At 42.0% G+C, this 119,732-nt stretch overlaps 3 protein-coding genes and 1 pseudogene across 13 annotated transcripts; 3 read left to right on the top strand and 1 right to left on the bottom strand.

The window, feature by feature from the left end:
• The first annotated feature begins 741 nt into the window (after positions 1–741).
• On the top strand, positions 742–10,283 carry ZNF660 (zinc finger protein 660). Of its 5 annotated transcripts, none has more exons than XM_027584815.1 (5): positions 742–827; positions 1,477–1,610; positions 1,882–1,982; positions 2,918–3,012; positions 7,277–10,283. In XM_027584815.1, the coding sequence occupies exon 5, from the start codon at positions 7,455–7,457 to the stop codon at positions 8,445–8,447; it is 993 nt and encodes a 330-aa protein (XP_027440616.1). In that variant the 5' UTR covers positions 742–827; positions 1,477–1,610; positions 1,882–1,982; positions 2,918–3,012; positions 7,277–7,454; the 3' UTR covers positions 8,448–10,283. The 5 variants fall into 5 exon arrangements, with proteins under 5 accessions (XP_027440616.1, XP_027440618.1, XP_027440615.1 ...); XM_027584817.1 differs by lacking the exon at positions 1,477–1,610 and adding an exon at positions 5,605–5,832 and having other exon boundaries at positions 793–827; XM_027584814.1 differs by lacking the exon at positions 1,477–1,610 and having other exon boundaries at positions 793–827.
• LOC113917169 (zinc finger protein 197) lies at positions 7,679–40,169 on the top strand. Of its 5 annotated transcripts, none has more exons than XM_027584801.1 (6): positions 7,679–7,800; positions 21,874–22,352; positions 23,546–23,705; positions 24,078–24,169; positions 24,452–24,578; positions 33,933–40,169. In XM_027584801.1, the coding sequence occupies exons 2-6, from the start codon at positions 21,954–21,956 to the stop codon at positions 36,248–36,250; spliced, it is 3,096 nt and encodes a 1,031-aa protein (XP_027440602.1). In that variant the 5' UTR covers positions 7,679–7,800; positions 21,874–21,953; the 3' UTR covers positions 36,251–40,169. The 5 variants fall into 5 exon arrangements, with proteins under 5 accessions (XP_027440602.1, XP_035577872.1, XP_027440600.1 ...); XM_035721979.1 differs by having other exon boundaries at positions 7,726–7,800; positions 21,883–22,352; XM_027584799.1 differs by lacking the exon at positions 7,679–7,800 and adding an exon at positions 16,046–16,158 and having other exon boundaries at positions 21,883–22,352.
• Positions 16,068–58,250, top strand: ZNF35 (zinc finger protein 35). Of its 3 annotated transcripts, none has more exons than XM_027584812.2 (5): positions 16,068–16,158; positions 40,236–40,436; positions 42,466–42,781; positions 43,756–43,900; positions 48,770–58,250. In XM_027584812.2, exons 3-5 carry the CDS (start codon positions 42,590–42,592, stop codon positions 50,014–50,016), a joined length of 1,584 nt encoding a protein of 527 aa, XP_027440613.1. In that variant the 5' UTR covers positions 16,068–16,158; positions 40,236–40,436; positions 42,466–42,589; the 3' UTR covers positions 50,017–58,250. The 3 variants fall into 3 exon arrangements, with proteins under 3 accessions (XP_027440613.1, XP_027440612.1, XP_027440614.1); XM_027584811.2 differs by having other exon boundaries at positions 42,463–42,781; XM_027584813.2 differs by lacking the exons at positions 16,068–16,158; positions 40,236–40,436 and adding an exon at positions 40,474–40,833 and having other exon boundaries at positions 42,463–42,781.
• A 26,016-nt stretch (positions 58,251–84,266) lies between these two features.
• Positions 84,267–85,110, bottom strand: LOC113918418 (annotated as a pseudogene).
• Between the last annotated feature and the right edge of the window lie 34,622 nt (positions 85,111–119,732).

Raw genomic sequence — 119,732 nt, 5'->3', positions numbered from 1 at the left:
AACAAGTTTTTTGGCTTCTTTTGAATCCAATAGTTAATAAATTTTGGATATGTGGGAAGAAAAGAAAAAGGTAAGATCATGTCATTCTTCAGTTCCAAAACTCTCCAATATTATTACTGACACATCCAAAGCCCTTATGGTCTATAAGGTCTGAAATGTGCCCTCCCACCTCCCTCCTGATTCAAGGACTTCACTCCTGATGTTCCCTCTGTTAGGAATACTCTTCCCCCAGATGTATTTATCATTGCATCCCCTGACTTGAAAGTAAGCCTTATGAGGCAGCGAGTTCATTTTCTTCACTACCTCATCTGCAGTGTCTAAAACAGTGACATACTAGGCACCCCATACGTATTTTCATATGCTACCAGTAATTGGGAACTGATCCTGGCTTTGAGGCTGAAAGGCGCGGGATTTGTGGAAGGAAAGATGACTTTTCTGGAGCAGGGAATGTGACTTCAGGGAGCCTCTCAGATGGAGAAAGGCAGCCTGGCCGCCTAGTTGGTTCCTCTTCCCGCCCTAACCACGTCTCCTTCCCAGGCTCTACCCCTTCTAGAGCCCTCTAGAGTTAATTGGAGGAACTCTCCAAGCCCTTTCATCCTCCCAGTCAAAGGTAGGGCAAATACTCTGCGGGAGGCGGGGTCGGAGGTCCCGCGAAGCCGGCGGACTGCTGAAGGGGCGGGAGGATCGAACCTCCAGGGCACAGAGAGGCCAAAACCTCCAGATGCCTAGAAGGGCCGGAGGGTAAGATTGAGAGTTAGTGGGGAGTCAGTGACGCAGTTCCTTCTCCGCTGTGTTCCAAGATGTGGGCCGGGCGCTCTCGGTGAGGGGTATGTGGCAGCCTGGCGTGGGGGTTCGGTCCGTGTTCTGGGAGAGGGTGGACAACACTGGCTGGGACCCAGACCTGCTTCAACGCAGCCCGCTGCGGCGACGGGGAGGAGATCTCTCTAGGGGTAGTTGAGGGCCTCTTCCTCACCTCGTTTGGTGCTGTCTCTTTGTCTGGGGTCTCGTCTCCCACACAGCGTAGCTGCTTGCTCTGACAGGGCTGATAATGGTTATAGAACTTTGTCATTCCCGCTCCTAGCCAGCAGGCCATCCTGGTAATAGCAGTCCAGATCCCAGCCACGCTCAAAGGACTCCACAACCCCGATTTGAATCGGATCACCAGTCTAATCCCAGCTGTGTTCCCCGTGAGGAACAGAGTTTTGCAGGAGATTACTCATTCATTCATTCGTTCATTCAATACTTATTGAGCATCTACCAAAAAGTGCTATGTCCTGAGGTTACAGTGTGGACAAAGAAGAGGTATTTTCTTGTAGGGAAGAAATGGAGCAAGCTTGAAGGGCTAGAAGCCCAGTCTGGGAATCTGGAGGGGTTGAAAACACAAAACGGATTTTGAGGGCAAGTAATCCTAAGAACTAGGTAATCGTTAAAAATAAAGAAACAAGAAAACATTCACCTTTTATCCTCCTTTTAAAGACTTAGGTTTTCCTCTCTAAAGATACTTGACTCAAAAAGTCCCCTTCTCATCTCCCTGCTGGAAACTTCGGCTGGAAAGCAGGATTGCAGTTGGAATGCATTTTGCAGTTAGAGAAGACTATGGAGACTTTTAGGTATCAAACAGAACAGGTGAAAAGGAGCAGCTGTAGTTTAATGGAATGAGGATTACCTTCAGACACAGAAGATTTGTCTCCCACCAGCTATACGACCTTTGGCAAGTCATTCGATCTCTGGGAGCTGCATTTCCTCATCTTCAGAATGGGAATTCATCCTTACTGCTCACAGTTCCTTAGGAAAGGAAGTTGCCCAGGGATGGGACACTGCCCTGAGTGTCTGCTTGGAGTTGAGCTCTCAGAGAATTCAATCATTTCTATCTGTTTACAGTGATACAACACTCCATTAAGAACTTCCTCACCAAACCCAAGGAAGAGATCAGGCAAGATTTGTGCTGGGCACATCCTTTGGAGTGAGGCTGTGCTGGGCAGGTGAGATCTATACCGTGAAATTAGTTATCTGGGGACAGGAATCCTGCTGACTAGAGGAAGGGGACCATGGCTGAAAGGGAGCATTTCTGGATGGCTATTTATTGAGGAGGAGAGAAGCAGAGAAGAGGGAGTGGGGCCTCTGGACCTTGAGGAGTACATTTTGGGGATGGGAGGAAAGGTAATATAGTTGAACTCAAATTTGGGTGTCAGGAGACTTGGATTTGAGTTGCAGCTTTCTTCTAAGTTTGGGGGTTTCCCCATCACTACATTTTGATAGAAGACACTGGGAGAGCTGGGTGATTCCTTCCAGCTCTGACATTCTGAGAATTTCTGAGTAGTTAGATGGTCAGTATAGAATTGGGGGCCTGTTGGATGGCCCTGTTGAGACAGCATTGCCAAGATTGTAAATATACTGTCATGGTGTTCAGACAATATGAAGTACAAAAAGGATGAACAAGTGGAAGAGGGATGGTGGTGGTCATTGTGTGAAGAATGCAGTTCTTATCATCCCTGCACCCAGATAGAATTAGAATCTTGAACTTGTTTAACATTTCAAATCACAAAACATTTACTGAGCCCTCTTTGTGCTAGGTACTTTGTGGAATTCCACCCATGAATACCATGGGCCTTGCTCTCAGGGACTTAGAGCTTAATGTGTACTTGTGAGGAGGAGTGACACAGACATACACCCAATTAGTTCTAGTATAAGGCAACTCTAGTTTATATTACAGACTTGTTATGGTGTTTTTTTGAAGTACAGGAATTTCTGTATGGTCAAATCTATCTGCTTTTGTTATGATGTCAGGCTTTGTTTTATGCTTAAGGCATAGGCCTTTTGCTTCCTGAGACCAAGTAGTCCCCTGATATTTTCTCCCAGTTTTTTTTTCTTTCAATTTTTTATATTTCATTCATCTGTCTTCTCTGGAATTTTTCAGGTATTCCCTCTTACTCCTCACTCCGTGACAGCTAATCAGTAACCAAGGACCATGTGACTACTGCTCACAGAAACCTGAACAGGCAGGTGCTACTGGTGAGTTAAAGGAATACAACCTCCCGAGGTAAAACCTCTTTCTCTTTCTGGGAATAGAACTCTGCCCTTTGTGAGTTTCTCACAGCCTGAAGTGAATGGTGGTCCTAAGATCAGAACACTCACCCATCAGTCTCAGGGATTTGTAGGTCAGAGATTTGGGGGGCTTCATTTGTTCTCATCCATTTGGCAGTTGTCTCTGAGATTATGCTTTTATTCACAGTTGCTTGGATCTCTTTTAGTGTCCTACTGGCCCTGTCCCTCCTTTTGCTTCTCCAGCCAGGAGTTCACCTTTCTCCTAGTGCCTGGGAATTTTTTCAGGTTTTCTGAGGGAATTTCCCATCCAGTCAGGCAGAGGACAAATCGTTAGGTTTCTTTTTGACCAACGTCTCCTCAGACTGGCCCTCCCTGATTTTCTGATAAGTCTTGCTTCCTTCTCAGGTCCCCCAGAACCACCTTGGGCTTCCTTATGGCACATCCTTGTGCATTTCTCTTTCTCCATTCCTGCTCTTCTAACCAAAATCTCTATCTCAGTGAGCTTCCTTTGTCCCCTCCATCTTATTCTCAAATTTGCATTCCTGACATATTCTTCCTCTTCTCATCTAAAGTATTTTCCTACATCTTAATCTTTCTTAGGGACATTACCATTGTTGATATTCAGACCTGGATCTGATAACCTTGAATTCTTTCTTTTAGTCATCCTCTGTGTCCAGTCTGATACAATTGTATGCTTTCCTGGAAATTGCTGCATTTCATTGTTCTCTTTCCTATCATCCCGGATTAGGGTCTCACTATCTCATTCATTTGTTCAGTCATTCACAAACATTTATCGGATACTTAGAAAGTGGCAGACCCTCTAATGGTCACCCATACTGCATTCCTAAAGTTGTCTCCCAACTCATTTCCCTTCCTCCATTTTTTTTTTCACCTCTAATCCATCTGGGCTAATTTTCCTAAATCATTTCATGTTTAATTGAAGTATAATTGATATACAATATTATACCCTAAAGCGTTCTTTTCCTAACACCACTTTTAGGCAGGATGATATAAAATATATTGCCCAGACTGGAATATTTTTGTGAGTTAAGGGAACCACTATTAATAATGATGCTAGAAACTGTATTCTTGACAAGTGAGAGTGAGAGAGGAGAACGAGGTAGAAAAAAAAATGTAGAGTGGGGAAAGAAAATGAGGATGGCTTGTTACCCATTGACCATTAAATTATATTGATATGTGCCCCATAATTTCAGTGTTCTGGCTCATATCATTTCAGGCAACTTAATTCTTACATTTGTTCATTCAAAAAAAATTTTTTGGTGCCTGCTGTATGCTTGGAACTGTGCTAGATGCTGGGAAGACAAAGGTAAACAAAATGAATAAAAGCCCCACCATCATGAAGCTACGTGATAGTGTAATCGCCCACTTATTTCTGAGTACACTGGCCCTGTGCAACCTTCATTTTTTTTTGCCTCCCCCTCCCCCATAAGCTTCTTTTTGAGGAAACAATTCCTTCATGTTCTGGGGCTCAGCCAAAGGTTTTCCTTCTTAAAGCACCTCTCCCCGAGCATTCCTCGCCCCAGTAATTGTTCCCTTCCCTAGCACCCTTCACCTCCTGATTGGGTACTTTGTAAATCTTAATTTGGTCTCATTTTTCACCATTTACTCCACTGTAAGCTCCTGAAAGGTAGATGTGATATTTCATGCTTCTTTTAGTGTGCTCAGGCTGCCATAACAAAATCCCAGACTGGGCAGCGTAAACAACAGATACTCCTTTTCTCACAGTTCTGGATCCTGGAAGTCCAAGATCAAGGTGATCACCTGATTCAGTTTCTGGTGAGGACTGTCTTCCTGGCTAATAGATGGCCACCTTCTTGTTGTGTGCTCATATGGCTATCCTCAGTTTGTTGGGGGGTGGGGAGGCAGGAGTGGAAGCAAAAGTGAGCTCTCTTCTGTCTTATAAGGACACGCTAATCCTATCAGATCAAGCCCTTATGATCTCATTTAACCTTAATTACCTCCTTAAAGGTCACATCTTCAAATACAGTCACATTGGGGGTTAGAACTTCAACATATGCATTTGGGGGGGACACATTCAGTATGTAACAATGCTTTATTTTATCATGTCCAATAATGGTATTTATTGCTTTTTGACGGAGCCATGTAAATACCTGGCTATTAAGTTTCCACAGACACCTCTTTCTTGAAAGCCACAATACTGATCTTTACCGTAGCAGCTTTTAACAATAAAATAGTTACTACAGTAGCTAGCTAAGACGATTTAGATCAGTTATGCCTAGAAATGAGACATGCTGGAGTTGGCTTCAAGGCATTGTCTCATTCTGAATCTCTAAAATGTTTTGTTCTAGTAATTATGGGGATCCTCTAAAGTAATTTCCCAACTTTTCATAAGAAATACTATAAAAAGAATTAAAAAATAATACAAGTTAGCAGAAGACAATTTGCTAGCAAAATGAGAGGCCTCTATCATATTAATTATATAAACTTACCCAGCTGTTCATCCATCCATTCATTCATACCACAAATAGTTATTTTCTACTTTTCTCTAATAATGCTTTTTAAAATTTTCCCTGTTAGATCCAAAACAGAATGTATGGAGTAGAACACTCAATAATTACTACTTTAAGACATGTATGAAGAAAAGAGTTTCAGAGAAGATTACACATGGAAAAGAAACTCAGAACCATCAACTTTCTCAGAGAACTCTGGAAATGGCTTCATTTACTGTTCTACTCTGCTCTGCAGGCACCTGGCTTCTCACTGAGTTTCTTCCTCTTTGATTAGGAGAGGTAGCAACAGCTGGATGTGAGTGTGCTTCAGGATCCTGGCAAGAATCCACCCCCCTGCCACCATTTTCTCTGCCTCCCCTTTTTATCTTGAGCACAGATTTGTATATATGTGTCCCTGTATGGCATCAGTGGCACCTGTATTCCTGAAATATGATCTAACCTCAGTTGGAAGCTCTCTTCCTTTCTTGCTGGTCTTGAGCACTCACCATTGGACATGTTCCTCCTTCAGAGTGTGACTCAGCTTATGAAAAGCTTTGAGACAGTGGAAACTGGTCAGACTTTTTTGAAAAGCAATAGGCAGTACTGCAAAAAAATTTCATTCCCTCTGACCCAGTAACTCCTTTGTGGAACTTTTATCCTAGGGATATATTTCATTAGGAAGAAAACTTTGCATAAAGTAATCATGATAGCATTATTGAAGTGGTTAAACTGCAGGGAGCAACAAAAACATCTAACACTAGCAAAATTGTAGGTAAATCATAATGAATTCAATTGGTAGTGTATTATATAATCATAAAATGATCTTATGATGATGAAATAGCAATGTGGAAAATTACATATGGTAGGATGCAAAATTATATCTACCGTATATTTGTAACCGTATATACTATAAATATGGACAAGTTTGAAGAGGAACATAGTAAAAAAACATTAATTATGTGTTAATATCATGGAGTCATCTTTCTGTTTTCTTTTATGATTGCAATCCCTTTCTGTATATCCCAAGTTTCATGTCAAACCCGTTGGGAAGTTCCTGCTCATTCCTGACATCAGTGTCATGTATTGGCCCGTTTTGGTTGTGCTGTCTCCTACTTTCACCCTTTTGCCAATGTTAGATACTTTACCATTCTACCATGCAAGGTCTTATCAGAGCATGGCCTTACCCTGCCATGCTTTAGCTAGCCCTGTTCCCCAGCTCAGCCTCTCAGGTTTGCACAGTAGATTGGGTGATAGCTTGGTGGGAAGCAGACAGACTGTTCTTCTAGTACCAGAGCCTACTGGAGCCTAGTCACACCATAGCCTATTCTGTAGGGACTGCTCTGTAGCTGGATCCAGCTGCATGTGCTCAGTCTGTCTGAATAGGTCAGCAAGAACTAAAAGCCAAACTGTTTTGAAGAGCTACTGAACTAAGGATCTTTCATTTCATTTTTTCTAGGGACCAGATGAGGAGTTTGATGGCTCCAATTCTGGGAGTAGAGTGTGAGACAGGAGGAAACCTGGGTGGATTTTATATTACTCATTGCTTATCCTGATGCTGGACCTGTTGGGTTCCCCTCCTATCTTTCCATAAGCCTTTACCTTGGCCTCTGGGTCTACCCTCATTTTTCTCATCTCATTTTTGATCAGTTCCCTCTGTCTTTGAACACTTCCTCTTCCATGTGAGACCTTGTGGTGTACCACATCTTGTTATCTTTGGATAGAGAATAGGTGACATGTGCAATTTCTGTTTCTTCTGTCAGATCGTGGAACTGGGACTGAGGAGGTGTTGATTCCAAAGTATCATTCCTGAAAAATCAGGATCTCACACTTTCAAGAGAACTCCACAGAGGTGATGCCAGGGAAGTCAAAATTTAGAAAGCTCCTCTGAAGAGAAAGAGAAGATTCAACAGGCCACTGTGATGCTTCAAGCAAAGCAATATGAGAAAGACAAGAAGCTTCAGGCATAAGACAGCTAAAGACAATAAAACACTTACAGAAGTGAGTGAGCAAGAATCTGAAAAAGATGGTAGTCAGTGCTTGGATCCTGCAACAAACATGAGAGTTCAGGCTGAAAAGAAACAGTATGTATGTACTGAGTGTGGGAAAGCCTTTAGTCAGAGTGCAAATCTTACAGTACATGAAAGAATACACACAGGAGAGAAACCCTATAAGTGTAAGGAGTGTGGAAAAGCCTTCAGTCATAGCTCCAACCTTGTTGTTCATCGAAGAATCCACACTGGACTGAAGCCCTACACATGCAGTGAATGTGGGAAATCTTTCAGTGGTAAGTCACACCTCATTCGGCACCAGGGAATCCATAGTGGGGAGAAAACTTATGAATGTAAGGAGTGTGGGAAAGCCTTTAGTCGGAGTTCAGGTCTTATTTCACATCATAGAGTTCACACTGGAGAAAAGCCCTACACTTGTATCGAGTGTGGGAAAGCCTTTAGCCGTAGTTCAAACCTTACTCAACATCAAAGAATGCACAAAGGAAAAAAAGTTTACAAATGTAAGGAGTGTGGGAAAACATGTGTTTCTAATACAAAGATTATGGACCATCAGAGAATTCACACAGGGGAGAAGCCTTACGAGTGTGATGAGTGTGGAAAAGCTTTCATTTTAAGGAAGACCCTTAGTGAACATCAGAGACTTCACCGTAGAGAGAAACCTTACAAATGTAATGAATGTGGGAAAGCTTTTACTTCTAACCGAAACCTTGTTGATCATCAGAGAGTTCACACTGGAGAGAAACCCTATAAATGTAACGAATGTGGAAAAACCTTCAGGCAGACTTCTCAAGTTATTCTACATTTGAGAACGCACACTAAGGAGAAACCCTATAAATGTAGTGAGTGTGGGAAAGCCTATCGTTATAGCTCACAACTTCTTCAACACCAGAGAAAACATAATGAGGAGAAAGAAACATCATAAATAACATATATTGTCGTTTGTAGGCCTAATTGCTACTTTCTGGAAAAACAATTTTTCATTGTTCTCAACCTTAATTCAATTTCTAAGACTCCATACAGGGAAAGTAACCAGAAGCAGACAAAGATTAACAGAGGGATATTCATGCTAGCATCATATATAACTGAAGGAAGAGAACTAGATTTTCAGTAGTATAGGGTTTAAATGAATGATAGTCTATCTACATGATGGTTTTGCAGCCATTATAAACATTCTTAAAGAATATTTAATGTCATGGGGAAAATTATTTGTATGAAATGGAAGATAAAAAACAAATTTGATCCAAATTTTTAAACATTTACCTATAGGAGAAAAATGGGAATGAAATAATACCAAACCAAAACGTTGACAGTGATTATCATTGGGTGATAGGATTATAGGTGATTTCTATTTTCTTTATACTTTTCTATGCTTCTTAGATTTTCTACAAGAATGTAGTACTTTTATATTCAGGAAAGAAATACAGTATTTTTTAAATGCAGTGAGTATGTGCTCATTTTCACTCAGCAGTGTTATGCAAGTCATGTAGAACATGGACCCTAAACTCATGGGATTCCACCCTAATACTGGCAGTTGGTAGCAGTGGGAGCATGAGCAAGTCATTTCCTTTTAGAGCCTGTTTCCTGTTTATTAAATAATAAACACCAGTCGTTGGTCTTTTGCAGTTTTAAAATAAGCTGACTTTTTTTTAACTCTTAGGTTAAAAGAAAAACAAAAATTTATTGCATTCTTCTTTCCCACAGTTGTAGAAGGCAGGTAATAGAGACTTCATCTTTTCAATATATATCTATAAAACCAGAAATAATAACCCCTTATGAAACTGAAACAATTGCAGCTGCATAACCTGTAAAGATGTCAGCATAATCTAAAATGAGGGGAAGACTCTGCCTTCTCATGTACAGTTTAGTAGCTTAAAGTGTGAACTTTGGGATCAGAGATACGTCTTCTGATCCCAGATCTGCCACACATTAGCTTGTCAGTTTTGGACAAGTCACTTAACTGTGCTGAGCCTTAGACTTATCTATAAAAAGGGAATAATGACCTACCTAACAGGGTTGTGAGGATTTAATGAGATAATGCCTGGATTGTGTGACAAAGCTGGCCCATAGTAAATGAAAATAGCTCAAGTATGGGACATTGGAGCAGTGTTTCTAAACTCTCAGAGTGATTCAGGAAAAGTTTTACCTAAGGTAGCATTTAGGACATTTTCAGGTGTAATGAACACAATATCAAGTGCTAGTAGCTAAAACCTTAAGAACATTGATTGCTTACTTATGGGGAAGTCTAGAGGTACACACTTCCAGATTTGGTTTGGCAACTGAGCAATTCATCAAACTTAAGTCTTAACTCCCTAATTTTCAGCATATAGGCTTTCATTTTTTGCAGCCTCCCAGTTGTCAGATGTTGGCCATAACTGGAAGCTCTTAACTGCAAGCTCTTCTCTTCACACAACTCTTTCAGAATCAGGAAGTAAGGAAAGGAGCTGAGGCTTTCTGATCTGTTTGCTTTCTCCCTTTTATCATTGAGGAAGCCTTTCTCTGGAGAAGGGAGGGATGCTGTGCAGTCAGGACTGCAGGTGCTCACTTGCTTCCTCTGCCTTTCTTTCTGCCTTTCTTTATGTCCAGCCCTTTGAGAAGGCTTTAACCCATTTCAACCAGTGTTTTAAACTTCTAAGTCCTTAGCTCAAAATATATCTGGGTACACTTAGAATCTGCCCATTCTTTTTTTTTTAAGATTTTATTTTTATTTATTTGACAGAGAGAGAGCCAGAGAGGGAACACAAGCAAGGGGAGTGGGAGAGGGAGAAGCAGGCTTCCCGCAGAGCAGGGAGCCCGATACAGGGCTCGATCCCAGAACCCTGGGATCATGACCAGAGTCGAAGGCAGATGTCCAACGACTGAGCCACCCAGGCGCCCCAGAATCTGCCCATTCTTTTTTTTTTTTTTTTTTTTTTTTTTTGCGAGAGAGAGAATGAGAGACAGAGAGCATGAGAGGGAGGAGGGTCAGAGGGAGAAGCAGACTCCCCGCCGAGCAGGGAGCCCAATGTGGGACTCGATCCCGGGACTCCAGGATCATGACCCGAGCCGAAGGCAGTCGCCCAACCAACTGAGCCACCCAGGCGCCCCGAATCTGCCCATTCTTAAACGCAGTCACTTCTCTTTTCCTAAGCCTAATGCCATTTGTCTTATGCATGTAGTGATTATTGTTATGCCATTCAATTCTTACAACATTTGTACAAGAAAATTGAGTCTCAGTGAGATTAGGTGACTGACTAGTTAGTGATTGGAGCCAGGATTTGAACTCAGATCCAAGTTTTAAATCCATGCTTTCTTCTTTATACCAAAGTGCCTCTGCCCATCATGGCAGTTGTATATGTGAGTGGGAGTCCAGTTGGGACTTTCTTGAGTAGACATCTCTATGAAAAGCAATTGTATCTGGATAATTATTTGATCATGGTTTCATAAGGAAGATACTATATCTTCTCTGAGTTCTATTTACAGCTTATCTCTGTACCTTGTAATTTAGTTTTAAGGATTATATATTTCTTCCTTGCTGTTACTAGAGACGAAGCAGAAGGTTATGAAGGGTATAGTTGTGTGAAAAGGGATTGTTTGCTTTTGTCCTATTTCGACAGGATAGTGGCTTACATTCAATTTTGGGATGTAATTGTCCCTCTTTGTATGGTTATTCAAAAACCTTTGCAAGGTTTGGAGGTTAGTCCCTCTTTGTATAGTTATTCAAAACAAGGTTTGCTGCATTCAGGGATAGGACTATTGGGTAGGCACTTCCCCAAGAGTCTGGGTGGATACAAGGGTAGGGTAATCCACATGTGGCAGTGGGTTACACTACTGCAGTAAGGGTCCTTCCGTCATTTTTCCCTTGTCGCGTGTCATTTTGAAATTAAGGGAGGTGTTTGTAATTAGTATCCCATGCCTTTTGTCATGCCAGCCATCCTCACCTGCTGATTACCTATGTGGAGACTCCCCATGACTAGTGTCTACTGGTGGCCAAAACTAAGAAAATAGGCAGTTGCTTCTTGTATGCCTGTCAGAGGTTATTTTTTGAACATTTATTATTACCAAGCAGATTTGTTGATACTTCATAATACTAAGCAGATACTAAGCAGGTATTCTCTGACATTTTCCTATCACTGTCTCATAGTGTCTGAGATTTCTTTCAAATAGGCTTTCTTTTTCATCTTAAAAGATTTTTGTGATCTTCAAGAGTAAATACCTTCTGGAAGGATACTGTGTCTTCTCAAACCCAGCAATCTGAATATAGATCTTCACATATCTTGCCCCAGGCAAGGTAAGATAATAGACCTTCACCCATTTTCTAGGCTGATACTTGTCTTGAGCTGCAAGAGTAAATGCTGGTAAGTGGTCCCCATGTCCTTTCAGATAAATATTCTGCAATATAATTTAAACTGATTATCCACATTCCTCCAGGGACTTTTTCAACACTACCAGCTGTTAACCTCAGTCAGAGTTTAATTATGCAGTTCTTACCATACTTTCATCAAACTTAAGTCTTAACTCCATAATTTTCAGCATATTGGCTTTTCAAGATGCTCTCTGGATTCAGGGTCTCCTTATGTTTTTTCCAGCTTCCTGTGCTAATGGAAACCTGGTTGTTCCTTAATAGCAGTGCTTCCTCTGCAACCCCTCAATTGTTAGTCTCCCTCTACCCATTTACCTCTCTTTATTGCCATTTTTTCTATATTCTCCATCAAAAACCCAGTTCTTTTGAAATATATATCACTAGACTACTCTGTATTACCCATCCCTGTTTTTGTTATCTACTGACTTCCTGTGTACTCACACTTACTCATTTATGTTTTTAGTACCCTGAATATTCTGGAGGAATATGAAGAGGCGATATTTTTAGCCATAGACATCCTGGTTATGTAGAATTGCTCTTGTGTGGAATAGAAATATATATGTCTCCTTTTAGTTGAGATAGTGTGAAATAAAATCTCATTTTATATAGCCTTGATTAAAGGGAAATATGAAAGGCAATGAATTCTGCATAGAGAGAAGAGTGTCTCCCTAGGTTTAGAGATATTTTTTATTGATGGTGTGTACTGTATTAATTCTTACTTGGAACTGAGAAGAAAATCAAAACCAAAAAGGACTTTAAATAGCTGAATAATTCTGTTGCATTTAAATCCCATAAGACTAAATTTCATTTTAGTTCTGTATCCTCAGTAACAGACTTCTTTTTTTTTATTTTTCCATTAAATATAAATAATTCCATTTAATATAAATAAATAAAATAGTATGCTTGTATTGTTAGATTGTTTTCAGAAACTAGAGTGTTTTTAATCACTTCTGATGTCATAAAACTTTTTGCAGGACATAGTTATAATTCCTCCAATAAATCTGTTATTATTGTTATAAATATCACTGAATTTTTTTTCTTGTTGCTTCCTTTGTTCAGAATGGGAAGAAAACAGTTCAGTTTGCTTTTCTTTAGGCAGCTCTTTTGAAATGAAGTGATATGGCTTATTTCTGATTTAAACGCAACATGAAACTTGTTATTTTCATACTCCTACTACATAAATGAGAGCTCTCTAGCCAATAGAAAATGTCCTGTAATTTCCTTAGAGGACTTGTACAGCCGGTTATTGTCCCAGCTCTTTCTCTGGACCCATTTTTGTTTCAAATCTTTACTATTATATAGACCTCAGATGGCTATATAAAACCAGCCATGTTCCCTGACTTGTTTCTGCTCCAGAAAGTAGGTTTATGAGTGGTGTAAAGAAGATGGCGGACTCCTTTCTGGGCAACATAGATAAGGACCTGACTAGTTCCCACTCTTCCCACTGACCATTTAAATGCACATGGCACAATTTGACCACAGGGATTATAGACATGCAAAAGCTATAACCAGTCTCTGAAACTAAGACCAGTGGACTCCAGATTTGGGAACCACAAGAGGTAACAGCACACATACAGATCAATTTCTGAGGCCCACCAAATCTGGACCAGGGTCCAGGGATCTATATAAAACAATACTTTTGCAGTGGGAATTGAAGAAAATTTTTCATTAGGATCCTAGACTGTACATGACTACTGTGATGATTGTCCATTTTTTCCCTCAGAAGAGCCTATAAATTACAAAATTATTGAGACATACACTAAAGTTTGTATAATCATGACAAATTAGCAACCAGTTTACAGAGTATGAAATAAAATGCTGTCACATTTGCAGTGTTTGTTTTACCACAGAATTGAGCAGATATTCATATCTTTAAAAAAGGTATAATAGAACAGTACAGCAAACTAGATAATTGTAAAGCCCTTTGGCTACAAAACAACCTAGAAATTCTGGGTAAAATTTAAACATCCTTTTAAAGGACTTGAGAAGATGAAATAAATGCACAGAGCCTAAAATGAAGAGGAGGTGGAAGCCAGCAAGGTAAGTGGGTGGTGATACCTTGGGTGCTGTGAGGCAGTTTGGTGATATTGGTCACCAAGGGACATAGATTTTATCTGCTGCAAGGGCAGGATTTGAATCTGTGGGCTTGTAAGAGGTGGAGAATTGGAAGTGAGATTTCCACAAGAAGCCCAGATGTTAAAGGGCTATACCCTCAGTGAAAGCATGCATTAGAAAAAAGTCAACCAGGAGCAGAGGAGTACATCAAGGAAGGTTGTGAGATTTGTCATGGGCTCTCAGTGGCAAATAAAAGTCTCACTAATAATTATAGTCATGAGTCAATCTTAATGCTGTTACCTCTTGTGGTTCCCAAATCTGGAGTCCACTGGTCTTAGTTTCAGAGACTGGTTATAGCTTTTGCATGTCTATAATCCCTGTGGTCGAATTGTGCCATGTGCATTTAAATGGTCAGTGGGAAGAGTGGGAACTAGTCAGGTCCTTATCTATGTTGCCTAGAAAGGAGTCTGCCGTCTCCTTTACACCACTCATGAACCTTAAGGTTCAAATTTGGGAAACACTAAACCAAGAAAGTAGTATAAAATTAGGTATGCACATTTGCAAGTATTCATGGAACAGTTATTTAAAACTTAACAAATTTTTTAAAAACTGAGTTATCTAGTTGTTTTAGTTTGAGCTTTTCAGGAAGTGTACATAGACAAAGGATAATATGCAGCAAATTTATTGGAGAGTGTTCTTGTGATAAATACCTATAGAGCAGGGAGAACACTAGATGAGTAGTAGGAGAAGTCATCTGAGTTGCTTCAAACTTGGTCAGACCGGGCTGTCCTTTCAGAACTGTGTAGACCAGAGGCGAGAGGTCTAGGCCCTTATACCCCTTCATCAATCAATCACTGAATACAAGCTCCATCACACCACCCAAAAGGGAACCATGATTTTGGGTGAGGTAGACTTCTTCAGTTGAGGATAGTTCCTGTAGAGAACTTACATTTGAGGGCTTTCAGCCTGCCCCTCTAGTGGGTGGCAACAAGATAGTCTCTAATCAGACTGATACATGAGTGTTCACAAAATTGGGCATTGTGGAAGGACACATTCTTATTTGAATATAAAATGTTGATTGTAAGTTTAGGTTTCTCCAAAAGCAGAGCCTGACACAAGTCCTTAGGGATAGGTAGGTTATTTGGGAGGTGATCCCAAGAAGCAGAAGGGAGGCAGCAGGCAGAATAAGACAAGCAATAGAGGACAAGCCAATAAAGTGTGAATTGAGTGATACTACTGTGAGCAACTAAGGCTCAATCTCACTTGGTGCCCCCTAAGGATCCAAGTAGGACATAGCTGAGAATTTTCTTGTCAAAGCATGGGAAACTTGGGCATTTATGCACCAGTTGTTATTGCTCATTCTTTTAGGGTTGCCCTTGGGGCTGTTTTTCTCACCCACTTCTTCCAGGCAGTACCTGAGACCTGGCTGGAAGAGAAAGCCCTGAAGCAAAATAGACTGAGTTGTCATAGTGCACACTACAAGTGGAAGGCTTGTCAGGATGGATAGAAGCATTCCTCAAGAGTTGCACAAAAATTACAGGTCGGCAGAGGTGACTGTGGTATAGAACACAGATGGCATATTCTTCAGGTAACAAGCAAAAGCTACTTTTAATATTTGACTCAAAGAATTTAGTGTCAAGAAATAATCCCTTCACCTGTGTAGTAACTACTTCCATTATTTTCCAGTACCCCCAAAAGTATCTGCACAATCTCTTGGACTGGGAAGGGCCTCAGTTACATTTTGTTCTGCTTCCCAGCCACTTCTAAGGCTAGGAGATACTAGATTGATCTCGGGACTACTGCCTTTGGGCCTCTCCAAAGCATAGTGTACTCAAGAGCCATGACCTTCTATATATAAGTCCAGGTGGTACAAGCTAAGATAGTAGGTGCAACTCATTGAGGAGGTAACAAGCGTCCTGAGGGCCCGGGCCCTGTTATTCATCTATGCATCCTTCAGGTCTGGAATGCAACAGCTCCCACCAGTTCGTTGGAAGAAATGAAAACCCGAGGGCCCAGAAGCTCAGCCATTCTCGCCTCCTCCGGCAAAAACAAGGAATCATAGAGATGTGGCTTCCCAGAGAGCCAGGGATGGGAGGGGTTGATGAGCAACCGGAAGTAGCGGTACCCACAGGTCAGCCATTATTTTGAGCTTCAGCCGCCGTTGGTTCCTGTGTCATCTCTCGGCGTCCTGGGGGCCAGGCAGCGATACCCAATTCCGGAGGCGCAGCGGGAATCCCCGGTGAGCGGGGTGGGCTCGGGTCGGGTAGGCAGGCGCGGAGGGCGGCCCGGGGTAGGGGCTTAAGCTCCGTAGAGCTGCGCAACCCTCGCTGGCCGGTCCCCGGCACTGACCCCCAGCACGGTCCCTCCTTAGCTCTGTATTGGCGTGGACGCCCTGGGCTCGACTTGGGCAGATGCCGGTTTGGGGAAGGTAGTGAGGGCAGTACGTCTGAATCCGTGTGTGTCAGTGGTGCTCGAGTCAGACAATGAGGACAGCTGCCTCAGTAGCCAGGCCTTTCTGCTTTTCCTCATTCTTTTTTGAGGCTGGTAGAGAGAGCTTGAGACTTTCTAGAGCGGTGGCAACCAGACTCCTAGGGACTTTTTTTTTTTTTTTTGGTAGGGATGGAATAATTTCCATCTTTTAATTTTGTATTATAATGGTATTTAAAAAACAAACTTACGCCACCCATACCACCATTACTTAAGGGAGTATATTTTAACGCTAAGTACTGACACTGTAAACTCAGAATAAATGCCATTCTTTGCAAGAAAGGTCATTACCAACCTCTATCAGTGACTGTGTAGTTACTGTATTTTTCGTTTTACAGTTTGCCAGATTAAATCTTTATAATGAACTAGCGTTTGTAAACTATTGCTTTAGAATGAATGTTGATTGGCTTTCAGAAGTCTTTAGATGGAAGTATTTTGGACTTTTGGAATTCGATTTGGTGATTTCAGAATTTGCTCCCACAACTTAACCAGTCCAGTGGCCTTGAACTGCTTAGCTCGCCTGAGCCTTCTTTTGTTCTAACTTATAGCTCACAAGCCTTTGGTGAGAAACAAACTCTATGTTTTAGGATTTATTTGTATCTGTGAAGTAAGAGTAAATAGAATTCTAATAATTTACTATAGAAAATCCTTTTTCCCCCAAGTTTTGTTTATCTCAAAATAAACTTTATTCTTTAGAGTAGTTTTAGTTTCACACCAGAAAAACACAGAGATTTTCCATATACTTCCTACCTCCATTCATGCATAGCTTTCCTCACTAATAACATCCTCCACCAGACTGGTACATTTGTTAAAATCAATGAACCTACATTGACACGTCATAATCACCCAAATTCCATAGTCATTACATTAGGGTTTACTCTTGGGTTATACATTCTGTGGGTTTGGACAAATGTAAAATGACGTGTATAATGTAGCGACCATTATAGTATCGTACAGAGTAGTTTCACTGCCCTAAAAATCCTCTCTGCTCTGCCTATTCATCTCTTTCTCCTCCCAACCCCCGGCAGCTATTGACCTTTTTACCGACTCCAAAGTTTTACCTTTTCCAGAATGCCATGTAGTTGGAATTGTACAGTATATAGTTTTTTCACATTGGCTTCTTTCACTTAGTAATAGGCATTTTAAGATTCTTCCGTATCTTTTCATGGCTTGACATCTCTTTTCTTTTTAGTGCTGAATAATATTCCATTGTTGGGGTGAACCACAGTTTATCCATTCACCTACTGAAGGACATCTTGGTTGCTTCTAGATTTTGGCAGTTATGCGAAGTGTTGTTTATACACATGATGTTTATAATGTTTATACATCTGTGTCCAGGTTTTTGTATGGACATATGTTTTTAACTCCTTTTAATAAATACCAAGGAGCACAATTGCCAGATTGTATGGTAAAGAGTATGTTCAGTTTTGCAGAAAACTGCCAAACTGTCTTCCAAACTTGGCGGTACCATTTTGCATTCCCACCAGTAATGAATGAGAGTGCCTGTTGCTTCACCTCCTCACCAGCATTTGGTGTTGTCTGGATGTGTTCTGATGTATTCTGGATTTTGGCTATCTTAATAGGTATGTAGTGGTATCTTACTATTTTAACTTGTATTTCTCTGATGACGTATGATGTGGAGCATCTCTTCATGTTCTTGTTTAGAATCTGTATATCTTTGGTGAGGTGTCTGTTAAGGTCTTTGGGCCATTTTTTAAATTAAGGTGTTTGTTTTCTTATTGTTGATCTTTAAGAGTTCAGTTCTTTATCAGATATGTATGTCTTTTGCAAATATTTTTCTCAGTCTGTGGCTTGTCTTTTCATTCTCTTGACATTGTCTTTCACAGAATAGAAGTTTTTAAATTTTATCAAAGTCCAGCTTACTATTATTTTCATGATCACACCTTTTGTGTTGTATCTAAAAAGTCATCACCATACCCAAGATCATTTAAGTTTTCTCCTCTGTTATCTTGTAGGAATTTTATAGTTTTGCATTTCACATTGAGATCCATTCTGAGTTAATTTTTGTGAAGAGTGTAAGATTTGTGTCTACATTCATTTTTTTTTACATGTGTATGTCCAGTTATCTTGGCACCATTTGCCAAAAAGGCTTTGTTCCACTGTACTGCCTTTGCTCCTTTATCAAATAACAGTTTTATTTGTGTGGATCTATTTCTGGGCTTTGTATTCTGTTCTATTAATTTATCTGTTCTTTTGCCAGTACCACACTGTTTTGATTACTATAGTTTTATCCTAACTCTTCATGTGTGGTGTCAGTCCTTCAACTTTGTTCTTCTCCTTCAGTGTCATGTTGGCTATTCTGGGTCTTTTGCCTCTACTATAAACTATAGAATGAGTTTGTTGGTATCCACAAAATAACTTGCTGAGGTTGTAATTGGAGTTGCACTTAACTGTAAAGTAGGGAAGAAGTGGCACTTTGGCAATATTGAGTCTGTCTGTGAACGTGGGATAGAAATCCTTTTTGAATGTTCCTTTCCATCACCCCCAGATCAGTTATCAAGAACTGCTCAGTTTTTCTCAATTATTTTATCCCTAGTGCTACTTAAGTTTAGAGCTTAATAATTTGTTTAGACCATTGTAAAAACTTTACTGGCCTTCCTGAGATCTAGTCCTCCCTCCCCCATCATTCCTCCCATATAGAATTTTGACCCTGTTAGTTAATATTTCATTCATGCTCAGAGCAGGAAAGGCCTTTCTAAATATGAAACAAAACTTAGAGCATTAAGAAAAAGATCGGTTGTGTGGCAAAACAAATATAAACAAAGTCACATGAGGTGTATGGTAAAGACATGAGAAAAGGAAAAATTTGCCACTCCTATTGTAACAAAGGACTAATTTTCTTAATGTAAAGAGTGTGTACACATTAACAAGACCAGCAAAAGATATGAATAGGTAACAGAAAATAAAATATAAATGACTCTTAAAAATCCAAGTTAGATTTGGTGAAGGAGTGAGGAGAAAAGCACTCCCATACTGCTCATGCTTGGAGTATAAATTGTAAATTAGTTCAGGCCCAAAGAAGGACTAATTGGCAATATCAAAATGATAAAGTCACAGGACACCTGGGTGGCTCAGTCAGTTTGGTGTCTGCCCTTGGCTCAGGTCATGATCCCAGGGTCCTGGGATCCAGCCCCATGTCAGGCTCCTTGCTAAGCTTCTGGCCTCTCCCTTCTGCCCCTCCTCCTGCTTGTGCATGCACACTCGCTCGCTCTCAAATAAAATCTAAAAAAAAAATTATAAGGTCACATAAATTTTGATCCAGCAATTCTTTGAGGAACTTTTCATGTGTATACCTACACACATGCAAATTGATGTATGCTCAAGGTTTTTAATGATAATATTGTTTTTAATAAGAAAAGATTGAAAACTGCCCATCTGTGATGGAGTAGGTAAATAAATTAAGATACGCCCATATAGTGATACCATGCATCAGTAAAAAGACAGAAGGGGCTATTTGTGACAGGAAAGATTTCTAAGATATACTTTTTTTAAAGATTTTATTTTTAAGTAATCTCTGCACCCAGTGTGAGGCTCAAATTCATAATCCTGACATCAAGAGTCCCATGCTGCACTGACTGAGCCAGCCAGGCAGCCCTAAGATACATTGTTAATTGGAAAAAGGAAGATGCAGTGCATGATTCATGGTGTTTTGTGAAAAAAAGGAAATACAAAACAATATATATTATACTTAATTGTATAAACATAAATAGCTGGAAAGGTACATAAGAAACTAATGCAGAGAGGGAAACTTTACACAGTATGCATTTTATAATTTAAAATTTTGAACCAATATTACCTATTTAAAAAAATAACAAGGAAAAATATAAAGTAAAATCTCTTTACTGGATGCATATCACATACAGTACATGATTACTCTCTTGTTCTGCCTCTTAAGAGCCTTTAGAATTTGACTTCTGTTTATCTCTTGACTCTACACCTACAGCCTTGTCTCCAGAGTTTACCTCCCTTCTCTGGTTTGCAAAGCATATTCCTTCCTCCCTCCCTCCTTCCCTCCCTTCTTTCCTTCCTTCCTTGTAAAGTACATTTCTAATAGAGCTGTATGTGCTATTATTCCCATGCTTTTGAAAATATAGTTCTCTCTTCCTGGAATGGCTTGCCTAATACTCCAGTGGTCTTTTTATTTCTCTTTAAAGTCCGATCCAGAATAACCTTTCATGAATTCTTTCTGTGCCTGTATGACCTTCTATTAATTTTATTTATATACTATATCGAAATTGTGTTTACATTTCTGCCTCCTCTGCTTAGTTATAAACATGCTCTGTAAAGGCCCAAGTTTTAAATAAAATTAATGAGGGTGCTTTCATGTCACTGACAGTGATGTAACTGTTATAATCTCAAAAGCTTAAAACTGTTTGTACCTTCCAACCCAACAATTTTTTTTCTGGGAATTTTTCCTGAAAAAATAAGCAGAAATGTAACCAAAAATTCATTAGCAAGGATAGTCACTGTGGCCTAATTTATAATAGGAGGAAATAATGAATAATTTAAATGTCTAACAACAGGGAAGTGCTTAAGTATGAATGGGCTCATATGCTCTTAAAATAATGATGAGGATTATATTAAATATGTTTACAAGATAACATGTGAAAAGCAAGTTAGAGAGATGTACTGTTGGTTCCAATCTTGTGATCCAAATTGGTGCAGTTGATCAGAAGAACATCTCTGGTTTTGTCTTTTCTGATTTTACAAATTTTATGTTTTGTAATAGGAAAAATAAATGTTATTTCTTAAAAAAAGATTTTTAGAGAGCCACAAGCCTAAGTTTTGTATAATAAAAGTCAAATTTATCTAAATATTTTGATTGATGTAATGAACAATTTTCAGAGAATTCAAAGTATGTATAGTAAAGCTAACTGAGTTCAGCCTTTCTTTCTTAACTGAGGTGTTAGGATTTTGTCTCGTGTATCAGGATTAAGACCTTACTTGTTGACTATACAGAACATAGGAAAGAGTTCTAGTTATAGAAAGATAATAACCGACATTTGAGCCCATATACCAGGCACTGTTCAAAACTTGAAATGTATGTAAATATCAAATTCTTACACAAGGCTATACAGTAGGACCTATTATTACCCCATTCTTCAGGTTAAGAAACAGACTCAGAAGTGGGGTAACTTGTTCAGGGTCACACAGGAGTAGCCAGGATGCCCATTGTTAGAGTGGTAGATAAAGATTTATTGTAATTAGGTGGAGGAGATATTGTGAATAAAGACTAAAGGGATTTCATGACTTTGGTTGCAGCAGTGGTCTGGGTAGCATGAATGTCTGTGTCCTTAAAGCCTTGGGCAGGGGCTTCTGTCAGAGGAGGCACTGCCCGGAACCTAGAACCTTGCATTTAGGAAGGTTCTCTTCGTCACTGGAAACTGACTGGGATCTGGAAATCTTGGTTATTGCTTTGGGTTAACTTTATCAATGATTTCTTGAGGTCTTCTAGATGATATTCTCTAAGCTTTAAGGAAGAAGTCAAGCAAGGATTGAAGGGGCCTGGAGAGGAGCCTTTCCTAAATGACAACAATGACAAGAGAAAATTGGGCCCACAATGCTCTGAGACAAGAGGGTCTTGTTAAAGGGAAGGATGATACCTGGAAATGGGGAACCAGCTTCCAAGGAAGCAGCTCCTCTGTTTGGGAGACCTCCCACCTGCACTTTAGACAGTTACGTTACCATGAGACATCTGGACCCCAGGAAGCACTGAGCCGGCTCCGGGAGCTCTGTCGTCGATGGCTGAGGCCAGAAGCACGTACTAAGGCCCAGATCCTGGAGCTGTTGGTCCTGGAGCAGTTCCTGAGCATCCTGCCTGGGGAGATTCGGACCTGGGTGCAGATCCATCGCCCTGGGAGTGGTGAGGAGGCTGTGGCCCTGGTAGAGGAGCTACAGAAAGACCTCGATGGACCAGCACTAAAAGTGAGAAAGGGGGAGGGGAGAGATTTGGGATGGAAGGAAGGAGAGAATTAAGGCAGGGCAAGCTGGGCTGGAGGGTGATCCTGTAATTTTTGTAAACAATTTATAGCTCATTAGCAACTGTAATGCTTATTACAGCAGGTTAATGAGCTATTTCAGATTTTAGAAAGCTGCAGAGAAATGGATTTATGATTGGCATCTTGGGTCTAATTCAGAATTAGTACACTTTATCCCTCTGGGTGATGCTTGCTAATGCAGAGTTTGGTTGATTATGTTTCTAAGTGTTCCCCTAAACAGAAGCATATGTATTGTTTGTATAAGTTTGTTAGGAATGATGATGTAAGCTTGGAGTATAAAAGGCAATGGGACAGTAAGAATGAAGCTTTCTAAATCTGGCAGGACCTCCCCATGTGTGCCCCTACTGGGAATTATGTGGGCCAAGGGATTGTGTTGAGATATTTACTTCTGGAAAGATTTTATATCCTTGATCATTAAATTGGGATCTTAATATATTTCGTAGTGTGTGTGAGATCTCTTTCTGTCAGTCTGTAGTCCACCAGAAACATTTGTATATAAGAAGTCTGAAACCTAACTTAAAACTTGGGAGTGGCACCAAGGATGGGCTTGTTTATTTTAATCATAAAAATGAAGATTTTTAGAGCTGTATATTTCATTACAAGGCACTAATCCATCCTTATTTGAGAGAGAGGAAAGTGGAGGCAGAGAAAGGTTTGCTGGATTGCCTTATGTCAGACATCTAGGTAGCAGCAAAACCATGTGTCTAGACTCTGGTGTTCCTTCTGTTGGAGCAAGAACGGATAATAAAGGGGTAAATAAGTAGAAGAGTGTATTGAACCCAGTCTAATCTAAAACCAGGTCTGAAGCTAAGACCCATACTCTTAATTATTACTTGTTACTTCCCATTCCCTCCTAGCCCACACCCAGATCTCGCTTCTGTTTCCACCGTTCTGTTCAGTCTCAGTGGGAGAGGTCACCAGTGCCATGAGTGGGGCTAGAGGGCCAGCTCCATTGTTCTCAAGGCAAAGCTTTACTGCTGTTTTGATGCTCCAGACTTGAGGTGGGTCTCTGATCTCACAGTTCGAGATTGTGGGTAGAAAGAGGTCCATAGTGGTTAGGTGAGCCCGTTTTCTGGAGGTACAAGAAAAGTCAGCTTATTTTGTTTTGCTTGTTCCTAGGTTCCAGTTCTTGTTCAGGACCAGGACATTCTGCAGGAAGGGATGAACACTCCAGGAACAGCAGTACCTCATGCACCCATTGGCAGCTGCATAGCAACTGAAATTTGCCAAAATCCTTTTACTGACCCAGTGATGTTCAATCTTCAGGATCCACAACATGGTACTTAGTGATCCTGGCTTTGGACTTTCTCAGGCTCTTTATTATGGCTCCTCCTCCAACTTGCAGTTAGTTGCCTCCTCTCCTGTCTTGTATATGAAACCCTTATGGTACCAGGTTCTTTCTGTTATTCCCCCACCTATCCTTTCCTGGGTCCCTGTAACCTTTTATCCATTCTTATTGCTGTTCTTTTATTATTCCAGTCCTTCACATGGGGGTTACTCAGAAGAGGTTTGTAAGTCATTTTATAGCCATCATTGTCTAGTCCTGGGAGTTCTGGGTCTTTCTGAATTCCTTGTTTGTAGAAGAAATGGGACTTGGATTAGTGGTCAGGAACAGCAGTAATTTCACGTGCAGCTTTTGCTCCTTCTTCAGATTCTCCTGGCCCTGAAGCTTCTGCCCTTTCCCAGGAAGAGAACCCAAGAAATCAATTAATGGCCCTCATGCTCCTAACAGCCCAGCCCCAGGTAGGTTTGCATTCTTTTTCCTTCCTAAGGCCCTCTCTGCACTACCAAACTATGGCTGAGGTGTCCTCTGTCATCCTGGTGTTTGGGGCCCAATCAGTTCCTATCTGTAAATCACAGTCCATGTGATTGGAAGGTAGACTTTATGTGGGGTTTCCTTATGTCTCTCTGATAGCCCTTGCTTGCCTCATGGCCTCATAATGTGTCCTTACCCAGAAGTGCAAGGAACTTTTCAGTAGGGGAGCTCCTGGGCATGGATAATCTCACACATACCTGTTATTTCAGGAGTTGGTGATGTTTGAGGAAGTGTCAGTATGCTTTACTTCAGAGGAATGGGAGTGTCTGGGCCCGATTCAGAGGGCTTTATACTGGGATGTGATGTTGGAGAACTATGGAAATGTGACCTCCCTAGGTAAGGACTCTTTCTTCCCATCATTCTTACCTTTATTTCATTAGCCTTTGTTTTCTGATTATGAAAGTAGTATATACTTATTTTGGAAAACATAGAATATTAGAAGAGAATACAACTTAAACCCACTCTTGTAGACAACTACTATCAAAATTTTGACATATTACCTGTTTTTTCCTGAGTTTTTTTTATTGGCTACATAATTTGTGCCATAATTTAGCCATTTCCTTATTTTAGATAATTTCTGTAATAATCATCTGTCTCTGTACCTAAGGTCTTTCTTTATTTCTCATTATTTTTTTATTTTTTATTTTTTTTTTAAAGATTTTATTTATTTATCATGAGAGACAGAGGGGGAGAGAGAGAGAAGCAGAGGGAGAAGCAGGCTTCCAAGGAGCAGGGAGCCCGATGCGGGACTTGATCCCAGGACCCTGGGATCATGACCTGAGCCAAAGGCAGACGCTCAACCATCTGAGCCACCCAGGCGCCCTCTCATTATTTTCTTAGAAGTAGAATTACTAGGCCTAAGTGTTTGAATTATTTTAAGGTTCTTCTTTCATACTGCCAAATTGCTTTCCTTGGTGATCTCTGTCCTCATGGAGAGATACACAGCACTCCTTTTGCTCTGCCTTTATTGGTACTGCGTAATCCCATTCTTTTAAATTGTTGCTGATATGATTTTTTTAAAGTTGTAATATCTTTATTCTCTAGTGGATTTTTATGACTAGTAATAAAGTAAGAATTTTTTTTTAAAGATTTTATTTATTTATTTGACAGAGGGAGACACAGTAGGAGAGGGAACACCACAAGCAGGGGGAATGGGAGAGGGAGAAGCAGGCTTCCCACTGAGCAGGGAGCCCTAAGCGGGGCTCGATCCCACGACACTGGGATCATGACCTGAGCCTAAGGCAGATGCTTAACGACTGAGCCACTCAGGCACCCCTAAAGTAAGAACATTTAAAAAATATTTAGTAGCCATTTGTGCTTCCAGCAAACATGAAAATATCTATCATGTGATAGCAACTGTGGAAATGATTCTGCCCTTAAGTAGCTTATCACAATTGGGGAGATGAGCATAGAAAGAATAAACAAGGCACAGTAAAATAATTGGTATAAGAGTGTGATAAACCTTTTAAGATGGAAATGAAGAGGACAAAACAACCAATACCATTCCTCCTGAGATTAGGAAAGGCCATAAAGGAGGTAGCTTTGTGCTGGACTTTGAAGAAAAAGGTAAGATTTTGTTTGGACAAATACACATTAAAAATTGAGGAATCAACTAATTCACTGACCTAATTTAGACTGAAATACAGATTTATAGTATCAGTTTAAATAGCTGCATACTATTCCATTGTTTGTGTATCATGCTTTACATTGACAACTTTATGATACTGAATTTCTATTCAAGAACATTACATGCCTTTCCATTTGTTCAGCACTGCTTTTATGTTTCAGGCCTGTTTTAAAATTGTCTTCATCTGGATCTTGCATAGTTCAGGATAATTGATTCTTTGGAATTAGAATCTTCTGATGTTTTCTCATTGACTATAATGTACATATATGAAAATACTGATTTTTTTCGTATGTTGCAGCCTTATTATTTTAATTGTTTATAGTAATTTATACTGTAAATATTTACACTTAATGAGAATATATCTTTTGCTATCTTAGATGTGCCAATTGTGGGCCAAACATTCTGTAGATTTTATATTTTGATACATGTTACCAAACTGCTTTCTACCAATGATGTACCAACTTACTTTCCCATGAAAAGAGCAAAAGAGGGCCCATCTCCCTTATATGTGCTTATGATTTGGTCAGTGTTTTAAATCTCTGCTAGGTAGATGACAGATACTATTTTTTGTTTTTCATTTCTTTGATTATTAGTGTGGTGGAAATCTTCTCACATTTATTGGTCATTTCACCCCTATTCATAGCCTTTCTACATAGTTCTTTTATTTATGAGAACTACCCTTTTGTCAAGTATTGCGTATGTTTTTCCCATTTGTTTGCCTTTCAGCATTATTTATGAGTTGTTATTTTTAAGCCTTAGGAAATCTTTTATGTAGTATTAAATTTAGCAGTATTTTCCTTTATGGTCTTTGTGGTCTTCTCAGTAAAATTATTTTTATTTGTTTATTTTTAAGATTTTATTTATTTAGAGAGAGTGTGTGCAAGCAGGGGAGGGGAAGGGGCAGAGAGAGAGGAAGAATCTCAAGCAGATTCCATGTTGAGCACAGGGCCCATTGTGGGGCTCGATCCCATGACCCTGAGATCATGACCTGAGCCAAAATCAAGAGTCAGACACTTAACCGACTGAGCCACCCAGGCGTCCCAGTAAAATTATTTTTTTTAAATCACTTGTATTGTTTTCAGATACTTTTATTGTTTACTTTTTATTTTTAAGCTTTACTCAATCTAAAATTTATCTTGATATATAGAATGACATATGAATCCAATTTGTTTCTTTGTTTTTTAACCCAAGTGGCTTTTAGTAGTTGTAATGCTATTTACTCAATAATCCATCTTTTCAAGAATTTAAAAATATGTTTTATGAGTAAATTGGTGAATTTTATGAAAAACACTCACCATGGGTCCATATAACTCATGCTATAAGCCAAAATAAATTCTAGATGGGTCTAAGAGTTAAACTAAAAAAAAAAGAGAAGAAAATGGAATTGCTTCTTTAGTCTAGCTCTTTGAGGAAGGAGAAGTTTGAATCAATTTTAACAAATAAGATATGCTTCACCTGCAATATTGTTGGAACTTTAGCAAGCCGATACCTGAGGGTTTATGCCTTTTGACCTAGTGATTTTCATTTGAGGATGATACCTTAAAGAAATGGTTCAGAAAGAGGAAAATAAGTAACATGTCTAAGGATAGTACCAGCAAAGTATTTATAAATGGTTAAAAGTTGGGCACAACCTAATTCCCCGAGATAGAGAAAGTACTAAGCAAACCGTTGTGTTTGACTTGGAGTTATACTGTGACACTATCAAATATGACAATTCTGCACTCAATTTCCATGCATTGATAAACTATTTGGTAGAAAAGCGGATTCTCAGATGGCTTGCACACACTGTTTCAGTATGTAAAAGATTTGTATATGTTTTATTTAAGGGATTGGAATAGAATTTGAGGGAAATTCAGGAAATATTGAGTACTTCCCATATGTTAAGCTTAACCCCTGCCTTCAAACATTCAAGTTGGAGTGGTAGACATTTATACTAATAATTACAATACAGTGTGACAAATGCTGTGTAATAAAAGTGTGCACAAGTGTGGGAGCCCATAGGAGCTTGTGATAGTAGGAGCAGGAGAGTGGGGGCAGGGGTGGGTGGCTAAGGGAAAGATTTACATGGGGTGACTTTTTATTTTAATAACAGTTTTATTGAGCTATAATTCACCCATTTAAAGGTTACAGTGCAGTGGTTGTTAGTAATACACAGAACTGTGTGACCATCACCACAATTAATTTTAGAATAGTTCATCACCCCAAAGAGAAGCCTTGTACCATATAGCAGTCAAATTCATTTCACCCAACTGCCCCTCCAACCCAGCCTTAGGCAACCATTAATCTGCTTTCTATCTCTCTAGATTTGCCTTTTCTATGGACATTTTATATAAATGGAATCATACAGTATGTGGTCTTTTGTGACTGCTTTTACTTAGCATAATGTTCTCAAGGTTCATCCATATTGTGGCAGGTATTAATACTTTATTCGTTTTAATGCTGAATATTCTCTTGTGTGTATATATATCACATTTTATTGATTCATCATTTGATGGACATTTAAAAATTTTGTTTCCACCTTTGAGCTGTATAAATAACACTGCTGTGAATATTTGTGCACAAGTTTTTGTGTGGATGTATGTTTTCATTTCTCTTGGATATATACCAAGGAGTGGAATACCTGGGTGTTCTGTGAAAATATTCACAACAGCTGCATCTTGGTTTCTAAAAGGAAAGAAAACTTTATTATTATAGAAACCTAATAGAAACAGAAGAAAGGAATCTACACATAAATGAGAGTAATAGTAAGCAATAAATGAGAATAAGACAAAGCTACATTAGTCAGGTACACAACATCCAAACTCATTAGCTGGGGAAGCCCCATGGAGACAGCCTGGCTCAGTCCAGATTGAGAAGCTTGGGCGGAGCATCCTCCACTCAGGTGAGACTTTCCAACTGACCATCCCCATAAGGGCCATATTTATAGGGCAGATGATGGGGTCTGAAGTTAAACATTTGTTCACCTATGTGCAGTTTGGAGTGAGCTGCGTTTCTGTGTTACCATGTTTTTATATTTTCAAGGAGCCTGGGCTATATTTTCAAGGAGGCTACTTACCTCCCCTCCTGGGTTACATTCTGGGGAGCCAGCCCTGCTTTGTAGGAGGAGGGGATGTGAGTCAAGATTTGTAACTCTTGGCGTCCAGAAGAGTCAGTTCTGACCTGGAGGCCAGATAATATAGTTTAAATAATGAGGTTTCCAAGGTTATTCATATAGCCTGAGTCTCAGAAACAGCATTCTGTAGCCTGCCTGCATACATTCAGGTCTAGGTTGTTGGTTATGCAAGACGAATCACAGAAACATCCATCCTTATAAAACACTGGGTCAAATGGTAACTCTGTTTAATCATATGAGGAGCTGACAGACTGTTCCAAAGTTGCTGCACCATTTTACACTCTCACCATTGGTATATAAGGGTTTCAGTTTCTCCAGATCTTTTTTTTTTTAAGATTTTATTTATTTATATGAGAGAGAGCACAAGAAGGGGGAGGGTCAGAGGGAGAAGTGAAGCAGACTCCCTGCTGAGCGGGGAGCATGATGCAGGGCTCCGTCCTGGGACTCCGGGATCATGACCTGAGCTGAAGGCAGATGCTTAACTGACTGAGCCACCCAGGCGCCCCGCAGTTTCTCCAGATTTTCCCCAGCATTTACAATCTTTAATAATTTAATAATTTATAATCTTTCTGATTCTAGCCATCCTGGTGGATCTAAAAAGATGACTCATTGTGGTTTTCATTTGCATTTTCCTGATGACTAAAGATGTTGTGCAACTTTTCATGTGTTTATTGGTTGTATGTCTTTGAAGAAATGTCTTTTCAGATTCTTTGCCTATCTTTTAATTGGGTTGTCTTTTTGTTGAGTTGTAGGAGTTTGTATGTATATATATATATATATATATTAAAGATTTTATTTGAGAGAGAGAGAGAATGAGAGAGAGAACACAGGAAGGGGGAGGGTCAGAGGGAGAAGCAGACTCCCTGCTGAGCAGGGAACCTGATGTGGGGCTCAGTCCTGGGACTCCAGGATCATGACCTGAGCCAAGGGCAGTCCCTTAACCAACTGAGCCACCCAGGCGCCCTGGAGTTTATATATTTTAGATACAAATACCTTATCAGGTATGGGACTTTCAAGTATTTTCTCCCATTCTGTGAGTGTCTTTTCACTTTCTCAGTGATATCCTTTGAAGCACAAAAGTTACTAATTTTGATGAATTTCAATTTATCCTTTCTTTTGTTGCTTGTGCTTTACTGTCACATCTAAGAAACTATTGCCTAATTCAAGGTCATGGAGATTTATGTATGCGTTTTCTTTTAAGAGTTTTATAGTTTCAGTTCTTAGTTTTGTTCTTTGATCCATTTTGAGTTAGTTTTTGTATGTGTATAAGGGTCCAACTTCATTCTTTCCATGTCTCAGCATCATGTCTCAGCACCATTCCATTATCTCAGCAGCATTTTTCCCCCACTGAATTGTTTTGGTACCCTTTTGAGAATCAGTTAACCATAAATGTGGAGGCTTATTTCTGGACTCTCAATTCTGTTCCTTTGATTATATGTCTATCCTTATGTCACTGGAACCCTGTCTTATTACTGTTGCTTTGAAGTACATTTTAAAATCAAGAAGTGTGAGCCCTTCAATTGTGGTTCTTCTTTTTCAGTATTATTTTAGTTATTCTAGGCTTGTTGAGTTTCCATATCAATTTTAGTATTAGCTTGTCAATTTCTGAAGAAGCCAGGGGATTTATGATAGGGATGATTGCACTGAATTTATAGATCAATGTGGGGATTATTGCCATTTTAACAGTATTAAATCTTCCAATCCATGAACATGGAATATGTTTTCATTTATTTAGTCTTTAACTTCATTTAACAGTGTTTCGTAGTTTTCAGAGTATAAGTTTTGTACTACTTTTTAAAATTTATTCCTGTCTTTTATTCTTTTTTATGCTGTTATTTCTTAATTTCCTTTTAAGATTGTTCAGTGCTATTATGTAGAAATCCCACTGTTTTTTGTTTATTGATCTTGTGTCCTACAACCTTGCCGTACTTACTTAGTTTTAACAGTTTTTTTGGTAGATTCTTTAGGATTTTCTACATATAAGATCTTGTCATCTGCAAACAGGTAGTTTTACTTCTTCCTTTTCAATCTGGATGACTTTTATTTCTTTCTGTTGCCTAATTGCTTTGACTGAAACCTGCAGTCTGTGTTGCATAGAAGTGGCAAGAACAGAAATCTTTTTCTTGTTGAGAGTTCTTAGAGAGAAATCATCAATTGTTCACCATTAAGTATGATGTTAGCTTTGGATTTTTTTGTAGTTTTTGGCTGAAGAACTTTATCACATTGAAGAAGTTCCCCTTCTATTCCTACTTTGTCAAGTGTTTTATTCATGAAGGGGTATTGGATTTTATCAGATGCTTTTTCTGCATCTATTGAGATGATTATGTGATTTTTGTCATTCATTACATTATGTAATTAATTGATTTTCCAATATTATACCAAACTGCATTTCTGTGATAAATCTCACTCGGTCATGGTGTATAATTTTTTTTCATGTGTTGCTGGATTAGGTTGGCTAGTATTTTGTTGAGGATTTTCATGTCTATATTCATAAGGTCTATTTGTAGTTTTCTTTCTTTTCTTTTTTCTTTTTTTTTTATGATGTCTTTGTCTGGTTTTGGTATCAGGGTAATACTGGTCTCATAGAGTGAGTTGTGAAGTGTTCCCAACTCTTCTGTTTATTGGAAGAGTTTGTGAAAAATTGGTATTCTTTTAATGTTTGATAGAATTCATCAGTGAAGCACTCTGGGCCTGGGCTATTCTTTGTGGGTGGTTTTTTGATTACTGACTCAATTTCTTTATTTTTTAGAGATCTATTGACATTCTCTATATCTTGAGTCAGTTTTAGTAATTTGCGTCCTTCTAGGAATTTGCCCATTTCATCTTAAATTGTCCAATTTATTTGCACAGAATCATTTCTAGCATTCCCTTAGAATCCTTTTTATTTCTGTAATATTTGGTAATATCTAGAGGGGGTGATTTTTGGGCTTATTTTTAAGGGTGTGGGTATTGGGCTTGTAGTGAATTGGGAAAAGGAAGAACAGTTCAGGAAGAGAATTGCTTTCTCTGTCAGATAAAGAAGTAAAATCTTTAAAAAATTTTTATTTATTTGAGAGAGATGGAGAGAGAAAGAGAGCACAAGCAGGGGGGAGGGGCAGAGGGAGAGGGAGAAGCAGACTCCTCACTGAGCAGGGAGTCCAATGTGGGACTCAGATCCCAGGACCCTGGGATCATGACCTGAGCCGAAAGCAGACACTTAAACCAACTGAGCCACCCAGGCGCCCTCTTTTTTTAAGAATTTTAATCATATTTTTTTCCTTTCAAGACATTTAGAATACTGAATATGTATTTTAAGGCATTTCTGTCTTTCTGTTTTTGTTTTTGTTTTTAAGTAAACTCTGTGCCCAATGTGAGGCTCAAACTCACAATCCCAAGATCAGGATTTGCATGCTCTACAACTGAGCCAGCCAGGTGCCCCCAAAATTGCTAATTTCTTAACCATTTTTCATCTCAGTAAACCACTTGCAACACTTCCACTTCTTAAAAACTCTTCTACTTCTTTAAAACACTTCTACTTCCTTAAAGAGAATCTTCCTGAAACCAGCATCCTGCTTAAACCTTGAAACCAATCACTGTGGATGAGGAAACTGGAATACCAGTATTGGATAGGACACATGCCCATCCCTATAGTCAGGTGAAGTAGTGTGATTGGCAGTCCTGCCTGAATCCTGGAAAAAGGGGCAGTTGAGATATGTAAATCTGACCTAAGAATGTAGTTCAGGTTGACATTTATTAGGTATTTTCTATCCTCACCCTCTCATAAATTAAATTTATAATGAAGTAAAATAGCTATTTCTTTCCTATGTCTTTTCTCTCTATTTGGGTAGAAGAACAGTGTTGTTATCCTCTAATAGAAGATAATATTACTATTATTCACATTATTTTACTTACTAGATAATTTGGGGAACAAGTTCATGATTTCTCCTTACATTTGGATGGTGAAAGTAAGTTGCTAAAACATTTTCAAAAAGATAATTTCACATTTTACAATATTTGAGAATGTTGGAGTAGAAAGGGACTGGCAATTTACTAGTTCAGCCACATCATTTTATAGATGTATTATGTTTTTAAAATGTCTCTATTTTTTTTCATTCTGTATTTCTTCTTACATATGTATATATTTTTTTTAAGATTTTCATTTATTTATTTTAGAGAGAGAGCAAGCGGGGGAAGGGAGAGGGACAAGCAGACTCCATGCTGAGTGCAGAGCCTGATGTGGGGCTCAATCTCATTTGGGGCTCAATCTCATGACCCTGAGATCATGACCTGAACTGAAATCAAGAGTCAGATGCTTAACCAACTGAGCCACCCAGGCGCCCCTCTTCCTTTTTATATTTAGTTGAATCTAACTCAGTCCTGATGTTTTCCATTTCTCAATTTTAAAAGGAATAGTGGGAGTTATAGATGAATTCTAAGCATTAAGTTGCTTTTTAGTGGATTTTTTCCCTGTAGGTTACTTTGCTTTCAAGTAATTAAAAAATATTCACTTGACTCTTCAAAAATTAAAGATTGTTTTAGGGTCCTGACATATATTTTCTCTCCTTTAGAGTTCCCATCTTCCTAGCAAGAAGAAAATAAAGAGACAATTCTTTATAAGTCTAATGATTCTCCCTGTTCCATCCAGCTTCCTGAGCCTCATGTCTGAACCACCTACGCATGATCCCATGTTCTCTCTCTGGTTCTTCCTTATATCTGTTTACTCAACATCATTTATATTTTTCCATCTGCTCCCTGAAGACAAGGAGCTTAGAAGTGTCCGAGTGAGTTCTGTGTTAAAACACAACCTTGTCAGTGTAGTATTCTGCTTTGTATTTTCATTTAATGAAAAGTGTCTTCTTTTTGTATTCATATGAAAGTGTACCCTACTGGCTTGTTTTAAAGTCATTTGAAGATCTTATTCTTACTAACACAGGGACATGGTAACATTTGCATTTTTAATTCCTTTTACCAGAATGGGAGACCATGACTGAGAATGAGGAGGTGACACCAAAGCCAAGCATTTCTCAAAGAGCCGATTCTCAGAAAGGAACATCCAAAAGACTTCAGGGAGGTGTTCCTCAGACCCTAGATTTTGAGGAAGCATGTGAATGGCAAGTTTTGGCAAGTCATTGGGGAACTAAAACAGGGGAAAGGGATACCCTAAAGAAAGTTTCCGTCTGTGAAAGAGCTAAGAAGAAAAGAACGCTACCAGAAAAACAAGGCCAAAAGTGGAAGGAATTTGGAGAAAGCTTGACTTCAGGTTCAGCTCTTTCTGAAAGTTTAATAGGTACTGAAGGAAAGAAGTTTTATAAATGTGATATATGTTGTAAACATTTCAATAAAATCTCCCATCTTATAAACCATCGGAGAATCCACACTGGTGAGAAACCTCATAAATGTAAAGAGTGTGGAAAAGGCTTTATTCAGCGCTCAAGCCTTCTAATGCATTTACGGAACCATTCTGGGGAGAAACCTTATAAATGTAATGAATGTGGGAAAGCCTTCTCTCAAAGTGCTTATCTTCTAAACCATCAGAGAATCCACACGGGGGAGAAGCCTTATAAATGTAAGGAGTGTGGAAAGGGCTTCTATAGGCATTCAGGCCTTATTATACATCTAAGGCGCCATTCTGGGGAGAGACCTTATAAATGTAATGAATGTGGGAAAGTTTTCTCTCAGAATGCTTACCTCATTGACCATCAGAGGCTCCACAAAGGGGAAGAACCTTATAAATGTAACAAGTGTCAGAAAGCTTTCATTCTGAAAAAGAGCCTCATTCTGCACCAGAGAATCCACTCTGGGGAAAAGCCCTACAAATGTGATGAATGTGGAAAAACCTTTGCTCAGACCACTTACCTTGTTGACCATCAGCGGCTCCACAGTACAGAGAACCCATACAAATGTAAAGAATGTGGAAAAGTTTTCATTCGAAGCAAAAGCCTCCTCTTACACCAGAGAGTACACACAGAAAAGAAGACTTTTGGTTGTAAAAAATGTGGGAAGATTTTCAATTCAAAGGCAAATCTAATTGACCATAAGAGGATGCATAGCAGAGAGAAGCCATATAAATGTACTGAATGTGGGAAAGCGTTCACTCAGAGTGCTTATCTTTTTGACCACCAGAGACTCCACAATGGAGAGAAACCTTACGAATGTAATGAGTGTGGGAAAGTTTTCATTCTAAAGAAGAGCCTCATTTTACATCAGAGGTTCCATACTGGAGAGAATCTCTATGAATGTAAAGACTGTGGCAAGGTCTTTGGTTCTAACAGAAACCTCATTGACCATGAGAGACTACACAATGGGGAGAAGCCCTATGAATGTCGAGAGTGTGGGAAGACTTTCATCATGAGTAAAAGTTTCATGGTCCATCAGAAACTACATACACAGGAGAAATCCTACAAATGTGAGGATTGTGGGAAGGCTTTTAGTTATAATTCAAGCCTGCTTGTACATCGGAGAATCCACACTGGAGAAAAGCCCTTTGAATGCAGTGAGTGTGGAAGAGCTTTCAGTTCTAACAGAAACCTCATTGAACATAAGAGAATCCACAGTGGTGAGAAACCCTATGAGTGTAATGAGTGTGGTAAATGCTTCATTTTGAAGAAAAGCCTCATTGGACACCAGCGGATTCACACAAGGGAAAAATCTTATAAATGCAGTGACTGTGGGAAAGTCTTCAGTTACCGCTCAAACCTTATAGCCCATCAGAGAATCCACACTGGTGAGAAGCCCTATGCATGTAATGAGTGTGGGAAAGGCTTTACTTACAACAGAAACCTCATTGAACATCAAAGAATTCACAGTGGGGAAAAAACCTATGAATGTCATATATGTAGAAAAGTTCTTACCTCTAGTAGAAATCTTATGGTACATCAAAGAATCCACACTGGAGAGAAGCCTTATAAATGTAATGAGTGTGGAAAAGACTTCAGTCAGAATAAAAACCTTGTTGTACATCAGAGGATGCACACTGGGGAAAAACCATATGAGTGTGAGAAGTGTAGAAAATCTTTTACTTCTAAGAGGAATTTAGTTGGCCACCAGAGAATCCATACAGGGGAGAAACCGTATGGGTGTAATGATTGTAGTAAAGTTTTTAGGCAGAGAAAAAACCTTACTGTACATCAGAAAATTCATACAGATGGAAAACTTTGTGAATGTGATGAGTCTGAAAAAGAATTCTCTCAGACTTCAAACCTTCATCTTCAACAAGAAATCCATAATGTGGAGGAATTCTCTTGGCTCCAAAGTGCCAACGAGTCCAAGACAGACATTCAGAAAATCTAGTGTCATTTGTAAAATGGGATAAAATCCCTGCCTACCTAAGTAACTGTTAGACAAATGGCAGTGTATGGTCCTTGCAAGGAAAAAATTCATGATTGACCCTTTTGTAGACAAATGATTTGCATGTGAAAGAATGTTAATCTAGGCTTTCAAGACTACATAAACCAAATTCTAGTTAAAGAATATTATGTCCCAGACCGTTTGTTATGACTCTGGAAAGGGACCTTAGAGCACTTGAAGGCTCTGAAGAACCTTATGAGATGTAATGATGTAGTTGTAAGTGATAGCAAAAATATCTTTGTATTAAGAAATGGACATTGTTTCTGAAAATGTGTATATTGTACATTTTAAAAATAGCATCACTGCTACAAAAAAGTCTCTATTGACCATATCGAGACAGGTCAGACATGGAGTTGAGTGGGCAAGAGTCTGCTGTTTGAGGACAACTTAAGAAGAGTACTAGATTTGGAATTAGAAGACGGAGGTTTGGGTCCTGGCTCTTTCTCTTACTAGCTATGTGATGATGTTAAGTCAGCCTCTAGGCCTCAGTTTCTCTGTCAGTCAAGTGTTGACATAATGCTTTCTTAAAAGGGCTTGAGGATTAAGTGAAAGGATGGTTGTGAACATACTTTGTGAAATAATTTAGTTGTCAATAAAGTTGGGTAAAAGAGGTATGGTCAAAATCTAGAACATGGCATAATATAATGTTTGTTCATTACGTCAATATTAGGACTCAGAACTTCAAAAATACTCATTTTAAGAGGAAGTATGGTGGATAGCTTACTTTGGGTTTAATAGTCTAAGAAGACTTTTTAAAAAGATAGCTTTCAGAATTTGATGGGATTAATAGATAATATGCCTAGTTTGTTTCGATGGTAAAATACTGGCTTGTTATGGAAAAACAATATTATGTCCAGCTGTTAACACTGAAGCCAGGAAAATTATTTTTCAACCTTCAGATTTGAAACCTGGCAGATGTAGAATGTCAAAGTGGAAGGACAGTCCTGCGTTGCTTTCCTTGTTCATAGGGAAAAATCCTTAACTCCAACCCCTGAGCTAATGATCCCTGCCACTTTATTCTCAGTTCTAATCAACATTTCACCATTGCTGACATATGAAAGCTTGTTACTCAAGAAACAACATTCTGTTCCAGTACTCAGCTTACTAATAAGTTTCACAAGAACCAAGTCCTTAAAGCTCTGATTAAATCAATTCAGAATCCACCCCTGAGTGGTCAGGCCCATTACTGCCTGTGAACCAATCATTCATTCAGTCTGTTCTCTTTTGTACATTTGTAGATTTAATTCATCCTATATTCTTGAGTTGCTAATTTTATATTGTAATTCTCAAAGCTCCCAATTCTGCAGCTGGACTATAAATACCTTAATATCCAGATTGTGTTTCTAATAGTAGCATTGAACTGATGTGTTGATAAATGTTAACTAATTCAACCTCAGAGTTCCTTGAGGTCTGGTTCCTCATTAGACTGAAAGGTAAACAAGAGTGAAAAATGGAAGGGCTCAAGATTTAAAGTCTTAAGACCTGGGTATAAGTCAGCTTCTGCCACTTTCCTTGGACAGATGCCTTTATTACTTGGAGCCTTGATTTCCTCATCTGTATAACAGGAGGGAGAATATCTACCTCACAAAGTTGTTACGAGGTAATGAATATGGAGATGCTTTGTATCTGTGCTATAGAAGAATCACTACAGATTATGTAATTACAAAGGGAAAGATGTACTTTAACAGAGAAGCTGGCCTTCACCTCTTAACCATCACTAAGACCAAGACAACCTACATTATCTGCCTCCTCATGTGATGCAATAAGCCAGAAGTGTAACCTGAATTTATCAAGCTTCTTAGACCTAATTGCCATTTTACAGGAAATACAGAAAACAGACGAACAAGATAAATGACACAAGAAAATTTAGAACAGGGACTATTGTAAAGAAAACTGCACTGGATTCTTCAAAAATATGAAAAAGGAAGGGGGTGATAATTGTTGAAGCTGGTTGAATGTTGGGAGTTAATTGTACTGATCTCTGCTTTTGTATATGTGTTAAATTTTCCAGAATGAAAGGTATAAAAAGTGGGTGAGGGAGGTTGTTTTTAAAAGATACTGAAGAACCATAAGACACTAAGAGCCAGAGATAGACTCACACAAATGCCCAATTGATTTTTGGCAAAGGTTGAACAATTCGGTAAAAGGGATAGCTTTTTCAACAAATGCTGCTGGTGGAATTTGATATCCATAGGCAAATATCCATCCATCCATCCATCCATCCATCCATCCATCCATAGTCAGGAGCTAGGACTAAGCAAGGAACTCTTAAATTTACATCAAAAGTAGGCTCCATAAAAGGAAAAATGATAAATTGGACCTCATCACAATTAAAATAGTTTGCTCTACAAAAAAAAAAAAAAAAAAAAACTTTTTAAGAGTGGTAAGACATTACAGACTTGGGGAAAATATTTGTAAATCATATATCCAACAGGATTTGTATCTATCCTATATAAAGAAATCTCAAAACTCAACAATAATAAGTAGATTCATTCGTTTAGAAAATGGACAAAAGACGTAGACATTTCACCAAAATATAGATAGCAAATAAACAAATGAAAAGATATTCACCATCATTAGCCAGTAGAGAAATACAAGTTAAAAAAAATGACTGCACACGTGTCAGAATAGCTTAAAAAAAGAAAAACAATGTTATTAAATCTTGGCAAGGATGCAGAGAAACAGTCTTTGTCTGTTGCTGGGAATGTTAAATGATACACCCACTCTGGAAAACAGTTTGGCAGTTTCTTACAAAACCAAACATGCACTTATGATATGACCCAGTATTTGTACTCCTGAATATTTACCCCCAGAGAAATGAAAACTTAATTCAGACAAACATATGTACATGACTGTTCATAGCAGTTTTATTTGTAATAGTCAAAATCTGTAAGTAACCCAAAATAGCTTCAACAAGTGGCCAAAACAGTATTCTATTTATACCATGAATACTTATACTCCGCAATAAAATGGAATGACCCATTCCTGCAATGAAAAGTGAATTTCAAGAAAATTATGCCGAGTGAAAAATCCAATCTCAAAAGGTGGTATTCTGTATGATTCTACTTATATAATATTCTAAAATGACAAAACTATATAGAGATGAAAGATTAGTGGTTGCCAGAGGTTGGGGATGGTGGGAGGGGACAGGAGGGAGAGAGAGGGGTAGCACTTAGGAAGGTCTTTGTGATGTTGGAACAGTTGTGTGTCTTGATTGTGGTAGTGATTATACAAATACACATGATAAAATGAGGTAGAAGTCTACACAAACATTGTACCAGTGTCAACTTCCTGATTTTTATGTTAAATGATGATTATGTAAATTGTACCTGTTGAGGGAAACTGGGGGAAGGGTATTTTTCCAACTTCCTGTGAATTGTTAAATTCAAAGTAAAAGGTAAAACAAGACCCTAAAAAAGCCATAACCAAATGCATTGTGAAACCGATTTGAAAACAAAATGATGAAAATACATATTTTAGGGTAGTTGGGGAGATTTGAATATGACTGAATATTAGATGATATTAGGAAATTGTTAATTTTCTTACCATATGTAATGGTATAACGTTTGGAGAATATTAAAGGATGCATTTTGAAGAGTTCGGAATGAAGTGTTGATTACAACTTTAAAGTATTTTTCAGTGTATAGAGAGAGATAAGGAAAAGGTAGTCAAGTGTTGAGTCCAGATGCAGGATACAGGTATTCATGGTACCATACTTTGACCTTTTCTGTACCGTTTGTATTTTCAAATAAAACGTTTGAGGCAAAATTGTCAGGGCTTTCTACAGACAAATGCTTTCTGGCTTCAGGCTCCTGCGTATGCGCCTCGCGTAACTACTGCCAAGTCAGGGGATGTACCCTTCCCTGAAGCTCAGGGCCACAGTACACCTGCACCCTCCTAAACACTTGCTCCCATCCCTGGTCCGCAGCAATATTGGACACCCATCGAGAAGACAGCACCTCCGACGTTCCTAGAGAGGCCAGCCTGGAGACTTGGGAAGCCGGAAGCCCGTCTCGAGGCACTTCCTGTCCGCTCATTGTTCTCGCGCCGGCAGGCGCAGGACGGCGGAGTCTGCGGGCCTTTCGCTATAGAGCACGGGAGCTCCGGTCGGGCGTCTTCTATGAACACGGTCAGTGGGGTTGGCGGTGGTGGGGACGGATGTCGCGGGCGCGGGAGGGGCCATCCCAGGGGCGGACTGCCGCGACCTCCCCTCGAGGGGTCCAGGCTTGTCTGTCCCTAGGGCGGCTCCGCGTCCCACCACTTCAGAAACACGGCTGCCTCCTACCGGGGGTCTGGCCTGGGGGACCTTGGAGACGGACAACACCAGGGCCCAGGCTCACCCCAGGAACAGGGCTGTTTGGGGTATGAAGGGGGAGGAGGTGGGCTGCCACATTTGGAAATAGGGAAAGGACACTGAAAGGGAAGCCCTTGATAGGGAACTCGGTGCTGTCAGGGGTGGAGGCGATGTGAGTTTTGTCAGCAGTCCGGTAAGAATGCTGGAAGTAGGCAGTCTTGCCTATACACAGGTGAGATGAGTGTTAAGGGCCTTCGTACATGGTAGAATTCAGCTAATCATGGAAAGAATAATCCTCCAGAATTGAGAATTGTTGCAGGAGTGAAAGTGGTATTGTTTAAGAAATTCAGCGTGTACAGTAAATTCACAGTAAGTTGACATAGGAGAAAGCATGTGATTACTTCAATAATAGCAGAAGGGGACTTAATAAAATTTAGCACTTTTTCCCCCAAAAAAACATCTGAAGGGGAATAGAAAAATCTTAATTTCTTCATAATAAACTAAACTAGTAAGATCGTTTTACTTACAAATTAAACGACAACAAAGATCCACTGGCTTGCCTATGATAAAAAGGGTGTTAAGTTGGTGGTGGTGTGATTTGATGTGATCCTTTTAGAAAGCAATTTGGCACTGTATATCAACCATGAAATCCTTAAACCAGTAATCCCTCTATTCTGAAGGAATAATTCAGCAGAAGAAAAAACTATTTGCACAGGAAAAATTTTAACATTAATTGTTAAGAGTATAAACTGGAAACAAAACTCCTTTTACTAAAGCAATGGCTCATAAATAGGGTTGGTTAAGTTATAATATAGTTACAATTTAGAATACTATGCCAGAATGAGGTAGGTCTGTATGTACTTATGTTGAAAGATCTATCTAAGACTATGGAATAGTGTGAGAAATATAGAAATTGAGTTTAAATGCTGAAAAATGCATGAGTGTAATGTAATCTCTTGGGAAAATAAGCAATATATGTAAAGGTGTACATTATCTGTATGGAAATGCATTATCTGTATGGAAAAACACTGATGACTGATAATTACTGTGTGTGTGTGTGTAGGACATATATTTATTTATACATATTTCTGTGTTGATCCTTTTTGGATGAGAATGACAGATTAGGAGAATTAATACTATAGGTTTTTGTATGTATAGCTACTAAAAATGATAAGCATGAAGAATGGTAACATAAAACATCTTTTTTTTATCTTAAGACTAATACAAGGCATTTGGAAGAAATGGAAAAAAATAAACAAACAAAAAGAAGCTCAAAACTACCTGTAAATAAATACATCACCTAGAGATGACCACCCCTAAATGGTGTCTAGACTCTCATTCTTTTTCTTGAGATTCTTTACTTTATGCTATTGTGTATCTTTGGCGATAAAAAAAAACCTCTTTGTGTTGTAATATTCCTTCTTAAAAAAAAGTGGTGATAATTGTGAAAATATATATCCCCATAGTTAAAAAACAAAAAATTTAATAAGTCGTAATTGTCAGTGTGGTTGAAGGTTTTCCCTTAAAAGAAATATCTTAGATTCGGTGCTATAGCTCTTTGGAGGTGGACTAGGGCTGTTATTTCTTAGTCATTTTCTGTATTTTTCAAGTTTTACAATAAAAATACATTAACTCTATAATCAGGAAAATCAATAAACACTATATAAAGGTGTTTGTAATGTGGTTATTATGGGAATAAATTACATGTTTGCAGTTGAACCCTCTCCATCCTATGAGGGAGGAGTAGAGCAGACTCTTGCTATAGTGGCTGCTGCCTAGGCACTGGTGAAATTGGCCAGTGGGCTTAATGGCATCCAGGCAAACCTCTGCTTGATGTTAACAATGTTTTCTGGTTTTTCAGTAGACAGTCTTCATCTTGGCCCTGGGAAGAAACTCAAGAAGAAGCTTTTGAAACTTAAAGATTAGATGGGGCTTGACCTCTGCTGGGCAGCCCCCAGCTATAAGAGTTCTTGTCCTGAGCAAAGAAGATGACTGCACAACTGAGAGAGGCCATGGCCTTAGCCCCCTGGGGCTCAGCGACAGTGAAAAAGGAAGAGGAAGAGGAAGAAGACTTCCTAGGTCAGACATCCAGCCAACAAGTGCACTCTGAGAACACCAAAGCCTGGGCTCCTGGGGAAGGTCCTCAGACAGGCCTTGATATATCAGAACAGGAGGAAAAGGTAAATAATGTTCTGGGAAGAAAGTGGGAGGAGAGACCTGAAGACCTCAAGTGGTTTCAGGGGGGACTATGTCCCTCTGCTTCCACACCTGGAGTATTATTTTCTGTCTAGGGCTCTGGCCTTTAGGCCTTTGGAATATAATAGAAACAGTCTCTTCTGATTGAGGGGACATTTAGTGCTTTCTGTAAACCAGTGGTTCTCAAACCTTGCTACACAGAATTAATTGGGGAGCTTTTTATAAAATTGTGATGCTCATGCCATAGTTGGTTCCAATTAAATGAGAATCTTGGGGTGGCACCCAGACATCTGTGTTTTTTAAAAACCTTTCAGGTGACTCCAGTCAGGATCTGATAGCTCTAACCTGTGCTTCTCAAATTTTAATATGATTTAATATCTCAAATTTTAATCACCAGGAGGTCTTGTTAAAATGCAGATTCTGATTCAGAAGGTCTGGGTTAAGATTCTATACTTCTCACAAGCTCCCAGGTGTTGGTAATCTATGGGTTGTACTTCGAGTAGTGAGGATATACACTATACTGTGCTCCATAATGTTTTCAAATACTGCTCCTTACCATCACTAGACAGACGAGACTGAGGTTCCCCAAAGATCATACTCTTGCTTCTCTGATCCTTAGACCTCAGAAAACTCTAGCCTGGAAAATCTCCCCATATGCTCTTTTTATCATGCACTCCCTGGCAAGCTAGTTTTGGATGCCAGAGTGGGCAATGAAGTGAAATCAAAGTGATAGAGAAGAAAGTTGCAGCCTTGATTGTCTATCTGACTCATGTTGGGGATCAGAGAAGACTCTGACTTTATTTTCCTTTTTTGTTGTTTAAAAAAAAAGTTAAAAAATTAAAAAAACATATTTTATGGTCTGCAGGAATAGGTACTTATGTTATCCTCGTGAAAACTAATCATACCACCTCCTACTAACAATCGCCTCATAAACTGACCTGTGCTTTCTTGTCTCTAGGGTCCAAACATGTTCTGGGACATGGCTGTCATCCTGAAAGCAACACAGGAGACACCTGCTGCCTCAGCCATTGGCAGCTATTCATTACCAGGGACTCTGGCCAAGAGTGAGATACTGGAGACTCATGGGATTATGACCTCTCTAGGTAAAGTTTAACTCCCTGATTCAGAATCTGACCACTGGGTTTCTCAAAAATCTCTTCAGAGACTTGAAGAAACATAGAGTATTGAGGTATTGAAACTATCAGGGAGAGCTGGATAGAGGAATGCCAAAAGATGCCCATGCATTTGTCACAGGAAATGGTTTATTTTGCAGTCTTAAGACACCGGACAAACACAGGTGAACTCCAAATTCACCTTTAAATCACATTTACTGATTAGCAAGTTTCATATCTATTCACACATGAAGACACATCTTCTTCATGTGCTTTGTGTTTATCATTAGTTGGTGAGCCTGGAAGAGAAGCTAGCTAAGGTAAGAAGGGTCAGTTTTTGTGGTGATTTTGAGGAACTGTCCTGGACATGTTCTGTTTTTATAGATCTTTGTGCAGATTCCAGAGGATTTTGAGCAGGTGTGTCAACTATATTGATGTTCAAAGCTAGGTCTTCATGGATGTACAGATGACTGGCTTATCACCTAGTTCTTTCTCTAAGCTGGGACTCAGGATGTGTCTGACTAGCAATGGCAGAAGCTTACCTATGGAGGAGTGACATGTAACTATGGGTCAAGAATATGGTAGTCATGGGTCCTGTGTTGTAGAAGTAGTCTCTGGATGATTGCCAAGTTCCTTCTGGCACTCACATTCTATAAGTCTGCCTGGTACAGAGCTACATCTGAATATTTTGAACCCACTCTGCTCTCTAACCCATTTCTCAGACTGACCACTTTCTTAAACCAGTATTGTGGGAAATGTTAGGATTATCACCTTTCATTGTCTTGTCTGTTCTTTAATCATTCCCCCCGTCAGCAGCTTCTGTTGCCCACTTTTCTGCTCTCTATTTAATTCTCTCTGGTACATTCTGTGTATTATCACTTATTTTCTGTTTCCTTGCTTTAGCAGTCATTCACTGTCTTAACTCCAGCACTGGCACCCATCCATCAGGAATGGTCACTGTTTTCCTTCTTTGCCTCTTACCTTAAGACCCTGTTCCCAGCCAAAATTTACCTTTTGAGTGCTGCCAGCTATTTGCATAGCAGCCCATAGCAATGACATGAGCTCTAGGAATTAAGAGAAAGATGCGAATGTAGTTGCTGCCCTGCCTTTGATAACTCTGTGACCTTGAACAAGTCCTTTCTCTCTCAACCTCCATTTCCTGTTCTGTCAACTGGGATGTATTCATTCAGTAAATACAGGATTTTTGGGGGGGCCTGCTTTCTATGTGCTGGGTAGTGTTATAGGTAAGACATAGTCTTGCCCTTTTTTTTTTTTAGCTCCCACACAGGTGAAAGAGAATAGTTTTATCTTGATGATAAAATCATATAATATACATGAACATGTTTTAGAAATTTTGATGTGTTACTGGTGGGTAACATTTGAGAGAGTTTTATCTACAGTTTCCTATGTATTAATTACTATTGGATTTATTAAAGTTTATACATTTAAAACCAAATTTTTAAGCATTTAAACATCTTATTTTTATTTTACTTATACATCTAGAAAAATTTTTATAAAAATAAGAATATTTGTACTTTTTCTTTAATTCATGTTTAGTTAAGGCTCAGGTTTTACAGATTAATTTTTTAAAACTTTTAAAGCATTTTGCTCCACCTACATATCAATTTCTTTATATAAAAATTTCCTCATTTTTATTCTCAAATAAAAATATGTAAAATGTATTAAGTTTCAAATTTAATATATCTAATTTTTTTTTTAAGATTTTATTTATTTATTTGACAGACACAGCGAGAGAGGGAACACAAGCAGGGGGAGTGGAAGAGGGAGAAGCAGGCTTCCTGCTGAGCAGGAAGCCCAATGCTGGGCTTGATCCCAGGACCCTGGGATCATGACCTGAGCCGAAGGCAGATGCCCAACGACTGAGCCACCCAGGCGTCCATAATATATCTAATTCTGTAAAACATTTCAAACACCTAAGTAGATAGACATTCTAATCTTATGTATAAAATCTTGATAAACACACGACTTTTATAAATCTAATAAATTTGTAATGACTTACAAATTTAGTAAATTAAATCACCTTTCATCTATTATAATACAGTCACCAGCTAAGATGGCAGACTTGTATAGAATTCCAGATCTCTTTTTTAAAAAATGAAAGAAAAGTATTGATTTCAAAAGCTACTACTTTGCCTATCCTCTGGTTGATTACAAGTGCATTTTGAGTTTATTTCTGTACTTGGGTTACAGTAATCCTTCAAGATCCAAAAAAGGAAAAATACCATCTCAAACAAGCCAGAGGTACAGGTTCTACACTATTGGCTAATTAATAACCCAAGGGGATTTGAGCTTGAGTACACAGAATGAACCTTCTTTCCTTTTCTTAAACCCTGGGCATTGGCCAAGATCCTAGCTCTTACTTCATCCCTGTGATGAAACTGTTAAAATAACCACTACATGGAGACCCTTGTAGGCCACAGTTGTACCTGCTTCTATAATAATTTTGACAGCATGATGCAAATAAAAAGAGTTGTTTCTGTTACTGATTCTAGTTGGTTCAGTAATTCCCACCAGTCTTCCCTTTCATGTTTTTCTAGTGTTCTAAATCTCATGGTAAAAAGGGTAAGAGTGAAGTCAGGGGATGGAAGTGAGGTCATAGACTGAAGTATTCTTGGACTTTGTTCTAGTTGGAGAGATGCTTAGTGGGGATGGGAGCCTCCCCCCCCCACCCGCCGTATAAGTAATGCAGGGCTAAAGCAAAGGAGGAGATGGAAAAAAACAGGAGGGAGATTTAGAAGGGAGAAAAATTAGGTGAGATGTACGGGATAAAGAAAGTAGAGAACATAAAAGAGAAGAAAGTAATGAGCAAAAGAAAAGCAGAAGAGACATGAAACCATTACAAGGGAAAAATCAGAATATTTCACACACACTGATTTTTAAAATAAAAACCAAGAGAGGAGAGATGAAGAGGCAGTAGGGGAAAGGGATAGTGGGGAAAAAAGTAATATATGGAGACAGATGGTGACTATACTTAAGGTGGTAAGCATGGAATGTATATATGGAATTGTTGAATTAACATGTACACTTGGAACTAATATAAGACTGTACGTTAATTATACTTCAGTTAAAAAAATAAAGAGAAAAAAATGATGTAAGGGCAGTTAAACTACAGGGAGAAAAATAGAATAGCTATGAGAAAGATAACAGAAGAGTAGTAATGAAATAACTGGAAAAAGACTAACAGTTCAGAATTTGTTATCACATTCAGTGCTCTGCTATACAGCCCCTCAGGCATTGCCTTTTTCCAACATCACCCATCTTATCTGAATGATTGTGAGGGGAGTGTCATGTAACTATTGTCTTAACCAGGCAGCCATAATGGGCTGTTTCCCTGCGCCCCATGATGCTTTGTATCCCAACATCCCTCTCTCACTCACTCATCTCCTACGTTGGAGAGTTGCCTGGTCTGTGCTGGTCGGATGTTTTGTAGATGCTGGATTCTCCCCTCTGCAGTTGCTGCATGATCTGCAGCTCACAGCTTTCCTGCTTCTAAGCTGACACCAGTAGGAATATCTCCTCCTCTGAGAGGCTTGCCTCCTTCTGCTGTTCACCCTTGTTTCTTGTGCCTTATCTGGGTAGTGCTCCTGAGCTTGGTATAATTCAAATACTGTTGAAAGGTTCGCTCTACCAACACTAGGCTGCATGGGTGCACATTCTTGGGTCAAGGGTAGTAGGGGTGGAGAGGAGACAAACATAAAGAATTATGTTACTGACTGCAGGACCCCTTTTCTGACACCATTAGGGTTCTGAGGCAATGTAGAGCAGCCAGACACTAGTCAAGAGTTTTAAAACTTCAGGATGTTTTGGTGTTTTTATGATATTGGCATAATGGAGCAGCCTCTACAATGTCTCAGACTTAGAAAGGCCAGCTTTCCTTGACACAAAGCGAAGCTGTTTGCTCAACACAAGGGTTCAGCTGTTTACTCTGTTTACATTCTTTAGTCCCTTCTAGGGTTGCCATCTATCACCATAAAACTCCTATGTCCTAAGGTTCGTCTTTGCTCCTGGGCCCCAACACTTGGACCCACAGCTCTAGTTGTCCAGCTCAAAGTCAACTGCAGACCCTCACAGAGCCACTTCCTATGCCCCAAGGCTGTTTTCAGGCATTGCTGTAGAGTAACTCAGTTAATCTCATGGTTTTATGGGCTAGATACTGTTATTGTCCCTAATTTGGAGATAAGGAAACTGAGGCACAGAGAAGTTAAGTTACTAGCCCATAGTCATGCAGCTGGTAAGTGGCAGAGCAGGTGTTTGAAAACAAGCAGTCTGGCTCCACAATCCATGTTCTTAACCTCTATGCTGCATAGCCTCTCAATGTTTCAGGTACTCTCAGCTGTTCTGGTCCTTTTGGCATCCACTGTGACCCATTCTTATCCTTTCTTTGATATCCAGCTTCCTCATACACAAAAGTCTAAGTTACATAGATCTTCATTTCCAGGGACGGAATCTCCCTAATTAATTGGTGGGTTGTAAGCAATCCACACTAAGTGGCTAAGGTAAGGAGGCAAGCCTGGGGAGAGATTGGTGTCTTTCATAACTGGTCTTAATTGTAAGATCATTCATCACACAACCAGGAGAGCTGTCTGGAGATGGCTTTCCTGGCATGAGGCAGTGAGTTGGATATCTAATGGAGGTAAGTGGAAGTGCTGGAAAATCCATAAATCAGTGGATTCTGCTCTGGGTGTGGGGGAGAGAGGTGACACGTGAGGGGAATTCTTTCCTTTGATGAAGCCATTTTATGTACACTGAAGTCATATACTTCCTGACATTTATCACTTGATGATCCTTTTCTTTTTCTAGGCCAGAATAAGCTGACATTTGTACTTTTTGTTGTTTCAGGTGCTGAAACCAAGAAGCCACAGTTCCTGGTTCCAAAAACTGAGATATATGATGAAGCAGAAAAACCATTCATAAAATCAGGAAGAATCCAGAAAGTTAATCCTCAAGGACCTGAGTTAGGAGAAGCCTGTGAAAAAGGGAACATGTTAAATAAGCAGGCAATTAAGAGGGAAAAGAAAGATTTCAGACATGTGACAGTGAAGGACTGTCATGTACCTGAAAGCTTCAAAGTAGAGGAAGATCAGAAATGTCAGAAATCTGGGGAAAGATACAGCTTTAGTTCTAGCTCTGTTAAAAATCAGAAAAGCCAGCCTGGACAGAAACCTTTTACATGTAGTGTATGTGGGAAAGGCTTTAGTCAGAGTGCAAACCTTGTAGTGCATCAGCGAATCCACACAGGGGAGAAGCCCTTCGAATGTCATGAGTGTGGGAAAGCCTTCATTCAGAGTGCAAACCTTGTTGTACATCAGCGAATCCACACTGGACAGAAACCATATGTTTGTTCAAAATGTGGGAAAGCCTTCACTCAGAGTTCAAATCTGACCGTACATCAAAAAATCCACTCCTTAGAAAAAACGTTTAAGTGCAGTGAATGTGAGAAAGCCTTCAGTTATAGCTCACAACTTGCTCGGCACCAGAAAGTTCACATTACAGAAAAATGCTATGAATGTAATGAGTGTGGGAAAACATTTACTCGGAGCTCAAACCTCATTGTCCACCAGAGGATCCACACTGGGGAGAAGCCCTTTGCCTGTAATGATTGTGGCAAAGCCTTCACCCAGAGTGCAAATCTTATTGTACATCAACGAAGCCATACTGGTGAAAAGCCATATGAGTGTAAAGAGTGTGGCAAAGCCTTTAGTTGTTTTTCACACCTTATTGTGCACCAGAGAATTCACACTGCGGAGAAACCTTATGATTGCAGTGAGTGTGGAAAAGCCTTCAGTCAGCTGTCTTGCCTTATTGTGCATCAGAGGATTCACAGTGGAGATCTTCCTTATGTGTGTAATGAGTGTGGGAAGGCCTTCACGTGTAGCTCATACCTGCTTATTCATCAGAGAATTCATAATGGGGAAAAACCTTACACATGCAATGAATGTGGCAAGGCCTTCCGGCAGAGGTCAAGCCTCACTGTGCACCAGAGAACCCACACTGGGGAGAAGCCCTATGAGTGTGCCAAGTGTGGTGCAGCTTTCATTTCTAACTCGCACCTCATGCGACACCACAGAACCCATCTTGTTGAGTAACAAGAATTTGTTATTCCAGGCATTGATCATAATCCACTACACCCTAATTGGACACGTCTTTGCTGTTATGTTCCTCTAAAAATGAGGCCCACCATATTCTTAACAGTTTTCAGGAGTGTATCATAGAACATAAACATTTCAGAAGCTGACTTAAAAAAAGTGAAAGCTAAACACCTAAAGGCAAGGACTGTTTTTTAACTGTCATCATGTTTGAAATGGAGTGTGGCTTTCTTAGAAATGGGTCATACAAGGCTAAGTGATAAAGATCCTATTTGAGAAAAGGTATTTTAACTTAATCTTGTTTTTAAAAACTCGTCATTTCTTGAGCAACAGCCAGGTTATTGGTATAGGTCTGCTTGGTGGAATTCTGGAGCTTTGAATCTTGTATTCTAGTATTTTGGGTTAAGAAGTAATGACTAAGGAAACTACTTGGGGTAGCAATTCAACAACAACTCACCTGTGATCATTTATAAGTTTGCCACACCTTAGGCAATTTAAACATTAAAAGAAAAAACACAAAACATTAACTATCTGCCGCTCCTAAAATAGAGGTAGGAAACAGCTGTTTCTTTTAATCCTCTATACCTCCTGAACCTTGGTATGGTAAAGCTCTGGGGAGATCTCGAGTCTTCCATTCTGCAGTCTGTGTGGCCAAGCACTTGAGGATTGATGGCGACAAAACACTGGGACCATAAATGCTGCCAGGCAGTATTCATTTGTTAACATCAACTCTCCAAGTGACCCTAACTTCCATTGCATTCCATCGGAGTGAGATGCCTGTAACAGTCCCCTTCTCACATAGAGGAGTCAAAGAAAGCTTGCTGAGAGGCATGCCCACATTATCTATGCTCATTCTGCTCAGGCCCAGCCAGGGGGCTCAGTTTGGGTGTCATTCTCAGTTTTTGGCTGGTCTTTAGAAGAAATAATGGAGTCCTAAAAATTTAAGAGGACCAAAGAGGGAAATACAGGGAGAGGAAGGAGGCAGAGTGGGACTCCTAAGGTCTTTATTTTTTTGAGAAGCTCAAAGGTATTGGAATGTGAAAACTTAGAAAGATGAAGAAACTGGCTAAGGTAAGATAACCTTTGTTACCATTGAGCCTTTATTCCTGGAAAAAATGATTTATAGAACTATGCAATAGGTAGAGCTATGTAATATTGCCTTGTATTTAATATAGAACTTAATTCTTTGTTTATACACCTTCATGTATAGAATCATAATCCCCAGCACTTCTCTTATGCTTTCACATAGATCCTTACTTTAATCCTGAGAACGCTGAAAGAAGTGTTTGCCCCATTTAGTTAAGAGTGGTCAAATAACAAAGAACAGCCTACATTCAAATCCAGGACTTAAATCCAGGTTCTCTGTTCTGCCATGCTGTGTCTAACCACCTGTGTCTAACCACCCAGATCTGCGGAGAGCCTGAGAAAGGGGTATATGGCTCATTTTCAGGTGAGGAAGCTGAGGTGACAGATTTTAGGATGTGCCTTAGGCCATGTGACCAGTAAGCAGCAAATCTGAGACTGGAATTTGAGTCTCCCAAGTTCTAGGTCTGTCTCTTCTCCCCGCTTAGTAAGCAAGAGCGTATCATAAATGCCCTACCTGGTGATAAGCTATCTGATGCAACTCATGTAGAAGTCCCACCATTGGGACTCTTACTGACTCATTTGTTTTGTATTTTACAGAGTGCTTTCATGTACAGAAGGCATAAACAAAGCTTATTTCCTCTTTCTACTCCCCTTCAACCATAGTCTTTCATCCAAGCATGTGCACCACCTTTTCCCAGTTTACAGTCTAAATCATACACAACTCTAAGAAATTAATAGGATTCAAAAGTGAGAATCAAAAATGCTATGTACTCACTGACCTTGAAAGTGACTGTTCCTGTCCCCCAGCTGGGAGTGGAGAGACCCAAAGATAACACCTGTGTCTGCTGAGGAACAAGCTTAGGTTTTTCCCCCTGCAGGATCAGGAAGCCCAGAAGAGAGGTAGAGCAGGTCTGAAGATTGGGGATAAATCTGTGACCTGGACCTGTCCAGAGACCAAAAGTGTACTTTCCTGAATGATACTAGCCAGGTTAGGATTCTTATGGCAGTTAAATTGTTTTAGCTTCACCTTGTGTGTTCTTCCTCCTATTTGAATGCTTGTCATGGATGATTGTGATTTCCTGGCTAAAGATTGCTGTTCATAGTTCAGAAAAGGCTATGTAGGTGATTATGATGCAAAGCTGGATTTGGGAATCACTCACCCAACCTTGCAGTGAAACAGTGGTATTCACTTGGCTGCATGTTAGAATCACCTTGTGTACTTAAAAATTTTTTTCATTCCCAGGGCCAGGTATTTTTTTTTCAATTCTGGAGGGGAACCCAATGTGTAACCAAGGTAATGGCCAATGCAGTCAAGTAAAGTCTGCAGACCACAAATGGATCTGATCAAAGGTGGAGTGGGGAAGCCCTAATATAAGGATGTGGATGTGCAGAGTGCTCTGTGCTTTCAGCAAAACAGAATGCTAACAACATTGGCTGCACTGGGTGTCCTGTACCTTGGCTGTAAGGATTGTGTTCCCTAACTTTATTTGTATTTTAAATGAATATACCAAATACTTTATATATATGAGCAAACCAAGTTTTACACATTTATATTCTTCATTCAACAAAATGACTTTTTACATTTGTACTTTATTTCATCTCCAGGTCTTGGTTTCCACAAACCTGCACACAGGTTCAGGACCTTCAATCCTGCACAAATCATGTGAGCCTAGTGGATTACCAGACAGACCAGATCCTTACCCAACTAACAACTCTTACTTCCAGCTCATTTCCAGCCCTCAAAATAGATTACCTGCCCTCCTTTTTCTGTATGGTTTCGGGTAGATGAGAAGTGAGTACTACTAGTTGTCACCATTGGCTTAGGTTTTCCTTTTCCTAGAGGTCAACTCCTTTCTCCCTTGTCTGTTATTTCTAGAAGTGGATGGGAACTCAAGCCCTTTCTTAAGTTGCCAAGAGCAATCAGAGTTTTAGTTATCAAAGAGCCAGGCCAATTGATGGGTATTAAGAGTAGAGCCAGGAAGTCTCAAGTGAGTACAACAGTTGTGTATACTTTGAGGGGCATAGGAGAGACTCATCACACACACACACACACACACACACACACACACACCAGTTGTGTATACTTTGAGGGGCATAGGAGAGACTCATCACACACACACACACACACACACACACACACACACACACACACACACACACACCCAATTGCCCATGGATTCCTCCAAGAGACTCATCACACACACACACACACACACACACACACACACACACACACACACACACACACACACACACACACACACACACACACACACACACACACCCAATTGCCCATGGATTCCTCCAAGCTCAGGAACAGGTCTTTAGCTTTCTTAACTCTGAGTTCCTTTTGCCTAGGCAGTTGTCCTTTCACATCTGTCACTTTGCTCCTCCATCCAGTGTGCTCAATCTTCCTGGGCTCACAGCCCCTTTGAGGATCTAATGGAAATTGTAGATCCTCTTCCAAAGAAATGCAGATAGCACATTCAGTTTTTTGTTCATTTGTGGGGGCATATAGGCTCCCTGAGACCAGTTCGGAATCCTGTAGGGCCTAAAGTCACACTTGGGGATGCACTACATAATTGCCAGTGGCATTTTTAAAAAATTAGGTCAGAAGTTATGGATGTTGCCCAAACACAACCTTCTAAATCTTGCTTTTCCTGTATTCCCTCCTTAAGCAACCTTCTAAATCTTGCTTTTCCTGGATTCCCTCCTTAAGCATTTCCAGCACCCAAACTGGAAACTCAGGAGGTATTTCTGGCTTTCTGTGTATGATTCTTTTGCTACAACAGTACTTTTCACTCTCTTTGTGGCAAACACAGTGCTAGTTCCTGGAGTGCAAAGGCAAACAAGGCTTACCAAATCCTTCTGATGTTTCATAGGAAGCCTGTCCGTACCCTTTAACATGATTTACTGTCTTCATAGTCTCTTTCCAACCTAATCTCTCCACTTTCCATGTACTTTTTACTGTAGCCTGGAGGTATGTACTTGCTTTTCTCCATGCCTTTGCTCACACTCTCCCCGGTGCTTATTATCACCACTTCTTATCCATCTCCTGCCTACTTTGCCTAGCTTTAGATTTCTTTTAAGGTTTGATTCAAGTCTCATCTTTGGGAGCCCTCTGATTGCCCTTTAGCAAGTATGTATTTAGAAGTATGGAAGAGCATATGGTATGTTTCCACTTTATGCTTTAAAGTGAAAAAAATGGATTCATAATTGTGTATATAGTACAGTTCTCATATAATGTTTCATATACTATGTACTGTTAAAAAGTAATTGATAAATTGCCTGAAGGAAATATAAGAAAATGTTGTAAATGGTTAAATGATATATTCACAGCCATACAAATGGTAAATTGCAGAACTTAGGTTCAAACCCGGTCCTATAGATTATAGAATTATGGGTGATTAAAAGTCATTTTTTTCTTTTTAAGTAATTTCCACATTTTCTATAAGGAACAAGAATTTTATAATCAGGAAAAAAGAATTATATTTACATACTTAGTTTTATTGTATTAACTATAAACAGTATTTTAATTCTGTGTTTTAAGATGTGGGATATACCCTGCCATTTCTTTCTCCTTCCCTATCCACCTCTCTGCCTCTGACAGTGTCAAGTCTGAATCTTGAACTCTATTCTGTAACCATACTTAGTCTTTTATGCTTTATTGATTTGTTCTAAAAATTGAAAATAAACAGCATGAATGTTGTTATGACCATGTAAATATTGCAGATCTAAGTAGCTTACTATGATTACACACACACACACACACACACACTCACACTCACACACTCACTCACTCACTGAATTTTGTTTTTATTGGAGTTTTTAGTTGCCTTTCTTTTCCCCTTGTATGGGTTGCCTTTAGCACACTGAGTGATTTTCAGATTCTCCATCCAATTAGATAACTCTGTTGAGTCCACTTTTTTCTCTTTAAGAGATCTCTAGCTTTCTGCACTGGTCTGTCCTTGATGTTTTCCTGCCCACTGTTTTGTTGTTATACAGGATTTCATTGTGTCCTGAACTGTACATGTTGCTCTTTTTTCATTAACTCCTTAATTTCACTGCAGCACATCTTCAAGTCACTTGCCAAGAAAGAGTATATGGGAGACAAAATTATTGAGGACTTATATATCAAAAAATATCTTTCTCTGTTCTCAAGCTTGATTGGTACTTTGACTGGCTTTGAAATTCTACATTGAAAAATTTCCCCAGAATTTGTAGATGCCTGGTTCCAATCTGATTCTTTTTTTTTTTTTTTTTAAGGTTTTATATATTTATTTGTCAGAGAGCACAATGGGGAGCAGCAGGCAGAGGGAGAAGCAGGCTGAGCAAGGAGCCTGATGTGGGACTTGATCCCAGGACACTGGGATCATGACCTGAGCTGAAGGCAGCTGCTTAACCAACTGAGCTACCCAGGCATCCTTCCAGTCTGATTCTTATTTCTTTGACAGTCAATAAATACTACTTGCATTACTGTAATCTGTTCCCATACCCCCATGCCTGGAAGCTTTCAAAGTCTCCTCTTTCTTCTTGGTGCAATCAATTCCCCAGTGTACTCAGTGGAATTTTTCAATCTAGTGACTCAAGTTACTTTTATTCTTGGAAATTTTCTTGTGTTATGTGATAATTCCCCCTTTCCATATTTTTTTTCTGTTTTTACTCTTTTTGGAATTCCTGTCAATCAAATGTTGAACCTTGTGGATTGATCCTCAACTACATTCTGTGTTATTACCATGTCCTTGTTTTGTGCTATTTTCAGGGAGAATACCTTCGTTATTTTTCAATCTGTCTAGTGAATTTCTTATTTTGGCAATAATTTCTAAAAAGCCTTTTTTCCCTGTTTGTTCCTTTTTTGTAGTATACTATTCTAATTTTAGAGATACCTTTTCTTAAAGGTTTCTCTTTCACCTGATAACTCACCCCTTCATGCCCTTGCCCCTGGGTTCTTTTTTCTCTTTGTTTACTCTCATTGGAGACTTTCCTCAAATATATTGTGATTCTTACTGACATATACAAATAAATCTGTGTGTGTATCAAAAGTCCAGTTGAGACCTCTGTGTGTGGGAGTGGGATTTGCTCAGTCAAGAGGCTTCCTTCTAGAGTACTCGGTAGGGAGCAAGCTCTTTCCCTGGAAACTAAGTGCCAGAATGATGAGATCTTTTGTCTGGGGCTCATATGCTTCTTTAGCAGGAAATCCTCTGATGTTTTTGTCTGGGGCTTGGATGCCATAAGTGCTTCTGTAGGAGTGGGAGAGAAGAAAATCAAGTGTTATTATAGACTTTTGGTTAATGCCCTCATTTTTAGCCTCACTTTTCCCTCCCACCCTTAATGTACCTGGGGTTTCCAAGTCCCAAGTTGCTTTGGGATTTGGCAGGGTATGTTAGCTACCTCCTTCCATTGTATTGCCCTCAGCAAGTGTTCCAAGCTGTACTCCCTCCATGCAACTTTCTCAGTTACCACTTCATCCATTTTCCATCTTACAGAGATTTGTTCCCCTTATCACATTATTATTTATACATTTTAAGTCATTGTAATTCATTATGTTTTATAAAAAGGAAAACATCAGTCACGGGTTGTTTTCCTTTTTTTTTTTTCTATTAAACAGTAACACTGGCAAGTACACAAATCACTGTCAAAATATTCATTTTTAGGATAGCTAAGTCAAAGCATATCAACATTGTTTTTTTAAATGTTTTAACTTCCCCTAAATTTAGTAGCAGAATAAGGGACTGGAGAATAAAGAGACCAGTTACCAAGAACCTAGTGGTAGACAGTTCAGTCAGGGAATATATGTAACCGCACTGATTGTGACTTATAGTTGTGGCTGGAGTGTGGAGGCTAGGCCATGAGGGGAGAAAGGAATCCTGGAGACCATACAGATAGCTTTTGTCAGACTACAAGGGAGATTTTGACCCAGGCAGGGTAAGGGGGCCAGAAGAGAAGGGACAGATGCAATGAGCAGGCCTTAGGGGCATGAAAGATCAAGGAGCAAATCCCCAAGCCAGAAATCAACCTCTACATCCTGGTGAAACATGACTTGTGACAAATGGGTCCTGGCCCAGTCCTGAGAAGCCCTGGTTTCCTTGTGCCTCTCTGGGGCCACCCTGTGTTCACAGTGGTCAATACTTCCGTGGTGTTGGGCAGGGGTTTGGGAGAAGAAACCTAAGTCCTAGCAGGCTAGTAGCAAGGTTGTAATCACCCCATTCATTGAGGGATTCCTGTGTGGGAGGCTAAATGCCAAATGTTCTTTATTCCATTTAGTCCTCACCTGAGGAGGGAAGTTCTTTTATAATCCCCATTTTCAAGGGCAGTATTCACAGTCAGTATTAGAATAATTCTGTTGTCAAAGTCTGTGCCCCTTTCTCCCAAGCTACTTTCTCAATGTCCCTCCAGAGACCCTTCTCATCAAAAGTTACAAAGGGAAACAATGAAGAGTAAGTCTTCTTCCTAGCCCAGAGTACCCCAGGTTAGGAGTACCCTGGAAATAACTGTTGCAAATTTCTTGATCCTTCCAGAGAGAGTTTGTGCATTTATAGTCTTACATATCCCCCGTTAAAACACACAAACAGGAGCTTAGGATATGCACTGTCTACACCTTGTTTTTTTGTTTGTTTGTTTGTTTTTTTTCATTTAATGTATCTTGGAGATGGTTCTATAAGATCTACCTCATTCTCTATTTTTTTTTCTTTGCCATGTGATAGTCAATTGTATTGATATACCATAATTCATGTAGCAGTATCCCATTGGTGGGCATGTAGGTTCTTTTCTATCTTTTGTTTTACAAACAATGCCATGGTGAATAGCCCAGCACACCATCTTGTGTGTGCGACTTTGCAGGGTAAGTTGATAAAGGGTAGGTACATTTGGTATTTTGATAGAAATTGCAAATGCAGTCCCCAATATGTGTATGAAAATGCCCATTTCCATGAGTCTTCTATAAAACTATTGTTTTCTGGTCTGATAAGTGAAAACTTCTCTCATGTTTTATTTTGTGTTCAATTACGAGTGAAACTGGGTATTGTGTCAGCTGTTTACAAAGTTGTGTGTTTCTTTTTTCTGTCATTTGCTTGTTCATGTTCTTTAGCAGTTTTCTGTTGGGTTGTTGATCCTTTTAAGAATTGGTCCTCTCTTGATTAAAACTTCACAGTGTAGGTATAGAAGGTACAAACCTCAGTATCATAAAAGCCATCTATGAAAAACCCACAGCAAATATCATTCTCAATGGGGAAAAACAGAGCTTTTCCCGTAAGGTCAGAAACATGGCAGAGATGTCCACTCTCACCACTACTGTTCAACACATTACTAGAAGTCCTAGCCTCAGCAATCAGACAACAAAAAAGGAATAAAAGGCATCCAAACCAGCAAAGAAGTCAAATTGTCACTCTTTGCAGGTGATATGATATTTTACGTGGAAAACCCGAAAGACTCTGCCCCAAAATTGCTGGAACTCATACAGGAATTCAGCAACGTGGCAGGATATAAAATCAATGCACAGAAATCAGTTGCATTTCTATACACCAATAACAGAAGAAAGAGAAGTTAAGGAGTCAATCCCATTTACAATTGCACCCAAAACCATAAGATACCTGGGAATAAATCTAACCAAAGAGGCAAAATATCTGTACTCAGAAAACTATACAATACTCATGAAAGAAATTGAGGAAAACAGAAAGAAATGGAAAAACATTCCATGCTCATGGATTGGAAAAACAAATACTGTTAAAATTTCTATGCTACCTAGAGCAATCTATACATTCAATGCAATCCCTATCAAAATACCATCCACTTTTTTCACAGAACTGGAATAAATAATCCTAAAATTTGTATGGAACCAGAAAAGACCTCGAGTAGCCAGAAGAATGTTGAAAAAGAAAAGCAAAGCTAGCAGCATCACAGTTCCGGACTTCCAGCTCTATTACAAAGCTGTCATCATCAAGACACTATGGTACTGGCATAAAAACAGACACATAGATCATTGGAACAGAATAGAGAACTCAGAAATGGACCCTCAACTCTATGGTCAACTAATCTTTGAAAAATCAGGAAAGATTATCCAATGGAAAAAAAAGTCATCAGCAAATGGTGTTGGGAAAATTGGATAGCCACATGCAGAAGAATGAAACTGGACCATTTCTTTATACCATACACAGAAATAGACTCAAAATGGTTGAAAGACCTCAATGTGAGACAGGAATCCATCAAAATCCTTGAGAGAACACAGGCAGCAACCTCTTCGACCTTGGCCACAGTAAATTCTTGCTAGACACATCTCCAAAGGCAAGGGAAACAAAAGCAAAAATGAACTTTTGGGACTTCATCAAGATAAAAAGCTTTTGCACAGCAAAGGAAACAGCAAACCAAAAGACAACGGACAGAATAGGAGAAGATATTTGCAAATGACATATCAGATAAAGGGCTAGTATCCAAAATCTATAAAGAATTTTTCAAACTCAACACCCAAAGAACAAATAATCCAATCAAGAAATAGAAGACATGAACAGACATTTCTCCAAAGAAAACATCCAAATGGCCGACAGACACATCAAAAAGTGCTCAACATCACTTGGCATCAGGGAAATATGAATCAAAACCACAATGAGATATCACCTTACACCAGTCAGAATGGCAAAAATTAACAATAAGAAACAAATGTTGGCGAGAATGTGGAGAATGTTTGGATATTTCAGTTTTAAAGTCAAATCCAAGACTTCCTCCTCTTCAAATTATACATTCTCCCATGATTTCGCCTAGTCCTTTGAGTTAGGTCCATTTAAAATTTATTTTGGAGTAACAACTGAATTGGGTCCTAGTCCCACCACCCACCCCTTTTCCTCTGGGCCCCGCAGGAGGACCCAAGCTGCAGAACCACAAAGATGAAGACACCTCCTGGCTTCCCTGAATTACTGGGTGAAAGCCTGCAGCGGGGTACTTCCTTCCCAGTGGTGTGGGGGGGGTACACTCCAGCAACCCGACCTGAGGTCAGGCAAGGTCTGCACTGTGCCCATCAGTGCCACACCCTTGCACTCTGGTTAATAGAGGGCAGGAATAACAGGGGAGGGGGCGACATGGGAAAGAAGTGCTGGGGGTGGGGGAGGAGAGGCCACATTCATGGGCAAGGGAGAGGGAGGACCCAGTACTGTGCAGGCAGGGGCGTGTTGGAAGAGGAAGTGAAGTGGGGACTGCTGCCTGAGGTCAGTGAGGGGACAGAGTAGTCTGCAATTGAGGTGGGGGATGAAGGGAGTGTTGGGGATGGGGCTAGGGCCAGCTGGGGGAGAAGCAGCAATGAATGGGCAGAGTGGAGACGTGGAGAAAGTGGTGGGTAAGGAAAGGGGTCAGATGGGGTGGTGTGGAAGGTTGGAGAGTAGGGGGTTGGAGAAGGAGAGGCTCAGCCCAGAGCAAGGGCAGCTTCCTTTAAGACCTGAGCCTGCCCAAGCTGATTTCTCTGGCCTTCGGTGGGTGGGGCAGGAACCAGGTTGTACTACTGGGGACAAGACTCTCTCAAACCTCCTAGTAGGTAAGAGGGCATTCTAGACTGGCAGTGCCTCTCACCGCCACCCTAACCACTCCAAACATCAGTCATCCCTTCACTCCCTCCAAGCTGAGTGGGAGGCTGAGATAAATGAAGGATTTGAAAAGACATTGTAACCATTAAAAGGCTCCTGTTGGAGGACAGCATGGGCACGTATAAAAGGAAACCAAGCAGGAGTTTAGATGGTGGAGGAGTAAGGGGCCCTAATTTCATTTGGTCCCTGAAATTCAGTTAGATATCAAATCATTCTGAACATCTGTGAAATCAACCAGAGATCTGATAAAAGAATTGCTGCAATCCTAGAAATAGAAAAATGACCCCTCGGGGCACGTGGATAGCTCAGATGGTTAAGCTCAGGTCATGATCCTAGAGTCCTGGATCAAGTCCCACATCAGGCTCCCTGCTCAGCAGGGAGTCTGCTCCTCCCTCTGACCCTCCCCCCTCATGCTTTTTCTCTCTCTCTTTCTCTCTCAAAATCTTTAAGAGAAAAAAGCGACCACTTTTTGCACAGTAGGAGGTGCAGAGAAGTAAATCGCAGGTAATGTTGGAAGATAAATCACTGAGAGAGGGAGCCTCTCTAAGTCAGGTAATGGAAATTGTTATAAGCAGTGGAGCACTAAATCAGAACCTTTAGAAGTCTGCATGAAAGATCCTCAGGTGGTGAAGTGGGAAGGAATCCCAGATGGGAGAACATGGTCCTAGAATCCCAGGGTCACAAAAAGAGGGTGCCACAGTGTGGTACAGTCCCAACTGTTGGAGAGGAAAAGGCAGCTGAGAACAGCAAGTCCAGGAGTTGGATTATGGATTAGTATTGCCATAGACCAAAAATCATTGCATAGTAGGGCATATTATCCAAGCAAAGGACCAAAGAGAGAGAGACCGTAGACTTGGATCTGGCACTACTTGGCCCCAAATACTAATTCTAAGGAAAGACTGGATTAGGGACAAAAGACTGTTGCATGATACCCAAAGAATACAGAAGCAGGCAATGCCATGGGAAACACCACAGTGAAGGTAATAGCATGGTTCTAGCAAAATCCTACCCCCCAACCCCACAATGTGCCCAGTCCCTAAACAAAAGCTTAACCCTGAGTTTCACCCGAGACCACACGCTCAACTCAGACCTCAGGGCAGGTCTCCACACAACCATCGATTGACTACTACTATGTCCCAGAAATGAACGATAACCCAAACACTGGCTGTGAAATTTTTATTCTCACGTGAGTTCTGGAGGGGCAAAACAATTCAGTCACCTGACTGAAACCGGACACTGTAGTCAGGAACACAATGGGAAACCATGCCCCTTAGAATCAAGGGATGAACTGGAGAACATGCTTCTAGCAAAATACCTGAAATTCAGCCCCACTAGGAGCATGCCCCTGAGGCCAAAACTGAAGACTGAACCACACCCTAATGCTATCCTTCCACTCAGCCTTCAGGATAAGATGGCCTCTACATTGGCTAAATGAATATGATAATAAAAAATACATACAAGTTTCGGCTTTTCACCAAAATCGTGGTCAACAGCCACATCCCAGGGGTTGCAAATCGCCTGGTTTCCTTCTTGGTTCTTGCCTGATTAGCCTGGCACTACCCAGGTATTCTAAATCAATCTGACGCATACAAATAGGGTTTGGGCCTGGTCAGGGCCAAGGTAGGGTAATAGTCCTGAAGACGCCAGGAGCAACAAAATGATGGCAAGCCAGAGTCCTATCTCTTTCATTTTTGATGTAGTGTTCAACAATTCATTACTTGCGTGCAACACCCACTGCTCATCATTTCACGTGCCCTACTTAATGCCCATGACCTAGTTAACCCACCCCCCTCATTTCTGGAACCATCAGTTTGTTTCCCAGAGTCCAGACTTTCTCATGGTTACTCTCCCTCTCTGAATTCTTCCCATTCAGTTTTCCCTCCCCTCCCTTCCCCATGGTCCTTGGCGCTATTCCTTAAGTTCCACATATGAGTGAAAGCATACGATAATTGTTTCTCTGCTTGATTTCTGTCACTTAGCATAATCCTGTCCAGTTCCCACCCTGTTGATGCAAATTGTAGGTATTCCTCCTTTCTGGCGGCTGAGTAATATACCATTGTATATAGGAACAACACGTTCTTTACCCATTCATCTGTTGAAGGATATCTCAGTTCCTTCCACAGATTAATTATCATGGACATTGCTGCTATGAACATTGTGGTGCAGGTGCACCTTATTTGCACTGTCAAAAACACAGAATTCGAGTTTCAACTAACATTTTGTTTCACAAAAATAGGCGCATTGACAAATATATGTGTGGAACCATAAGGCAAGAGGCATATACTTAAACTATACTAAACAATACTATAGAGAAGCTGACTTTCAACAAACGTCTCCTTCCCTGAATATTGAGCTTTGTCAAAAGTGAGTTAGAAACAATAAGGAAAGTACGATAGACTTAAATGGGGGACACAAGTGTGCATAGAATGCAACATACACTAACATCTTGTTTCATGCAGAGAGAAGAGATTACAAGTATATACATTGGAAGCAGAAGGAGAGTGCCAGAAACGTAACTCTGAGAAACAATAGAGTAGAGAAACAGTGTTTCAGAGAAAAGCATTTTGAGAGCCTAAGAAAAGTACCACATGCACAAAAGAACTCCAAGAAAACAACCCTGCAGAGAACCCGACTTTCCCCTAGCCACCTTACTTCTTTCAGAAGTGTGGGTCAAAACATAAGGGAAGTGCCATAAGCTGAACTCTGAGAAACAAGCGTGTGCAGAAGGCAACTCTCGACACATTTCCCTGGTGCGCCCGCCCCCTCCCCACCCCCGCCCAAGAAGATAGAGGGGATCCCAAAGGTACGTGCGGAAGCATGAGGAAAGTGCCATAGACTAAAACGAGAAACCACAGTGCCAGGTGGAGAGACTCCTACTGCCATCTCCCAGACGGGAAGCCTATCCCGAGCCCTGACTGTGCAAGTGCTTGTGCCTGAACCCTAGCTCTGAGGGCGCAGGTGATTCGAGTCCCCTGACGGATGCCAGACTAGAGGTGGTGTGCCACTTGCAACCCCCGGATGTTGCAGGAGAAGATGATTCTAGTGAAACGCCCGAAATCTAGCAACCCCCGGAGAATCCGCCCAAGGCCGAACCCCAAGCCTGAGCCTCACGCTAATGCTGGCCATCCCCTCAGCCCTCAGGCTAGGACTCTGCACTGCCATCGAATGGACCCCTAACGTCTTCAGGACTCTAACCCGAACCCTGGCCCTGGATGTGGCCCTGACCAGACCCAAACCCTAGCTGGGAGGGTTCAGTGGATTTGTGGACACCTGGGCAGTGCCAGGCCAATCAGGCGAGAACCAGTTAGGAGAACTGACAACTTGCCAGCCCTGGGATGTGCATGAAGACCATGATTGTAGTGAAAAGCCGAAACCCCAGGGACGCTAGGAGCATCTCCCTAAGGCCAAACTGGAAGCTAGAGACTCACCCTACGGCCAGGCCTCAACTCTGCACCCCAGGCACTTCTATGCACCGCCGTCAGATAGGTGCCCACACTCTCCTAGATTCTCACCCTCACCATAGGCGTGGCTCCGGCCCTACCTGGGCCCCAGTGCTTAATCCTGAAGAATGAGGGGCTTGGGGACCCAAGACTGTCAAAGGACGGAAATCCCATGGGAAGACGGAAGCACGCCACACCATGGGCAACCACCGCCCCCGTAGTGAGTGAAGCTAATAACACACTGCCGGCAAAATCGTGACCCTCCGACCCACGAGGGGCCAAGTCCCTGAAACCAAACCCTAACCCTGAGCGGCCCCCTAGAGCTCACCCTCAACTCGGGCCTCCGGGTAGGTCTCCACACTGCCAGCGGACTGATTCCCAACATCTCACAGAACGGAGCCCTTACCCTAGCCCTGGCTGTGCAGTTGTGCCCGAACCCTAGTTCTGAGGGTGCAATGGATTGGGGTCACCACATCGACACCAGACGCATCTGACAGGGACAGAGAAAGAACCCATGCCCCTTGGAACCCACGGATATTGCTGGAGAACGTGACTCCAGCGAAACGCCTGAAACTCAGCCCCACCAGGAGCATGCCCCTGAGGCCAAAGCTGAAGACTGAGCCGCACCCTGAATCTAGCCCTCCACTCAGCCCTCAGGATAGGATTCTGCCTTGCCATCGAATTGTTGGACCCTGGTGTCTTCAGGACGCTCACCCTAACCCTGGCCCTGGGCGTGGCCCTGACCAGACCCAAACCCTAGTTGTGTGCATCAGATGGATTGTGGACTCCTGGTGCCAGGCTCATCAGGCAAGAACCAAGAAGGACACCGGATGAAGTGAAACCCCTGTGATGTGGCTGACTTTCGCACTGTTACTCACCTCACTCGGGCCTCAGGACAGGGGTCCACGCTGCCAACCTATAGACTCTTACGATCTCCCTAACCATCACTCTAACCCTACCCCTGGCTGGGGAACGTACTCTGCCCGAACCCGAGTTCTGAGGACACGGTGGACTTGGGTCACCTGACCCCCAAGGCCAGCAAAATCGGCCAGGAAAACGGAAGGAGACCGTGCCACTTGCTGCCCCCGGACTTTGCTGCATACCATGATATCACCAAAACCCTGAAACTCAACAACACTAGGAGCATTGACCTGGGGTCGAACTCGAAGACCGCACCTCACCCTCGCTATGAGCCCTCCACTCAGCCTTCACGATGAGACACTACACTGCCACGGAACTGGTCCCTAACGTCTTCAGGACGATACCCGTAACCCTTAGCCCTGGATGCAGCCCCGATCAGAACCCAACCCTTGGAGTGAGTCCAAAAGGGAATTTGGACACCTGGGCAATGCCAGGGTAATCAAGAATGGACAAGGGAAACTGTGCGTATCGACACGAATGGGATAGTGACGGACACCAGGATTCTAATGAGAAACCTGCACCTTGGCAAATCGAGAAGCATCCCCCTGAGGCCAAGCCCGAAGCCGAAGCATCACCCTACTGCCAGCCCTACAGACTCAGCCCTCAGAAGAGGACTCTACCCCACAGACGACTTGGCCCATAACGTCTTCAGTGCTAGAACCCAAAATCTAACCTGGATGTGGCTTGAGCAAAACCCGAAGCCAAGGGGTTGTCCTAACATGGATTCTGGACACCAGGGCTACCCCAGGCTGATCAGGCAAGAACGGAGAAGGAAACCCTGCGACTTGCAGCCCCTGGGACGGTGCCGGAGACCATGATTCTCGTGAAAAACCCACCACACCCCAGGACCACGAGGAGCATATCCCTGAGCTCAACGCCAAAACCAGATGTTCCCCCTACAGCTTGCCCTCCACCCAAACCTCAGGGCCCGTCCCCGCACCACCAACGGCTAGGGGGCCTACCATATCCGGATTCTCACCCTTGCAAGAGGCATGATTCTGGCCCTACTTGGGCCTGCCGACTACGTCTGCGGCTCGCCAGTAATTGGGACACATCCTCCAGGGGCAGGGACGCAAGCTGCGCCCGTGGCAGCCACCGCGATGCACCCGGTGGCAGAATTCTAGTGAAAACCTGGCCCTTGAAAGCACGCTGTGCCTACTTAGGGCTGGAAAGTAGCCCCCAACACTGGCTTTCACACTATCGCTCGACCTCAACTCAGGCGTCAGGGCAGCCATCCACCCTGCCATTCCTTAGGCTCCTACCATCTCCCGGACCCCGTAACCTTAGGCCCTAGCCCTGGCTGCGGAACTCACTCTGCCCGGACCCCTGTCCGGAGGGCGCAGTGGATCTGGGTCACCTGACGGAGGCCAGCCTATGATCAGGCAGGAACACAGAGGGAAAGCGTGCCACTTCCTTCCTGAGGATAGAAAAGAGCGGAGCCGATCAGGGCGGAGCAAGATGGCAGAGGAGTAGGAGACCTAGATTTCGTCTGGTCTCAGGAATTCAGCTGAATAGGGATCAAACCATTCTGAACACCTACGAACTCAACAGGAGATCAAAGAGGAGAGTAGCAACAACTCTCTGAACAGAGAAGCGACCACTTACTGGAAGGTAGGACGTGCGGAGAAGTGAATCCAAGGCGATATTCGGGAGGATAGACGGCGGGGGAGGGGCCTCCGCCGGCCGCTTCTGGCAAGTGATAGAGCCGCGGAGCACAAAATCGGACCTTTTAGAAGTCGGCTCCGCTGAGGGACGTCGCTCCAGTGGCTAAGCGGGGGTGGAACCCTCGCGGGACAGTGGGGTCTCAGGACTCTTGGGGTCACAGAAAGACCGGGGGAGCCTGAGTGTGCCAGAGCTCCCAGGTATCGGAACGGGGAAGCCGGCTGCAGAGACATAGCCGAGGCGCAGGCTCTCAGCTCGGGGTTGCCATAAACTGTGATCCGCGGCCCAGTCGGGCCACTGCTCCTGCAGCAGGGACCCAACAGGCAGCAGATCCGGGGAGACTCCCCTTCCTTCCCGGGGAGGAGCGGCGCGGGAACGCACCGCAGGGATCTGCTCGGTTTGGAGACTCCACACGGGGTCGGGTGCCAGAGATACAAACGCTCGGTCACAGGCCGGGTGAGCACGGAGTGCGACCGGAGACCAGGGACAAGGGAGTGACTGCTTTTCTCTGGGGGCGCACTGAGGAGCGGGGCCCCGAGTTCTCAGCTCCTCCGGGTGGAGATTGGGAGGCCACCATTTTTGCCCTGGTCCTCCAAGGCTGTATGGAGAGCTTGCAGGGAACAAAAGCTCCTGAGATCAAACCCGAGCAGCTTGCTTAGCCCGGACCGACAAGGGCGGGGCAGTTCAGCCTCCGGCAAAGACATTTGGAAACCACAGCAACAGGCCCCTCCCCCAGAAGATCAGCACGAACAGCCAGCAAGCCAAGACCAAGTTTACCGATCAAGGAGAACGGGAGAACTCCAGCGCTAGGGGAATACTGCACATAGAATTCATGGCTTTTTTTACCATGATTCATTAGTTCATCAAAGTTAATTTTCGTTAACTGTTTTTTTTTTCTTTTTCTTTTTCCCTTTTTCAACCAACATCTTATCAATCTCTTTTTAAAAAAAAAAAAAAACATTTTTTATTTTTCATTTTTAGAGTCATATTTTATCCCTTCATAGTAGTTACCCTTATTTTTGGCATATATATATATAAGTTGTTCTCTCTTTAAAATTTTGAGATACAGTTTCTTCTAACAGATCAAAATATACCCTAAATCACTAGTGTATGGCTCTGTTCTAGTCTCCTGCCTGATCACATTCTCTCCCTTTTTTCTTTTTTTTTTTAAATCTTCTTTCTTTTTTCAAACAACTTCTTATCTTATCAAGTCCTTTTATAAAATCTTTTATAATTTTCATCTTTACAGTCATCTTCTATCCCTTCATTGTATCAACCCTTATTTTGTACATGTATGTCTTTCTTCCTTTAAAATTTAAGGAGGCACTTTTTTCTAACAGACCAAAATACGCCCAAAATCTAGTGTGTGGCACTGATCTATGCACTAGCCTGATCATATTTGATCACATTCTGCTTTTTTTGTATTGTTCTGTTTTTGTTTTTATCTTTTTTTTTCTTTTTTTTTTTCTCCTTCTTTTTTCTCTCTTTCCCTTTCTTTTCCCCTGGTTTCAGGTCTTTTCTGATTTGTATACAGTATATTTGCTGGGGATGTTGTAAACCTGTTAGCATTTTGTTCTCTCATTCATCTATTCTCCTCCGGACAAAATGACAAGACGAAAAAAATCACCTCAGCAAAAAGAACAAGAGGTAGTACCGTCAGCCAGGGACCTACTCAATACGGACATTAGTACGATGTCGGACCTAGAGTTCAGAATCATGACTTTAAAGATACTAGCTGGGCTTGAAAAAAGCGTGGAAGTTATTAGAGAAACCCTTTCTGGAGAAATAAAAGAACTAAAATCTAACCAAGTCGAAATCAAAAAGGCTATTGATAAGGTGCAATCAAAAATGGGGGCACTAACTGCTAGGATAAATGCGGCAGAAGAGAGAATCAGCAATATAGAAGACCAAATGATGGAAAGTAAAGAGGCTGAGAAAAAGAGAGAGAAACAACTACAGGATCACGAGGGCAGAATTCGAGAGATAAGTGATTTGATAAGACGAAACAACCTTAGAATAATTGGGATCCCAGAAGAAGAAGAAAGAGAGAGAGGGGCAGAAGGTATATTGGAGCAAATTATAGCAGAGAACTTCCCTAATATGAGGAAGGAAACAGGCATCAAAATCCAGGAGGCACAGAGAACCCCTCTCAAAATCAATAAAAATAGGTCAACACCCCGATATCTAATAGTAAAACTTACGAGTCTCAGAGACAAAGAGAAAATCCTGAAAGCAGCTCGGGAGAAGAGATATGTAACCTACAATGGTAAAAATATTAGATTGGCAACAGACCTATCCACAGAGACCTGGCAGGCCAGAAAGGACTGGCAAGATGTCTTCAGAGCACTAAACAAGAAAAATATGCAGCCAAGAATACTATATCCAGATAGGCTGTCATTGAAAATAGAAGGAGAGATAAAAAGCTTCCAGAACAAACAAAAACTAAAGGAATTTGCAAACACGAAACCAACTCTCCAAGAAATATTGAAAGGGGTCCTCTAAGCAAAGAGAGAGCCTAAAAGCAGCAAAGATCAGAAAGGAATACAGACAACATACAGTAACAGTCACCTTACAGGCAATACAATGGCACTAAATTCATATCTTTCAATTGTTACCCTAAATGTAAATGGGCTCAATGCCCCAATGAAAAGACACAGGCTATCAGATTGGATTAAAAAACAAGACCCATCCATATGCTGTCTGCAAGAGACTCATTTTAGACCCAAAGACACCCCCAGATTGAAAGTGAGGGGGTGGAAAACGATTTACCATGCTAATGGACACCAAAAGAAAGCTGGGGTGGCAATCCTTATATCAGACAAACTAGATTTTAAAACAAAGACTGTAATAAGAGATGAGGAAGGACACTATATCCTACTTAAAGTGTCTATCCAACAAGAAGATCTAACAATTGTAAATATCTATGCCCCGAACATGGGAGCAGCCAATTATATAAGGCAATTAATAACAAAAGCAAAGAAACACATTGACAAAAATACAATAATAGTGGGGGACTTTAACACCCCCCTGACTGAAATGGACAGATCATCTAAGCAAAAGATCAACAAGGAAATAAAGACTTTAAATGACACACTGGACCAAATGGACTTCACAGACATATTCAGAACATTCCATCCCAAAGCAACGGAATACACATTCTTCTCTAGTGCCCATGGGACATTCTCCAGAATTGATCACATCCTAGGTCACAAATCAGGTCTCAACCAGTACCAAAAGATTGGGATCATTCCCTGCATATTTTCAGACCACAATGCTTTGAAACTAGAACTCAATCACAAGAGGAAAGTCGGAAAGAACTCAAATACATGGAGGCTAAAGAGCATCCTACTAAAGAAAGAATGGGTCAACCAGGAAATTAAAGAAGAATTTAAAAAATTCGTGGAAACCAATGAAAATGAAAACACAACTGTCCAAAATCTTTGGGATACAGCAAAGGCAGTCCTGAGAGGAAAGTATATAGCAATACAAGCCTTTCTCAAGAAACAAGAAAGGTCTCAAATACACAATCTAACCCTACACCTAAAGGAGCTAGAGAAAGAACAGCAAATAAAGCCTAAACCCAGCAGGAGAAGAGAAATAATAAAGATCAGAGCAGAAATCAATGAAATAGAAACCAAAAGAATAGTAGAACAGATCAAGGATACTAGGAGCTGGTTCTTTGAAAGAATTAACAAGATTGATAAACCCCTGGCCAGACTGATCAAAAAGAAAAGAGAAATGACCCAAATCAAAAAAATCATGAATGAAAGAGGAGAGATCACAACCAACACCAAAGAAATACAAACAATTATAAGAACATATTATGAGCAACTCTATGCCAGCAAATTAGATAACCTGGAAGAAATGGGTGCATTCCTAGAGATGTATCAACCACCAAAACTGAACCAGGAAGAAATAGAAAACCTGAACAGACCTATAACCACTAAGGAAATTGAAGCAGTCATCAAAAATCTCCCAACAAACAAAAGCCCAGGGCCAGATGGCTTCCCAGGGGAATTCTATCAGACATTTAAAGAAGAATTAATACCTATTCTCCTGAAACTGTTCCAAAAAATAGAAATGGAAGGAAAACTTCCAAATTCATTTTATGAGGCCACCATTACCTTGATCCCCAAACCAGACAAAGATCCCATCAAAAAGGAGAATTACAGACCAATATCCCTGATGAACATGGATGCAAAAATTCTCACCAAAATACTAGCCAATAGGATCCAACAGTACATTCAAAGGATTATTCACCACGACCAAGTGGGATTTTCCCTGGGCTGCAAGGCTGGTTCAACATCCGCAAATCAATCAACGTGATACAATACATTAACAAAAGAAAGAACAAGAATCAAATGATCCTCTCAATAGATGCAGAAAAAGCATTTGACAAAGTACAGCATCCTTTCTTGATCAAAACTCTTCAGAGTATAGGGATAAAGGGTACATACCTCAATATCATAAAAGCCATCTACGAAAAAACTACAGCGAATATCATTCTCAATGGGGAAAAGCTGAGAGCTTTTCCCCTAAGATCAGGAACTCAGCAGGGATGTCCACTCTCACCACTGCTATTCAACATATTATTAGAAGTACTAGCCACAGCAATCAGACAACAAAAAGAAATCCAAGGCATCCAAATCGGCAAAGAGGAACTCAAACTCTCACTCTTTGCAGATGATATGATACTTTATGTGGAAAACCCAAAAGACTCCACCCCCAAACTGCTAGAACTCATACAGGAATTCAGTCAAGTAGCAGGATATAAAATCAATGCACAGAAATCAGTGGCATTCCTATACACCAACAACAAGACAGAAGAGAGACAAATCAAGGAGTCGATCCCATTCACAATTGCACCCAAAACCATAAGATACCTAGGAATCAATTTAACCAAAGAGGCAAAGGATCTGTACTCAGAAAACTATAAAATACTCATGAAAGAAATTGAAGAAGACACAAAGAAATGGAAAAACGTTCCATGCTCATGGATTGGAAGAAACAATATTGTGAAGATGTCAATGCTACCTAGAGCAATCTACACATGCAATGCAATCCCCATCAAAATACCATCCACTTTTTTCAAAGAAATGGAACAAATAACCCTAAAATTTGTATGGAACCAGAAGGGACCCCGAATAGCCAGAGGAATGTTGAAAAAGAAAAGCAAAGCTGGCGGCATCACAATTCCGGACTTCCAGCTCTATTACAAAGCTGTCCTCATCAAGACAGTATGGTACTGGCACAAAAACAGACACATAGATCAATGGAACAGAATCGAGAGCCCAGAAATGGACCCTCAACTCTATGGTCAACTTATCTTTGACAAAGCAGGAAAGAATGTCCAATGGAAAAAAGACAGTCTCTTCAACAAATGGTGTTGGGAAAATTGGACAGCCACATGCAGAAGAATGAAACTGGACCATTTCCTTACACCACGCACAAAAATAGACTCCAAATGGTTGAAAGACCTAAACGTGAAATAGGAGTCCATCCAAATCCTAAAGGAGAACACAGGTAGCATCCTCTTCGTCCTGAGCCGCAGCAACTTCTTCCTAGAAACATCACCAAAGGCACAGGAAGCCAGGGCAAAAATGAACTATGGGGATTTCATCAAGATAAAAAGCTTTTACACAGCAAAAGAAACAGTCCACAAAACCAAAAGACAACCGACAGAATGGGAGAAAATATTTGCCAATGACATATCAGATAAAGGGCTAGTATCCAAAATCTATAAAAAACTTATCAAACTCAACACCCAAAGAACAAATAATCCAATCAAGAAATGGGCAGAAGACATGAATAGACATTTTTCCAAAGAAGACATCCAAATGGCCAACAGGCACATGAAAAAGTGCTCAACATCGCTCGGCATCAGGGAAATCCAAATCAAAACCTCAATGAGATACCACCTCACACCCGTCAGAATGGCTAAAATTAACAAGTCAGGGTACGACAGATGTTGGCGGGGATGTGGAGAAAGGGGAACCCTCCCACACTGTTGGTGGGAATGCAAGCTGGTGCAACCCCTCTGGAAAACAGTATGGAGGTTCCTCAAAGTTGAAATTAGAGCTAACATTCGATCCAGCAATTGCACTACTGGGTATTTACCGCAAAGATACAAATGTAGGGACCCGAAGGGGTACGTGCACCCCGATGTTTATAGCAGCAATGTCCACCATAGCCAAACTGTGGAAAGAGCCAAGATGTCCATGGACAGATGAATGGATAAAGAAGAGGTGGTATATATACACAATGGAATATTATGCAGCCATCAAAAGGAATGAGATCTTGCCATTTGCAACGACGTGGATGGAACTGGAGGGTGTTATGCTGAGTGAAATAAGTCAATCAGAGAAAGACATGTATCATATGACCTCACTGATATGAGGAATTCTTAATCTCAGGAACAAACTGAGGGTTGCTGGAGTCGTCGGGGGTGGGAGGGATGGGGTGGCTGTGTGATGGACATTGGGGAAGATATGTGCTACGGTGAGCGCTGTGAATTGTGTAAGACTGTTGCATCACAGATCTGTACCTCTGAAACAAATAACGCAACATATTTTAAGAAAAAAGAAAAAGAAGAAGATAGCAGGAAAGGAAGAATGAAGGGGAGTAAGTCAGAGGGGCAGACGAACCAGGAGAGATGATGGACCCTGAAAAACAAACTGAGGGTTCTGGAGGCGAGGAGGGTGGGGGGATGGGCTAGCCTGGTGATGGGTATTAAAGAGGGCACATTCTGCTTCGAGCACTGGGTGTTATGAACAAACAATGAATCATGGAACACTACACCAAAACAAATTATGTAATATATGGTGATTAACATAACAATAAAAAATTAAAAAAAAAAAAGAAAAGAGCGGAGCCATCTCAATGCTGCGTGTGAACGCACAGGGAAAGTTCCCTGGCCCTAACTCCGAGGAACGCGTCGGGGTACAAGGCAGCGTTCACCTGACGTCTTCTTTCGTGAACCCATAAGCCGTTTGCGTATGTGTGCGTGGATGTGTCAGGAAAGCGCCGCATACCTCCTTCAAAGAGGCAACCCCACTTTGACGAAACCGTCTTGCACCTGACATCCTTTGCCTTGACGATGGGAGCATTTGGAATGGTGCTTCTGGAAGCACAATGAACGTGCCGGGCCCTGTATTCATCTCTGAGAACCAAGTCCATGTGCAATGGATCTTTCAGCTAGCATACGGGGTCATGAAGTCAGAAGAGTTTCCGAATGTCCGCGTGGAGGCATCAGGAGAGTGCCATACTCCTTAACTCTGAGAAACAGCGTGATGTAGGGAAAGCGTCTTTCAAGCGAACACCTTCCCCGAGGATGGAAGCAGTGGCAAAAGCAGCTGGGTATGGAAGCCTAACGCAAGGGTTCCCTACGGAACTCTGAAAACAAGGCTGTGTAGAATGCATCTTTCCCTTCGCATCTTGTTTCATGATTCGGGATGGGACACCTAAGGCACGTGTGGAAGCCTAGGGAAAGTACCAGATGCTTAAGTGTGAAAAGCAAGCCTGTGCAGAACGCAACTTTGAGCTCACATCTTGTTTCACGAAGAGAGAAGCCGTTTCAAATGTGTGTGTGGAAGCCTAAGGAAAATGCCACATATACTTACGCCTACGAAACACCGCTATAGAAAACCCGACCTTCAACTCACAGCTTTCCTGACGTTTCTCTAAAGTGTGTGTGGAGGCCCAAGGAAGAGTCAGATACGCTTCGCTCTCTGAAAGAGGTCCGCGTGGAACGCATCTTTCAACTCGCGGCTTGTTTCTGGCCTCCGGAATGGTTCTCAAGGGAGTGTATGGGAACCTAGGGGAAAAGTGCATACACTGAACTCTCGCGGGGGGGGGAAGCAAAAAAGAAAAAGCACCAGCGAGAAACCGTCTTTCAACGAACAACATCTTTCCCGACGTGAGGGGGCATGTTCCAACGTGTGTGTGTGTGTGTGTGTGTGAGTGTGTGTTTGTGTGTGTGGATGAAGAGGGAAAGTGCCATGTACTTACCTTGGAAAAGCAAGTGTGCGTATCCGGCAACTTTCCACTAATACCTTCAAGTATCCAGGACGAGAATCATTTCCAACATGGGGGTGTGGAAGCATAATGAAAGTGCCGTCCGATTTCCTCTGAGAAGCAAGGCTCTGGACACTGGATCAGCCACCTCACATCTTGTTCCAGGAAGTCAGAAGTGTTTTCCAATGTATCCGTTGGAGGCATCAGGAAAGTGGCCTGTACTGAATCCCAAGACACAACGCTTTAGAGAAACAGCCTCACAACTAACCTCTTTCCCGAAGCTACAGGCCGTTTCAATCCTGCGTGGGAGAGCATCAGGAAGGGGCCATAGACCGAACTCCGAGAAACACGCCGGGCTACAAGGCAACCTCCCCTAACAACTTGGTTCACGAAGGTGGACGCTTGATTTGGGACACCTGTGTATGCCAGCCTGATCAGGCAAGAACGGAGAAGGAAACCCTTTGACTTGCAGCCCCTGGGACGGTGCCGGAGACGATGATTCTCGTGAACAACCCACCACATCCGAGGACCACGAGGAGCATCTCCCTGAGCTCAACGCCGAAACCAGACGTTCCCCCTACTGCTTGCCCTCCACCCGACCCTCAGGGCGCGTCTCCGCACCACCAACGGCCTGGGTGCCTACCATATCCCGGATTCTCACCCTTGCAAGAGGCATGGTTCTGGCCCTACTTGGGCCTGCCGACTACGTCTGCGGCTCGCCGGTAATTGGGACACATTCTCCAGGGGCAGGGACGCAAGCTGCGCCCCTGGCAGCCACCGCGATGGACCCGGTGGCAGAATTCTAGTGAAAACCTGTCCCTCGAAAGCACGCTGTGCCTACTTAGTCCCGGAAAGCAGCCCCCAACCCTGGCTTTCACACTATCGCTCGACCTCACCTCAGGCGTCAGGACAGCCGTCCACGCTGCCATCCCTTAGGCTCCTGCCTTCTCCCGGACCCCGTAACCTTAGGCCCTAGCCCCGGCTGCGGGACTCACTCTGCCCGGACCCTCCTTTGGAGGGCGCAGTGGATCTGGGTCACCTGACGGAGACCAGCCTATGGTCAGGCAGGAACACAGAGGGAAAGCGTGCCACTTCCTTCCTGACGACAGAAAAGAGCGGAGCCATCTCAATGCTGCGTGTGAATGCACAGGGAGAGTTCCTTGGCCCTAACTCTGAGGAATGCGTCGGGGTACAAGGCAGCATTCAACTGACGTCTTCTTTCGTGAACCCAGAAGCCGTTTGCGTATGTATGCGTGGATGCGTCAGGAAAGTGCGGCATACCTCCCTCGAAGAAGCAACCTCACTTTGACGAAACCGTCTTGCACCTGACATCCTTTGCCTTGATGACGGGAGCATTTTGAATGGTGCTTGTGGAAGCACAGGGAACGTGCCGGGCCCTGTACTCTTCTCCGAGAAACAAGTCCATGTGCAATGGATCTTTCAGCTAGCATACGGGGTCATGAAGTCAGAAGAGTTTCCGAATGTCCGCGTGGAGGCATCAGGAGAGTGTCATATTCCTTAACTCTGAGAAACAGCGTGACGTAGGGAAAGCGTCTTTCAAGAGAACACCTTTCCCGAGGATGGAAGCAGTGGCAAAGGAGCTGGGTGTGGAAGCCTAACGCAAGGGCTCTCTACGGAACTCTGAAAACAAGGTTGTGTAGAATGCACCTTTCCCCTCGCATCTTTTTTCATGATTAGGGAAGGGACACCTAAGGCACGTGTGGAAGCCTAGGGAAATGAGCACTGTGTGTTCTATGCAACTCATGAATCACTAAACTCTACCTCTGAAACTGATACTACACTATATGTTAAATTGAAGTGAAACAAACAAGTACAAAACCCAGCAGAAGAGAATACCCCAAGAAGGGCCTGAATCTGCACCATGGCAGGAAGTTTGGAACCAAGAGGACTTACCACGAGGGAGATGACAGTGCATGCTAGATCATTGTAGGTCCCTTGCTGGAACCTGCAGTGGTGCCCAGGACAAAGGTCAGGGGCTATGAATTCTGCCAACTAGGCCAAGTTACGTTGACCATGAAGAAGAGGCTCTAAAACAAGCACAGCATTTACTTGAGGACTTAGGAACGGAAAGCTGGGGACACAGACTCAACCCAAATTCAAAGTTTGCTCTGGATTGCAGGCTTTAGTAGAGGTCAGAAGCCCAGGTTTATAAGTTGTTTTGAAAGAATTAAGGAGGGAAGGATGAGAAAGCTGGAAAGAATGGGGTGGGTGGGGCAGCATGCTCCCATCCAACCCCCCTTGAACCAGGGGCAGCCCCCAACCGCCATCCCCCACGACTTCACCAGGACTGCCCTGTGTTCCCTCCTGGAGCTTCCCCTGAGTGGCTTCATGGAATCTTATGGTGCCTGGCTCCCTAGCTGTGGAAGGTGGAGGGAAAGATGGGGGCAGAGGGGCGGCATGCCAAGCTCCCTCAGGCCTCAGAGCCCCTATCATGCTCCACTGGGACTGTAACTTGCACCCTCCAAGGCCTCATAAATGTTGCCTGCCTGGTTGAATTCTATAGTGTCTGGTCGCTGAGCAGGTACCGGAGGGTACCAAATGGGGGCTGGCTGGAAGGAGGATGAGGAGGGTTGGGTGTGCAGTCTCACTATTACAGGGGCTCTCATGATCCTTCTCCCTAAAAAGCCAGCACCCCCTGGAGCTCCGCCTCACTCTGTGCAAGCATGCCCTTTCTGTGCCTCACTGAGTGGTGCTTTGGCACCTTCTGGAGTCTGGCCACCTAGCAATGGGAGATGGCATGAGAAAGAAGGAGACCAGTGGCACTTGGGAAGAAGGGGCGCATGGGGTGGCATGCCCAAACTCCCGCTCTATGCCAGCAGCCCTGTGGCAGCTTCACTGGGACCACACCTTCCTGAGTCTCGCCACAGCGGCTCGGTGGAATTCTCTAGTGTCCACTGAGGAAGTACTGGAGGGCGCAAGGTGGGGGACACTGGATGGAAGAGCGGGCCAGGGCAGGCGGGCTCAGTGGTATCTGGGTTCTCATCCTATTCCCTAAGGAACTAACCACCACTTGCGGCTCCGCCTTCCAACGCCTGGGGGCGCCAGTTCTGCGCTTCACTTGAGTGACCCTGTAGAACCTTGGAGCGCCTTGCCACCAAGGTAGGTTCGGGGAGGGGGGGTCTCTGCGGGGTGGGTGGGCTCAGCACAGGCCGAATCCCCAAGCTCCTCTGGTACAAGTGCCCCCCTCCCTGCTTCACCAGGACCTTCCCAAGGCCCTTCCCACGTCTTACTTGATCGCCCCAGTGGAAACATTTTGTGCCCTGGCCACAGAATGCATGCAGAAAGGCACGTGGGCGGGCAGAGGCAGAAAGAAAAGAAAGCAGGGGAAAGACTGCGGGCTGTCTCAGTGTGGTTAGGGTCCTCAGTCTCCCCCAGTGCCAAGGCACCCTCATGGCTCAGCCCTGTGACGCCCTGGGTTCGGTGGGAGGGAGGCAGGGTGGGTGCGGTGGTGCCAGGAAAGAGGAGGAGCAGGAGGAAGAGGGCAAGCTGGCGGACTCAGGGCGCGCGCATGAGGTGCCCACACTCCCCTCGCAGGGTGTGAACGACCCCGCACGCTGCTGTCCTGTCTCCACTGAGTGGCCCTGCAGCACATTCTGCTGCCCTGCACTGAGCAGGTGCCTGAGGGCGCGGGTGAGGAGCGGTTACAGGGGGCTCCTGCGCGCGCGCGCCCTCCTCAACTTGAGGGGTCCCCGGGGCCACTCAGGGGAGGGCCATACAAGGGAGCACAGGTTTTTGCGGGGCGGATTCACGAAGGCAGCCAGCACAAGGAGGAGCATGAGGACCCTGGGGGCCCTGAGCCTGCCCCTCAGCCTCCTTCCTACCTCCGCCTCCTTTCCTCCCGAAGCCCCTGCCCCGTGCACACTCTCCATCCCTCAGGTCCTCACTAGCTCGCGCCCCAACTGGTACAGGCGCCGCCTCGCAGCACAGCCGTGCAGCACCCTGCACGCCTGAGCCGCACCTCCCCTGACTACCCCCCAGCGCCTTCTGATGCCAGGGCATCCAGCAGGTTGAGGAGTGCACGTGGGGGCGTCGCGCGCCTGGCTCTCCGCCCCAGGCCACCCTCCCTCCCACAACTACTCCGTGTGGGGCACCAGAATGGGCCACAAAGCCACTCAAGGGAGATGCAGGACAGGCCCGCCCCCGTGTTCCCAGAAAGCCGCTAGAGGGCATTCGCAGCCGCACCCCGAGGAGGATGAGCCTTTGAGTCTGCACACCCTACTCTGCCTCAGCCTCTGCCTCAGCCTCTGCCTCCACCTCCGCCACCCTACCCGCAGCAGCAACTCCCAGCCTGCCACAGTCCTCCCACCAGACGCAGCCTGCCCTGTGCCCACCTGCCTCTGCTCCTTGGCTGGCACCACATAGTGCCATGGAGCCACTTGGGTGAGAAGCAGGAAAGGCCAGCAGGGGCAGTGCCTGGGAAGGCGGGAGGGCGGGAGCCTCGCACTGGGGGTGAATGAGGACCTGACTGCCTCTCACCGGCCACCTAGTTCCAGCCACAGCCTGGTGAATGCCACCTGAGAAGGGGAGTGTATTGGGCAAGGTGATAGGCATGGGAACTGTACAGAACTTGGTGTAAAGAAGATCCACACACCTTTCTGACAAAGGCCAAAGTCTCTGTATGTGTTTTTGATTATTTGTGGAAGGTACATTTTCGCCTGGTGAATTTTCATAGACTCATGCCTGTGAACTAAGACTGCACACAGTACTGAAGTTTTCACGATTCTTTGTGACTTTGCCTGTTGGTTGCCCTCATCCCCACTGATGTCTGCTACCTCCTGGAAACTTTAGAATGGATCCAGGGTCCACAAATCGCCTTTAAGATTTTTTTTTAATGTTCTCTGGTTTGATATCACTTCATTTCATTTCATTTTCTTCTCTTAATTCTAGTATATTCTCTTAATTCCAGTATAATTTCATTTTAGTCTCTTAATTCCAGTATAATTCGATGCATTTCTCCTTGCTCCTCAGGATCAGTGTACTCTTAATTGCCTTCACACACTTTCCCCACCCCTCCACCCAACTCTCCTTGGGTAACCACCAGTTTGTTCTCTATGACAGTGTTTCTTGTGAAACACTGCCTTCTTTGACCTATTCACCACATGTCATCTTCTGGAATCCACTCCTGCCACAAGGAGGACTCAGTCCAATGTTTATGCAATGGAATCTGAGTTTTGAGTTTTCTCTCTGGGATTCTGGAAAATTCAATTCTTCATGATGGCACAGGATCTATGTCTTAATATTGTCCTTCTCACAAACTGATGCTTTCAAAAGACACCATTACCTGGGCTGCCTTACTTTTCATGTCATCTTTGTGGGTGGGACAATAATAAATGTGAGTCTGATCTCATATTCAGAGCTTCAATCCCTCCAGTCAAAACCTCTCATAGTAACAGCTGTTTTTGGGTTTCCCTGGGTTACCCTTTGCCTGAGTTATAATGATTTTGTCCTGAAATTGTGAATTTTTAAAAAATTTAGATGTTTTGTTTTCTTTGAAATTGAAACAAAGAAATCCTCATGATTATTTCCATAGATCTTGTATTTAGAATGTTCACTAATAGAATTAATCTGGGTGTTCATTTCCTTAGTTCAGAGACCTCAATGTGAGGGGACAACATTCCATACTCCCTTCTGGGGTTCACTTTCTGTTATCATGGTGTACACTTAATCACAGACAATGCAAGTCACCCTTTAAGGTGTGCAGTTTCATGGTTTTGTTTTTGTTTTTAGTATATTCACAGAATTGTACAATGTGTTCCAGATGTTTTACATTATCCCTGCACAAGAAATCCCCTACTCATCCGCAGAGAATCCCCATTTCCCCTAACCTCTAAGGCCCAGGAAAACAGGAATGTACGTTGTCTTTCAGTGGATTTGCTTATTTTGACCCTTTGGTATAAATGGAATAATGCAAGGTGTGATCGTTTGTCCCTGGCTTCTTCACTTAGCATAATGTTTTCAAGGTCCATCGATGTTGCAGCATGAATGGGTTCTTTGTGTCTTTCTTTGGCTGAACAATATTCCGTTGTTATAAATACTGCACAGTTTTTTTGTTCCTCGGTGGAAGAACATTTGGGTTGGTTTCCCTTTTGGATGATTAAAAACAATGCTGCTAGGGACCTTCATGGATAAGATTTTTGTGGGGCCATATGCTTTCAGTTTTTATAGGTATATACTTAGGAGGGGAGTTGTTGGGTCACATGGTATCTGTGTTATACTATTTGAATTCTTGCAAGACTCTTTCCCAAATGACTTTACTCTTTTCCATTCCTGCCAACAGTGCGTGAGGGTTGTAATTTCTCCACATCCTCGCCAACATTTATCTGTCTTTTGGATAATAAATATTCTGTGGGTATGAAATGTTAGGTCACCCTGATTTGGCTTTGGATTTCCTTCATGACGGACTATTTTTGACTTCTGTTCATGTGCTTCATGGCTCTTTGGATGACTTCCTTGGAGACATGTCGGTTGAGGTCATTGGCCTAATTTTTAATGAGTTGTCTTTTCCTAAGTTGTAATACTTCTTTTGATGTTCTAGATATGTTTCTTATTTGTTATATGAGTTTCAATATTTTCCTCCATTTTATGACTTCTCTTTTCATTTTCCGAAACTGTCCCTTGAATCACCAAATGTTTACATTTTAGTTATGGCCCATTAGACCAGTGTGTTTTCATTCTCATTGGTTTCCATGAATTGTTTAAGGTCTACTTTGATTTCCTGGTTGATCCGAACATTCTTAAGCTGAGTGGTCTTTAGCTCCAAAGATTTTGAATTTCTTCCAAATTTTTTCTTGTGTTTGAGTTCCAGTTTTAAAGCATAGTGGTCTGATCACATGCAGGAAATAATCTCAATCTTTTGCTATTGGTTGAGACCTGATTTGTGTCCCAGTATGTGGTATATTCTGGAGAAAGTTCTGTGTGCACTTGAGAAGAATGAGTATTCTGTTATTTTAGGGTGGAATGTTCTGTATATATCTATGAGGTCCATCTGGTTCAGTGTGTTATTCAAAGGTCTTGTTTCTTTGTTGATTTTCTGCTTAGATGATCTGTCTACTGCTGAGAGTGGAGTATTGAGGTCTCCTATAATTAATGCATTGTTATCTACATGACTGTATATTTTGGTTAAAAGTTGGCTTATGTAGTTGGCTGCTCCCAATTGTTAGATCTTCTTGTTGGATAGACCCCTTAAGAATGATATAGTGTCCTTCTGTGCCTCTAACTACCGTCTTTAGCTCAAAATCTAATTTTTCTGATATAAGAATTCCTACCCCAGCTTTCTTTGGAGGTCCGTTAGCATGGAAGATGGATCTCCATCCCTTCACTTTGAGTCTTGATGTATCTTTAGGTAAATGAAGCTCTTGTAGACAGCTTATGGATGGGTCCTGTCTTTTTATCCAGTCTGCAACCCTGTGCCATTTTATGGGAGCATTTAGGCCGTTCACGTTGAGAGTGATTATTGAAAGATATGAATTTATTGTCATCATGCCTGTGAAGTCCTTGTTTCTATAGGTTGTCTCTGTAAATTTCTGTTCTATATCACTCTTGGGTTCTTCCTCCTTTTATAGAACCCCTCCCCCTAATATTTCTTGCAGGACCCACTTAGTGGTCACATATTCTTTCAGTTTCTTCTGTTCCTGGAAACTCTGCATCTCTCCATCCATTCTAAATGACAGCCTTGCGGTTTATCATTCTAAATGACAGCCTTGGCTGCATGTTCTTCTCGTTTAGTACCCTGAATATGTCTTGCCAGGACTTTCTGTCTTGCCAGGTCTTTGTGGACAGGTCTGACATTATTTTGATGTTCTTCCCTCTGTACATAAGGAATCTCTTCCCCCTAACTGCCCTTAAGAGGGTTTCCTTGGTTCTATGATTTGCGAGTTTTACTATTACATGCTGGGACGTTGGTCTGTTTTCCTTGATCTTGGGAGGGGTCCTCTCTGCCTGTAGGCCATGAATGTTTGTTTCATTCCCCAGATTAGGGAATTTCTCAGCTATTCTCTCAAATATAACTTCTAGTCCTCTCTCTCTCTCTCCACCCCTCAGGGATCCCGATAATTCTGACTTTGGAGTGTTCCATGACATCACTTATTTTTTTAATTCTGTTTTCATGGATTTTGAGCTGATTCTTCCAAGCCTCCTCTTTCTCCTTCTTTTCGATCAATTGGTCTTCTAGATCACTCTTTGTTCTTCTGCCTCATTTACCCTAGCCGTTAGAGTATCTAGATTAGATTGGATCTCATTGATAGCATTTTTAAGTTCTGCCAGTTCTGCTCTCATTTCTTCCTTAGAGACCCCATGTTGCCATTAATCGATTTCTCCATTTCTCTAGCATCTTCATAACTGTTACCCTGAAGTCCCATTTATGACATCTTGGTTATATCTGTATCCATTTGTAAATCTGTGACAGAAGTCACAGTGTCTGAGTTTTTCCTATTTGGGGGGTTTCTCCTTTTAGTCATTCTGTTGAGGGGTGGTTGAGGGAATGTACAGAGTCCAAATTATTGACCAAAACCCAAGCAAGGTGCACCTGTTTTATAGGGACCTTAGGGTTTTCAGCCTCTTGTTCTTCCAGCCTATCTTCTGGGGGAGGGGCCTGCCCCACCATTACTCAGACAACCCTGTTTGGGCAGAGTTGCCTTGCCCCCTGTGGCGGGGGTTGGGCTCAGTGAAAACTGTTTTATTTGGGCTTTTTTTCCCTGGTGGCTTTCCCTGGTGGCTTTTTGCATCTCTTCTGAGAGAGCAGAAATGACCATTTCCAACCCTATGCTTGTCTGTTTTTCAGTGAGCTCTCCAGCCCACTGTCTCAGTTTCTGTCTGTGCTGCTAAAACCACAGAGTCCTGGGTTGTGCGCCTCCCAGCCCTCACTTCCAGGTCCAGGCATGTCTCTGCCCTTTGTGCTTCTAAAACCGTCAGCTGCCCCCAGTTTGCACACGCAGCCCCACAACTCCAGTTTCAGCCCAGGGGCTGCCCTAAAGTCCTTTCCCCACAGCTACCAGTCTGTGAGTCTGTGCCTGGTTCCCAGCATGGGAGGCTTTAACCATCCAGTGGTGCAGGATCCAAGAGGCTTCCTCTGCCTTCTGTTTATCTTCCAATATCTGCCTGCAGAATCATGGCTCCCTGCTTCCTATCTTGAAATTAACTGCCAGTGATATTCTGTTTGTAGAGATCCAGATATATCTTCTTACATCTCAGACTGATTTCGCTGGTGTTCAGAGTGGTCTGGTAGATATCCATCTCAATTCAGGGGACTGGTTGGAATAGAGTCCCCTACTCTTCCACCATTTTTGCCCCTCCCACTCCAGCTTTATTTAATTCTTTTTTTTCGATTAATAACTTCTTTATTCTGGAAAAGCAAATGAAAGTCACATTCATATAAACACTGACATTACAAAGTACAGGGAAAAGGGGAAGGGAGAAGAAACACAAACCTCTACAAATCCTGCTAATACTGTCTCACCAAACAAGCCCATAATGCTCTGTCCCATATTCAATCACTTATATAATAAACCACAAATAAAATCTTCTCTGGAAGATACATCGTTCCTCTTTGAGATGGCAGGGAAAAGGGACTGGAAGTTGGAGTAGGAGGCTTTATTCTTTTGGCAGATCCTCTCAGTCATTGTAGATATTGCTGCACTGTTAATAAAAAATATATGCTTCTCTGTAAAGCATTAAAAAAAAAAATCCAAGGATGAGATGGCTGAGGTCTCAGCTCAAGTATCTCCAAATACATTGTTGTCCATTCCCTGACCTTCCCATGTGTTATTTCTTGGTTGTTTTCCGGATCAGTGCCATTCTCTGTTTGTGGGCCTCTGTGGTGCACACCTTTTCGTAGGGTCGGATTTCTTCAGAGCCAAATCCTGGGATCCACATGTTTCACTGGCGTTCTAGATGCAGCTGGACATCTTTCACCTCCAGGGTGCTGGACTTGTGATGCTGACCAAACTGACAGGCCGCTGTCACCACACTCTCAATAAAATCATCAGCAATCTGCAGCAGCATCTCCTCCACATCTTCATCCAATTGCTCATTAGGATCCACTTCTCTTATTAAGTCTTGTAATTTTTTCTTGGTCAGTACCTGATTGTTTTCAGGGCTGAGACACCCTCCTGTCCCAGGAGTACCCGGTATCTTTACCACTGTAGTGCTATTGGCCATGGAGCCTTGTGGAGGGGTGCTGGCTGGTTCCGGTTTTATGGATGAGAAATTGGAGAGGTTGATTAGGGCTGAGGGGCCAAAGTGGTTCATAATCTGCCGAGCTTTGGACTTCAGTTCATAGAGCTTATCGAGATCCTGTTTCTTTTTGGAGCTGTGAGGACCAAGGCCAATCAAAGGCAGCAGCGTCTATCTCCCCATGATATGCGGAGACTGCCCCAGTGAAGCGTTCGTCTCAGCAGCCGGTCCAACTGCTTGGCCCTCCCCGAGTACTTTCCCAGTTTTATTTAATTCTTAAATGGGTTTCTGTTACCTTCACCAGTGAAATCACACTAACACATCTTGAAAGTAAGCCCTTGGCCTTTGCCATCTCAAAAATCTGTATGTGGCTGAAATGTGGCTCTTGTCCTTCCTTGCTAAAAATTGCCTACTCACAATGGGCTGCTGTCAAGAACTAAACACTGCAAAATGCAAATGTAAATTTGCCAAGGAGATTCAAAGGAGTTTAAATCCTGACCAGGTTTCAATTATGGTATATTGATCCAAAAGGTAAGCATTCTTACAACCAACTTCTTGAGGACTTAAGAACCATTTTGGGCTCCATTTTGATGGAGTCTCCCAGATCAGCAAACATTACTGGAGTCAAAAGTGAGGTCTCCAACCCAAAGTGTAGACTGCTGGTCAAAGGTGGGGCACCAACACAGCACGGTCACCTGGGGAAGAGATGACTCTATCTGATCTTCCCTACTGCCCTGGCACAGGCAGGCCCCAACAGGCTGCAGCTGTGCTCCCACCCTGTGGCTCCTGAGTGATGGTGCCCAGAGTAACTGGATGGGTCACCAGAGATTCATGAGAGCCCAAAAAAGGGAGCCAGGGGTGGGGAAGGGAGACAGAAGGACTCCCAGCCCCAGGGCGCCTGGGCAAATGCTGAGGCACTCCGGGCTGGCAGGCCTAGTGCTGGCCAGGTCCCCCATGCGCTGCTGGTGCAATCAACCCTCTCCAGGCTTTCCTGGGACAACCCTTGGGCTTCACCTCAGTGAGAGGCCCTGTGTCACCTTCTGGAGTCTGGCCACCTAGCTTTGGGGAGGTCACGTGGGAGGGGTGGGATGGGCAGCAGGGAAGTGGGTAAGGCAGGGAAGGTCCCAGTGCCCCCCTCCCCACTTCACTGGGACTGCCCTTCATGCCTTTCCCATGCCTTTACCTGACTGGCCTGTGGAAACTTTTGGTGTCTGGCCACTGAACAGGTGAGGGGGGCAGGTGGGCAGGAAGTGGCAGAAAGGAGGAGATGGGGGGAAGGGGTTTGCAGGCTGGTTCAGCACTGCAGGGGTCCTTACAATCCTTTTGGTGCAAGCACCTCCCCACCACTCTGCCCTGCAATACAGCAGGCATTCCTGTCCTGTGCATTCTCTGTGTGGCCCCATGGAACATTTTGGTGCCAGGCAACAGAACAGGAGGGTAAGTACGTTGGGCAGGGCAGCATCTGGTGGGAAAGCATGCGTCAGGTGGGCAGGGCTTTTGCCAGAAAGGAGGCCGAGGACAGGGTAAGTGAACTCAACGCATTTGAGGTGCTCTCACTCCCTGGGTGTGAGCGCCCCCTTGTGGCTTCCCCAGGATGGCCAGGGTGTGCCTGTCCTGGGTCTCCCCTGAGTGGCCCCATGCGGCTGCCCCACTAGGAGCAGGTGTTGGAGGGACAACCAATGTGGGACACCATGAAGTCACCCCCACAAGGACACTTGTGATGAGCACTGGGTGTTTTATGTAAGTGATGAATTCACTGAATTCTACTCCAGAAACCACTATTGCACTGTAACTAACTAAAAATGATAAAAAAAAGAGTTCTCATTAATGCCTATCACCCATCTAGCCCATCACCTACCCACCTCCCTCCATCAACCCTCAGTTTTTTCTCTAGCATTAAAAGTCTCATATGGTTTGTTTCCCTCTCTTCCTTTTTAAACCCTTCCCACATGTTCATCTGTTTTCCTTTTTAAATTCCACATATGATGGTTTCACTCATGCGGAACATAAGAAATAACACAGAGGATCATAGGGGAAGGGAGGGAAAATTGAATGGGAAGAAATCAGAGAGGAAGAAAAACCATGACTGACTCTTTTTTTTCCACCTTCTTAATTTCTTTTTTTAAATAATTTTTATTGTTATGTTAATCACCATACATTACATCATTAGTTTTTGATGTAGTGTTCCATGATTCATTGTTTGTTCATAACACCCAGTGCTCCATGCAGAATGTGCCCTCTTTAACACCCATCACCAGGCTAACCCATCCCCCCACCGCCCCTCCCCTCTAGAACCCTCAGTTTGTTTTTCAGAGTGTATCGTCTCTAATGGTTCGTCTCCCCCTCCGACTTACTCCCCTTCATTCTTCCCCTCCTGCTATCTTCTTCTTTTTTTTTTCTTAACATATATTGCATTATTTGTTTCAGAGGTACAGATCTGTGATTCAACAGTCTTGTACAATTCACAGTGCTCACCATAGCACATACGCTCCCCAATGTCTGTCACCCAGCCACCCAATCCCTCCGACCCCCCCACCACTCCAGCAACCCTCAGTTTGTTTCCTGAGATTAAGAATTCCTCATATCAGTGAGGTCATATGATACATGTCTTTCCCTGATTGACTTATTTCACTCAAAATAACACCCTCCAGTTCCATCCACGTCGTTGCAAATGGTAAGATCTCATTCCTTTTGATGGCTGCATAATATTCCATTGTGTATATATACCACCTCTTCTTTATCCATTCATCTGTCGATGGACATCGTGGCTCTTTCCACAGTTTGGCTATTGTGGACATTGCTGCTATAAACATTGGGGTGCATGTACCCCTTCGGATCCCTACATTTGTATCTTTGCGGTAAATACCCAGTAGTGCAATTGCTGGATTGTATGGGAGCCATATTTTCAACTGTTTGAGGAACCTCCATACTGCTTACCAGAGTGGTTGCACCAGCTTGCATTCCCACCAACAGTGTAGGAGGGTTCCCCTTTCTCCACATCCCCTCCAACATCTGTCGTTTCCTGACTTCTTAATTTTAGCCATTCTGACGGGTGTGAGGTGGTATCTCATTGAGGTTTTGATTTGGATTTCCCTGATGACGAGCGATGTTGAGCACTTTTTCATGTGTCTGTTGGCCATTTGGATGTCTTCTTTGGAAAAATGTCTGTTCATGTCTTCTGCCCATTTCTTGATTGGATTATTTGTTCTTTGGGTGTTGAGTTTGATAAGTTCTTTATAGATTTTGGATAGTAGCCCTTTATCTCATATGTCATTGGCAAATATTTTCTCCCATTCTGTCGGTTGTATTTTGGTTTTGTGGACTGTTTCTTTTGCTGTGCAAAAGCTTTTTATCTTGAAGAAATCCCAGTAGTTCATTTTTGCCCTGGCTTCCCTTGCCTTTGGCGATATTTCTAGGAAAAAGTTGCTGTGGCTGAGGTTGAAGAGGTTGCTGCCTGTGTCCTCCTTTAGGATTTTGATGGACTCCTGTTTCACGTTTAGGTCTTTCAACCATTTGGAGTCTGTTTTTGTGTGTAGTGTAAGGAAATGGTCCAGTTTCATTCTTCTGCATGTGGCTGTCCAATTTCCCCAACACCATTTGTTGAAGAGACTGTCTTTTTTCCATTGGACATTCTTTCCTGCTTTGTCAAAGATGAGTTGACCATAGAGTTGAGGGTCCATTTCTGGGCTCTCGATTCTGTTCCATTGATCTATGTGTCTGTTTTTGTGCCAGTACCATACTGTCTTGATGATTACAGCTTTGTAGTAGAGCTGGGAGTCCAGAATTGTGATGCCGCCAGCTTTTCTTTTCTTTTTCAATATTCCTCTGGCTATTCTAGGTCTCTTCGGGTTCCATACAAATTTTAGGATTATTTGTTCCATTTCTTTGAAAAAGGTGGATGGTATTTTGATGGGGATTGCTTTGAATCTGTAGATTGCTCTAGGTAGCACTGACATCTTCACAATATTTGTTCTTCCAATTTATGAGCATGGAATGTTTTTCCATTTCTTTGTGTCTTCAATTTCTTTCATGAGTATTTTATAGTTTTCTGAGTACAGATCCTTTGCCTCTTTGGTTAAATTTATTCCTAGGTATCTTATGGTTTTGGGTGCAATTGTAAATGGGATCAACTCCTTGATTTGTCTCTCTTCTGTCTTGTTGTTGGCATAGGAATGCCACTTATTTCTGTGCATTGATTTTACATCCTGCTACTTTACTGAATTCCTGTATGAGCTCTAGCAGTTTTGGGGTGGAGTCTTTTGGGTTTTCCACATACAGTATCATATAATCTGCAAAGAGTGAGAGTTTGACTTCCTCTTTGCTGATTTGGATGCTTTTGATTTCTTTTGGTTGTCTGATTGCTGTGGCTAGGACTTCTAATACTATGTTCAATAGCAGTGGTGAGAGTGGACAACCCTGCCACGTTCCTGACCTTAGGGGAAAAGCTCTCAGCTTTTCCCCATCGAGAATGATATTCGCTGTAGGTTTTTCATAGGTGGTTTTTATGATATTGAGGTATGTACCCTTTATCCCTATTCTCTGAAGAGTTTTGATTAAGAAAGGATGCTGTACTTTGTTAAATGCTTTTTCTGCATCTATTGAGAGGATCATACGATTCTTATTTTTCTTTTGTTAATGTATTGTATCACGTTGATTGATTTGCAGATGTTGAACCAGCCTTGCAGCCCAGGGATAAATCCCACTTGGTCGTGGTGAATAATCCTTTGAATGTACTGTTGGATCCTATTGGCTAGTATTTTGGTGAGAATTTTTGCATCCATGTTCATCAGGGATATTGGTCTGTAATTCTCCTTTTTGATGGGGTCTTTGGTTTTGGGATCAAGGTAATGGTGGCCTCATAAAATGAGTTTGGAAGTTTTCCTTCCATTTCTATTTTTTGGAACAGTTTCAGGAGAATAGGTATTAATTCTTTAAATGTCTGATAGAATTCCCCTGGGAAGCCATCTGGCCCTGGGCTTTTGTTTCTTGGGAGATTTTTGATGACTGCTTCAATTTCCTTAGTGGCTATAGGTCTGTTCAGGTTTTCTATTTCTTCCTGGTTCAGTTTTGGTAGTTGATACATTTCTAGGAATGCACCCACTTCTTCCAGGTTATCTAATTTGCTGGCATAGAGTTGCTTATAATATGTTCTTATAATTGTTTGTATTTCTTTGGTGTTGGTTGTCATCTCTCCTCTTTCATTTTGTTGATTTGGGTCATTTCTCTTTTGTTTTTGATCAGTCTGGCCAGGGGTTTCTCAATCTTGTTAATTCTTTGAAAGAACCAGCTCCTAGTTTCGTTGATCTGTTCTACTGTTCTTTTGGTTTCTAGTTCATTGATTTCTGCTCTGATCTTTATTATTTCTCTTCTCCTGCTGGGTTTAGGCTTTATTTGCTGTTCTTTCTCCAGCTCCTTTAGGTGTAGGGTTAGGTTGTGTATTTGAGACCTTTCTTGTTTCTTGAGAAGGGCTTGTATTGCTATATACTTTCCTCTCAGGACTGCCTTTGCAGTATCCCAAAGATTTTGAAGTTTTCATTTTCTTTGGTTTCCATGAATTTTTTTAATTCTTCTTTTAATTTCCTGGTTGACCCATTCATTCTTTAGTAGGATGCTCTTTAGCCTCCATGGATTTGAGTTCTTTCTGACTTTCCTCTTGTGATTGAGTTCTAGTTTCAAAGCATTGTGGTCTGAAAATATGCAGAGAATAATCCCAATCTTTTGGTACCAGTTGAAACCCCATTTGTGACCTAGGATGTGATCAATTCTGGAGAATGTTCCATGGGCACTAGAGAAGAATGTGTATTCCATTGCTTTGGGATGGAATGTTCTGAATATGTCTATAAAGTCCATTTGGTCCAGTGTTTCATTTAAAGTCTTTATTTCTTTGTTGACCTTTTGCTTAGATGATCTGTCCATTTCAGTTAGGGGTGTGTTAAAGTCCCCCACTATTATTGTATTGTTGTCAATGTGTTTCTTTGCTTTTGTTCTTAATTTCCTTATATAATTGGCTGCTCCCACGTTAGGGGCATAGATATTTACAATTGTTAGATCTTCTTGTTGGGTAGACCCTTTAAGTAGGGTATAATATCCTTCTTCATCTCTTATTACAGTCTTTGTTTTAAAATCTAATTTGTCTGATATAAGGATTGCCACCCCAGCTTTCTTTTGGTGTCCATTAGCATGGTAAATGGTTTTCCACCCCGTCACTTTCAATGTGGGGGTGTCTTTGGGTCTAAAATGAGTCTCTTGCAGACAGCATATGGATGGTTCTTGTTTTTTAATCCAATCTGATAGCCTGTGTCTTTTGATTGGGGCATTAAGCCCATTTACTTTCAGGGTAGCTATTGAAAGGTATGAATTTAGTGCCGTTGTATTGCCTGTAAGGTGACTGTGACTGTATATTGTCTGTGTTCCTTTCTGATCTATGCTGCTTTTAGGCTATCTTTTTGCTTTGAGGACCTCTTTCAATATTTCTTGTAGGGCTGGTTTCGTGTTTGCACATTCCTTTAGTTTTTGTTTGTCCTTGAAGCTTTTTATCTCTCCTTCTATTTTCAATGATAGCCTAGCTGGATATAGTATTCTTGGCTGCATATTTTTCTCGTTTAGTGCTCTGAAGATATCATGCCAGTTCTTTCTGGCCTGCCAGGTCTCTGTGGATAGGTCTGTTGCCAATCTAATGTTTCTACCATTGTAGGTTACATATCTCTTCTCCCGAGCTGCTTTCAGGATTTTCTCTTTGCCTCTGAGACTCGTAAGTTTTACTATTAGATATCGGGGTGTTGACCTATTTTTATTGATTTTGAGAGGGGTTCTCTGTGCCTCCTGGATTTTGATGCCTGTTTCCTTCCCCACATTAGGGAAGTTCTCTGCTATAATTTGCTCCAATATACCTTCTGCCCCTCTCTCTCTTTCTTCTTCTTCTGGTGTCCCGATTATTCTAATGTTGTTTTGTCTTATCGTATCGCTTCTCTCTCGAATTCTACCCTCGTGATCCTGTAGTTGTTTCTCTCTCTTTTTCTCAGCCTCTTTATTTTCCATCATTTGGTCTTCAATATCCCTGATTCTCTCTTCTGCCTCATTTATCCTAGCAGTTAGTGCCCCCATTTTTGATTGCACCGCATTAATAGCCTTTTTGATTTCGACTTGGTTAGATTTTAGTTCTTTTATTTCTCCAGAAAGGCTTTCTCTAATAACTTCCATGCTTTTTTCAAGCCCACCTAATATTTTTAAAGTCATGATTCTGAACTCTAGGTCTGACATCGTACTAATGTCCGTATTGACTAGGTCCCTGGCAGACGGTACTACCTCTTGTTCTTTTTGCTGAGGTGATTATTTTCATCTTGTCATTTTGTCCAGAGGAGAACAGATGAATGAGAGAACAGAATGCTAACAGGTTAACAACGTCTCCAACAAATATACTCTATACAAATCAGAAAAGACCTGAAACCAGGGGACAAGAAAGGGAAAGAAAGAAGAGAAAAAGAAAAGGAAAAAGAAAAAGATAAACAAAAACAGAACAAAACAAAAAAAAACAGACTATGATCAAATATGATCAGGCTAGTGCATAGATCAGTGCCACACACTAGCTTTTGGGCATATTTTGGTCTGTTAGAAGAAAGTGCCTGCTAAAATTTTAAAGGAAGAAAGACTTATATATGTACAAAATAAGGGTTGGTACAATGAAGGGATGGAAGATGACTGTAAAGATGAAAATTATAAAAGGTCTTATAAAAGTAATTGATAAGATAAGAAGTTGTTTTTAAAAAGAAAGAAGAAGATTTAAAAAGAAAAAGAAAAAGAAAAAAAAGGGAGAGAATGTGATCAGGCAGAAGAATAGAACAAAGCCATACACTAGTGATTTAGGGTATATTTTGATCTGTTAGAAGAAATTGTATCTCAACATTTTAAAGAGAGAACAACTTATATATATATACCAAAAATAAGGGTAACTACTATGAAGGGATAAAAATATGACTCTAAAAATGAAAAATAAAAAATATTTTTTTTAAATAAAAGGGATTGAGGGGCGCCTGGGTGGCTCAGTTGTTAAGCGTCTGCCTTCGGCTCAGGTCATGATCTCGGGGTCCTGAGATCGAGCCCCGCATCGGGCTCCCTGCTCAGCAGGGAGTCTGCTTCTCCCTCTCTCTCTGCTTTCCCCCTGCTTGTGCTCTCTCTGTCTGTCAAAAATAAATAAAATCTTCAAAAAACAAAAAATAAACAAACAAAAACAATAGGATTCCTTTTAAAAAAATAAATAAATAAAGAGATTGATAAGATGTTGTTTGAAAAAGGGAAAAAGAAAAATTAAAAAAAACATTTAAAAAAAAACTTTGAAAAACTAATGAATTATGGTAAAAAAAAAGCCATGAATTCTATGTGCAGTATTCCCCTCGCGCTGGAGTTCTCCCGTTCTCCTTGATCGGTAAACTTGGTCTTGGCTTGCTGTCTGTTCGTGTTGATCTTCTGGGCGAGGGGCCTGTTGCCGTGGTTCCCAAATGTCTTTGCCGGAGGCAAAATTGCCCCACTCTTGTGAGTCCGGGATAAGCAAGCTGCTCCGGTTTGCTCTCAGGAGCTTTTGTTCCCTGCAAGCTCTTGGTACAGCTTTGTAGGACCAGGGCGAAAATGGTGGCCTCCCAATCTCCACCCGGAGGAGCTGAGAACCCGGGGCCCCGCTCGTCAGTGCGCCCCCAGAGAAAAGCAGTCACTCCCGTCTCCCTGGTCTCCAGCCGCACTCCGTGCTCACCCGGCCTGTGATCGAGCATTTCTATGTCTGGCACCCGACCCCGTGTGGAGTCTCCAAACCCAGCAGATCCCTGTGGTGCCCTTCCGCACCACTCCTCCCAGGGGAGGGAGGGGAGTCTCCCCAGATCTGCCGCTTGTTGGGTCCCTGCTGGAGGAGCAGTAGCCCGACTGGGCCGTGGATCATAGTTTATGGCCTTCCCGAGCTGAGAGCCCGCGCCTCGGCTCCGTCTCCGCAGCCGGCTTCCCTGCTCCGATACCTGGGAGCTCTGCCGCACTCAGGCACCGCCGGTCTTTCTGTGACCCCGAGGGTCCTGAGACCACATTGTCCCAGGAGGATTCCACCCCCCACTTAGCCACTGCAGCGATGTCCCTCAGTGGAGCCAACTTCTGAAAGGTCCGATTTTGTGCTCCACAGCTCTATCACTTGCCAGAAGCGGCCTATGGAGGCCCCCTCCCCCGCTGTCTATCCTCCTGAATATCGCCTGGGATTCACTTCTCCGCACGTCCTACCTTCCAGAAAGTGGTCGCTTTTCTGTTCAGAGTGTTGTTACTCTTCTTATCTTCGATCTCCTGTTGAGTTCGTAGGTGTTCAGAATGGTTTGATCCCTATTCAGCTGAATTCCTGAGACCAGACGAAATCCAGGTCTCCTACTCCTCTGTCATCTTGCTCCGCCTCCCACCATGACTGACTCTTGACTCTGGGAAACAAACAAGGTTGCAGAAAGGGAGGTGGGTGGGGGTATGGGGTAACTGAGTGATGGGCATTAAAGAGGGCACGTGATGTGATGAGCACTGGGTGTTATATATGAAATATAGATACATATATATGTATATATGTAACTAATGTATCATTTAACACTGCATGACAAACTAAGGATGTATTCTATGTTGGCTAATTGAATTTAAATTAAAAAAAGTTTGTAGCGGGGCACCTGGGTGGCTCAGATGGTTAGGCGTCTGCCTTCGGCTCAGGTCATGATCCCAGGGTCCTGAGATCGAGTCCTGCATTGGGCTGCCTGCTCCTTGGGAGCCTGCTTCTCCCTCTGCCTCTCTCTCTCTCTCTGTCTTTCATGAATAAGTAAATACAATCTTTAAAAACAAAAAAATAAATAAAAAGTTTGTAGCAATGAAAAATACTCCACATATGAATGAGAACATATGGTATTTGTCTTTCTCTGACTTATTTCACTTAGTGTGATAGACTCTAGCTCCATCCACATCCTTGTAAATAGCACGATTTCATTCTTTTTGATGGCTAAGTAGTTTTCCATTGTATATATATATATATACACCACTTCTTTATCCATTCATCAGTCAATGGACGTTTGGGCTCTCTCCAGAGTCTGGCTATTGTTGATAATGTTGCTATAAACATGCGGGTGTATGTGCCTCTTTGTTTTTTATTTTTTTTTTACTGTTTTAATTTAATTTAATAATTTTAATTTTATTTTATTATGTTATGTTATCTTATGTTAGTCACCATACAGTACATCACTAGTTTTTGATGTTGTGTTCCATGATTCATTTTTTGTGTATAACACCCAGTGCTCCATGCATGTGCCTCTTTGAATCAGTATTTTTGTATCCTTTGGGTAAATACCTAGTACTGCAATTGCTGGATTTTCGGGTATTTCCATTTTAAATTTTTTAAAATTTAAATTCAATTAGCCAACATATAGTACATCATTAGTTTTGAAATAATGTTCAGTGATTCATTAGTTGTGTAAAACACCCAATGTATTTTTGGTTTTTAAGGAACCTCCATATGTTCTCCAGAATGGCTGCACAGTTTATATTCCCACCAACAGTGCAAGAGGTATCCCTTTTCTTCTGCATCCTTGCCAACTCCTGCTTTTTCTTGTGTTAATTTTAGCCATTCTGACAGCTGTGAGGTGGTATTTCATTGTGGTTTTGATTTGTACTTCCTTGATGAGTGACATTGAGCATCTTTTCATGTTTCTATTAGCTATCTGGATGTCTTCTTCAGAGAAGTGTTTATTCACGTCTTCTGCCCATTTCTTTACTGGATTGTTTGTTTTGGGGTATTGAGTTTGATATGTTCTTTATAGAATTTGGATACTAACAGGTATGTCATTTGCAAATATGTCCTCCCATTCCATAGGCAGCCTTTTAGTTTTGTTGACTGTTCCCTGTGCAGAAGCTTCTTATCTTGATGAAGTCCCACTAGTTTGTTTTTGCTTTTATTTCCCTTGCCTCTGGGTCTTCCCTTGCCAACGTGTCTGTTAAGAAATTGCTATGGGTTTGCTGCCTGCCTTCTCCTCTAGGATTTTGATGGTTTCCTGTCTCACATTTAGGTCCTTCATCCATTTTGAATTTATTTTTATGTATGGTGTAAGAAAGTGATCCAGTTTCATTTTTCTGCATGTGTCTGTCCAGTTTAACCAACACCATTTGTTGAAGACACTGCCTTTTTTCCATTGGATATTCTTTCCTGCTTTGTCAAAGATTAGTTGGCCATAGAATTGAGGGTCCATTTCTTGGTTCTCTATTCTGTCCCATTGATCTATATGTCTGTTTTTTGCCAGTACCATGCTGCCTTGATCCTTAGAGGTTTGTTTCTTTTTAAAATATTTAAATTCAATTAGCAAACTTTTAGTACATCATTAGTTTCAGAAGTAGAGTTCAATGATTCATCATTTGCGTGTAATATAGCTTGAAATCTGGAATCATGATGTCTTCAGTTTTGTTTTTCTTTTTTAGGATTGCTTTGGTTATTGGAGGTCTTTTGTGGTTTCATACAAATTTCGGATTGTTTGTTCCAACTCTGTGAAAAATGCTGGTGGTATTTTGATAGAGATTGCATTAAATGTGTAGATTTTTCTTTGGGTAGCACAGATATTTTAACAATGTTTGTTCTTCCAGCCCATGAGCATGGGAATGTTTTTCCATTTCTTTGTGTCCTCTTCATTTCCTTTCATAGCTGTTTTGTAGTTTTCAGAGTACAGATATTTTACCTCTTTAGTTAGGTTTATTCTTAGGTGTCTTATTGTTTTTGGTACAATTGTAAATGGGATCAATTCTTTGATTTGTTTTTCTGCTGCTTCATTATTGGTGTATAGAAATGCAACAGATTTCTGCACGATGATTTTATATCCTGCAACTTTGCTGAACTCATGTATTCGTTCTAGCAATTTTTTTGGTGGAATCTTTCAGGTTTTCTACATAAAGAATCATGAAACTTTGACTTCTTCCTTCCAGATTTTATTTCTTTTTGTTGTCTGATTGCTGAGGCTAAGACTTCTAGTACTATGTTAAATACTAATGGTGAGAGTGGACATTCTTGTCTTGTTCCTGACTGTAGGGGAAAGGCTTTCAATTTTTCCCCTAGCTGTGGGTCTTTTGTATATGGCTTTTCTGATGCTGAGGTATGTTCCACCTACCCTACTATCTTGAGGGTTTTTATCAAGAATGGATGCTATATTTTGTCAAATGTCTTTTCTGCATCTATTGAGAGGATCCTACGGTTCTTATCCTTTCTTTTATTAATGTGGTGTATCATATTTATTGATTTGCAAATATTGAACTATGCTTGCAGCTCTGGAATAAATGCCACTTGATCATGATGAATAATTCTTTTAATGTACTGTCCCATTCAATTTGCTATTACCTTATTGAGAATTCTTGCATACATGTTCATCAGGGAAATTGGTCTGTAATTCTCCTTTTTAGTGGAGATTTTGTCTGGCTTCAGAATCAAGGTAATGCTGCCTTTGTAGAATGAGTTTGGAAGTTTTCCTTCTATTTCTATATATTGGAACAGTTTTTGAAGAATAGGTATTTAACTCCTTTAAATGAGACAGTTCATATTTATTTATTTATTTTTCTTTTAAAAATTATGTTATGTTAGTCACCACACAGTACTTCATTAGTTTTTGATGTAGTGTTCCATGATTCATTGTTTGCATATAACACCCAATGCTCATTGCAATACATGCCCTCCTTAATACCCATCACTGGGCTAACTCATCCCCCCACACCCTCCCCTCTGAAACCCTCTCTCTGTTTCCTGGAGTCCATAGTTTCTGAGGCTTCTCATATCTTGAGACCACAATGCTTTACCTAGAATTCTGCCTTTTTATTTCCAGAGCCCCTTTCAGAGAGGGATGTTTCTCCCTAGAGCCGATTTCTAAGGGTTCCATTTACCTTCTGGTGTTATATCACTTTCCAGGAGCCAGCTTATGGAGGCTCCCTCCCCCTTCTGTTTATCTTCCAAACTCACGACTCTGCACTTCCTACCTTGCAAAAAGCTGTGACTTTCTGCTTGTAGAGGTCCAGATATACATTCTTACATCTCAGGCTGATTTTATGGGTGTTCAGACTGGTTTGGTTGATATCCAGCTAAGTTCAGGGGACCAGTTGAAATAGAGTCCTCTACTCCTCCACCATCTTGCTTCCCCCTATTTTCTTTTTTTAAAAACATTTTATTTATTTGAGAGAGAGAGAGAGTACATGAGTGGGGAGGAGGGCCAGAGGGAGAGGGAGAAGCAAGACTCTCCACTGAGCAGGGAGTCCACCATGGGGCTTGATCCCTGGACCCTGAGATCATGACCTAAGAAGAAGTTATAAACAACTGACTGAGCTACCCAGATGCCCCCAAACTATTTTCTTTTTTAAAATTTTTAAAAAGATTTTATTTATTCATGAGAGACAGCAAGAGAGAGAGAGAGAAGCAGAGGGAGAAGCAGGCTCCCAAGGAGCAGGGAGCCCGATGCAGGACTCGATCCCAGGACCCTGGGATCATGACCTGAGCCGAAGGCAGACGCCCAACCATCTGAGCCACCCAGGCACCCAACTATTTTCTTTTTATATTAGAGTTCTATTTCTGGTAAATTTGTTTCAACAGGCTTTTCCTGGTGCAATATGCCTTTGGTTTCAGAGGAGGGATTTTGTTGGCAGCAACTTTGTTGGTTCCTATGGGACAGGAGCAACAGAGATTCCAAACATCAGGAATGTAAGATGCAGACTAAAAAAGAAAATCAAGAAAATTTTTCTAATGAAACTGATATGGGCATACCGGGTCCAAGGACCCAGAGACATCCCAGAGGACCAGCCAAGAGGGTCCTTGGCTTCATGCAGGAAGAAAATCAAATGAGCTGAGAGGAAGTAAGAACAGAGTTTATTGAAGACCTAGAGCACATACAGACAGAATGTCTGGGAGACTCAGAAAGGAAGAGGAGCGTAAGTCTCTCTTTGCTTAGGGTCTGGAGTTTTTAATGAGGACAGCGGTTTTGTGTACATGTTCTCTTGGGTATCCAGGAACTAGTCAAACAAGGATGAGGACTCAGGTGTCCTCCATAATTCATTTATACCCTGGAGCCAGGGATCTTGGTGTCAAAGTGTTTGGTCTTGAGAAACATTCATGGTGACCTCACCTGGCCACTCCTTAGATGTTACCTATTGTGCTGGAAGACTCCAAAGAAATCGTTAACTCCTTGACATTTATAAGGTGGACATTCATTAAGGCATGTGTAAGGTGGGGGTACAAGTTCTAGCAAGAAGTAGGAAAATCAGCAAAAGAGCGTTTTCTTTCATTGGGTCCCTTTAGTTTCCCTGTCTCAAAACCTTTGGCAAGGAGGCCATTGAATGAAACTTAATGGCCTGATCAAAATGAACCCTCATAGAAGTGGACAGATCTCTGGTCTGGCAGACAGGCTGGACTTTCTAGATTTGGATCTGGCCCAATCCCATACCACCCACGTCTCTCCTTTGAGAATCAAACTTTCTGAAATGCCTAGTATTTCCATTAAAGTCTTGCTCACTCCCCATCCGTTTACCAATATGCCCCTTATCCCCCTAAGACTTCCACAACAGTTTGCACCAGGACCATCTTGTCTCTAAATCCAAAAAGCATTTTTAAGTCCTTGAATTCCTTGGATCTGAATAAAATTAGACACTAATGACCAATTTCTCTTTTTTTGTGTTTTTTTTTTCGTTTTATTTATTCATTTATTTACTGGTCTCATTGTCAATGTTTTGATAGCATAATTCCCTGCATGCTCAAGGGGGAGATGACAGAGTACAATGGCCAGATCACCAGAGCCAGTCTCTGGTGCACATCCCACACTTGCTGAGGAGCAAAAGAACCTTCCCAGGACCACTCAGATACCAAGACAACGAAGTAGTGGTATTTTGGTATGTACAAATATTCCCAGTATGTTAGCCATTTCCTACCTGGTTTCTTTCTCTTTTTTTTTTGCTTTTAAAAAAATTTTTTTATTATGTTATGTTAATCACCATACATGACAACATTAGTTTTTGGTGTAGTGTTCCGTGATTCATTGTTTGCATATAACACTCAGTGCTCCATGCAGTATGGCCCTCTTTAATACCCATCACCAGGCTAACCCCTCCCCTCAACCCCTCCCCTCTAGAACCCTCAGTTTGTTTCTCAGAGTCCATAGTCTCTCATGGTTTGTCTCCCCCTCCGATTTCCCCCCCTTCATTTTACCCTTCCTACTATCTTCTTCTCCTTCTCCTCCTTCTCCTTCTTCCTCTTCTTTTTAACACATAATGTATTATTTGTTTCAGAGGTACAGGTCTGTGATTCATCAGTATTACACAGTTCATAGTGCTCACCATAGCGCATACCCTTCCCAATGTCTATCACTCAGCCACCCCATCCCTCCCACCCCCCTACCACTCCAGCAACCCTCAGTTTGTTTCCTGAGATTAAGAATTCCTCATATCAATAAGGTCATATGATACATGTCTTTCTCTGATTGACTTATTTCGATCAGCATAATACCCTCCAGGTCCATCCACATCACTGCAAATGGCAAGATTTCATTCCTATTGATAGCTCCATAATATTCCATTGTGTATATATACCAACTCTTCTTTATCCATTCATCTGTCGATGGACATCTTGGCTCTTTCCGCAGTTTGGCTATTGTGGACATTGTTGATACATTTCTGGGAATGCATCCATTTCTTCAAGATTATCTAATTTGCTGGCATAGAGTTGCTTATAATATGTTTTTAGAATTGTTTGTATTTCTTTGGTGTTGGTTGTCATCTCTCCTCTTTCATTCATGATTCTTTTTTAAATTTTTTAATTGATATGTTAATCACCATATATTACATCATTAGTTTTTGGTGCAGTGTTCCATGATTCATTGTTTGTTCATAACACCCAGTGCTCCATGCAGAACGTGCCCTCCTCAATACCCATCACCAGGCTAACCCATCCCCCTACCCCCCTCCCCTCTAGAACCCTCATTTTGTTTTTCAGAGTCCATCATCTCTCATGGTTCGTCTCCCCCTCTGACATACTCCCCTTTTCTTCCTCTCCTGTTAGCTTCTTCTTTTTCTTTTTTCTTAAAACATGGTGCGTTATTTGTTTCAGAAGTACAGAACTGTGATTCAACAGTCTTGCACAATTCACAGCGCTCACCGTAGCACATACCCTCCCCAATGTCTATCACCCAGCCACCCCATCCCTCCCACCCCCAACCACTGCAGTAACACTCCGTTTCTTTCCTGAGATTAAGAATTCCTCATATCAGTGAGGTCATGTGAAAAATGTCTTTCTCTGATTGACTTATTTCACTCAGCATAACACCCTCTAGTTCCATCCACGTCGTTGCAAATGGCAAGATCTCATTCCTTTTGATGGCTGCATAATATTCCATTGTGTATATATACCACCTCTTCTTTATCCATTCATCTGTCGATGGGCATCTTGGCTCTTTCCACAGTTTGGCTATGGTGGACATTGCTGCTATAAACATTGGGGTACACGTACCCCTTCGGGTCCCTACATTTGCATCTTTGCGGTAAACACCCAGGAGTGCAATTGCTGGATCGAACGGTAGCTCTAGTTTCAACTGTTTGAGGAACCTCCATACTGTTTTCCAGAGGGGTTGCACCAGCTTGCATTCCCACCAACAGTGTAGGAGGGTTCCCCTTTCTCCACATCCCCGCCAACATCTGCCGTTCCCTGACTTGTTCATTTTAGCCAATCTGACTGGTGTGAGGTGGTATCTCATGGAGGTTTTGATTTGGATTTCCCTGATGCCGAGCGATGTTGAGAACTTTTTCATGTGCCTGTTGGCCATGTGGATGTCTTCTTTGGAGAAATGTCTGTTCATGTCTTCTGCCCATTTCTTGATTGGATTAGTTGTTCGTTGGGTGTTGAGTTTGATAAGTTCTTTATAGATTTTGGATACTAGCCCTTTATCTGATATGTCATTTGCAAATATTTTCTCCCATTCTGTCGGTTGTCTTTTGGTTTTGTGGACCGTTTCTTTTGCTGTGCAAAAGCTTTTTATCTGGATGAAATCCCAGTAGTTCATTTTTGCCCTGGCTTCCCGTGCCCTTGGCGATGTTTCTAGGAAGAAGTTGCTGCCGCTAAGGTCGAAAAGGTTGCTACCTGTGTTCTCCTTTAGGATTTGGATGGACTCCTGTCTCACGTTTAGGTCTTTCAACCATTTGGAGTCGATTTTTTGTGTGTGGTGTAAGGAAATGGTCCAGTTTCATTCTTCTGCATGTGGCTGTCCAATTTTCCCAACACCATTTGTTGAAGAGACTGTCTCTTTTCCACTGGACATTCTTTCCTGCTTTGTCAAAGATAAGTTGACCATAGAGTTGAGGGTCCATTTCTGGGCTCTCGATTCTGTTCCATGGATCAATGTGTCTGTTTTTGTGCCAGTACCATACTGTCTTGGTGATGACAGCTTTGAAATAGAGCTGGGAGTCCGGAATTGTGATGCCGCCAGCTTTGCTTTTCTTTTTCAGTACTCCTCTGGCTATTCTGGGTCTCTTCTGGTTCCATACAAATTTTAGGATTATTTGTTCCATTTCTTTGAAAAAAGTGGATGGTATTTTGATGGGGATTGCATTGAATGTGTAGATGGCTCTAGGTAGCATTGACATCTTCACAATGTTGATTCTCCCAATCCATGAGCATGGAACGTTTTTCCATTTCTTTGTGTCTTCTTCAATTTCTTTCATGAGTATTTTATAGTTTTCTGAGTAGAGATCCTTTGACTCTTTGGTTAGATTTATTCCTAGGTATGTAATGGTTTGGGGTGCAATTGTAAATAGGATCGACTCCTTGATTTGTCTCTCTTCTGTCTTGTTGTTGGTGTATAGGAATGCCACTGATTTCTGTGCATTGATTTTATATCCTGCTACTTGACTGAATTCCTGGATGAGTTCTAGCAGTTTGGGGGTGGAGTCTTTTGGGTTTTCCACATACAGTATCATATCATCTGCAAAGAGTGAGAGTTTGACTTCCTCTTTGCCGATTTGGATGCCTTTGATTTCTTTTGGTTGTCTGATTGCTGTGGCTAGGACTTCTAATACTATGTTGAATAGCAGTGGTGAGAGTGGACATCCCTGCCGCGTTCCTGACCTTAGGGGAAAAGCTCTCAGCCTTTCCCCCTTGAGAATGATATTGGCTGTAGGTTTTTCATAGATGGCTTTTATGATATTGAGGTATGTACCCTCTCTCCCTATACTCTGAAGAGTTTTGTTCAAGAAAGGATGCTGTACTTTGTCAAATGCTTTTTCTGCATCTATTTACAGGATCATATGCTTCTTTTTCTTTTTTTTTATTAATGTATTGTATCACATTGATTGATTTGCAGATGTTGAACCAACCTTGCAGCCTAGGAGTAAATCCCACTTGGTCGTGGTGAATAATCCTTTTAATGTACTGTTGGATCCTATTGGCTGGCGTTTTGGTGAGAATTTTTGCATCCATGTTCATCAGGGATATTGACCTGTAATTTTCCTTTTTGATGGGGTCTTTGTTCGGTTTGGGGATCAAGGTAATGGCCTCATAAGACGAGTTTGGATGCTTTCCTTCCATTTCTATTTTTTGGAACAGTTTCAGAAGAATAGGTATTACTACTTCTTTAAATGGTTGGTAGAATTCCCCTGGGAAGCCATCTGGCCTTGGGCTCCTGTTTGTTGGGAGATTTTTGATGACTGCTTCAATTTCCTTATTAGCGGTTATAGGTCTCTTCAGGTTTTCTATTTCTTCCTGGTTCAGCTTAGGTAGTGGATACATTTCTGGGAATGCATCCATTTCTTCAAGATTATCTAATTTGCTGGCATAGAGTTGCTTATAATATGTTTTTAGAATTGTTTGTATTTCTTTGGTGTTGGTTGTCATCTCTCCTCTTTCATTCATGATTCTTTTTTAAATTTTTTAATTGATATGTTAATCACCATATATTACATCATTAGTTTTTGGTGCAGTGTTCCATGATTCATTGTTTGTTCATAACACCCAGTGCTCCATGCAGAACGTGCCCTCCTCAATACCCATCACCAGGCTAACCCATCCCCCTACCCCCCTCCCCTCTAGAACCCTCATTTTGTTTTTCAGAGTCCATCATCTCTCATGGTTCGTCTCCCCCTCTGACATACTCCCCTTTTCTTCCTCTCCTGTTAGCTTCTTCTTTTTCTTTTTTCTTAAAACATGGTGCGTTATTTGTTTCAGAAGTACAGAACTGTGATTCAACAGTCTTGCACAATTCACAGCGCTCACCGTAGCACATACCCTCCCCAATGTCTATCACCCAGCCACCCCATCCCTCCCACCCCCAACCACTGCAGTAACACTCAGTTTCTTTCCTGAGATTAAGAATTCCTCATATCAGTGAGGTCATGTGAAAAATGTCTTTCTCTGATTGACTTATTTCACTCAGCATAACACCCTCTAGTTCCATCCACGTCGTTGCAAATGGCAAGATCTCATTCCTTTTGATGGCTGCATAATATTCCATTGTGTATATATACCACCTCTTCTTTATCCATTCATCTGTCGATGGGCATCTTGGCTCTTTCCACAGTTTGGCTATGGTGGACATTGCTGCTATAAACATTGGGGTACACGTACCCCTTCGGGTCCCTACATTTGCATCTTTGTGGTAAATACCCAGGAGTGCAATTGCTGGATCGAACGGTAGCTCTAGTTTCAACTGTTTGAGGAACCTCCATACTGTTTTCCAGAGGGGTTGCACCAGCTTGCATTCCCACCAACAGTGTAGGAGGGTTCCCCTTTCTCCACATCCCCGCCAACATCTGCCGTTCCCTGACTTGTTCATTTTAGCCAATCTGACTGGTGTGAGGTGGTATCTCATGGAGGTTTTGATTTGGATTTCCCTGATGCCGAGCGATGTTGAGCACTTTTTCATGTGCCTGTTGGCCATGTGGATGTCTTCTTTGGAGAAATGTCTGTTCATGTCTTCTGCCCATTTCTTGATTGGATTATTTGTTCTTTGGGTGTTGAGTTTGATAAGTTCTTTATAGATTTTGGATACTAGCCCTTTATCTGATATGTCATTTGCAAATATTTTCTCCCATTCTGTCGGTTGTCTTTTGGTTTTGTGGACCGTTTCTTTTGCTGTGCAAAAGCTTTTTATCTTGATGAAATCCCAGTAGTTCATTTTTGCCCTGGCTTCCCGTGCCTTTGGCGATGTTTCTAGGAAGAAGTTGCTGCGGCTAAGGTCGAAAAGGTTGCTACCTGTGTTCTCCTTTAGGATTTGGATGGACTCCTGTCTCACGTTTAGGTCTTTCAACCATTTGGAGTCGATTTTTGTGTGTGGTGTAAGGAAATGGTCCAGTTTCATTCTTCTGCATGTGGCTGTCCAATTTTCCCAACACCATTTGTTGAAGAGACTGTCTCTTTTCCATTGGACATTCTTTCCTGCTTTGTCAAAGATGAGCTGACCATAGAGTTGAGGGTCCATATCTGGGCTCTCGATTCTGTTCCATGGATCAATGTGTCTGTTTTTGTGCCAGTACCATACTGTCTTGATGATGACAGCTTTGTAATAGAGCTGGAAGTCCGGAATTGTGATGCCGCCAGCTTTGCTTTTCTTTTTCAGTATTCCTCTGGCTATTCTGGGTCTCTTCTGGTTCCATACAAATTTTAGGATTATTTGTTCCATTTCTTTGAAAAAAGTGGATGGTATTTTGATGGGGATTGCATTGAATGTGTGGATTGCTCTAGGTAGCATTGACATCTTCACAATGTTGATTCTCCCAATCCAAGAGCATGGAACGTTTTTCCATTTCTTTGTGTCTTCTTCAATTGCTTTCATGAGTATTTTATAGTTTTCTGAGTACAGATCCTTTGCCTCTTTGGTTAGATTTATTCCTAGGTATCTAATGGTTTTGGGTGCAATTGTAAATGGGATCGACTCCTTGATTTGTCTCTCTTCTGTCTTGTGGTTGGTGTATAGGAATGCCACGGAGTTCTGTGCATTGATTTTATATCCTGCTACTTTACTGAATTCCTGTATGAGTTCTAGCAGTCTTGGGGTGGAGTCTTTTGGGTTTTCCACATACAGTATCATATCATCTGCAAAGAGTGAGAGTTTGACTTCCTCTTTGCCGATTTGGATGCCTTTGATTTCTTTTGGTTGTCTGATTGCTGTGGCTAGGACTTCTAATACTATGTTGAATAGCAGTGGTGAGAGTGGACATCCCTGCCGCGTTCCTGACCTTAGGGGAAAAGCTCTCAGCCTTTCCCCCTTGAGAATGATATTCGCTGTAGGTTTTTCATAGATGGCTTTTATGATATTGAGGTATGTACCCTCTCTCCCTATACTCTGAAGAGTTTTGTTCAAGAAAGGATGCTGTACTTTGTCAAATGCTTTTTCTGCATCTATTTACAGGATCATATGGTTCTTTTTCTTTTTTTTTATTAATGTATTGTATCACATTGATTGATTTGCAGATGTTGAACCAACCTTGCAGCCTAGGCGTAAATCCCACTTGGTCTTGGTGAATAATCCTTTTAATGCACTGTTGGATCCTATTGGCTGGCGTTTTGGTGAGAATTTTTGCATCCATGTTCCTCAGGGATATTGACCTGTAATTTTCCTTTTTGATGGGGTCTTTGTTCGGTTTGGGGATCAAGGTAATGGCCTCATAAGACGAGTTTGGATGCTTTCCTTCCATTTCTATTTTTTGGAACAGTTTCAGAAGAATAGGTATTACTACTTCTTTAAATGGTTGGTAGAATTCCCCTGGGAAGCCATCTGGCCTTGGGCTCCTGTCTGTTGGGAGATTTTTGATGACTGCTTCAATTTCCTTATTAGCGGTTATAGGTCTCTTCAGGTTTTCTATTTCTTCCTGGTTCAGCTTAGGTAGTGGATACATTTCTGGGAATGCATCCATTTCTTCAAGATTATCTAACTTTGCTGGCATAGAGTTGCTCATAATATGTTCTTATAATTGTTTGTATTTCTTTGGTGTTGGTTGTCATCTCTCCTCTTTCATTCATGATTTTTTTTATAATTTTTTATTGTTAGGTTAATCACCATATATTACATCATTAGTTTTTGGTGCAGTGTTCCATGATTCATTGTTTGTTCATAACACCCAGTGCTCCATGCAGAACGTGCCCTCCTCAATACCCATCACCAGGCTCACCCATCCCCCTACCCCCCTCCCCTCTAGAACCCTCAGTTTGTTTTTCAGAGTCCATCATCTCTCATGGTTCGTCTCCCCCTCTGACATACTCCCCTTTTCTTCCTCTCCTGTTATCTTCTTCTTTTTCTTTTTTCTTAAAATATGGTGCGTTATTTGTTTCAGAAGTACAGAACTGTGATTCAACAGTCTTGCACAATTCACAGCGCTCACCGTAGCACATACCCTCCCCAATGTCTATCACCCAGCCACCCCATCCCTCCCACCCCCAACCACTGCAGTAACACTCAGTTTCTTTCCTGAGATTAAGAATTGCTCATATCAGTGAGGTCATGTGATACATGTCTTTCTCTGATTGACTTATTTCACTCAGCATAACACCCTCCAGTTCCATCCCCGTCGTTGCAAATGGCAAGATCTCATTCCTTTTGATGGCTGCATAATATTCCCTTGTGTATCTATACCACCTCTTCTTTATCCATTCATCTGTCGATGGGCATCTTGGCTCTTTCCACAGTTTGGCTATGGTGGACATTGCTGCTATAAACATTGGGGTACACGTACCCCTTCGGGTCCCTACATTTGTATCTTTGTGGTAAATACGCAGGAGTGCAATTGCTGGATCGAACGGTAGCTCTAATTTCAACTGTTTGAGGAACCTCCATACTGTTTTCCAGAGGGGTTGCACCAGCTTGCATTCCCACCAACAGTGTAGGAGGGTTCCCCTTTCTCCACATCCCCGCCAACATCTGCCGTTCCCTGACTTGTTCATTTTCGCCAATCTGACTGGTGTGAGGTGGTATCTCATTGAGGTTTTGATTTGGATTTCCCTGATGCCGAGCGATGTTGAGCACTTTTTCATGTGCCTGTTGGCCATGTGGATGTCTTCTTTGGAGAAATGTCTGTTCATGTCTTCTGCCCATTTCTTGATTGGATTATTTGTTCCTTTGGGTGTTGAGTTTGATAAGTTCTTTATAGATTTTGGATACTAGCCCTTTATCTGATATGTCATTTGCAAATATTTTCTCCCATTCTGTCGGTTGTCTTTTGGTTTTGTGGACCGTTTCTTTTGATGTGCCAAAGCTTTTTATCTTGATGAAATCCCAATAGTTCATTTTTGCCCTGGCTTCCCGTGCCTTTGGCGATGTTTCTAGGAAGAAGTTGCTGCGGCTAAGGTCGAAAAGGTTGCTACCTGTGTTCTCCTTTAGGATTTGGATGGACTCCTGTCTCACGTTTAGGTCTTTCAACCATTTGGAGTCGATTTTTGTGTGTGGTGTAAGGAAATGGTCCAGTTTCATTCTTCTGCATGTGGCTGTCCAATTTTCCCAACACCATTTGTTGAAGAGACTGTCTCTTTTCCACTGGACATTCTTTCCTGCTTTGTCAAAGATGAGTTGACCATAGAGTTGAGGGTCCATTTCTGGGCTCTTGTAGTGTTCCATGGATCAATGTGTCTGTTTTTGTGCCAGTACCATACTGTCTTGATGATGACAGCTTTGTAATAGAGCTGGAAGTCCGGAATTGTGATGCCGCCAGCTTTGCTTTTCTTTTTCAGTATTCCTCTGGCTATTCTGGGTCTCTTCTGGTTCCATACAAATTTTAGGATTATTTGTTCCATTTCCGTGAAAAAAGTGGACGGTATTTTGATGGGGATTGCATTGAATGTGTAGATTGCTCTAGGTAACATTGACATCTTCACAATGTTGATTCTCCCAATCCAAGAGCATGGAACGTTTTTCCATTTCTTTGTGTCTTCTTCAATTGCTTTCATGAGTATTTTATAGTTTTCTGAGTACAGATCCTTTGCCTCTTTGGTTAGATTTATTCCTAGGTATCTAATGGTTTTGGGTGCAATTGTAAATGGGATCGACTCCTTGATTTGTCTCTCTTCTGTCTTGTTGTTGGTGTATAGGAATGCCACGGATTTCTGTGCATTGATTTTTTATCCTGCTAGTTTACTGAATTCCTGTATGAGGTCTAGCAGTTTTGGGGTGGAGTCTTTTGGATTTTCCACATACAGTATCATATCATCTGCCAAGAGTGAGAGTTTGACTTCCTCTTTGCCGATTTGGATGCCTTTGATTTCTTTTGGTTGTCTCATTGCTGTGGCTAGGACTTCTAATACTATGTTGAATAGCAGTGGTGAGAGTCGGACATCCCTGCCGCGTTCCTGACCTTAGGGGAAGAGCTCTCAGCCTTTCCCCCTTGAGAATGATATTCGCTGTAGGTTTTTCATAGATGGCTTTTATGATATTGAGGTATGTACCCTCTATCCCTATACTGTGAAGAGTTTTGATCAAGAAAGGATGCTGTACTTTGTCAAGTGCTTTTTCTGCATCTATTGAGAGGATCATATGATTCTTGTTCTTTCTTTTGTTAATGTATTGTATCACATTGATTGATTTGCGGATGTTGAACCAGCTTTGCAGCCCAGGAATAAATCCCACTTGGTCGTGGTGAATAATCCTTTTAATGTACTGTTGGATCCTATTGGCTAGTATTTTGGTGAGAATTTTTGCATCCATGTTCATCAAGGATATTGGTCTGTAATTCTCTTTTTTGGTGGCGTCTTTGTCTGGTTTTGGGATCAAGGTAATGCTGGCCTCATAAAATGAGTTTGGAGGTTTCCCTTCCATTTCTATTTTTTGGAACAGTTTCAGGAGAATAGGTATTAATTCTTCTTGAAATGTCTGATAGAATTCCCCTTGGAAGCCATCTGGCCCTGGGCTTTTGTTTCTTGGGAGATTTTGATGACTGCTTCAATTTCCTTAGTGGTTATAGGTCTGTTCAGGTTTTGTATTTCTTCCTGGTTCCATTTTGGTAGTTGATACATCTCTAGGAATGCACCCATTTCTTCCAGGTTATCTATTTTCCTGGGATAGAGTTGCTCATAATATGTTCTTCTAATTGTTTTTATTTCTTTGGTGTTGGTTGTGATCTCTCCTCTTTCATTCATGATTTTGTTGATTTGGGTCATTTCTCTTTTCTTTTTGATCAGTCTGGCCAGGGGTTTATCAATCTTGTTAATTCTTTCAAAGAACAAGCTCCTAGTTTCGTTGATCTGTTCTACTGTTCTTTTGGTTTCTAGTTCATTGCTTTCTGCTCTGATCTTTATGATTTCTCTTCTCCTGCTGGGTTTAGGCTTTATTTGCTGTTCTTTCTCCAGCTCCTTTAGGTGTAGGGTTAGGTTGTGTATTTGAGACCTTTCTTGTTTCTTGAGAAAGGCTTGTATTGCTATATACTTTCCTCTCAGGACTGCCTTTGCTGTATCCCAAAGATTTTGAACAGTTGTGTTTTCATTTTCATTGGTTTCCATGAATTTTTTTAATTCTTCTTTAATTTCTTGGTTGACCCATTCATTCTTTAGTAGGATGCTCTTTAGCCTCCATGTATTTGAGTTCTTTCCGACTTTCCTCTTGTGGTTGAGTTCTAGTTTCAAAGCATTGTGGTCTGAAAATATGCAGGGAATGATCCCAATCTTTTGGTACCGATTGAGACCTGATTTGTGACCTAGGATGTGATCAATTCTGGAGAATGTTCCATGGGCACTAGAGAAGAATGCGTATTCCTTTGCTTTGGGATGGAATGTTCTGAATATGTCTATGAAGTCCATTTGGTCCAGTGTGTCATTTAAAGTCTTTATTTCCTTGTTGATCTTTTGCTTAGATGATCTGTCCATTTCAGTCAGGGGGGTGTTAAAGTCCCCCACTATTATTGTATTGTTGTCAATGTGTTTCTTTGCTTTTGTTATTAATTGCCTTATATAATTGGCTGCTCCCATGTTCGGGGCATAGATATTTACAATTGTTAGATCTTCTTGTTGGATAGACCCTTTAAGTAGGATATAGTGTCCTTCCTCATCTCATTACAGTCTTTGTTTTAAAATCTAGTTTGTCTGATATAAGGATTGCCACCCCAGCTTTCTTTTGGTGTCCATTAGCATGGTAAATCGTTTTCCACCCCCTCACTTTCAATCTGGGGGTGTCTTTGGGTCTAAAATGAGTCTCTTGCAGACAGCATATGGATGGGTCTTGTTTTTTAATCCAATCTGATAGCCTGTGTCTTTTGATTGGGGCATTGAGCCCATTTACATTCAGGGTAACTATTGAAAGGTATGAATTTAGTGCCATTGTATTACCTGTAAGGTGACTGTTAACTGTCTGTTGTCTGTGTTCGTTTCTGCTCTTTGCTGCTTTTAGGTTCTCTCTTTGCTTAGAGGACCCCTCTCAATATTTCTTGGAGGGCTGGTTTCGTGTTTGCAAATTCCTTTAGTTTTTGTTTGTTCTGGAAGCTTTTTATCTCTCCTTCTATTTTCAGTGATAGCCTAGCTGGATATAGTATTCTTGGCTGCATATTTTTCTCGTTTAGTGCTCTGAAGATATCTTGCCAGTCCTTTCTGGCCTGCCAGGTCTCTGTGGATAGGTCTGTTGCCAATCTAATGTTTCTACCATTGTAGGTTACATATCTCTTCTCCCGAGCTGCTTTCAGGATTTTCTCTTTGTCTCTGAGACTCGCAAGTTTTACTATTAGATGTCGGGGTGTTGACCTATTATTATTGATTTTGAGAGGGGTTCTCTGTGCCTCCTGGATTTTAATGCCTGTTTCCTTCCTCACATTAGGGAAGTTCTCTGCTATAATTTGGTCCAATATACCTTCTGCCCCCCTCTCTCTCTCTTCTTCTTCTGGGATCCCAATTATTCTAATGTTGTTTCGTCTTATCGTATCACTTATCTCTCGAATTCTGCCCTCGTGATCCTGTAGTTGTTTCTCTCTCTTTTTCTCAGCCTCTTTATTTTCCATCATTTGGTCTTCTATATCGCTGATTCTCTCTTCTACCTCATTTATCCTAGCATTTAGTGCCCCCATTTTTGATTGCACCTCATCAATAGCCTTTTTGATTTCGATTTGGTTAGATTTTAGTTCTTTTATTTCTCCAGAAAGGGTTTCTCTAATGACTTCCACGCTTTTTTCAAGCCCAGCTAGTATCTTTAAAGTCATGATTCTGAACTCTAGGTCCGACATCGTACTAATGTCCGTATTGAGTAGGTCCCTGGCTGACGGTACTACCTCTTGTTCTTTTTGCTGAGGTGATTTCTTTCGTCTTGTCATTTTGTCCAGAGGAGAATAGATGAATGAGAGAACAAAATGCTAACAGGTTTACAACGTCCCCAGCAAATATACTGTATACAAATCAGAAAAGACCTGAAACCAGGGGAAAACAAAGGGAAAGAAAGAAAAAAGAAAGAGAAAAAGAAAAAAAAAGATAAAAACAAAAAAAAAACAATATAAAAAAGGCAGAATATGATCAAATATGATCACGCTAGTGCATAGATCAGTGCCACACACTAGATTTTGGGCGTATTTTGGTCTGTTAGAAAAAACTGCCTCCTAAAATTTTAAAGGAAGAAAGACATATATGTACAAAATAAGGGTTGATACAATGAAGGGATGGAAGATGACTGTAAAGATGAAAATTATAAAAGATTTTATAAAAAGACTTGGTAAGATAAGTTGTTTGAAAAAAGAAAGAAGATTTAAGAAAAAAAGAAAAGGAAAAAGGGAGAGAATGTGATCAGGCAGGAGACTAGAACAAAGCCATAGACTAGTGATTTAGGGTATATTTTGATCTGTTAGAAGAAACTGTACCTCAAAATTTTAAAGAGAGAACAACTTATATATATATGCCAAAAATAAGGGTAACTACTATGAAGGGATAAAATATGACTCTAAAAATGAAAATAAAAAATGTTTTTTTTTTTTTAAAAGGGATTTATAAGATGTTGGTTGAAAAAGGGAAAAAGAAAAATAAAAAAAAACAGTCAACAAAAATTAACTTTGATGAAATAATGAATCATGGTAAAAAAAAAAAAACAAAAACAAAGCCATGAATCTATGTGCAGTATTCCCCTAGCGCTGGAGTTCTCCTATTCTCCTTGATCGATCAACTTGGTCTTGGCTTGCTGGCTGTTTGTGCTGATCTTCTGGGGGAGGGGCCTGTTGCTGTGGTTTCCAAATGTCTTTGCTGGAGGCGGAATTGCCCCGCCCTTGTCGGTCCGGGCTAAGGAAGCTGCTCCGGTTTGCTCTCAGGAGCTTTTGTTCCCTGCAAGCTCTCGGTACAGCTTTGGAGGACCAGGGCAGAAATGGTGGCCTCCCAATCTCCACCCGGAGGAGCTGAGAACTCGGGGCCCCGCTCCTCAGTGCGCCCCCAGAGAAAAGCAGTCACTTCCGTGTCCCCGGTCTCCGGCCGCACTCCGTGCTCACCCGGCCTGTGATCGAGCGTTGCTATCTCTGGCACCCGACCCCGCGCGGAGTCTCCAAACCCAGCAGATCCCTGCAGTGCGTTCCCGCACCGCTCCTCCCCGGGAAGGAAGGGGAGTCTCCCCGGATCTGCTGCTTGTTGGGTCCCTGCTGGGGGAGCCGTGCCCCGAGTGGGCCGCAGATCACAGTTTATGGCAACCCCGAGCTGAGAGCCCGCGACTCTGCTCCGTATCTGCAGCCGGCTTCCCTGCTCTGATACCTGGGAGCTCTGGCGCACTCAGGCACCCCAGGTCTCTCTGTGACCCCAAGGGTCTTGAGACCACACTGTCCCGGGAGGATTCAACCCCCCGCTTAGCCACTGCAGCGACGTCCCTCCGCCGAGCCAACTTCTAAAAGGTCCGATTTTGTGCTCCGCGGCTCTATCACTTGCCAGAAGCGGCCGGCGGAGGCCCCTCCCCCGCCGTCTATCCTCCCGAATATCGCCTCGGATTCTCTTCTCCGCACGCCCTACCTTCCAATAAGTGGTCGCTTCTCTGTTCAGAGAGTTGTTCCTACTCTCCTGTTCGATCTCCTGTTGAGTTCGTAGGTGTTCAGAATGGTTTGATCCCTATTCAGCTGAATTCCTGAGACCAGACGAAATCTAGGTCTCCTACTCCTCCGCCATCTTGCTCCGCCTCATTCATGATTTTATTTACTTGGGTCATTTCTCTTTTCTTTTTGATAAGTCTGGCCAGGGGTTTCTCAATCTTGTTAATTCTTTCAAAGAACCAGCTCCTAGTTTCATTGAATCTGTTCTACTGTTCTTTTGGTTTCTAGTTCATTGATTTCTGTTCTGATCTTTATTATTTCTCTTCTCCTGCTGGGTTTAGGCTTTATTTGCTGTTCTTTCTCCAGTTCCTTTAGGTGTAGGGTTAGGTTGTGTATTTGAGAAATTTCTTGTCTCTTGAGAAAGGCTTGTATTGCTATACACTTTCTAGGACTGCCTTTGCTGCATCCCAAAGATTTTGAAGAGTTGTGTTTTCATTTTCATTTGTTTCCATGAATTTTTAAAAATTCTTTAATTTTCTGGTTGACCCATTCATTCTTTAGTAGGATGCTCTTTAGCCTCCATGTATTTGAGTTCTTTCTGACTTTCCTCTTGTGATTGAGTTCTAGTTTCAAAGCATTGGACCACTTTCTCTTTCTATAATACACTTCTTTGGTCTCCAAACATGATGCTCTCCTGTTTTGTTTTTTTTTCTCCTTACCTCTCCCATGTCTCTTCTCTGCCTCTGCATTGCAGGATCATACTCCCTTGGTCATTAAATGTTGCAGGAACTCAAGCTTCAGTAGTGGCCCCTCTACTCTGCTCCCCCTTTACCTATGATAAGATCCATCTTTCTGAATGCTCTACCTTCCACCCAAACCTCTTCACTCATTGCTGATTTACTCCTGCTTATTCTTGAATCTCAGCTTACATGGCACTTCCTGAAGAAAAATCTTTCCTGAGCTCCTGTCTTGGTCAAATCCTTTTACTACTTGCATAGCTTGGGTCTCAGCCAGATTGTCACCACTCACCAAAGGATCCTGGGAAAGTGAAGAGACCTCAAAATGGCTGTCTCCTCATCTATAAATGGGAATGATCTATCATACCTATAACATAAGGTTGCTGTGAGATTATTACACTGAGTTTACACATTTAAAATGCTCAGAACATGGCACAATAGGTGCTCAATAAGTTTTAGCTCTCGTTACATACTTCTACAGCACCATATTCTTCTCTTTTGCAAGATTTATCAGAGCTAAAATTTTAACACTTGTTGGTGTAGTGTTATTTATTTAAGCAATTTTTTGAGTATAGTTGACACACTATTAGTTTCAGGCATACATCATAGGGATTCAACATCTCTTCCCATTATGCTCGCTCACCAATATAGCTGCTCTCTGTCCCCATACAACACTATCATAATATCATTGACTATATTCTCTATGCTGTGCCTTTTATCCCTGTGACTTATTCCATAATTGGAAGACTGTACCTCCCACTCCACTTCACCCATTTTGCCAATCCCCATACCCCACTTCCTTCTGGCAACCATCAGTGTATTTATAGGTCTGATTCTTTTTGTTTATTCATTTTTTTTTTTTTTAGATTTCACATATGAGTGAAACCACATGGTATTTATCTTTCTCTGTCTGCTTATTTCACTTAGCATAATACCCTCTAGGTCCATCCATGTTGTCACAAACCTATAATGTCTATTATTGACCATCTCCCCTATAGACCCTTGAGAGAGGGATGATGAATGCTTTGCCCAAAGTGCATCCCCAGTACTTAGCCTAGGACTTGGTACCTAGGTGTGCTGGATATTCTCCACTTGCCTCTCCAGAACCACTCTCCACCCTCAACTGGCTCTGAGCCCCAGGGGGGCTGAGACCTCTATATATTTATGGAACCATCCATAAATGACACCGCCAGTCATTTAACTTCTGGCTGGGTTTGGCTAATGGGAGACACTAGCAGTTTAAAGGGTAAGCAGAGAATAAGGTTGGGTATTTATTCCCATGGATCTCTCTCTGTCAGGCCACAGCTGATGGTAGCTGTTTTTTTTAAATAGAGATGCCCCTTCACCCAACCTCAGATAATCCCACTCCTATTCACTCCCCAGTTCAGGGGAGTTTCTGGTGGTAACAGCCCCTTAACTGTGACCAGGCATAAGGTGCTTCACCATTGTTCCCCTTCCCCATGTATCTGTAAACTGTCCCTTCTTCAAGCCCTGCCGAATTACACCACTTAGGATGCCACCTCTTTCCTTCTGGGGCACTGATACAAGATGGCCCATGTCCATATGTGCTAAATTAATAAGTAAATACCTGTTTTTACCAGATGAAGATAATAATCCTCAGTCCAAACCATGGCTAAAGTTGTTATGATGAGTTAATAAGAAACAAGAAGTAGCAGGCGCCTGGGTGATTCAGTCAGTTGAGCATCTGACTCTTGATTTCAGCTCCGGTCATGATCTTGGGGTCATAGGATTGTGCCCTGTGTTGGTCTCCATGCTCAGCATGGAGTCTGCTTGAGATTCTCTCTCTCCTTCTGCCCTCCCCCAACTCGTGTGTGCTCTCTAAATAAATAAACTTAATAAATTTAAAAAAAATCAGGAAGTAAACATATATTTTAAAAAAGTGAGGGCATTCTGGAGTAGTGGTTCTCAAATGTGAGAGTGTATCAGAACAACATGGAGGGCTTATTAAACCTACATTGCTGAGCTCTACCCCAAGACAGGCTGATTTGGCAGGCCTAGGGGAGGGAGGGTAAACAACTTGCATTTCTAACAAGTTTCCCCATGTTGTTGATGCTTCTATGCTGCAGACCACAGTTTGAGAAACAGACACTAGAGAAACACCAGAGGCTTTTGTTACTTATAGACCCCAAGTCTCATGGTGGCATTAACTATCTTTAAGGACACAAAGGCCAAGTATAATATAATCTATGTTTTATTTTATACTTCTCTGATCATTAAAATCTAAACAGAAGTTTTGCTTAAACATAAAAAGAAAAAAAGAAAAAACATTAACAGGATTAAATACTGGGAACAGATGAAGGGTGTGCAAGGAAGGGCTGTCTTGGGAAAGGCTGCACATTTGCAGGCACACTGGCAAAATGGCCCATGAAGCTCAGACCTGGTGAAGACTGTGCTTAAGCCACAGCTCAGTCCTGAGGCTTGGGCACAGAAGGCATCTCATTCCTGCTCCTCCCCAATCCAGGCTGCATGGGCACAGAACAGTGACAGCATATCTCCCAAGTGCACCGGACATGTCTCTTCCTTCAGCGTCTTCAGGCCAGAGTCCCCTGCTCTCCACACACACATGCACACTCGTTTGCACTCACCAAGCACATGAGTGTGCACTTATGTCTGGGAACATGCAGTCACATTCATACACAAACAATGCTTCTGATTTCAGGCCTCTCTCACCCTCATAGGCTCAGGTTCCAACTCCAGAGTCAAGATGTGTGTTAGTGTCCTTAGCAGACTGACAAAGGGCCACTGCAGAGGCAGGGTGTCAACCATCCTTCCTGAGGACACAGGCAGGGAGAAACTGTATTCTGTACCCTGCTGGTGTGAAGGAAAATTCTACTGAGAAACTGGGGCTGCCTGGGCTCATTAGGGAGGTCCACATGATGGTTCTGAGAAACCATCCAGCCCTGCATCACTCCTCAATAACCAGTTGATAAGAAAGCAGAGTGTCAGAAGGCCAGTCCCTAGGAGGTCCCCCAACCCTGTGAGATAGGAGATACAGTGGTTGTCTGGATCCAGGGCCTGGTGCCATGTCAGCCGAACCATCACTTCTGCCAGGTACAGAAGAATCGTCACCTGGCACAAGAGCAAGCAGACACAAAAAATAACAACTAAGTCAGAGAGTCAAGTGTCACTAAGAAACACTAGCAAATTTCAAAGGCAGATACCAAGGTGGACATGTCCACTCCAAGGAGCCCCCTTCCTCTAGCTTTTCTTGGGGTCAGTGCCCAGCTCTGAGCTCATGCAGAGGCAGGAAGTCCACCCTTATCCATACTTGCCTAGCCTCCCTCCCTGTGGTCAGGTCCTACTTGTGGCAAACTGAGGTGCCAGACAGACCATCTCTGCTACACCAACTCCTCTCACTGTCCTTGAAAACTCAAGACATAAACCTTATTGGGACTTCAATTTGAGTTTGTTGGAAGCCCTTGTATGGGCAGCTTTGGACAGTAAGGCTTTCCTGAAAGTGCCAGTAGTGAGCACAGTCCTGGCTTCATTCCAGGGCTCCTCGGTCCCCTGTCCCAGGCTGACTCCAGCCCTTTCCGTGCTCCTGCTCAAGACAGTTTGTCAGAGTGCCCCAACCCACTATTCAGGGTCAGGGACATGCTGCAATTGTAAATGCCCTAACTCAGGGAGATTTGAGCACGTCAGTCCCTAGCTCTAGCACTGCCCTCCTAGAATTGCCCATCAGTGTCCACAGTTATCTCTGCAGACAACCCGGGCCCACGAGGGGCATCAGTCAGCTAGTCTGGGCAGACAGTCTGCTGAGTACTACCCAGAGGCAGGCACCAGCTTAATCTCTTTCATCATGTCCTTATCACCATCCAGCCCTGACTAAAGTCCCTGCATGCCTTTCAGCAACACTCCAGCAGGGGGCTGGTCTCTGCCCACCCTGTCTGTGATGGTTGGTGTGCATGGCACAGTTTATCGGCTGGACCCAGTCATCAACTTGCTTCACAGCAACTTGCTGCAACTTCAGGATGAACCTTTGGTCCTGAGGAGTGTGCAGTGTGCTATACGTAGTATGGAGCGTGCCTTGTGGGGGGTGTACCCTATTAAATGTGCAGTGTAGCATGTGCTGTGTGGAATGTGCAGTGTGAAGTGTGCAATACAGAGTGTGGAATGGCCTCTCTGTCTGGATCATGCCCTTGGGCTTGAACAAGTTGACTCTTGTAAGATGGGGGTCCTAGAACCGCCCCCCTCACCAACCAAGACAAATCTTGCCGGCTGACCAACCACTGAATGCTGCTCTGATACTGCTATAGTCATCCTCACCTGGATCAGGCTTGCTAGCAGATAGAACACCACAAAGATCTTACTGTCTGGGACCAAATGGCCTTCCACCAAGTAGAGGATGTAGAAAAAAAATCAGATGGCCCCGAACCACCGGAAAGAGCAGGACTCGGGCTGATATGGAATTAATTTCTGGAAAAAAGAAAACCAAGGAGATTGCGTGACGTGCTGGGCAGCAGAAGCCACCTTGGCATGTGGCAGTCTCCAGTGAGGCATCCACATTCATTTATCTATTACATGAGTGTTTACTGAGCACCTACTATGTGGCAGGCACGTTCTTGCATATGGGGATATACTCCTGTCCCTTCCCTCATGGAACTGACATTTTAGGGAAGAGAGAGAGAGGGAAAAAGAACAGAATCGAGTAGCAGAAACAAACAAGAAAAGTCATTTCAAACTGACCAGTGTGAGGATGAAAATAAACCAGGATAATGTGGTAGAGAACAAAGTGTATGTTAGTAGGATGAATACTGGAGACTAGAAGCCCTCAAGAGAAGATGACATCTAGGCTGAGATACGAATCTGGAGGAGAGGACTCTGGGCAGAGGAAAGGGAACATGCAAAGGGCTTAAGGTGGAAGAGAGCTCTGGCATGTGGGCGAATGAAGGCTCAGCATGTGGAATTAGTAATCCAGGGAAGGGTGGCACACTCATGGGAGGCCTCAGGCAGCCCCTTCCTCACGCTAAGCCTCTGGGACTCATTCGGCACATTCTCTTTTGGCTGCAGTACTCTGAGAATTTGAGACTCTGCAAGAAGTGTGACTTCCTTGCCCCAACCACACACACTTAAAAATTGTAACATATGAATGCAACTGACTTCTCAACAGAAATAGAGTTTCAATAAAAAGTCTCCATTCG

The sequence above is a fragment of the Zalophus californianus genome, chromosome 1, assembly GCF_009762305.2.
Source record: "Zalophus californianus isolate mZalCal1 chromosome 1, mZalCal1.pri.v2, whole genome shotgun sequence".
NCBI lineage: Eukaryota > Metazoa > Chordata > Mammalia > Carnivora > Otariidae > Zalophus > Zalophus californianus.
The sequence above is the reverse complement of the archived record's forward strand: the minus strand, read 5'-3'. Positions and strand labels throughout refer to the sequence as shown.

Excerpts from the sequence above, each read along its gene's own strand:
- ZNF660 (XM_027584815.1), top strand. The coding sequence starts at position 7,455 with ATGAGAAAGACAAGAAGCTTCAGGCATAAGACAGCTAAAGACAATAAA.
- LOC113917169 (XM_027584801.1), top strand. The coding sequence starts at position 21,954 with ATGACAACAATGACAAGAGAAAATTGGGCCCACAATGCTCTGAGACAA. Across the intron at positions 22,353-23,545 it reads TCGATGGACCAGCACTAAAA|GTTCCAGTTCTTGTTCAGGA; the intron begins GTGAGAAAGGGG and ends GCTTGTTCCTAG. Across the intron at positions 23,706-24,077 it reads TCTTCAGGATCCACAACATG|ATTCTCCTGGCCCTGAAGCT; the intron begins GTACTTAGTGAT and ends CTCCTTCTTCAG.
- ZNF35 (XM_027584812.2), top strand. The coding sequence starts at position 42,590 with ATGACTGCACAACTGAGAGAGGCCATGGCCTTAGCCCCCTGGGGCTCA. Across the intron at positions 42,782-43,755 it reads TATCAGAACAGGAGGAAAAG|GGTCCAAACATGTTCTGGGA; the intron begins GTAAATAATGTT and ends TCTTGTCTCTAG. Across the intron at positions 43,901-48,769 it reads TGGGATTATGACCTCTCTAG|GTGCTGAAACCAAGAAGCCA; the intron begins GTAAAGTTTAAC and ends TTGTTGTTTCAG.